The sequence below is a fragment of the Electrophorus electricus genome, chromosome 8 (assembly GCF_041902795.1).
Source record: "Electrophorus electricus isolate QZ-2024a chromosome 8, ASM4190279v1, whole genome shotgun sequence".
Lineage (NCBI taxonomy): Eukaryota > Metazoa > Chordata > Actinopteri > Gymnotiformes > Gymnotidae > Electrophorus > Electrophorus electricus.
In genome coordinates this window covers 15,121,942-15,252,079 of record NC_137504.1, presented here as the reverse complement: position 1 = coordinate 15,252,079, position 130,138 = coordinate 15,121,942, and the positions used below count along the sequence as shown (strand labels likewise).

The following is a 130,138-nucleotide window of genomic DNA, read 5'->3' as shown; positions in this document are numbered from 1 at the left end:
TCTTATGAAAATGTGTCCTCTTTTCACATCATTTACATAGCAAGTATTGCCATTTTGATGGCATTTCTGATATATTCTCTATTACCAGTTCTCTATTAATGAACGGAAAGAATGCTAGTTCTTTTCACAAAACATTTTTCTTAGGAATGACTTACTGAAAACCTCTAAATAATGTCATGAGACCAAGGCCAACTGACATAATAAATAGAGTTTTAATCTATAAAGCACACCATGGAGAAATTGTAAATGAGCTTCAAATAAATCAGATAATTTATAGTACATGCAAACCAAAATATTTCAAAGTCTCTTACCTCTGATTCACTGAGTGATGTTTGAGTTGGTTGATATAGTTGGCAGTAATTAGATGTTCAATCAGACCCAAAAGCATACTGTATATTTATCTTTTTAAAAAATAAAACAAATTAGTTTCTAGCAAATGAATATATATCCTACATATTCCCACAAAGGTCCACCAGTTGGCTTTTACTTGTGTGTGTGTGTGTGTGTGTGTGTGTGTGTGTGTGTGTGTGTATATATATATACATATATATATATATATATATATATGTATATATATATATATATATATATATATATATATATATATATATATATATATATATATATGTTTGTTTGTTTTTCCCCCTATGGCCTCCTTCGTATCTGTTCCTTGCAAGTTCAGAAAAAAATGAACAAAAAACACTGCAAAAACCTTTCTTTCCACTTCCACACACAGAGCTAAAAGTATTAGTATAATTATCTGACAATGTTATGGTATTCTTTGCATTCTAGGTCTGAAACTAAATGTCCCTGTTTAAGCAAACCTTTGTGCAGCATGGAGGAAAGAATCTTACACACAAAAAAAGCGTGCTGCTGACGTACAAAATAAAAGGTCTTGGATGACTATACTCAAAGTGAAGATGATGGCAACAAGCACACATGACACAATGTGACAAAAGTAGCTGTGACATTATTGAAATAAGCCTTTGAGAGAGTGCTGGTAAGAGACATTCCTTTTTTGGCCTCACTCTGTCTTGACAGGACTGAATCACTTCCAAGTGCTAGAGTGAAGTGAATGGCACAGATGTGTGTGTGTTTGTGTGTGTGTGTGTGTGTGTGTGTGTGTGTGTGTTTATGCCACAGTTCCCAATCCCCAGTCCTGGGGCCCTGCACATTCGCATTCATCCTGCTCTAGCACAGCTGGGCCAGCTGATTTGATGCAGTTGTGTTAAAGTAGATCCCCAGGACTGGAATTGGCAACCACTGGTTTACAGGAGTGATCACAACAGCTCCACTTTGGAGTTAGGGTAGACAGCCACCACGTCGTAGCCCTCGGGGGGCTGCACCCGGGCTTTGGCATGGGTCTCACAGTACAGGTTGTCCTCAATAAAGAAGTAGCCCCTCTGCTTGAGGTTGAGGCCGCAGTCATCACACATGAAGCACTCTGGATGGTAAAGTTTGTCTCTGGCCTTGACGATGGTACCCCTAAGAAATGATATACAAATATAAATGGTACACAGGCTCATGGGATGCTGGTCATGTGGTTCTTTTACTTCCTGACATGTGTATGAGGAGCACTAAGCCAGCAGTATCTTAATTTGTTAATGCATTGCATAGGATACACTAAGCTTTTTCAACTTCCTCTTATCAGGTATAGCTCATATGATTTTCATGGTCACTCATGCATCAAACACAAAATAATTGACAGTTGTAAGTGCACAATTTTTCACTCTGATTTTGTGGTGTGTTTTGCAATAAGCTATGCGATTCAGCATTTACCTTTTTTTGCAAACTACAATACTATTTAGTGCCTACAAAAAAAAACAGCCAGTCTGTAATGCTTAGGATCCTCCAATGTTAATGGTCTGCTGGTAACTGATGCATGACATAAAATAAATGCATTGTTTGGTCTTATGCAGTGACTGATCTTCTGTGCCACTGCTGCATGTGAAAGCTTACATGTCACAGACCACACACATTCGCAACAGAATCTGAGCAACCTTGTCATGATTCACCATGGATCCCCTTTAATTCACCATACTGCAGTGTCGGCCAAGGGCTTTCTCCTACCCACTGATACTAACATAATCCACCTCTGGCTATTATCCATGTGGCCTTCTACAATGGTCACATTGTGCTGCACTTTCCTGGTTGTTTCTTATGAAATGACATCACTGTTTGCTCATTGTGAGTGGGATTTACCTATAACCCAAAGTGCTTTATTCCCATGGGCAAGCATGAACAGGAGAATTATAATTACACATGATATGTGGATTTCTTTTCTCTACTGCAGAATAAGAAGGTGTGGTGGACGTGTCCCTGCTTGTTTGTGGTTAAACAAACTGTTTTTTCATAATTTGTGAACCATGACTTGCTATCTCAGGCACTACTGTGTTGTGGAGTTGTAGGATGCCAATAAGTTAAAAGAACATGAGTCATGCAGACATGAAATCGGTGTGTTGCAGGAAATTTTTTCAGTAAAGGTCTAGGAGAATCCCATTCTAACTGTCAGTGTTTTGATTGAGTTGACTTAGGATTGGAGCAAAGTTAACCCTCCTAAGCCCTTTGGTGACATGAGTTTAGAAGTCACAGTAAAGATAACATTGTTTGAATTTGCAGACTAATAGTGTACTGAATCTGGGAGATCTTACAGAGAAGCACTTGCTCAGAGAGCAATACTTACACAATGCCATTCCCACAGCGTGTACATTGGGGCAGCTGTTGTAAACCAGCGAGTGGGCTAATGGGGCTATGTACAGGGCTGCTCAGCTTAGACACCGGGGACCTGACTGGCGATCTTACGCCCCTCAACCCAGGTCGGTCTGTTGGAGAAATGCCTGAAATTGGAAGCAGAGGTGAGACAAGGACAAAGTCCATAATGGTAATTAAACTCTCTGAACTGACAAACAACATTAGAATTTCTACTTTCAGTCATAACATTTCACACAATTGACCACACAACGCCTCACATTCAGAGATTACTCAATACTCCGACATACCATGACAAAGATGCACAATTAGCAACAACAGACCTTATATCAAAAGAATGGAAACTGCTTTTCTAAGGTAGATTCCTTGGAATCAGGGGATCTTGCCTCTGATCATCCTCAACAAGGGATATTCACAGAAGATAGGTGGTAAAGCTGGCATTTAAACTCCTCTGAACCACATTTACCCGGTGTCATCTAATATAATTTTATTTTAAATATTAAACCATTTCACAAAGTACAAAAAGTGTTATCAGTTGACAAATTCAACAACTTAAAATTCCCTTAAGGTCCATTCATAGGGAATAGGTTGGAATATGCTTCGTTTGGTAAGAAGTTAAGTTAAATTAAGTTAAATTAATTTATATAAATTAATTAAGTTAAATTAATTAATTAAGTTCTACAAAAGTAAATGACTTGTGTCCAACCTAGCAAGCATGCACACCATGGGAAACAGCATTGCCAAGAAGATTTTCTGGCAAAGTCTTTGGGTCCTGAGCAAAGCTAAAACTCAGTCTCCAGAGACTGGTTCAAAATAAGGAGCAGCCTCAGCAGCTGACCCTCCAAAGGAGCTCAGCAAATTTAATGCCTCTTGCACATCACTCCCTGGGTAGTCACCATTCACCAGCAAGGAGTGGCCTGAAATCACAGGTGCCTGTGAGTTGGCAGAGCCTGTGGAACAAAGCCAGCCCTAGACGGAGGACTGCCAACAGACTCCTTCCATCATCAACTCCATATTTTGGGCCAGACTATAGTGCCAAGCCTTGGAAGGGAAGGAGCCCCGGCAATTACAGAAATAACACTGCTGCTGGCAGAGAAAATTTTGCATTGAGGTGAAACAATTACAGATAGGAATTACGATGGCTTGTGCTCATGTGACAGTTGAAGCACCAGGTTTGGGTTCTCTAACTCTGAGCAGCTCAGAACAACTCCTCGGGGCAGACTGCCTGCACCTGTTGCCAGGTACACATAATTAAACACTTAAACACTTGATCCCAGTCCCGTTAAAGCAGTTTTGTACTTAAGTTAGGACCTTTTGGCATGACTTGAAAACCACTGTTGCATTTATGTTGGGAAATTTTCCTGTCTGCCAGGTCTCTTGACTTTGTTTTGCTTTAAGTAATTTCTTGTTGAGAAGAATTTACTTTTTTTTTTTTTTTTTCTTGCATACCAGGAAGAGAGGCTGAGCACTGGCAAACACAATTATGGTACAGGTGTGACAGAGTCCCAATTTCTTACTCACTCAAGTTCAAAGACAGAAAATCTTCAGGAATTCCTGTTCACTGAATGGAGCTTTTTTAGCAAACAACCATTATTTTTGTCTCACATTTTTTCTTAAACACCCCCTAAGCTCATCATACAAACGTGTTCTTGAGGTTCAACTTCAGTTTCTTAAGTTTTATTTATTTCTCATAACTTCAGAATGGAAAGCTGTCTGTTGCTATCCAGTAAGGAACTCCAAATATGATAGATTGAAGTCTTTAGACTGTAGGGCCGAAGATTGTATTCCGAGTATCCTCTGTTTTGGCCCCCTGTGTCAGTTCTCATAGGGTGCTTCCAAATACAGTCTAATACATCACTTTTATTGGAGAGAAAGACAACACAAACTAAAGGGAAACTGGGGTCTCAGACACGGTGCTGCTGCTAGAGAGACGTGTGCTATGTTTTTCACTTGGAAAGACATATGGTAAATATATTAATTATAGTTTTGGACACATAAGAGAAAAGCTTTGATAGCAATCCTTCGTTCAATAACACCAAAGGAAATATGACTTTTTGACATCAAATTCCAATGAGAGGGAGCAGTCTAATCATTCAGTACACTGCAGGCATTTGGCAAAGCAAGCCAATTCTTTTTAATGAAAGAGTCAGAGAAGGGTAGATATAAAAATCTTTTTTATTCAAGTAATTACGCTCCCTTCTTCCTTAATCTCTTTTAACAGCTGTGAGCTATTAATAGGAGATTAGCAGTGTTACAGTCATGAAACAATGTTGAGTATTGTCTACACGGAAGCAAATAAAGTCATTCACACTGACAGCTAACATCACCATATCCAATGCTTTGCACAAACTAGAATTATACATTTAAGTGTGGGTGACATTTCCATCTTTTTTAAATAAAAGAATATTAAATCACATGTGATACTAACTGCTTCTCAAGACACCTTTAAGAAAGTTATGCAGCACACACTAAATATCCCAGATGTTACAACCTCCCTGGCCTTGGTTCGTGATTTTAGATCCTACACTATCCTTTGACTGCCACATTAAATACAGTAAGACTGCTTTATTTCATCTTAAGAAATTGTACCTCTCTCTTTCACACTCAATAAAGAAGTAAGATTATTATCCATGCATTTATTATCGTTACACTGGATTATTACAGGGCTGTCCTCTATGTGCTCCCTGTACAGAGTTTAAGAAATTTGGCATATGTACACAACTCAGCTGTGAGGGTTCCTTCCTGCACCAGACCACCAGACCATGGGAACATATTACTCCCATATTCAGACATCTACACTGCTTACCCATTCAGTTCCATATATAATATAAAGTACTTCTATATTGTAGTGTCTGTTGACGGCCAGAGGAGGATAACACCTCCCCCCACCTGAGTCTTGGTACCTCTCAAGGTTTCTTCCTCATGCTCTGGGGTTTTTTCCTTGCCACTGTTCACTGTTCACCCTTAGCTTGTTCACTGAGGGCTTGGACTCAGACACGTGTAAAGCTGCTTTGTGACAACGGCTGTTGTATAAAGCGCTATATAAATACATTTGACTTTGACTTTGGCTTTACTACTTCTGGTGTTTAAGCTCTTGTATGATTGAGCACCTTCTTCCCTTCCTGCCTCTTCCTCTTTCACTCACTCACTCACTCACCTTCCCATGCCCATTTACTCTGTAACTTGCTTTAGGCTCCACAGGAGACCTGGCTTTTAGCCTAGCAGGTCCTAAACTCTTGAGAAGTTCACACAATCCCTGCTCATCTATGTGCTTGTACTTGTCTCCTACCTTTCATAAAGCAGCTGGAAACCTTTTTCTTTCATCTTAGATTCTCAATTATGTAATTACTGTATTTTTAATTAAATTTATTGTACTGCATTATGTTGTTGTTGTTTCTCATATTATCATTTTTGCACCTTTACTGTATGTATAGTGACCTTAGGTATCTTGAAAGGCACTTATGAATAAAAATGTTATTATTATTATTATTATTATTATTATTACACTCTTTCACTGAGCCTTTAACAGGCTACTGTACCAGAAAAGGAACTATGGTTTTTATTCCCAGGAACAATTCAACTTACATTACAAATCAAAGGTGATCAAAGGTGAAGGGGCAGAGTAAGGAGGGCTCACCTCCATTTTGGGCCTCCAGCATACCCTGTAGGTACTTGAAAGAGCCGGACTGCTTGGGTGCCGACATGGGCTCCTCATGCTCCTGTAGCATCTTGTACACATCAGACTCTACGTCAAAACCATTTCCACTGCCTGGAGAATGTAGTGGTGGTTCCGGACTTGGAAAGAAAAGATGCCAGTCAGGTGTCTGACGTGTTGCAGAAGGAAGGTTTCAGCAAATCCTAGCAAATCTCCCAGCATACTCCAGCAGGAGCAAAGCAATGTATATCCATGACATCACAAAGTAGAGGCACTCCAAATACTTTAGCCCAAGTTGTCTACATTACATAGAATCGACTACATTACATAGAATTATATTGCCCTTGTAAACAAAAACTATGCATCACTCTGCTCGTTTTTACTCTGTGCTCTTTCAAAAGCATTTGTATTAGGAACCATTTGTACATAACAAAGGACCAGTTTTCAGGACTGAACTCCTGGAATTATTGGGATTTTTTAAATGTCAGTTCTTCTCTCAAGACCACTTTTACCCACACAGTTTGTGAATCTTTGGGAACCACAACTGCTTAAACACTAGCATATGTTCAACAACAAATGTGAACAATTATGTTAATATAATAGTATGATTGCTTTTTCATACAAATTGTATAAACAAACAATTAAAACACAAAACCATGGGCAGACTTTGCATTCTTCCATTATCCGACTAGAAAAAAACACTGAAGCTTGCTTCCCTAGTTCAAGACTTTTTTCCAGTGTGTTGTGAAAAGCCACACTCTCTGGTAGATGTCACATAACAGGAACTGCAAGGGTTGTCTATCAACTGAAGAAACTAATCTAAGTGAGGCACCAAGACATGACAATGGCCAGCAAAAACACAAGGCACATGGCAGTCCTTTCACTGGAGTCCAATGAGTAGCCTCTAACTGCATTGGTACACCTTACCAATCACTTCTGTGTGTGTGTGTGTGTGTGTGTGTGTGTGTGTGTGTGTGTGTGTGTGTGTGTGTGTGTGTGTGTGTGTGTGTGTGTGTGTGTGTGTGTGTGCACGTTTCTTTGTGTGTAGAGGACTATTCAACACAAAGGAGATATCACTGGCTTACCTGTGTGGAGAGCTGAGGCTGAGACCAGCCATTTGTTTGGGTAAGGCAGTGTTACCATTGTTATGTGCATACAGGCCGGCTGGGTTGTTGTACTGTGGCAGAGGTCTTGAGTTGCCATTGTTAAGAGGCACATGAGGAACGTGGCTTTTGGGGGATGGGCTTTTGGAAGTAGTGCTGTATCCACTGCTGATTGGACGGAAGTTCTGCAAGGAAAAACACTAGGTCATTAGCCATATAAAACCCTCTGTTTAATGAATTTGATTTTAATGTACAATATTTAGAAATAACCTATCAGCTACTTCAGTGTTGGAAACACTATCTAAAATGTTTTTTAACTTGGCTATTAGAAAATATGTATATGTGATAAACAATAAACAATACACTGCATATTGCATAACCCTAACCTTACCACATAGATAATAAACCCAGACTTTCAGGCAGATAGAAATGTGGCTTGTGCATCATAAACAGCTCACTCAGAGTTGTAATAACCTTAGAGGGGTATGTAAATATTTGCCGTTCACACACATTCCCTCCATATATGCAGCTGACAACTACCATTAAACATAGACAGTTATGATTCAAAAAATCAAAAATCTCAGGCTTTGGTGACAAATTGTAGCCTTTTTTGATTAACTCACCATTCATATGATAAGGTCTCTTTGTGCTTTTTACTTGGCAAGGACAGAGGTTGCTGGTATTTTGTTGCAAGCACATAATTCACTCTTATGTAAACAGCTCAAGTAGCACAGTATGGAGCTTGATTTGAGGAAGAGGAGAAAGTGCTTTCACATTCAGCCTTCTTTACACTGCACGACTAAAGGAATCAGCTGATCAAAGCAAAAGTGCACAACTGTTTTGTCATGTCAAAAGATATGTACCTCTTTGCCATTGGAGAGTGACCATGCAAACGACATGTTAGAAATCCTCCCTCCTCTGCTCACTCTATTTCTCTCTATCACTTCATTTCCACGTTAGGAAGAAACTGCCAACCATTCTTTAACTCCTCCTCCCTGTTTTCTTCATGAGATAATCATTCTTTGTAAGTGTGCCAGTGGAAGATCCCCAGTCCCTTTGTATAAACCTACAGTGTTCCTAGGGCAACAATACAGTTAATGCCTCCTTTTATGACATGTCTAAACTCTATAAACAGGGTAACAGAATGAACTAGAGACTACAGCATCATCACTCTAGAGAGTCTAGAGATTTCTGGGATTGTGACACTATGGAGGGAGCTGCTAAATTAATTAACTCATCTTAAAAAGACAACAGGGAGAAAAATGGAGAGAGAGTGAGAGAAAGAAAGAGAGAGAGAGAGAGAGAGAGAGAGAGAGAGAGAGAGTCATGCTGAAGTATAGTGCAGAGACCTAATTTAAAAAAATTAATAATTATTATTATTATCTGCCAAAGACATATCGGTTTGATGTTTTTAGAAGCCTACTGGCTAAGAGGTATTTCATCAAAAAAAAAAAAAGAAAGGGATAAAAACAGAGAGGAAGCAACCGGAGAACAAAAGAGAACATTGCTGTTGTTAGTGGACATGCAGAGCACTAGGGAAAGCAATAAACCAATACGGCCAGAGGCAGAACAAGACAATATCCCTCTAGCTGATCAGACACCTGGACCCAGACTGGTTTCAAGTCATGAATTTAGGACTGACTAAATATGTTGACAGCACAACATAACATTTTAGTGGTGAAGTTATTTTATGAAAATTTCTAATAGGTCCTGACACCTTGGACAAGACTAAACCTGAGAACAGATATGCTGGGACCAGGTTTAATGAAACTACATGAGCAAAAGAATAACAAAGGATCCCAGCATCACTCCAAAGCATTGCACTGCAAAATAAGCATGATGGACTATTCAGAGCAGTACATACAGTCTGTGTATAATGCACAGAACTTTAAACATAAAAATATCTTGATCATTTCCACTAAAAAGAGCCACTACCAGTCTAAATATGTCTATGGTTTGCCTGTCTGTAATGAATACTACAGGAATCGATGCTGTGAAGATGGCAGATTTACTGGTCAGCACATCTGGTGCATAGCTTATAAAAATGCCATTCAGAACCCATCATTTTTGGCTGACTTTGAAGTTGCCTTTAAATATACAGTATGCTTGCAATTCATTTAATAACAAACTTCGGTTATGCCCTGAGACTCATTACATTTATTTGGTACATGTAGATCCTAAATAAGTTTATAGCAGCATTGGCTGAAGTTTACTCCTACAACAATTTGCTGGTTTCATTTCATGCTCTATCACTTCAGGAAATATGTAACTTGACAGCCTTATGGGCGATACAGAGTTCACACAAAAGTGTGGTTTCTTCAGGGAGAGCAGAGTCCTTCTAAAATGTTTGGACTGGTTCAGAAGTCAAGCTGCATTTCAGTATACATTAATATCTTAGTGTGCTATTTTGCAGAAAAAATGGCTCAAGCTAGTATCCCCCCTTCACCCAAGGAGCATGGGCAAATATTTATGAGGAGAGCTTGTGTATGCTCATGAATCCCAGCCATTGTCAGATTTCACTGATCTGTTTTACAGTGGTAGAAAAGCAAGGCTCTTGGTCCTGGGTGAGTCTGTGTTGAGCCAGAGCACTTAGACAGTGGATGGCTGTTCTTAATGCTGGTCCTGCAGCACAAGGGCAGCTGGGGCCACAGGAGTCTTCTGAATAAATCAGCTCCAGCAAAGCATACATTTATTAATTAAGGCTGCAGGGAAGCTGCCTCCAGATTTATAGCTGTTTATACTGTGCTTCACGGTGTGCTAGGGATGGACTCGGGATTTGCAGTAGTGGGGGCAGGAGGTAATTGAAATCACATGGTCAATGCTGACAGACAAAAAGAACTTACCCTCTCACACTCCATTTTACACACCCCCTTCCCACTGACTCCAAATGTCTGCTGCTAATATACCGGACTGGGGCATTTGGCTTTTTGCGTAGTGAATTGCAAAAAAATCAAAAATTATCACAATAGAAACAGGATTACTTTCTGCTGATTCCCAATACAAGAGTGGCCAGCTAGGCCGGGTTGATCCAATGTGTACAGCATCAAAGCTTCCTAGCCCCCTCGACACAATGATAGCATGCTGTATTCTTACCTCCAAACCAAAGCAAATATTTACACATGTCTGTGGATTAGCAGCTAGTAGCTAATTACTATTCTTGAGGTTGGTTATTAGAATCACAATAAACAAACACCAATGCGATGCACTTTATGAAAGAATGACAAAACAGGACTCTCCAAACCACAAAGGACCACTTTACTAAAGCCTATCAAAAATGAAATGAGAGAATCATTACTGGACTCTATATTATTGAAATGACCAAATACCATTTCTTACTGTTCAGTCAAACAGCAAGTTAGGTTCCAAACAAAGAAATGCACTTGAGTAAGATGGTGTAGATTCCTTATTAAAAATATAACACAGCAGCATAGTAGGTATTATCAAATATGCGTGTCAATATGTGTGCCATTAAGCAAGATCCATATGTTACAGACTTTCAGCATGGGGGGCTTAATCTATTTATAAAGGTTCAAACTCATATTATCCCTGTAAGGTAACAAGAATTCCAAGTAATAAAAAAATACAGTTCTCAGTTATGCATTGACCTAAACTGTCCAGGGTCATAAATGGTTTCTGAAAAAAAATTGGCTTTCAGCAAGCTTTGCTATGTCTGCTTCCAGTGGGACAAAAATGACGTGTGTTTGAATGCTATTCTTTCAGAATCTCAGTATTCATAGTTTCCAGTTGTTATAGTGAAAACCACAATGATCTTAAAAACCAACACAAGGCATACATCTGTTACAGAAATCACTGAAACACAGTTTATAGGGCTTACAACACATGGCCACTGAGTCTTAACCTATTTGGTTTCATGTATCTGTCATGTTCAAATGGAAATTTCAAAATTAGTTGTGAGCATCTGCCTCATTTCCCAACAAAATGGCTGCCAGACACATGGATCACTAATCATGTCATCGTTGGATACTGGAATGCTGTTTAAAAAATAAAAAAAAACCTCCAGGATCATGTTCAGCATTTCAGAGCTCATGAATTTAAATAGACAAATTATCGCTTCTTTCAATCATTTATTGTCAATATTATGAACTATTACATAAAATCTTCAGAGAAGATGTTACAGTATTATCAGAATAGACCCCATTTGTTCTCGTGTGTTTATCATTGAAGTGTCTAGTTTTCTCATGAGAACATTTAAAAAAGTAGTGTCATCAAAACCCTGGCTTATGCAATATCTAAAGAGCTTAAAAGTGAGGAGAACCGGATAAGCCCTTTTAAGTGTCTCTTGTGGGTTAATGCATAGACAAAGTTCAGCATGTTCAGCACTTCTCAGGTTACATGGTCATGGAGGTACTGCTAGAAGGCATGTCTCTACAGTTTTTCATGTGCTGATGGTTCCCCTTGCTCCAGTTTGGTATTTCCTCACATTAATCAGGACAACAGCCAGGACTTTGCTAAAACAATACAATGTTCTCTAAGTGGGAATCCACATTGAACACCTCTGTGGGTGTTTGGGGGTTTAATAGAATTACCTGTCTAATTATCACCTCATGTTGAGAAAAAAAACATACACATTTTTAAAAATCAGAAATCACTACCACCATCTCTCTAAGGTTTCTTATTGTAATAGGTATTCTCAGCAGTGAGCATGCAGATGGTGAGGTATTGGCTTTATGCTTGAAAAGTGGTTTGGTCCTACCAATTAGCTCTTCCATACCAATTAAAAACGCAAGGGTTTTATGAAAATGCAGCTTGTATTGTGAAACATATGACCCCTCAACAACATAAGGTTTCATTTGGGTTATATGTTTCAGCAGATGTTACATTTTTTATATGTTGACTCCATTTAGTTTTCTGGCCACTACAAATAACAGTAGATAACCACGATGGCAGCATTCTATAAAAGGTCCTGAAAGCATATCTGCTTAAAAACATTAATGTAGGATTTTTCCATTCTTAGTCACAGATTTTCACACCCTGTAGTTTCACACAACTCCTTCCTCATATCCATGACTACGTAAGTCCACTCTTGGATCACCAGCAAAGGGGATCTGACCTTTCTGTGCCCAAGCTGAGCCCAACTACCACAGGAGTTTTGCATACATCAAATTGTAATCAATAACTGGTGTGGTCTGCACTCACAAAACAGTGATTAGTGCCATATTTTATGTCAATCATAGGTGATAAAACACTTCATTAAATGTGGCATATTCACTGATGAGGTGTAATTATATGGGATTTGTGTGCAGTCAAGTACTATTCATACCTGTGACTCAGACTCCACCACTCCTGTACATGGGGTTGTCCTGTAGTCTTCTATTACAGTTGGAGACAAGCTCTTCTTTTCAGACCTAAAAAGTAAAAGTGTAGTTGGAATTCAGCTGAGGTGAACCATTTGTCTATCCAGTCTAGCAGAAACTGATCTAGCTCCTATTTCATATATCTGGTAAAGCTATTTGCTGGAGATTTTAAATGAAGTTATTACCAAAATAGTTATTCCAGAATATCATGAGTCAATCACTTGACACTTCCAACCTCAACAAAATTCTCAAACAATTGTTCATATTAGCCTGAGCATGATGAATTCAAGCTTAACTAAATAACTTTTTTTTCAACATTACATCAAATCACAGTGCATCAAAATGTGTTGGTCATCACGTTGCCTATAGTTGGAACCACGTGTCGGCAATCTCACAGGCTGATGCAAATAATTAGTTCATCAATCAGTTCATCAAGTTTTCTGAAATTTGCTTAATGGCACTTGTGCAGTGGAACTATTCCCCAGAAATCAAACAATGAAACAATGTGTGGAGAAAACAAGATATGTATGACCCATTCTCACATAATTACACCAAATGGAACATCGGTTACAAAGGAAACATAATCTTAGATTTGTAAGATAACAAATGTATTAATTGTTCTAAGGTATAGAAACTTGAAAATTTTGAATTAAGGCACATTGGATATCTATATTTTACAGGGTAATAATGGAAACACCGGCACCGGCGAAACATGGCTACATGCGAAACATCAGAATGTGGTAATGTGCTAGTTCAGCCCACTTGTTAACTTGTCATTGCACAGCAAGGACAACTTTTATTTCCAAGAGTTACAACCTTTCTTGGGTGGTTTAAAACTTTTAGAGTACTTGACACTTCCTGGCAATAAACAGAAGATGTTACATTCATTAAGCCCTGAAGTGTCTGAATTCATTTCTAAACTAAAATGAAAACAAAAATACATGACATCAGTTGATGCTGAATGTCATGTAAGATGAGGGTAGGCACTTGTGAGGGAAGGCCATGAAAGATGTTGTGTTCATCTACTAGACTTATGACCAAACACTGAAAGGTCAGACGTTTCCTCCATTCACCATTCTCTGGGCCACCGTCCAGCCCCTACAAAGGTCAGTGGCATGACATCAGCCTTTGGCCAAGTGGACAACCACTAGAACAGTAGCATCTGTGGAGAACAAAGCAGACTCTCCTTCTCCATCTGCCACCACTCACTCGTTAGCACCTACATGAGAACAGGCAAAGAAGCGAAGTAACAAAGAAGCCACTGTGATCCCAGTGGTGGTGGAAACTTTACCAGCAGTGGATGAAATCACTGCCTTCTGTGTTGGTGTTGCTGCAGCTGGATGAGGCAATGGCTCAGAAATAAGTGCTAAGGTGTGGGTTTTGAATGTGGCTCTGTGCCTATGTGCTTATGATTGGCAAGTGGAGATTACCTTTTCATAGAATGGTGGCTCAAGCCACTAGGCAGGAACTTAAGAGTGTTGGACTATATAATGTGATTTATGAGGGATTTGTCCCATGGTGGACCAACAGTGAAATGAGATGCATATCTATTTTAAACATGACCAGCCACAAAGAGCAAAAATAAAATGGCTAAACGCTGGGCCATGCTCTACCATACTAGTCTACAGTCCCAATGTCACATAAATAGGATGCAATAGGACACATGAGTTCTCAGACAATATCAAGTTCTGTCTTGATAAACCAGAGGAAAACTGATAGAGTGGGCAGATATGTTCTCATATTCACCAAGTGACAGCCTACAATGGAGCATACTGTTTTTGCTTTTTCCATTTTGGCCTATCATCCATCTATTAAGTCACTGTGAGTGGGGAGGGTTATTGCAGGACAATGGAAGGCAACACACTTCTATGTCACTATCGGTCTTAATCTTAGCCAAGGATCTGGCAACCCATGAGCCCACACACAGTGAATGAATGAGTGGGAAGAGATATGTTCATGTGACAATATTCACCTCTCTTTCTGTCTCTCACTTTAAAGAAAGGCCTACCATTATACACTATTTCTCTGGTGAGTTCCCCTACTATTTCCTGGTTAGTTTACTTTGAAATTGCAGATGTGTTCTTTTTTTGTACAGACAGGAATAAGTTTGTTAATTAATGATGCTATAAGAATATGCTATGAAGAATATGCTATGAGAATATATATGCTCTACTAGAGGCCTGGGAGCCTGAGAGTCCTATGTAGTATCACAGCTGTTCTCAGGACTGCACTCTTCTGGACCGAGATCTCAGATATTGTTCCTGGTATCTGTTGGAGCCATTCTCCCAGTTTGGGGGTAACAGCCCCTAGTGCTCCAATTACCACGGGAACCACAGTTGCCTTCATCCCCCACATCTTTTCTATCTCTTCCTTTAGCTCTTGGTATTTCTCAAGCTTCTGGTGTTCCTTTTTCCTGATGTTGCTATTACTCAGGATTGCCACATATATCACTACGGACCTATTTTGCTGCTTGTCCACAACTACTGTGTCCAGTTGGTTAGCCATTGCCATCTTGTTTGTCTGTATTTGGAAGTCCAACAGGATCTTAGCATGGTCATTTTCCACCACCTTTGTGGGTGTATCCTACTTAGACCTTGGAACTTCCAGCCCATATTCAGAATAGATTTTTCTGTATACTATGCTAGCCACTTGATTATGGCATTCAATGTACGCCTTACCTGCTAGCATCTTGCATCCCACTGTTATGTGCTGGATTGTCTCAAGGGCATCTTTGCACAGCCTGCATCTGGGGTCCTGCCTGGTGTGGTCAATCCCATCCTTTACTGATCTCATGTTTAGCACTTGTTCCTGTGCTGCCATGATCAGTGCCTCTGAGATGTCTTTCAATCCAGCCTTTTCCAGCCATTGGATGGATTTCTCCATATCAGCCACTTCCACCATCTGCTGGTGGTACATACTGTGCAGTTTTTCCTCCCATGAAGGTCTCTGTTCTTCCTCACTTCCATGCTCCTCGGGTTTCTGCTGTCTGAGGTACTCACTAAGCACTTTATCACCTGTGGCCTTTATCTTGATGTATTCCAGGATCTTGGTTGTATCATCCTGGATAATGGCTTTGACATTCATTAGTCCACAGTCCCCCTCCTTCCACTTAGTGTACAGTCTCATAGTGCTGGATTTGTGCTGAAACCCTCCAGGTAGACAGCAATAAGGACCTTGCCAAAATGACCACACTGGACTTCACTCTTCTGGACAGATCTCAGATGTTCTTGGGATCTGCTGGAGCCATTCTCCCAGTTTTGGGGTCACAGCCCCTGTATACCTGTTTACCTGATTACCACAGGGACCACTATTGGCTTCACCTTCCACATCATTTTCAGATCTTCTCTCAGCCCTTCGTATTTCTCGAGCTTTTTGTGTTCCTTGTGCCTGATGTTGCCATCACTAGAAAATTATAATTTGAGGGATAGTGCTCCAGTAGTCACCAGTAGGAAGGGATGATTCCAGTGTGGATAATTAACAAAACTAATTTAATATATTAATATTACGGTGAAATCAGGTCTCCGAATTAAGCTAAAAAGTTGCCTTTTCTGTGTCTGCATAAATAACCTATATGCAGTGTAATGCAAATAAATGTATTATGCAGCGTAGAACTTACAGATCTTCAAAGGGTAGTGCCACATACTACAATTTGCTCAACTGTGCCTACAGAATTGCTCACTTTAAAATGTCAGTTGTGACCTAACTTAAAAAGTAAGTGACAAGAAGCAATTTGTTTTGAGTTCAGCCAGCAGCTATTGGAGGAGCACTAATGGGCTCTCATTTGCAGAATGAGGAGTTCAGCTAACAAGTCATCTGTCAGCACATGGTCAAGATCAATGGTGTCCAATCATCTGTAACCTTCTCATTGACTGCATAGTTCTTTTGATGTGTCCTGCACCACCATCACAGAACAGCTTCAGAGAGGTCTCCCATGCCTTTCTTTTCCCTCTGTCTTGCTATCTGTTTCCCTCCCTCTGTCTCCATGCAGTCTTTCACTGTGTTAAAATCCACACTTTTAATTCCTCATGCATGAGTCACTGCCACTTACTTTTCTCTTTTTCTCGTGCTCCTGGACTCTCACACTTCCAGATCTTATGATTCAGTTGGCCTGGGCTGGCCAGCCCAGTACGGCTCCTTCAGACAGTGCCAGCCACTCGTGGAAACAAATCGCCATCTGTCTATTTGCCACGGCTCGCTTCTTTCACGAGAAACCAAGACGATGAGGAGAGGGAGGAGTGGTTAGGGTCGGGAGGGTGTGGGGTGGGGGGTTGTTTCCAACAGCTGCTCCATATCTTTGCTAAAGAGCTCCAGAGGATGAGAACATGCTGGCAAGCGATGCATTTAGGCATGCATGCTGTTGGGTGAGCCATCTCTGTTTACCCTGTTTACCTCTGTTTATGACTTGCAAAGGTGAGCTCGGAACAGTCTCCAAGTACGTTAATCAGCACTCTGTGAGAGAGATATGGTTTTTGTGTTGCCCCTACGTTGCTGCACTGAGAGGCGATATCTCAGCCATTCTGTAAATGGAGCAGCCAAGCTTAAAGAATGACCTCATCCCTGTAAAAAAGACAAACCCAATGCTAGTTCACGCTCTCCTCCCATGGCTGTGTGACAATGTGTATTAATAACACATTCCTTGATTCTGAGGCAGGGTGATTTCCGACTCATCCTACCCATCTAACTACTTTCTTGTTAATTCTGGATTAAATTTGTGTAGAAATGTTCTTATTTTCCCTAATCACTTTGACTAGTTAGTCACAAAATTGTGATATTGGAGGCGGAAAATTGCTTGTGAATAGCAGTTATGAATAAAAGTTAAGTTACACTTCACATTTCTAAGACAAAACACAATTTATGCAAGACAGCACAAATGCAATCACAATTCACAGTAGGGCGGGAACGGCATCACTTAAAATGTTTTGGAAGATTCCGCATGAGTTAAAGTAAATTCCAGTAAATTATTATCTCATTATTATTTTTCTTCTTCTTCTTCTTCTTCTTCTTCTTCTTCTTCTTCTTCTTCTTCTTCTTATTATTATTATTATTATTATTATTATTATTATTATTAAAAAGCATACCACACAATGCAGAAGTGCCTTATGAACAAAATAGGATTCAGTGGAATCACAACTCAGAAAGTGCGTCAGCAGTCAATATAGTTTTGGTTAGCAAAAAAAGTGTGCACTCATATATTCATCCAGAGGCAGCTACAGAAAATTCCAGACCTTTGACAGTTCCCGTGCTTTGTAGGCAATCTGTTGTAAACCATACTGGTGTCCTGCTTAGCATTCTGCTTTCTTTCATCTTTTTCAAAAAATAAAGTTTAGCAAGCTGCTTTGTAACAACACATATTTATGTTTCACAGTTTATGTCAGGACTACCAGGGACTACTAATATTAATAGTTACTTTAAACAGAAAAATTGTTGGTACTCATCAAGCAAAATTGTTTGCTCTATCTGCAGCAGAACAACCCACTTTTAATGACATTCTCCAGAACTTGTCATAAATCTTGTTGTCAGTTTTATCTTTAGCACAATTTATGCCTACAAGCAACAAGCAACCTAATAAATTAATTACCAAATAAAAAGGCTCTTTAAATCCCTCTTTAAAGCAGGAAATTTAATACTAGTAGGGATCTTGGACTGTGTAATTGAACTTCCAGCCATGCACGTAGAAGAGTAAAATCTGGTGTGCTGAAGCCATTCCAATGTTCTAAACAATCCAACCCCTACTGACCTCCCTTGGCTCTTAAACGCAGCCGGCTCAGACTGGAACGTGAAGGTCTTTATCTCTGTAGCTCACCGCTCGGCCCAGAAGCGTGGCCAAAGAGAAATAACTCATCAGCCAACGCGAAAGGTCGCATACCAAGAGATATGGGGGACCTTGTTTTTGCTTTTCCAGTGGTGTCATGTGATGTTCTTCTCTAAATGGTATCACACTGACCATTAAAAAAGAGATATAACATCAGCTGGGCTTGAAGGCAAACAATAAGGTACTGCATATTTCTGAATCAATACCTTTGCTCATGGTCTAAATTCCATGTGATGTGGAGTGCACCCGCAACTGCAGCTGCAGTATTAATGGCTCAGGACTGATTAAAGGGAGAGACTTAGGTTTATGTGGCCAGATAGAACCAAAAGGAAACCTCCTTATGGGTTGTGGCTACTGAGGGAAACAGTACTTCCAAGTTCTTCCAGCTCAGGGCTTAGTAAAGCCTAATCTTGTGTGCGCTTAAATAAATATAATACTCCTACGTGAATGTACTACTTAGCGTCCAAGTGTGATATATGAGATTTTCCGAGAGGTCAAGGTTTTTCTTGTATGCAGAGGGTAGCTTTCTGAGTAAACACACCAAATATGGTAAGGTACGACATGAACATGTGATGCTTCCTGGTAAATCTTGCTTATGTCATGGATTAGGATAGGTTTGAGGAAAAAAAGAGTGTGTCAACTTCAATTCCACTGCAATTCCACATAACAACTTACCAGGAATAATTTTCAAGTTCCAGGGACATTGTTGAATTTACTCCTCTTTGAAGTGAAAAAAAGGTTATTACTCTGCTGTTTTTGTTTAGAAACAGGATGCCACAATGGATGTCTGGTTGTCTTTGTCTTATGACTTTTGTCTTATATGTAGACAAGGCTGCATTTCAAGCTTCTAACCTCTAAGTAGAACTGCCTCTTGGCAGTAATTATTTCCACTGGACCCAGAGGTTTTAACAACTCCTTACACAGCTGCTTTCGTCCCCAGGACCATGAGTCATATGCAGTATTCCCAAAAACCTTTATTATAGATCATTTCTACACTATGCACTGTATTTCTGAATACAAAGAGGAGCTCTGATTAATGCTGTGAACACTGAAAACATCAGTTGTAGTAATATTGGAGAAATTTCAAATAGTCAGAAGGGAAAGTCCATGAAAGCCTCCAGTACGAAGCACTGATTCACAAAAAAAAAAAAAAAAGAAACGGTGAAAGACCCCAGTATCCATTCATGACAACCTGAATGATAATTGGTGGTGCCCGGACTTTCCATTTTTGTGCCACTCTCAAAGCTGAATATCATGTCCAAATTCCGAGAGGATTTGTGTGCTCTGTTAGCTGTCACTTCTCATGAAGGGTAAAAGGGTATATCTGCATAAGAGAGACTAGATGGAGAGAGATGCTTTGAGTCAGTACCTGCTGATATCTAAGATGAGCTCCTCTGTGCAGGCCTTAATCCTGTTTTGGGCCTCCATGTGTGTCATGGTCTCGGTACGGTCCCCATTGATGGCCAAGATGGTGTCTCCAGGGCACAGGTCCACCAGAGCTGCTTTACTCCCAGGTGTTATCTAACAAAAGCCAAACAAAATGAGAAGTTAAAAGAGGGAGTGCCACACCCAAGCCAAATACCGCTGTGCCTGGAACCTGAAGCATGGTTATGAGTGAATCCACGGGATTTACTCAGACCTGAGGCAAAGCAAGTAGGAGATAAATGATTAACATCAAAGCACTGATTAATAACACTTTGAAAAGGTCTTTTAATTGGAAGCCATTCTAGCAAAGTGATAACTTTTGCCAAATGTGGCAGTTGCAATGTCAAGCCAGAGAAATTTGTCCTCTTGCAAAAGGTATTGTGTTGCAATTGGTACAGTGTTGACTGCCATTTGATTTGTCATACAGAAAGCAGGTTTTTGTTCACATTTACAACTCATTTATAGGAATAATAGTTACTTTGTAGTGATGAAAACAGGAACATAGTGATGTTTGTGTTGTTACAAATAATGTTTTTTACTGTCTTTAATTGGTTCAAATTCTGAAGATTTTAGTGGCTATTATTTATATAGAATTTGTTAACAGATCAAAGTTTAACAGGTTGAAACACAGATACCACTATTTTGAAATAATATTGAATTTATTTGAGAATAGAGGTGTTTTGATTAAGGCATATTTATATTACAGGTTTTGTAAATAACTGCACCAATGAATGTAGCACTGTTTTCAACTGGTTCCACAATAGCCCTTGGAGGACAGCCACCTCTGCGGAGGTGTCTCATTGATATGACCCTCTGTTCCCTACATATGACAAATTTCCCTACAAATTTTTCATTATTAACTTCTCCATACCATTGCAAACAGCAAACTTAAGTACATTATCAGGTTGTTCAGAGGCCCAGTGAGACAGTCTCCCTTAGATGAGTCAATTTATGCATTGCCTTCTTCCTTAAATTTAGCTGGATAGTGAATATTTTTGTTGGAAACTAATCCAGTGCAACTGGTTGTTAAAACAACATTTTGAAGTGGCATGATATAAATACTTTTTGGATGACACCATAATCGTGGGTAAGTTGTGAATAAATCATAACTTTAAACCCACAAGTGAAGAATGGTGTTTATGGAGAAAATACTGTTACCACCTAGGGATAAAAATGTTTAAGGTTACTTTTCATATCCACTTTTTTAGGTTTTCTATTCAGCTGAAAAAAGCCCCTAAAGATTCAGATATATAGACAGACATAGTCTGCCTATGAGGAAGGCACTTCATATGACTTTCACTACAATCTCCAAAAACAGTGAATTTCACACATTCACATTCATTCATAAACACTTAATTAACTAAACTCTTGTGGGAGTAAATAAGGTTATTGTTCAATGTCTGTAATTTTCTATAATTAAAAAGCTTTTCTACCAAACATACATTTACTATTAGTCATATTTATGGAACATAAGTGACATATGAACTCCATTTAAAGTTCACTAAATTAAATACTTTCATAAATGTAGTGGGAGACATTTATTTACATTTATTTAAGTATATGATGTCAGTGTAGTCGGAGACAATTGCATTATCTTACTTTAGAAACTTTAGAGTGAAACATAAAACATCACAGTTTTGAATACCACAAGAAATTACATATAAACCTAGATAAAGTGCAAATTTCCAGAGAATAACATCAACATTTATTATGCAGTCTTGCAATGCAAAGAAACATGACCAAGCTACCCAGACAAAAACTGCACAGTATGCAAACTGACAGCCTCTTAAGCACAAGATATCATACCATAATATGTTAGGCACTCTTATGTAAGGTCTGTTTTACTTAAATGCATGCTAAATTTAGTCTAACAGGTCCCATTAGTCATTTTTTCATTAGTGATCCTAGAGGTGTTTTGACACTGTTTGAAGTTAATGGCATTATTCAAAGCGAAGACAAAACCTTTATTCAAATTAAGTTGAAGAAAATTTATATTGGTCCTCTGTATGAAAGACTGAAACCATAGCAAAGACATTGACATGGAGTATTGCAGTGGAAGGGGGGGTGTGCAGGGAGTTCAACAAGTTGCTATGAAACTAAACCCTACATGGTTTTTCATTGCTGCAGTTCTTGCAAAAATCTGCATGATATCACAAAGTGTGCAGCTGGCAAGGGAACAGATTGGCTCCACCTTTAATGAGAATTCATACCTCCTCATCTTAAATGTGCCATGCCTTTGAATGCTGATTCACTTGGGCCCAGTATGAATAACTCTGTTTATTTCTCTCAGCCCTGTCTTTTCACAGGAAGATGTAACAAGCTTCATCGGCAGCCTTGCAGTTTGACCTGCTCCCAAACATCAATCCAGTGAAGGCCATCGTGATGTTTGGACAGAGTTTCCAAATGCTGCTAGAGGAAGCCTGTGTTTTCTTCAATCTGTCCAGCAGAAAATAAAGAAACTGCTTTGCAAAGAGACCCCCACTAAATCTCATTTTGCAGTGTCACATGGCTCTTTGGAATGTGGCTGTGTGACAAGCGCAAGGCTTATGGGTCCAAGGACAATGCAGGCAAAGTGCTAGTGTTAGCACATGCCATTACAGAGTAAGTAGAGGAAGACTTCGGATGTAATAAATTTCCCCTGCGACATCACCAAGGGAAGTGAAGTGGACTGAAGACAGGAGGGGGAGAATTAGGTTTCGGGAAGATAAGGGTTGTTAAACTGGTCTAGCCAGCAATTTCGGTTAACATGGGAATGAAAAATGGCTCCAAAATGATTTCACAACTTTCCCAGGTCAATGTGGTGTGTGTGTCCTGTTCTTTTGCTGGTTGAAGTTTTGATTTGTGAGTAGCTATAAAATATTTTTTGCATACAATGTGGCATTCTGAGGTTCCTGGCAGTGGGTGGCAAAGTTTGTCATTTGGCGATAGCTGCATCACCTCTATCATCTTCTGTGATTTAACAAGGTTACCCCTTCTCAGTCCCTTAAGCTGACTGGCAAAGTATTTTAAACCTTTATCTATAAATTCAAAAAATGCATATAGTAGTAATGTTTTCTTTGTGATTTGACACAAAGCTCAATAAAAAATGTAAATGATGTCTCTGCCTAGTCAGTTGACTTATGTATCAAACATGTTCAGAAAGTGAATTATTTTTGTTCTTTAGTTACTGCATCTATTTATCTTCTGGTGAACTATTATTGAAAAGGAAAACAAAATAAGAAATGTATGTGACTATTTGAATAAGTGTAACTTTAAGTTAATGTATAAGCTCTTTACAGTGTACAGCATACAGAACTGACAAAAAAATATTATTTACACAACATAGCACAAAAGGGGTTAAATAAAAGTGTTTAGTTGTCTGCTTCAATGGAGCTGTTACTACATTTATTTTCAGGGGGCATATGAGAGTCTCCACATGAGACATGCTTAATAATGTAGGTCCAAGACACAAAATACAAGTCCAAGATAAGAACAGTGATGGCAACAAAATGTAATGACCTTATCTTTCAGAGTCTTGAGTGTTTAGCCTCCTTAACCCTACGATAAAGCATGGCTGATGGAAACCTTTAGTAAATACACATGGGGCTGCTCTCACAATTATTCAGCTAGGTGGCTCCTGTTGATATATCTAAGATTCATGAACCATAGATCCAAAGTAATACAATATTGTTATTTTAGCAAGATCAAATACATATACAAATTATATACAAAAAAAGAGCTTTGATAGTGTTTGCAATTGGAAACATTTGGGGACTTTGATAACTAGTGTGTTTACTCACTTGCCCTATTAAAAGATGGAAATATCCATCACAGTGCCAGATGTATTTCATCATCTTGGAAAAATTAAGCAAAAAGTTGAGAACATTTGATTTCTTCGTCATTCATTGCTCAGCAGAGTTCTAGGCTGTCAGATGTAGCAGAGGTAACAGTGGACTGAACAACTCCAGTGAGGAAACAATTTGTATAGGCTGTCCCTTTCACTTTGCTAATATATAGTCCTGCATCCCCAAATTGTCACATCCAGTAGCCATGCATTGGCAAGCTAGAAGACAAGCATGATATGCAGGACTTTGTGTACATGACAAAGTAGCCAGTATGACAGGTAGAGAGCAGCATGCTGCCCACGCCCCACACACTCACTCACTCATCCAATGGAAGCACTGCCTCAGCTCTCAGGGTGAACAGACTCACCTGTGCACTGCAGAAACATTAGTTCAACTACATGAGCTATCTGATGGCCAGCAATGCAGCTCTTATTAACCCCCAACTATATTCAATAACAGCAAACCGGTGATGCATCACAAAAGCGGTGTGTGATTACACTCTGAAGGGGAATGCAGTCATCAGTTCTAAAAAGGAGTATGTCTTGTTGATCGGTCGAAATCATTCACTTAAGATACACCCTATACTGTAGGTGTGGGGAATTCAAGCAGCATCTGACACAACACCTGGAACCTTCCGGCAGCTTCACAGACCAACATAAAATACCAAAGTCAACCTCAGTGACTGTTCCAGTCTAGTCTGCTGTTTCTCTGGGTATAGGCCTATTAAAAGAGGGAATATCCAAATTTAAGATTTGATTTTCCTTAAATAGTTGATAATAGGTTATATCTTGCAGTTGATAGCTCAAAACAAAGCCCACTGCACTCCTCCAAAACGAAAACTGGACAGCACGGCAGATCGCATTCTTACTGAGCCTAGGATTATTTTGCCAACCACAACTGCATGGAAAATGATAGACTTTGCGGATTTCCTGTTTCACGTAATATTTCATACCCATTTAATTCATTCCGAAACCCTTTCAACTGCTCTTCTTCGTCAACTCTTTGTAATAAACTTTAAGTAGTTGGGGGGGGGGGGGGCGACTACGTGATGGCCCACTGAAACGCAAACTCATTAATTTTTCGAACTTTTACGTAGAGCAGTTTATTAACGTTATTTGTTATTACATAACTGTAACTATGTTTTCATATTGTAGTGTACGAAGAATGATGCATTTGGGTTTATACTGGGTTTTAGCTAACGTTCATATAATCTATAAGTAACGGACGCAAGGTCGCTTTTCCTGTTCTTAGATCTCACTCTATCGCGTAACGCATGAAACTGGACATTAAGAATTTATTGATTAAATTATAATGATTCTTACCCTCGAAATCGTCAACGGTGTACTAAAGTCCCGTCCTCCGACAAGTCGAAAACCCCAAGGCGAGGGTCCGTTCAAAGTTACAGTCCGTCGCATAATTGTCAAAAAGTATCCGATAGAAATAGTGTGTGCTCTGTGAATATAATGACGACTGCTATAAGATGGAGCTAATAACTTGAAAGAAACGTTTCTCCTTTGGTTCAGGGTTTAAATATTAAAAGCAACCCTGTCTTTTGAGGAGGAGTTGAACTTTGCGGCCGCCTCACATGCGCCTGGGAGGGTGCGGGCGATACTATGGTAACCATACACAGCCTAGATAGATTCACGCACGCGCGCGCACACACACACAATAAAAAACTATACTATTTTTTAGGAACGTTTCGTGATATGTTCCAAGGCGGCAATGAAAACTTAGACATGTTGAAAGTTCACAGTTATATTCTCTAGCACTTTTAGTCATGGACCTTTAAAGGTTAAAGGTGAAAATGAAAGATGGTTAATATGTAGTAACTATTGTGCGGAGTAAGCTTCTCAACCACAGACGTCTCAAACTTACTTTTTAATATTCCCAAATGTCCCTGCCTTTTTTCATTTCCTTTATGCTTCAGCCATTTGCTTTAAAAAAAAAAAAAAAAAAAAAAAAAAAAAAAAAACATTACTTCCTTAAACAGTTCAAACATGTCACAAAAACAAACATTAATCACTTTTTTGCCAGCGCTCGTGAATTATTTTTGGCAACAATGTGAAATTTGATTGACCCCAGTGCTGAATGGCTTCATGGGGCAATCCACTGATGCACTGTCACTAAAGCTCATAATTGCTAACATGAAAGTGTGGCACATGGAGGCAAACAATACTGGTATTGTGGAATACCATTACTAAACTTAAAAGACATTTATAAAAATTTTACTGTTTAATTTATGTGGTTAGTATCATGCTGAGTCGCATATTGGTGGCAGATGTGATAGGACACCCCAGGGTCAAGCCATATCTCACAGACCTCAGTGAATATAAAACATAATGTGTGCCTCACAGACGGAAGAGAAATCTCTTAGTCTCTTAAGCTAAATAAGAAAAACTTCTAACTTCTTAGTTCCATGTAATGGTTCTACAATTTACCAAACTGCCAAAACCAGCACACACCTATGGAAAATGTTTCCCAGTTAGACTTATAGCATTCAGGGTTTTACTGCATGGATCATAGAAGAGTTTATACATAAAATGCTACTGCTGCTGTAATGGCACAGAGTTCTGTGTATTTAGATTTTAAGAAGACCGAAAAACTAGTGTCAGCTGGATGGTCAGAAGCAAGTCCAGGGATGCTAGATTTCAGGCTGTAGTGTGTAGCTTGTGGCCTTTGGAAAGCTTCCTTCAGCAGTTTTGAAGTAGGCCATTGTGGATGCAGTTACATCACAGCTGACACAGGTTTCTTCTGCTCAAAATATCGGTGGGTCTATTTTACTAATTTATTTATTTGTTTATTTATTTATTGTTACTTCAGCAGCAACATTAAGCCTCAATTATTCTAAGAAAAAGTTAAAACAGTATCATCATGATATTTTTCCCTTGACAGCTGTAATCCAGGTTTAGACTGAAAATTAAAAAAGTCCAAAAAGGCCCTTATTTCATTCCTATGCTGGCAGCAGGATCTGGCACTGAGTAGAATAACACACCCAGTGAGGATTGCTGATCTCAGCCTTCTCACTTTGTTCTTGGAAAAAAAAACACCTGACTCACCACATCACCATCACTGATTTTTAATGTGTTCCCCAAAACACACTAAGCACCAGCTGGTAAACTCTGTAGTCATTATTAGAGTTTAAGGGTCACAGTGGGTGAGAACTGCCACTTGATAGTCTCCTGTAACCTTTTGGTCAGGCTTCAAAAACCATAAGGGATTAAAAAACAGAGAGTGAAGTCATCACTTCTGCAATAGAAGAAAATTTAAAAATTTGGCTAGTCAAATTCAGATATGACAGTTAAGTAAGAATCATTTCCATATGTGGTAAACTAAATTGCTATGAAGGTAGTCATATTCAGCTGAGGGTAGGATTTCAGCATTGTCAGATGAGGTCATTCTTTCAGTAGTGTGATCATGATGAAGAACTGCCTTTTATGTCAAGTGTTCAAAAGAATATGAAAAATGGAATGAATAATGTGCAGGTTCAGTAAGGGGAATTCATTCGCAAAGGATTGTATTTACCTCAGTTTGTTTACAGATAAGTGGCAAAGTTACCCTTAAGCTTTTAAAATTCTCAAAGCTGGTGACCTAAAACTATTGGAAATTTATCATCAGCTCTCAGGTCTACAGTGCAAAGCAAGTACATGGTTGTTCCACTTGTTTTGCGGATTTAGTCTGAGGCAAGAACATTTGGGCAGCATGAAAGTCAAGTGAAGGGCAGGGAGAAAACCGATGACCTCGCCCTGGTAAACAGCAAATTCACACACACAGACACAGACACAGACACAGACACACACACACATACACACACACACACACACACACAGAGAGGCACACACGTGCGCGCACACACACTCACACACATGCACACACACACATGCATACACATGCACAATAGTCAGGAGGACATGCTCAACAAGTTTGGTCCTGAGGACACTGAAGAATAGCTTCACAGCTTGAGAAGGAAGCCCTGTGTGTCTGCAAGGGCGAACAGTGACGTGTTCGCACCCAGGTGAAAACAAACAGTTGAATGGCTGTGCAAAGGGACTTGGGGCTGTATTAGTCAGGGCTGATGAGAAATGGCTTTGTGAAATGTTTGTTCTCATGCTCAAACTGGCCTCACTGAGACATGCACCCATTTGTGAATGTGGGTTTTGCACTGATAAGTATACAGAATGCTGATGACTGCTGTTATGGGAATTAAAGTGTATCGCTAAACCTTGTTGTCTCTACACATGTATGAGTGTGGGTTAGATTTGTACCCAGAACATGTGGGACTATTTGTAGCATTAAAATAGATTTACTTAGTGGGTTCAGTAATGTCAATAACATTATTTGGGATGGTGTTCCAAAAAAACAAAAATGATAAGTAACACTAGTGTAGTACTACCTAGGGCTACTACATACTGTAGTACTACGTGGGGCTACAGTACCACTAAATAGTATTGATTTCCTAGACTAAGGAAATCAGTTGTAAACTAAAGACCATAAAGAATTTTCAGTGGTGAATGTGCATTGATAATTTTGTTTAGGCAGCTTCAAATACAACCAGGAAATAAGTCCATAAAGTGTTAAATACCATAATATATTCAACAATATCCCTTTGGATGTATAGTGTTACCTCGCTTATCTTATATTTTATTCAGAAATACTATAAGTAATGCATCTAATTGATGCATAATTAATTGTTGTTGAGACTGTAGCAGCTCAACAGAAAAATACTGTATGTCCAAGAAGTAGGCTACGGCTAATATGGACAAATCATTGATCAGATATTAATACTTAAATGCATATTCAGTGAACACTTTATCTCCCCATATATTAACCTTGAACACGTTCACAGTCTGCAGTCAGAAATCAAAAATCCAAACACCCTAACTTCCCATTGTTTTTCTTGGTGTCTGTTGCTCGGTAACAACGGGTCAAGATCCTGGCCTGCCTAACAAGCCCTCTTCCAGGGCTTCTCAGCTCTGCCCAGGCTCTCTAAACGAACCCTAGGGAGGAATGCCAAACAGCACTTGTGAGAAAGAAAAACACTGTCTGGTGAAAAAAGGAACACGCCTGCAGGAAATGACCTGACTCTGAATCTTATCCCTCCAATCCAGGCATTGTTCATGCACCTTTGGTGATCGTTTGCCGAAAGAACACTGAAATGTATTTGGAAACCTTGTAGTAGTGTTGCAAGAAGCAGCTCTCCAAAAGCAAACACCATAAAGGATAAGGACACAGGAAAGAGCTCTTTACTCTCCTCTACTGTGCTTTTGGCTGTGGCCAGTGATTGGTTGTTTCCACTTGGGATGGGCTGGGCCCCAAATCACAGGCTGCAGTTGTTTACTGGTGATTGTGTGCCATTGTTGTGAGCATGATTGGCATGATGAGCTTGAGGAAACCTTTTATTGCTTTCTCCTGTGGCCCTGTTTTATAACGCTAAGGCATGAAAAGATTTGTCCAAAACCAGCACTGCTGCTATTGAGGAATGACTGAAAGTGGGGACCAGTTAGCATTATGTAAATACATGATGCAAATGAGTTCTATTCATTCTTCTCCTAGTTTAGATTTTTGGGGTGAAGAATTTGTGTAAAAAACAAGCAAAAGCTATTCCAAAACAACTTGGGACAAATATGATAAAATATAGTTGCATTCCCTCAGCATTTGTTTACTGTGGAGTGTAAAACTATGGAGGTTATTCCTTTAAAAGACTGGCCTAATTTTAAGAATCCTTTGGAAAAAAAAATCTCTGTGGCTTAGAAGAATGCTTCATAATAAATTCCAGAGTACTAACCATTTCTCTTACATATCTTTATCAAGGTCCACCACAAGGAGTTTCCTCTGAAAATTGGCATCTATATGCTCCTTTTGTTTGTACTTAGTCTCTGACCTCAATTAACCTTTTGTATAGCACCCATGCCTAAACTATTTTTCTTCCCTGTCAATAGAACCTGAGCTATTATTGTACAACTTTGTGACACTGTGCTTATTTTTTACTGATGATTATACTGTTGTAATTTGGCTAGAGGTTTTATGCAGAATGAATTTGCAACTTTCCAGAGCCACAATTTTTCCCTCTCATCAAAACTAAAAAAAAAATTATCAATTGAATATTTGCCCTGATTGGAACAATTCCTGGGCACTTAGCATATTAGGGACTTTTATTGTATATGGCAGGCTTGATGGATTTTATGGAGATAATTCGACTGACTTTTAAATGGCTTGTGGTCAGAGGTGTGTTGTTTCTGTGTTTCCGATGGTCAAATATGATTTGGAGGAGAATGGGGCAGGGGTTGAAGACTTTGCATGCCTGCAACTAGACTGTTGATGACTTGAGCACGTCTCAGGAGGTCCTCTCTTTCTAGTAGGCACCATGCATTACAAGTTAGCGTTTGAGCCAATCTACCAGACATACCTGACTCACCAAGCCCAAATTAGACAACTATTATCTTGGAATTTATGAGGAACAGCCTTTTTTTTCTCTTTCAACCTCTGGTGTCTGTCAAAGCTCATAGTGAAATAACGGTTGCAGAAAATGTTCTGGTGTTCCTGTCCCTAGGTCTCCCACCTCCAACATGCCGGTTGTAAAATACACACACACACACACACACACACACACACACACACACACACACACACACACACACACATACTTACACACACACTTTCTTTTTGTGGTCAAGACCAGATAAGGCCAAGACACACTTTAATCAAGAAGTGCTCGACGCATTCAATATAGCCAACTTCCCAGACAGTGCGAAAAGTCATTCAGTGAGTGTTGAACAGCTCAGAGAATAATAAGGATAAGCCTTTCATCATGGGAGACAGGAAAGAGCCACATGAGTCCCATTTCTGTCACCTCCTTCCCAGGAGACCTCTTCTTGTCTGTGTTGACTGATGTCACTTGAAACCCGAGTCTGCATGTCAACAGATAACCCCAGAGCCTGCACTTTAGCCATGCGGAATAAGGTAAATCCCAAAGTAAAGCCTTTCTTTCTTCTACCATGTCCTGCACTGTGCTCTGGAAGCCATGGAGAACAGGTGAAGCAGAGATAATACAGAACAAAATAGATAGCAAGATTCGCTGTTTTGGTTCCCCTGTTCAGTCGATGGGACTTAATCAGATCAGAGGAAACCAGAAACCATGCCGTGTGGTCTCTTCCAGCCAGTTCGCCTGCCTCTGTGCCCCCGTGACCATTCCACTTGAGCGCGACTAACAAGGCCTGCCCCAAGCTATCACAAACAACAGCGTCTGGAAGTATTTGCACATCTGGAAAAAGTTTACTTGAAGCAAATGAGGGGGTGCATGGGATTGCTGATTCTCTAGCGATGTGGTCATCTGTTCTCAGAAAAACAGTGCTACCTGAAGTTGGAAAAAGCAACTCTGGTTCTCCCCACTGTCACACATTTTTTGTCTTAATAGTATTCCATAGTCTGACTTTTCAACCTATTTTGTCATTGTTTTGTCATTGTTATGGGCTTCTGTGTCTGGCAGATGTTCCGGTGGTGCACCATTCAATTACAACATGACTATTTACACAAGCCACAGCAATAAGGACCTTTTGGCATATTTGAAAATCCAATTGAAACAGTGTGCATACCTACATGCTTTAGTGCAAATGTATTGTCAGTAAACATTGTGGCAAAATGCGAGGAGTTCCAAGCACACAGCATATAATTCTGACTGTGAATGGCAAGTCAAACTTTACTACTGACATTTCAAGTTAATTATAAGATGAAATCTGGATAGGCTACTGTAATCTGTTCCTGAGTAGCAGGTATATGTGAATATCTTGGATTTGAATGCTCATTGCAATGTCTGGATTTTTCTTAGTCCACCTCTGAAAAGAATTCTAGTACTATTACAAAAGCACGCCTTTCAATTAATTCAGTTAAGACAAAAAGCCTTAATTTTGCTGGTATAAAAAGGAGGAGAAAAATGATGACTTCACACAACCATTAGTTAGTAAGTCCTCAGTTATTTTTATTTTAGACAGATAGGTGGAGACACACACACTGTATAACAAAAGCATCTAAAAATCTTTCACATTTTTTAAAACTGACAATATATTTTCAGCAACTGGATGCAATGTGCAACAACTGTTAACATCCTGGGCTGCATAATAATAGCCTCTACATAAGTGTTACAAGATGGCAGACTGAGCATTGGTTTCTGTCTGTGTGTATTTAGTTTTAGTAAAAGCACAAAGTCCCTTTCACAACCACTTTAAATGACATTTCTCATGATAGCTGGAAACTCAGATCATCGAATTTGATGACAAAGCTTTTTGTCCCATTCATTTAATCTCTTCCATTAAATGTGGTATCGAAACGCCTTTTGTTATGTGATAGAGAGAATATAAATACAATTTAAACAGAAAATAGATCAATTTATGACGGGGATGAGGAACGTCGATGGGATCGCGGGCCACAGCAACAAAGTTGCATATAATCAACTAATATGGACATAATAAACACGTATGATGACAGAATAAACAGTAAGATGTACGTAAGTCACCGATTTGGTCCGACAAGTTCCGACAAGAAAGGTTAAAGTCCGATTTTCTTGAGCTAGCACTTCGTCAGCAGCAATATACTCTTTCACAAACACCTTCAGAACATGGTCTCAGCCTTTTTGCGATCAATTCACTCACCACACATTTCGTCTGTCACACTGTCCAGCTACTTATTAGGTCGCTAGAAAGGAGGTTGTTATGCAATCTCGTACCGTTCCTTGTAGAATGGCACAATTTTCATGTTTGGTGGTGTGATGTCATTCAGTCTTACTTTTCTTAAGAACGCCGAGGGCTTCTCCACAAATTAAGCATACTAGCTTTAAGCATACTGGCTTTCTTTCACTTCAATAAATATGACATCAGTTGTCCATTTTTATTGAAAGACCTGATTCTCGTCATCGACTTTCCGCCGCTTAGTCATTTTTGCAAACTTCACATTATTGACGGCAGTAACGCATAGAATTGAAATGCAGTCACGGTTCTTGAAGCCGACTGGAAAATATGAACCGCGCTCATTTTGTTTACTGAACAACTATTAGGTATTGTATGACAAAACATATCGCCAACAAAATCTAGGAAATATCTAGCGGACCACAAGTGGACGAAGATCTTCACCCCGATTTAGAAAGTTCTCTTTTTATTATACTGACATCTAGTGGACATATCTTTTAATACCAAAGTCAGTCAAGGTCTGTCGAAAACCTTTCACAGCTCGAATGCTGGACCTTTTCCTTGACTTTTTTTTTTTTTAATGTATTTGGCATTTTTTTAAATTGTTTTTCAGTATGTTTGAATATAGCTTGCGGTAAATTAAACCAATTTAACAAATATAATTACAATAATAAAAGCTGTTTTTGTGACAAAAACACACTGCTAAATACTGCTATTTGTTGCTACTGGTAAATTACTAACCATGGCATGTAATCACTACTGTTACTCTATCTATGAATTATATATTATACATACATACATGTGTACATACATACATATCGATATCTTATCAGGTAACACAGAGAGGATCCACGTCCTCTCCATGCAGACTGTGCAATGGTGTTCCACAAGGTTCAGTTCTGGGCTTTCTTCTGTTTTCTCTTTGCTCTCATGGTGATGTCATTTCCTCCCATTGATTGTCCTACTGCTATTATACTAATGATACCCAAGTAATAATGTCCTTTCCAATTTCTGGCATGCAGGTTTCTCATCACACTCAGCATGTGTGACCATTGACTGAAGGCACAAGAGTCTTGTTTGCCTCCTTTGTTTCTTACCTGTATAAAGCCCACAGATACTCTCCTCCAGTGCTGTGCATTGCTCACCCATACAGGGCCCAAGACAACACTTCTAGTTTGTAGCCGGCTCTTTGCTTTTAAGCCTCTCTCTGTTTTGAGTAGTTATTGCCAGTGTGTGTGCTTTGTTTATTTTTATTTTTGATGAAGACATCCCTTATTTGCACTCATGTCTCGCTCCCTCACTGCCCCCTACAATAATTCCAATTGCACAATTCCTATAATATCTACCAATCTCTGACATCGACATAGAGAAAGGGTTTCCCACTTCTCCATGCAAAATTCTTTCCAGTGTTTCGATGTTTAAGGTGTTTATTGCATGCACAGCCCATTTCAAATCACCCCACAGCATTTCAATAGGATTAAGATTGACTTGGCCATTCCAAAACTCCATTTCTTTCTTTTCATCCATTCCTTGGTGAATTCTATGGATTATTTTGGGTCAACGTCATGTTGCATGGTCCACCACCACTTTGCTTTTTGAACAGATGGGCACACATTTTCCTCAAGCACCTTCTGATACAATAAAGAGTTCATGGTGGATCTTATGGAAGCTTGCCAGGCCCTGCTGCAGCAAAGTCGGGATGAGATTCTTGTGCTCAACAAATGCTATGTTTGGTTTGTGCCAAACATATCTTTTTATTGTGCCCAAATAATTCAACTCTGGATTCTTCTGTCCAAAGCACATTGTCCCAGAAGACCTGGTTTTAGTCTAGGAGCTTTCTGGTATACTTTATTCTTGCCCAGATTTTTAATTTTTTCTTATTTATTTATTTTGGGACAGCAAACTGCCCCCCACGGCCACCCCGGAGGTCCCCCAGGGATAAATGTAAGGATTGGAAGAGGAAGCTCTCAGAGCGTGTGTTCTATGTGGGTGTGTTTTAATACTTTTCTTATCGCCTTTTATGACTTATCCCTATGGTATAAAATCTCCACTTACCAGCTAATCTAATGCAGTTTAAAATCCGCTGACAGGAGCGCTATTATAATTTCAACTTTATTTTGCAACTTTTTGCTCTGTATTTCATATTGATCTAATAATTGGCCATTTATGTTTTCATGTTCAGCACATTCAGTACGTTGTTTACATTTGTGAAGGTTCCTAGATTAAGAACGTCCTACTGAATTCCATTTTGCACGCATTTTCATACTAAATAAACTATTACTCCTGTATGTGTTTGCAATGCAACAGAACCATAGGTGGGTTTACGATTAAAATAATGCTGTGGGGTATAAGCAGATCCGTAAAAGCTCAGTGATAGATGATGATGGCACCATGGGCGTGCATGGACTGATCCCAAAGGGTTCAGCGCAAGTTTGTACATATAACGAGCTGAGAATGAGAATGGCTTGAAAAATAAGCAATTCCACAAAATAGCCACCTGGGGAAGTATTGTTACATGTATACAGTATTTTCCCCCCACCCTCAGTTATGCACAAAAACGCTGGACAGTACTTGCTTATTGTTTGAATTGCTTTGTATTTCTCACTAATAGCCATAGTGAATATAAATACACACACATTATATATATTTGTATATAATTAATGCCATTTATATATTCCTTTTAAAACAGCATCAGTTTTATTAGCTACAGTGCCATGCAGTTTTTTAAGGTACTCAGCTATTAGGTTGTTCTGAGAATTTGTCACATTTCATCTGAAAACTTTGATTGTTTTACATGCATCTGCCTGTAGTCCTAATCTCAACATCATTGAGTTGCTTTGGGAAGAAATGCAGATTCATCTGCTCATCATCTGCTTTTTGCTGGAGATAGTTCTTTATGACTTTGGCCATATGTCATGCTGGAGAATGAATTTGTGAACAATCAGTCGCCTGATGAAACTGTATGGTGGATATGAATCTACTTATACTTCTGAGTAGTGATGAGACCATTCATTTTAATCACAAACTACTGACTACTTACTACTGACAAGACTTCTCCAGACTGTAGATGGGAGTCCCAGTAGATTTGGCTAGTTCTGAGCTCAGAGCGGTGCTGTTTACCTACCGAGAAGTATCCCTGAGGTACTTCAAGTAAAACAAATAATTCTGGCATTCAATAAAATATGCGTTTACTTATCATGATGAAGTGCTTCACAGCTGTGCACTTCTGTAGAATACTGCATATTTTTGAATATGAACTTTTTTCATGGTAATGTAGTAACAAACGTTTTTTGTGTGTGGAAGCAAAACAAATAAAACTATAAAACATGTTCCTCCTAGCTACTGTTACTGTGTTTGAATGCAGACTTCTACCTCAAATGTACAAATTTGTAAAGTCAGGTCAAAGTCAAATTTGTTTATATAGCACTATTTACAAGCTGAGATCCAGTAGATATGTCAAGACAAGAAGAAATGAACAAGCACTTGCTACATTACCCACACAATTCATAGCATATTATATACACAAGGGGAAAAAAAAGTATCTCCAGGTCAATTTATTCTTATTACAAGATCTGAGATTGTACAACAAAACACACTTGAAGGCTTAGCAGTGCTACATACAGGACATCTACAACACAATTCATACATAAATAAACTTGGGGTATTTTACCCTCTACTCAATCCAAGGGCAGTAGCAGCATTGCTGCATTTTAGAAATTTGTTCTTGACCAGCACAAACACTTAATGCTCTATTGTACTTAAAGATCTGTCCAATAATGCTTGCCCCAGCCCATCATTCAACAACAAACTCGACTGAATCTAACATTTGTTCTTCTTGTGTGCTTAACTTTCTTTTTACATTCTGGCAAGCATTCTTTCCTCTCTTCTGTGGCTGTGAGATCTTCTAAACCCCACTGCAACAGATGTGGTTTTAATATTCATGCACTCATGAACAGTTTAATTAGATAGTTGGAACCAAATTCTGTGGAGTAGAATAAATAACAGCTGAACTCCAGAAGCTGTGGAAGCCTTATGAAATACCTAGAACTGTTAGATGACGAATGGTTTATTTGGAGCACACTTTTAATATTTTGACAGTGAATTGCAGGGAACAAAAAGGGATTGACAATTACTGCCAATTATGGACAAAGTAATTTATATTTTCATGTCTGTGCTTGTCTGTGCAAGATCCTTACAGAGTCAAGCTTTTGACTACTCAAAGAAGCCTTTTTGAGTTGGTGCAGTTTGCTAGTTGTACACAACTTTCTGGCTGACTTCTGCTAACTGTAAATCCTTGCACATAGTAAAAACGGGATTTTTTTCCCCAGTATTTTTTCTGATATGAACGGGCTATTTAAAGGTTTTAGTCGTAAACTATTTTGTGTAAACAAAACAAATAAATCAACAAAGGATGTTCTTCCAATTGACCATTTTTGCTATTGAAAGCTGAGTTCTGCCTCAGAAGCACAAAATTGTAAGATACATATACATAAAACATCTTTGATCTTTGGCAACGTGTACGTGAAATAAAACACGTAACTCCGAAAATAGAGAACAAATACGTTCGTAATAACACTTTTTAGGGCTTTACCAGGACACGATTTCAGTGGTTATAACCCCTTAGAACATAGAGGCAACACATGTTCTAACGTTTCGCAGCTCACTTGCGAACGTGCAGTGTGTCATGGTGTTATTTACCGTAAATTCACGTCAAGCTGTAGATTAGTTCTATCGCTCCGCACACAGCCTCGCTGCCAGTCTACACCAAACCAGTGGCGAGTGTTGCTTTTGATAGAAGCCTGGATCAAATTTCCAGCCAAGGTTAGTATTCAGCCAGTGCTGCATTGTTTTATTGGAAAATTGTCATTGCAAAGACATGTTAGATCAATCCAAATATTTGTAGGTTTGGCGCGCCCAGTCTCTGGTGTCAATAAGATAGTCCTACGCTGTAATGGACTGTATAGGTGCTACATAGCAGTAATAGAAATGTTGTGACTTTAACGGTTTAAGTAGCCTGCAAACAATTCATACTATTCTGTAGGAGCCCTTGTTTTTTATGTTTACATGCGTGAGGAACGATATTGCGCGTTTTGTAGAGGATTTATGTTTCAATCCAATAGGCTAAAATGTGTGTGGCTCCTGTACGTGGCAGCCAAACAATCTGTGCAAGTATTTGGAACATAGCGGAAGAATCCAAGAGATTTTTAAGAATCTGCGTTTTTAAAAAAGAAAGGTAAACTCTCTTATTTAGTAACATCTTGCATTTTACGGAAACCGTTTTCCATATTTACGGTTTTCATGTAACCTATTATTCAAGCATCAAAAGTTGTTCACAACTAAGCTGACAGTTTCTTTCCCCTAGAACGTATGTTTAATGTTAAATACTAGTGAGTGTTTTTATACGAGCATGTGTTACGTGTAGACTCTTGAAAAAAAAAGCTTGGCAGCTTGTAAAGCTTTAAACCAAATTATTATTGAGTTTTAATGTTGCCTTGAACATCAGTGTAGACTGATCATGATGTTGAATACTGCTCTACAGTGATTTGGAAATTTCTAGAAACATTCCCAAAGTTCCTGACGCCGCCTTTGTAATTGTACAACTTTCGCGAAAGGCGGATCGGTCCTTAGAGCCTAGACAGAGATTCTATGAGCTTATCGATAGCTGGACCAGGGAAATATGTTGAGCGATACATCAATGGGATGGCACAAAAGAAAGCGCTGTTCTGATGTTGGTAAAATGTAAACGGGAACTCGTTATTAATGTCCTTAAAACATTTTTGCAACTAGTGTTAAAGGTTTATGATCCTTTATGAGTCCTGTTTAGTGTTGCTCTTCGTTTTTTAATCTTTTTTTATTGCCTAGTGAATTTGTCCTAATTTATCATTTCGTCAAAAACGTGCCTGAACCGGTATTATGTGCCAGTCTGTGCTACTACTTTTGCCACATCAGCTCCAGTATTGTATACACAAGAATCTAAATTGTAGAATAATTTAGACCATGAGGTCCAATAATAGCAGTGCGTGAAGTCACAGCCCACTGGTTTTTTGTTTGTTTGTTTTTTTTGGTCCAAGTCGGTTCATTTGTGCAATGCGTTGTTTGTGGTAGTAAAATAAGAATGTAGTTGTCTGTGTGTTCATTGAAAAGAAAAGATGGACTCACTACCAATGACCCGCTCGCACTAAGATGAAGTCTTGGCCTCCTCAGCCTGACTCTTAGCGTGGAGGCGTGGTGCTCTAGGAGTGAGACTACACTGGATAACAAACTATATATTTGTGTGGGGGTGTGTGTGTGTGAAGATTCCAGGGTACCGTACTAAAATGTAGAGTGTCCTGACGTGACGTCATGGCAAATGTCTGTAGAATTTTCCAGCTGTGTTTTAATAAGTTGGACCACTTTCTTAGCTGTGATGACTCATGATATTGCAATGTTGAGGAAATTACTAAAGGTGTTCCCATCATTCCTCATATCCCTTCAGTTTACTTTCTATGCTTACTGCATTTTCTTTTCTTATAGAACTTTAATTTATGTTGATTTACTTGTTCACATTGATGTTTGTTGTTTTATTTCTGATTAAAAACCTAAAGAAGAGGCACAGCCCTCTTTCACACTCATTGATGCAGGTTCAGCAAACTTCCCTGCTGCCTTTTATATTCCTTTATTTCATGCAGTTTTCACTGAAACACTGCAAAAGCACTTCTCTCCCATTTCCCATAATGACAGATGGAGCGGCGGAGTGAAGGTCGAGGCTTTCCAACAACTTGCATTGCTTAAACCTGTCCCTTTTTGGGGTGAAATGGAACAGGACTATCACTAGCAGCAAAGGCAGTGCGGTAATGGAAGACACTGGGACTTCAGTAATGCAGAAATCCTAAGAATTTTGAACTTTGTGGAAGCTCGTACATTGGTTATGAAGTCTCTGAAGTGAGAGTCTGATCAAAGCAAAGTCTAATCAAATCCTCTGAAGTCTTGGGAAAAGGCAGGGATGGTAGGAATAACTGAACATTTTGTGGTTTGGTAAGAAGTCCCAATTCAGACTTGTCATTTGTGTTTCTTCAGTAGTGGAATGAAGTACCCGGATTAATCTGATCTGCAGAGTCTCTCACTGCTCACTGAGCACCTACATGTCTCACCAGCAGACCTTGTGCACCCTGGTCACCTTCACTGGACTTGTGCATATCACCCAACACTCTTCCCCTTGAGTATACTGGACCTTGCTGGTATTAATTGCATATTGTATCTATATTGTGGTGTGTTGTATTATTGCATTTTATTCACTGATCCAGTGTGAGAGCCATGCTCTTGTTGCATTTGTATTTCATTTAATTATATTGCGATCAGTTATCATAAAATTTGGGCCTATATCATACATGGCAAAATCAGCTACTGCATGAACGCTATGCTGGAGTCACAATTTCGCATCTGTGATGAGCTGCTGGGAGGGTTTAAAAAAGGTTTGTGCCAAAATGCAAAACTCTGGTGATAATTGGTTTTGCACTTATCACAGAATGATAATTGTTTGTTTCCTATTTGACTGTTGGGAAAGTAATCTTGCTTGTAGGTCTATTTTGTGCTATTGGGAATAGGAGGTGCCAGCTGGGGGGGGGGGGGGGGGGGGTGTTGAAAGAGCTGCCTCAGGACAGCAGTGCTGCATGTCTGGATAGGCTCGCTTATAAAGATACAGAAAACACAGTGAAAACCCAGCTTACTTTTTCTCTACATGTAAAAATGGGAGGTGTGCTAAAAAAAGGAAATGTTACTTCCTTTTGCTGTACTTGCATATGTTTTTTTTCTTTCCATAAAGTGCAAGATGGGCTAGTGCTTAAATGAATTCCAAACACTTTCAGCAGGGGAAAAAAAAACATGAATCCTGCTTCACTTTTCCATCCAAAAAAGAAGGGAGCATGAGAAAAGGAACACCTGCAACTAAGAGAGAGAGAGAGAGTTTTCAGATGTTGAAGAGGGGCTGAGTTAACAGTTTGCTTGCTCTGCAAACTTACTTGGTGTGTAAGTCTAAGGGTCTTTGGGATAACGCAAGCTTCTCCCACTTAAATGTTAGCTGTTTTACCATCTGGCTGATGAGTGCCTGTTGAAATGGAAAAGAGCTACTGGTGAAGTAAATACACATGCATTCAGTGACATGTCAACTGTTCACATTTGCTATTGCCTGGCCTTTGTAATTCCCTGTCCCAATTCCCTGGCAGGGATGACAATCACGCTTGCATGCTAACAGAAGTTTGTCATTTACTGTAAGAAGGACTGCAAGAAGTTCTAACAGTTGACGTGCACAACTGACCAAGAGCATTGGTCATTTCTTCTAATGACTGAGCACATTTTTTTTTAAGTATCCATGAAAATAATTGAATTATTGAAATGGTAGACAGCTGTGCTAGTTATTGCTTGGATCTTCATTTTGTAGATGTTCAGTTCAACATGCATTAAGAGCTGGGTTTGGGTCACAGCCACTTTAATCCGTGACGAGTGCACCTAGTTCTTCTGGTTGGCTTCTTGTTTCTGTGCACCCAGCCGCTTGAGCTTGTACATTTTTATTACTTCCTTCTTCTCACATCTCATTCCAGTTCTGTTAAAGCTCATGTATGACTGTAGGCTAACAGTTTTTCTATAGAAACTAATGTTTTCTTTAGTTTTTTGGATTTATGTGTGACATAGAGGCTTATCTTACCCAGATTTGACCCAGATGTGAATAAAAACAATACAAAGAGGGAGAAAGAAGAAAAAACCTCAATAGGCTGTTTGGTCTTTAATGTATCCTTGTGTGCCCTGCTCTTTTGTGTATCCTGTAAATATGCTATATCAATATGCTATATCAATGAAATATATTATTTATTATACAAAATGTGTATTAATAGTCAATAGAGATCAGGTCTTGCTGTTCACAGTATTCACTGGTTTCTGTCTTGGAGCAATGACCTGATGTACACTGCAGATGTCTAGATGTGTTTAGCTCAAACATCTGTGGTCCTTTTGACCAGCCTCTGGAAACTCTGACAAATGCTTGTATTGTTCACTGGCCTACTATGAGCAGGGAAGTCTGAAGTGCCTTGCAAAGAAAAACACAAAAAGATGTGGGGTTTTTTGGGGGGGGGTGTGGGGGGGGTTGATTCTTGTTATTGCATGGCATGCAGCCCCTTGTATATATGCATCTTTCTTTTTTTAGGAGGAACCTGCCTCAGAAAGATGCACTTCCTGGCTGTGACTGTATGGGCAGTGTGCTGCCTCTTCTGTGGTATACATGCAGAGATATTCACATCAATTGGTAAACCTACAGCTTTGTTTCATTGTTATTTGTGGGGGTTTTTTTTTTTTTGGTCTAACCATTCTTATTTAAAATATACATTTATCAGGAATTGGCATTCTTAACACTTTTATGATTTTAAGATCCAAATTTGGGTTTCTGCCATTTGAGTTGGGGATAGATGGATGGATAGATATATTGAGTGTTAAGGGCCTTGCTCAGGGGCCCATCAGTGGCAACTTGGCAATGGTGGGGCTTGAACCAGCAACCTTCCAATTACAAGTCAGGTACCTTAACCATACATCAAGTATTGACTCTAACCCCTGGTCCTGAGGCTTTAATCTCACCCATTAATGTTTCCAGCTGTTTACTCTTTTTGCCGCCTGTTGTCAACTGTTGATTTAGAGAACTGAGATTCAACAAACACAAGTACACAAATGTGTGCAGAGTTCTAGTTAAGTCCTCTTTCGGAGAAAATGGAAAGTTTTCCTGGTCTCTCATTTTCATAGTCTGTTCTGAGCCAGCAGTTGGAATAGCTATTTCCCATCTCAAAAAGTTGTTGCAGGCCCACAGTCAGTATGTGGTGGTAATTGTATGCCATCCAGAACTAGAAGTAGCTGGGTGGAGACCCAACTCCTATACTTTTTTTAAGACACCATTTCTAAATATAGAACATGGCAGTATGTGGCCTTTTTCTTTTTCTACTTAATTGATCAGAGAAATATGAATTCTACAAAGAATATTAATTTTAATGCTATAAAAGAAGAAGCAAAAAACATCACTCTAAACTGTTCACATGCATATGACCCAACTCTTTCTCCAGAGTAGCATATTACCATTTCAGCTGTGGTCTGCTTACCTCAAGACATCTGCACTGTAATTCTGGCCTGCTTAGCTCTGCTTTAATATTGATAAAAATTATTAAGTGTTGCTCTAATTTCAATATTTGTATGTTATACAATGATTATACAGTTTGGGTTTTTTTTATTCTGTTTTGTGTGTTTGTTTAACCAATCTTTTGCCCTCATTGCTTGCCCTTAGGACAGATGACTGACCTGATCTTTACTGAGAGGGAGCTGGTTCAGTCCCTGAAGGAGTACATCCAAGCACAAGAGTCCAAACTTGAAACAGTGAAAAAGTATGTAGTTCCCCAAAACATATGTGGCGCATGGAGATTCCTTCCAGTCATAGTTGCATTTTATTTGAGATGCAGTAAGGTGGGGGAAAATAGGGTGTATATTAATATTTTGTTTGTGTGCTAATGTTGGTCATTTTCTGGGCCCTCACACAGCTGGGCTAACAAGCTTGATGTCCTGACACGTACCTCCACTTCGGACCCGGAGGGTTTCCTGGCTCACCCGGTCAACGCATACAAACTAGTGAAAAGGCTCAACACAGAATGGTCAGAACTGGAGAGCCTGGTGCTACACGACCCTTCTGATGGTAAAGAATAGTCTTGAATTTCATTTGGAGAGAATTCGGCTAGAAATTTTGTTTTGGGCCATTAAAGTCCTACAGGTTAGCTAAATTTAGTCAGAATGCCAGGTTTTGATGACGAAGGAAACATTCCTTGTTTAGGATTCTAATAATTAAAGCAGCTGTTTAACATTTTAAAAAATGTAATTATATTAATTAAACTGGCTAAATGTTTCTTGCATTTCACTGCTTGTTAGCCATTACTAGCATTGTTGGGTGAAGTGTTCCTTTTCTTGTCCTGCTGTAGTTCACGGTTAGGTTTATTGTGTAAGGATGAAAAAAGAATCTATGCTAATACAACCTTGTCAGTATGAGCGAGCAAGCTGAACCTTGTTATTTCTCAGAAACGCTAGCATACCAAAAGAATTGCATAGTGAGATGTATGTTTTGAAGGATAGGTTTTTGACAATGTTTTGGTGAATTTGTTACAGAAGCCAATTCCAAATGTGTTGCTCAGTAAAAGGTCCAGTGGGGAAAAGAACTAGCATGGCAGTAATTGTCTTTTTTTTTTTTTCTTACAGGAAATGTCTTTCATCTAATTTCAATGCATGTACTAGAGTTTTAACCAGGCTGAAAGATTCCTGAATTAAAGCTGTGGGTTCAGACAGACATCAGTAGCCTATATTCTCATGAAAGCCTGTTCTCTTGACACTGATTGTTTTAATCTCTGAAACATTCTAAGGCAACATATGTTTTAAGTGTTGTCAGCAAGAAGCAAACTGCTGAGCCACCATCTGTGTATTACATTTCTTGCATAGAAGGGAGCTTTCTGCATACATAACGTTCTTTGACATAAACGTCCATAACGTTTAAATGAGCTCTTGGAACAAGAGAAGGGGAAGGTGTCTTCTCTGCTCTGCCAGCTGGAGGGCGTTACCGTGGTGATGAGGGGAGCAGGCCGCCATCGATGATAATGCAGCTCCGCTTGCCTTCTGCTGAACACTGGCCTCCGTTTGAACTCCGGCCCTCTGAGAGCATGTGCTCACTTGTTGCCACGTAGAGTGTTTACAGCCGCCTCAAGATGCGTTCTTTCATGAGAATACAAGGAGGCTGAGAGAACAAATTCCACTCATTTGGGGAGGACAGAATGTGATTTGTTACTGTGTAGGGATCTGGCATCTCAGTGTGGGGCAAGCGCATGATAGCAGATTGGGGTTTTGGCTATTTCACAAGAATGATGCAATACCGAAATAAATATTGATATAACAGATGATTCCTGTAGAAGCTCATGGGTAACTCAAAGGAGTTATTCATTGGCTATAAGCATGAGGGGGGCACATTCAAGTTCTCGCTAGCCCTCTACAGTAAAGTACTACTGTACGACTTTGCTTTGAATTCTTCAGGAGCAACAAGCTGGAATGCTTCGGGATGAATGAATGAGGAAAATGTGGAAAAGGCTTTTGATGCCTAATTTGTAATATGACTTTATTGTGCTAGAGTTATACAAGCCTGCCCTCATCTTTCATTGCATCATTGTTCTCTAGGTTTCATCTCGAACATTTCAATGCACAGACAGTACTTCCCTGATGCTGAGGACGAGATGGGAGCGGCCAAGGCTCTGATGCGTCTCCAGGACACGTACCACCTGGACTCTGAGAGTTTCTCCAAAGGGAAACTGCCAGGTCAGGGGCGTATCCCTGGTAACTGACTCCCCCCCCCCCCCTTATTACCTTTCCCTTTTTTGTAAGTCCATAATATTAGCATTTTATATAATTATTGATAAAAACATTTGATATAAACATGTTGAAGTTGTCATTGTCTTTCCAAGTGTTGGATTTATATTTATTACATGTGCATCATGCAAAGAATTGCAACCTTGAATAGCTGTTCTTTATTGCCTTAAGTATTTGTAACTTTGGAGATTACAGTGCTGCAGCAATAAATTCTGGTTATTGTCAATCTGCTAAAACATGCTGAAGACAATTAATTTAATTAGTTTTCTCTTTTTGAAATCTTTGAGTCCTTTTAAAATCTTTTTTCACTCCCATCTATATTGTCAACCTTTTGTATATCAAGAAGTATCCAGTCATTATATTGTGGCACATTACAGCACATTGCAATGCTCCTCCTGATGATCCTGATCTACCTTCCTGCAGTTTACTTAAATCTTTAAAGCATAGACCTTTAAAACCTAGACCTTCTCCAACTCCATGTTCAACTCAAGACATTAAGAACATTTGTAAAATAAAACCAAAGAAAAAAAAATTGAGTTTTTGTAGTGAGGAGGCATAAAGTTTAATGCTTATCTAGTTCTAACACAACTGGTATTTTCTTGTTTGTCATGTGAAAAAGCAATCTGGTCCATACAAAATGTTTGTCATTTGTGGTTCAAAAGTTCAGGTATAAACCTGAACTGAATTTCAGTTGAAACACATTTCAGTAATAAAGACTACATTAACTCAAAACTCTTCAAACCTTGGTCTACAGGGGTGCGCTACAATGCCTTCCTGACCGTAGATGACTGCTTTGACATGGGGAAAACTGCATACAACGAGAATGACTACTATCACTCGGTGCTGTGGATGCAGCAGGCACTCAGGCAGATGGATGCCGGAGAGGAATCTAAAACTTCTAAGGCTGAGGTCCTAGACTACCTCAGCTACTCTGTCTATCGTATGGGTGACCTGCCACGAGCCATCGAGCTTACCCGACGACTCCTGTCCATTGGTAATCTTTCTTTAAAACAGAAGTAGTTAAAGCAATGGTTCCTGAACAAAATCATTGAACCCTTTACCTCTGTGCACTGACAGATCCCAGCCACCAGAGGGCAGGAGGGAACCTGCGCTACTTTGAGCAGCTGCTCTCCAAGGAGCTAAGGGAAAAGGGTCATGACGAGCAGGAGCCTGCCGACGAGAAGCCCATTCAGCTAGGAACCTATGAGCGTCCCAAAGACTACCTGCCCGAGAGGGAGATTTACGAGTCGCTGTGCAGAGGGGAGGGTGTCAAGATGGTGAGCATCCATGTGATAGAAGGGTGCAGTGGAGATAGTCAGAGATCGCAAAGGATTTGATTAATTTACCATGATGGTTTGTATAATACCAGTACAATCTTTGTAGCGTGTATGTAACATGTCTTAGCAAGGAAATGTAAGATTGACAGACTGTTTTAAATGTTAGATGCTGAGCTAACTGTGGCTTCCCACAGACTTCACGTAGGCTAAGTAGGCTGTTCTGCCGCTACCAAGATGGGAACCGGAACCCTCGCCTCCTTCTCAAGCCTATGAAGGAGGAGGATGAGTGGGACAATCCGCACATCGTCCGCTACCTGGAGGTTCTCTCTGATGAAGAAATCGAGAAGATCAAAGAGCTGGCCAAACCAAGGGTAAGCCTTAAGCAATCAAACTACACAAGCATGGGTGTTTGTTCAGATTATACAAACTGACAATGAAGGCTGGAGGTTATGCTTTTGAAATCCATTTTACTAAATGTTTTTTTTTTTTAGGCTATATGCCACCAGACGTTTTTTTTCCCACCTTCAGACTCTTGACTTTAGAAAGATTTGTCTAAAGAGTCTGTTGCACAACCAGTCTGCAACAGTGTTAATGGTTGGTCAGTGGAGGCATTTGAAATTCGCTTTATTGTAGAAAAATATTGATTTGATACCCTCTTAGTGCGATTGATTTTTCTGTCTAGCTGGCGAGAGCCACTGTGCGAGATCCAAAAACAGGTGTCCTGATAACAGCACATTACAGAGTGTCTAAGAGGTGAGTCAGCAAGAATGACACATCTTTCTCCGTTAAAACCTGAGCGTCCATTCAACAAACCTGTCACCATAAAAACCAAAGCTGTAACCATGAGAGTGTCTGACCAATGAATTTAAATCAGAAGGTGAGGCATGTAGGTTGGAGAATGGAACCATTGCTTTGCTGTTATAGTCCTGTGTGTCTGTAACCTCCAGCGCATGGTTGGAAGCAGAGGAGGACCCAGTCATTGCACGTGTTAACCAGAGAATAGAAGATGTTACCGCTTTGTCAGTGGATACTGCTGAACTTCTCCAGGTTTTTAAATGCTTTATAAAACTACACCTTGTAATATAACTTCCTTTGAAGTACCATTTGGGATCCAGCTAGATACAGTTTTGTTTTGTTTTTCTTTGGCGCTGTATAGGTTCTATATTTTCTTTTCACTCTTTTACCACTCTTATATCCTTCATGTTTACATGTCTGTGTGTTGCTACACATAAAACATTGTCTACATGTAGATCTGTAAGTGTCAGTCATTTGAGTCCCAGGCAGAATGTTTGAAACACAGGGTTAACCTCTTAGCCTTGTTACTCAAATAAAACAAGACCTATTTATTTATTCTCAGTTGGCTGTTGGTGAGTGCTCAAATAGCTCTTTTGCTTTCACTGGCTTCTTGTTTGCAGTGAACGAATTATCTTGTTCATGTTGCATAAACAGATCTATGGTTTTGGCATCTGAACGGTATGTTTTTTATTTTTTCTCTCTCTATTTGTGCAGGTGGCTAACTATGGGGTCGGAGGACAATATGAGCCACATTATGATTTCTCCAGGGTAAGTTTGTTGTACACAGCTTTGCAAAGCAACAGTGTTTTTGTGTGAAACTAAGAACAGGCCTGCTGCTACACTCAGGCTAGTATTATGTTACATATCATCATTATGTATATTCGCAAATGTCAAATATCGTACCAGGGCTTATTAAGTGACAATTTTCAATTCATATTATAATCATATCATCGATTTCTCTCATTATTTGAGATCTGAATTTCCTAACAGTGTAATAAATGTATATATTCACAGTTAAACATAATGTTGGAAACCACTAACAAAAAAGTAAATAAATCCAACCTCCTTTACAAAAGGAAGTGAGTATCATACATTAATGTAATGCTAATTGTGGACCACATAGAAATTGTTAGTCCACATAGAAAATGGATTTAGAAACTACTAGTTTGTAGATTAACTTATGGGTTTCTTTTTTGGTACTTCACTGCAAATAGTTCTTATTAAGACGATGGACTTCTGTGTGCACATTTAATATATATGTAGTGCTTAAGCGTTATAGATTTATCTCTGACTTTTTCATTTCTGTTGGTTCACAATTTAGTGTTACCATTTTCTCCTTAATTTTTTACATACAATTGCGAACCAGGGGCTACACTGAGAGCAAATATCGCAGACACCTGGGCTTACCGGTTTAGAATTTAGTTGCCCAGGAGTTTGCAACCCAGTGCAGTGTCTGTGTGTAGCTGCTATGCTTTGCCCCAGTGTATGTTTTGTCGAGGCTCCATTGTTGTGTGGTGAGTGGCAACCCCTGGGCCTGTGCACTTCAAATTGGGTTTAAAGTTGCGAATATCTGTTGCAGCGCCCTTTTGACAGCAACCTCAAGGTTGATGGAAATAGGCTTGCCACCTATCTGAACTATGTAAGTACACGCGTGCTTTGAAACAAGCCCCCTGCCTTTCACTCTGAAATTTTATCTTCATAGAAAGACGAGCCAGAAGCTTTCAAATCGTTAGGCACAGGAAATCGGGTGGCTACTTATTTAAATTATGTAAGTATGCAGCCCCTCGTCCTGTGGTGCCAAAGTCACGCCGAGACACTCTTGCGAATGCGTGCAACTGTCCTTGCCATAGCTGGCTTATTTCACCAGCACACTCCCTGTAATGGACTAATTGACTGACATGGTAATTACAGTAAGTTAAGATTGTGGCAGGCCAATTAGAATGTCTATTAGGAAAAGCAATGTGCCATAGAACATGCTGACTCTTTATGCTGGGCAGTGTGCATATGCCTTAAATATCAGTCTTTAAAGTTCAGTTCTGTAGTGTAAGGCTGTGGTGTCTGCTCCAGTGCAATATCAAGAGTTATATGAACTTGTTATTGCATTTACCTTTGCAAAAAAGAAAAAAAGAATGCCACTTGTTTTGTATTACTTACTAATGAAAAGAGCGTGTTATACTGTGCATGACTATGTATGTGATGAATAAACCGAACTTGAACTTGAGTATGTTATCATTATCATTGAAAATAATCATGAGGCTTTGAAACAGTTGCTTTGTTAACCATTAACTCAGTTTAATTGATAGTAAGTTATCAAGATAACACACAATCTCATGGCTCAGTTCCACTGGGGACCGAAATTACACATCAGTCACCAGTGATTTGCAAACAGCTACTGTTTTATGTTCTCTATCTCGGATGCACTTGATGCAAATGTAATTAATTATACATATCTTATTAATGTTTATAAATGTTATTCCTGAAATATTAACTTCATTTTAAACTAGATTTTTAGACTATGCCTTGTTTCATTGCTATATTTTAGGAAGGTTACAAAATATTCAGTTCCACAATATATCTGTTCTTGTTTGCATATAAATATAACTATAATTGTCAGCATTCGGTTTGTATTAGATTGAGATACATATTGTGGTGGTACATGCAGAAGTAATACACTTAAAGGTATATTGTATCTTATGAAATTGGACCAAGAACGTAGTGCAGGTCATTGCTCCTAATATGTTTTGTCTGTTTCTGGTAGATGAGCGACGTCGAAGCTGGTGGAGCCACTGTGTTCCCGGATTTCGGAGCTGCTATCAAGCCAAGAAAGGTAGGATCCTCTTTACCTGTCCTCACCTCCATATGCTGCTTCATTAGATAGGCAAGGAGGTCATTAACATTTATTGTGTCTGTACGTTGTCTCTATTTCACTGTTGTGCTGCCAGGGTACTGCAGTGTTCTGGTACAACCTCTTCAGGAGTGGAGAGGGAGACTACCGAACGAGGCATGCAGCCTGCCCTGTACTAGTGGGGAGTAAATGGGGTAAGTAGGAGGGGCACAACACAGTTTAGATTAATGATGGAGGTTCCTAACACAGTGAAAATAAGTACTATTAATGCTGGTGCTCAAGACTGCTAAAGTTTTTCTGACAATCAAACTTACCAGTTATCTCATCCCATCAGTTTTATGCAGAAACAATGTTGTGCAGTTTTAAAAATAATCAAATTGCCCCCACCTGTCATGGTGTATTACAAATCGGCTTTATCACACACACCTTATTTCAACAAAATGCTACAGCGTTACAAAGTCATGTCCAGGTGAAAAGCATTTTTCACCAAAAGATTTTACTTGGAAGAAGTTCCTTCAGCATGAATCAGCTTTTACTGCATTATAGTGTACATCCCTTTAACCTCCACATGTTCCTGTGTCTTTGGCAGTATCAAACAAATGGTTCCATGAGCGAGGGCAGGAGTTCAGGCGACCATGTGGCCTCACAGAGGTGGATTGAGGTGACCTCGCCGGTCTTAAACCAGCACTCCGCTCCACCTGCAATGCTTGGACTGTGACACATAACAAACCCATACACCACACTCCGAACTCTGGTGCTCTGGTCTTGGATGTCATGGTTTACTTTTTCAGACTAAGTCAGTCAGCTTTGGTAGCCATGTTGAACACTTGCGTTTTCAGAATCTGTGGTGATAAGGTCACGGTAGCCGTCACACTTTGTAAGGCATCCAAAGTTCCTGGCCTTAAAGGGATTTCCTTTTTTTGTTCAACTGTCAATATTTCTTTTCTTTCTTTTATTTTTTTCCATAACATATACTGTTACTTATTGGGTGCTGGAGTGTTTATTGTGACTATTGTGCATTTTGTTTCGTCAGTAAAAAGGCCCAGCGAAGCTTTTGTCCCCTGTTGTCCACATTGTGTGCCAAAATAGAAACTGAGGAAGAGGAGAGGAGCTCGTTGGAATACAGATACACTTGGGGTTCACCTTAGTCTCCATTCGTTGAATCAAAAAGGGGTTGGCTAGAATTTAAGATTGCTAACTTTTTCAGAAGGTCAAAATATTTTTGTTGTTCTTTTGTTTTTTATTTATAGAATGCATAAATTATTGTACTGTTTTATGGTATTTCATGTTTTAATTGCATATACAAATGTAATATATGCTGTACAATAAACAGTGTCCCTTTTAAATGGTGTGTATGTGTGTTTGCAACGCTCATGAATGACCTGGTTTATGGAATATTGATCGACAGTCTGTGAAGGTATTATTTGTTGAAATTCATACTTTTGGAAAACTTGAGGCCTGTTGGACGTTGTTCATTGCACCTTTTGAAAAAATAAGTATTGTGTCAAAACTGGGTGACCTTTTTTTCTCTGGTTAGTCATATAATTATGCCCAGTTTGTCACACTGTACAGATTGCATAAACATTTGTAATTCTTGCATTTTTGCTGGCTGCTCCCATAGAATTAGTTCAAAACTTTAGCCATTTGTTTTCATAAGACTGCAGTGACCAGAACTCTGTGACAGCATGTTAGTATGCTATTGTTATTCTGTTAGCCAAAACCACCTAATTGGGTATTGCAATACTAAGCTATTTAAAGTGTGGCAAAAACACGTCTTTGTCGTCAGGAAATCGGCATGTCTCACAACTGATGGTCCTCCTACTGAAACATTGTTTCAAAACATAACTACCTGGCTTACTGCCTTTGTTCTGATTGTTTGCTTATAACCTCATAGGGATTTTTGAGTTTGTGGACCTATTATGTTTGGTTTTGCTTTTTAGAAGCAAAATTAAGGAGCTTGCCCCATCACCTTTTGTCTGTGTACTGAACACTTGTAAGGTGTCCATTTCGTTGCTGTGTGCTGTGTTTAACTACGTTCTGGCAATGGAGACAGTGGAGATGAAGGTGATCATTATAATGATATCGCACTGGATTTTCTGTGGTGGAATGAATGAGTTCTACTCATCAACAGGTAGTGTATAGTTAGATTATTATGACAAATTGTTTAAATTGTAATCTTGTATGTTTCTTAAACCTAGAAAGGTATTAATTTCATTTTTATCATTGGAAACTGTAATGTACTTAAATATATGTAGTGGTCTAATAACTTCCAAACAAAAGTATAAAGCAGTGTGCTCATTTTATAATTGCATAAACAGTAAGTGTAGTAATGTTGCAGTTATGTTCTCAAATATCATGACTCCAGTTTTAACACTGTTAAAACTAATCATTATTTGAAAATGGCTGATACATTACTCACGTTGCATTCTCTGCTTTTTTTTTTCTTTTTACATAAAAGACCTTCATGTGTTATTTGTTGTGTCTTTGCAAATTAAAAGGTGGGCTAAAATACATGTTAAGGCAGATTATGCTTTACAGATCATATGACACAGCTTATTGATTTAAAGAAGGATTTTTCTGAAAGTCTTGAACACTACATCACAGCTTTGGAAAACCAGACAAACCTACTCAAAAGGTAACTGTAATACTGTTAATTATAAATAATCAACATCAAACTGAATATGGTACTCTTACAGTTCAATGAATGCCTTGTTGTCTTTCTGAAAAGATGCATAAATTTTGCTGAAGGTTTATATCTGTTTTTTACATTTTGCTTCATAAAAACTTCAAAAATACACAGCAACAAAGAGTCCATAAAAATAGCATGTAATGTACATTAAAGTGCTTACACACAAGCCCCCCCAAAAATTGTTCAACCAATGTGCTTGTTTTGGACAGAGCTTTTCATGGCCTTGAGACTGTTTCTGTTGATTCCTCTGAAGACCCTGAAAGGTTCATCAGCAACCCCCTCACAGCATTCAGGCTTGTGAGACATCTGAAGAATGCAGGCACAGCCATTGAAGAAGTCGCCAGAAGAAACCTCTCAGAGGGTGAACTAGCAGTGTACATACAGTTAAAAAGCCATTTAGCCAGTTAGACATCAGTACATCTGCCCAGAGTTGCCAGAATTCATCATCTTATTGGGAAAACTGTCTAAATGACAATTAGCCAATTTGCTACACTTTCTATCTTTCATGACGTCTGCTAGTAAACTCAGGGTTAAAACAAGGTTGCTGCTAAGGTGAATCCAGGAGCAGTAGTGTTTTTTCATACCTGTCATATGACTCCTCTTTCACAAATACCACAGATATTTTTGTTCTGTTGCACATTCAGCCAGGATGTCTTCTCTTTTGTAATTCCACCACTTGACAGGAAGAGTCACTACCTTGTATCTCATGAATTAACATTAACTGTCTAAATTAACTTGGGCTCACATACGAAGAACAATAGTTTATTTGCAGCTATGATTAGCCAATGGAGAGAGCAGCTGCAACATTTGAGGAAATAATGTAATATTCTCTATCCCCTGGATTGTTGCCTGGCTCTTTATACAGTTCTAATTGGAGATGTTAAGGATATATGAGAAATGGTTGCCAGTGTTTATTGCATAATGGTAACTAATGTAGTGAGAGTCTGTGATCTAACATACCTCATAACATGCCTGAGCTAGTAATCAAGCACTGAATTTATGTCTCAGGTGTATTAGAGCAGGATTATTGTAAAATATGTCACAGCTGAGGATACTCAAAGACTGGGCTGGGTAGCAAGGGTTATTGGGCAATGTCAAACTAGACTGGTTTTGTAAGATGAAGGTGGCATGCAGAAGTGCATCCTGCATTAGTTCATTTCTAGCAGATTTGCTATAGGTTTGGTTCTCCATTTCATCTCTGTGCCAGCTGTAAAATACATGCTCATTTTCTGGAGTAGCAATGATTTTCCAGCATCAATTTAACTCACTATTGACTTTTTCTTTGGAATGTCTCTTCTGTATAGATTTCAGTGCCCTGATGTCAAAAGTTGATCTGCTCCCCAGTTACACTGATTTAGAAGGGGTAGTAATAGCCATGCTTAGACTGCAGGACCTATACAAACTAGATCCACAGAAAATGACTGGTGAGTCTCATGCTTACCGGTTATCCATCTTTTGCTCGTGTTGACCAAAGACACTTCTTCTGAAGACCTCTACTGGGGTTTACATTTTTGTAAAAATGTTAACGTTTTAACTATTCTCTTATTGTTAGGATTGGAAAATACTTTGAACCTGGATCCAGATGAATGTTTCCAAATTGCTGTGGTGGCTCACCAGAATCATCGGTTCCAGTATGGGACTCTTTGGATGCAGGAAACCCTGAGGAAGCTTGATAAAGCTACAGATGCTGCAGTAACCATACAGCAAGTTCTGCAACTCCTTGCTTCTGTTCCACTTTCAGCAGGGACTTTGCCCATTACCCTTGGGCTAAGCCAGCATTTACTACTGCATGGTGAATCTGAGTTCTACAGCTTTAATTTTTTTTCTATTTTCTATATTTATATTATTTTCATATTTAGACCTGGCATCGTGGAATGTTTTTATTTTGTATCAAGTTCAAAGTTCATTACTAAAGGTCACATTGCTTTTGCATGTACCAAACTAGATCAAAAACGTTTTCATGTGTGCATGAATCAAGTGATTACATGAAAGTTATGCTCTAAAGTATAATACCTAACATTTTAATAATCAAATAGGATGCCCTGTAACTTAAACACATATTTAAAGTCTTATTTGTAAAGTGTTTCCAAGGTTTCTTTTTTTTCTTTTTTTTTTTGTTCTTGTTTTTTTTTTCTCCTCAGATATCATGGACCTGAATCTAGCACATCTCAGCAGGCTGGAAGAAAGTCTTACAGGCTGGAATGAGTCACAACTCTCCATCTCTCCTTTTGACAAAGCTCCTCTGGGTCATCCATGGTACAGTGACTATGAGGCCTTGTGTAGAGGAGAAGGGACCAAAATGGTAAGGGAGGTTAAAGCAAGGCGATAGACTAGCAGAAAAACTGTATGATTCATTACAATGAAGCATCATTACAAAGAAAATCTGCTTCCATCAATATTGGCTTATATTGAAAATGCAAGTGAGTGGATGTGAGTAAATAAAATGTGCTAAAATAAGCATAAATCTGTTGTGTTGACATTTTAATATATAACCAAATAGATGTTTTAGAGGAACATTATCCAAAGAAAATGGAAAATGATTGTGTGACCAAAATGATCATTTTTGCTAGTATTGCTCAGTCCTGAAGCTTTGACCAATGGTATGCTATGAATAACCCCCTCTTCCTCATATCCAATGTCTATTTTCATGGGCAGACCCCTCAGAGACAGAGGAAGATGGTTTGTAGATACACAACAGGGGGAGGGAACCCTCGGCTGATGTATGCCCCTGCTAAGCAGGAGCAGGAGTGGGACCAACCCCTCATCCTCAGATTTCATGACTTTTTGACCCTAAGTGAGATTGAAGTGATCAAAGGACTTTCCAGGTCAAAGGTGAGTCTAAAAATTTAACCTTGTGAGTGTGTCTATAACTGTACATTATAGGACACAGCATTTTGAAAGCATGTTTGGCATTACATCTGTGCTTTTTTCAGCATTTTGTTTAGGTAATATATTTATGTCACAGGAGCAAAGAAATTGAGCTTATGGGGAATTTTTTGTCTAGAAATCTTTGAGAAATGCTTGAATTACCATTATTTTCATAGCATGCTTTTTTCAGAATTTTAAAATTGTATATATATATATATATATATAAAATACTTATGATGTTTATTGAAAGTATTGGTACCTGTTATGTAATTATGCAATACATACTTTTCATTACATTAAATAGTAAATGATGCGCATCCAGGTTATGACCAACAACAAGCAGTAGCTGCTGTAATGCTGTAGCATTTCTTTTTGTGTTTAGCTTGCCAGAGCTAAAGTTGTGGACCCAGTCACAGGGAAAAAGGTTTCCACCAAAGTACGTGTGTCAAAAAGGTAAGCAGTGATTAGTATGAAATACACGAGGAAGTCATATGAGAAACGCAGAGAATATTTCACAAGCATGTGTGGAAAAAGAGCCACAATTAAATTTATCTTAAAAACATGATTTCACATGACTTCTGATTTACCTGGGAGCCTATTTTGCTGTCTGTAGTGAATTTTAAAATGGGATTCATTTCAGACTTGGGTGTAAATATGACTGACTGACTGACTCTCTCTCTCTCTCTCTCTCTCTCTCTCTCTCTCTCTCTCTCTCTCTCTCTCTCAGTGCCTGGTTGTCTGAAGATGATAGTCCAGTGGTTGCCCGTGTCAATCAACGCACAGCCGATGTGACTGGGCTGGATATGGAAACAGCAGAGGAGCTCCAGGTTAAAATATTAAAGTGTTCATCATTAAGTAGTAATTTGGCCACTTTTAACTTTTTGGTGTATGAAAGAGGGTTCTGTGGGCTCCGACTTACTGTGTCACTGCTTCCTAACCCTGTGGAAACTGGACTGACTTACGACTTAGTGAGCCACGATTCATATCACACAAAGCAGAATGTGTCTTTTCTCTTTCAGGTTGCAAACTATGGAATTGGAGGACAATATGAACCACACTATGACTCAGCGGTGGGCACCTGCTGATTCTGTTTTCATGCTATACAATTTTAGCTGCAGTTATGTAGTGGGCATATATTAACATAGAGTAGTAACATATAGTATAGAAGTAGTTTTGAAAACTCACTTGTAGTACTTGATCTGTATTCAAAATATCTAATATATATTGCATAAATATATAACAAAAAGAAACCTCTTTCGTCTCTGTACAGCTTGTGAATGACTCTTATGATGAACTCCAAGGAAGAAGAATCGCAACTGTCTTGGTCTATGTAAGACCTGTTAAAAGGACTTTCTTTGACCAGAGGTTTAGTTTATACCACGCTGTGTCAAGTTCATTATTAACCTGCCCTATTTGTGTCAGATGAGTGATGTGGAAGTGGGAGGGGCCACCGTGTTTCCAAGCATTGGTGCAGCGCTTAGACCTAAAATGGTTAGTGAACCTCTCAGTCTCTACTACACTGAAAGTGACTGCTATGGCTGCTAGGGTAGCAGAATGTAAATGTCATTTTAAAGCAGAATGTTGCTCACCTCTGTGCTTTCGCAGCAATCGGCAGTAGTATGGTACAACCTGCTGAAGAGTGGAGAGGAAGATGCCCGAACCCTGCACGCTGGGTGCCCTGTTTTTCTAGGCAGTAAGTGGGGTGAGTTTCCAAAATCAACAGTTCCATATAATGTGTTTCATAGTCTAGGACTTGGTCTTTCTTAGTCTAGGACTTGGTCTTAAACTGTATCTGGAAGTGTAAGCTTTCCATCAAAGATTTGATATTTGATGCCATTTAAATATTCTCACAAGAGATGCTTTACAAAAATGTTCAAAAGTGTTTCTTGTCAATTTTGATGCAGTTGCAAATAAGTGGATCCGCTCAAGGGGACAAGAATTCAGGAGGAAGTGCTCTCTGTCCAGGACTGACTGAGTCCAGGAGGATGTGCTCTCTGTCCTAGACTGAGTCCAAGAATGTCAACCCAAAGGCATTCTTCTAACCCAACCTAACTTTGATTTCCCAAAATATTTCCCCCAGTGTGATGTAACCTCAGCTCCAGCAAAGTTCATGGGAAATTAGGACTAAGAGGTTTGACCAGTACTATGTCAAAGAAGATGAGCTGAGTTGCCTCTGTACTGATGTAAAATGGCTATTGTGTACAAAGTAACAGAACCTCTGAATAAAAGGAAGAGAGTGACAGAGTAATTCATTTTTTAAATTTAGTGATTTTTTTTGTTCTACATCTGTTGTGGTATGAATACACTTTTCTTGGGTTCAAAAAAGGTCAATGTACACATAAAAAAACCCGAATACTTTCTTCAATAGTGTCAATGGGGGGAGGGGGGGTGCGCTTCATTTCTGCACTTCGCCATAAGATGGCAGTCAGACAACGGTAAGGGAAGCGAATGGAAAAAAAAAATACATGGAAATTCGAAATAAAACTTTGATACTCTTAATCTGGATTTAGCATTGATGTATTTTATTCAATTTTTGAGCGTTTGTTTGTTTAACCAACACAGGTCCTGTAATACGTTATGCGATATCCTGACTGGCTCTTTGGAAACGCGTAGGTTATCAAACTACATCCTTTCTGTGTAAAAGTTTTCCTTAGCCTTTACTAAATGTAAATCTGTCCAAACCTCGGGGATGAAGAAACTGGAAGTATGTCCATCATTTACATCAATGTCATTATCTAACGGTCTGAAGATCTAAAGGTCTTCAAAATGTTAATGCTGCGTGCATGGCGTAGCAACGAAGGTAAATAAATAAATAAATAAATAAATAAACCTACAGATCGCGTAGCCTAATCTGGCCGACGTGAAATTATTCCTTGAATCGTAGTGGATGCGCGTGCCACCCCGCGGACATCAATATGATCGATGTAATCGGAATCGTAGTCTATCTTTAAAGAAGATACAACAACGCTGACAGAACTATTATTAAAAATAGCTAAAAAAGTATCAAGAGATTGCTCTGGAGAGAGGAGAAAAATGCCTCTACACCGAAGAAAACGCACTACGATGGACAAGGTGACTGCAGTGCCTGTTTCAGCGAATGTGGTGAGCTCATTCTCGCGGTACAAGGAGGGCGGGGTCAGGAAGCATCATCGGTACCGTCGTTGCATTGTACGGCTGCTGATGCTGAGGGGTAACGAAAAAAATGTAAGATTATGGAAACGGATCTGAGGGTAGTAGGCCTTGATTCGTCGACAAAACGTATTATTTGGTAAGCATTGCTTTATATTTTGGCTTGTTTGATAGAAATTCACTGTCCGCTGATTGTATCTACACGGAGTTGTACGAGATATGCGCTTTGAAATCCGACCGGAAAGAATTTCCGCTGCAATAAGGCATGGCTTCACTGAAGCTTATAGGCTAACTGGATATTTACTGCAGCGTACTGCCATCACACCACCACGCCACGCAAAATATAGGAATACAATGTGGGGTTATCAGATGATGAACGTTTGATATATATTTTTTATCTTATGTGTGAGTATGAGCCGGTGTGTCCTGGCTGCGCATTAAGACGCACAGCATCCAACGTTGTAAAGATCACTGATGGCCGCTCATTATTGTCAAGGCCATATTACAAAATAAAACAATTTCCTGGTGTGTGTGTGTGTGTGTGTGTGTGTGTGAGATATATATATATATATATATATATATATATATATATATATATATATATATATATATATATATATATATATATATATATATATATATATATGCTATCCTTTCTTTTTTTCATTTTCATGTGAAGCTGAATGAAGACTACAGACAGGCATATAGTGAGAGCCAGGTGTCAGTTGTGGTATAATAGTGGTAAGATAAGCGATTATCACCGTTCTTCGATACGTGTTTCCCCAAAGACATTTTTTTTCCGTGGTCGACATGTGCATTAGAATAGATTGCTAGTTGACGTAAATGTTGCCCACACCACGTCTCGAATATTATGCAGTGACAGGAAAGACGTCTGAGCATTTAATCTAGAACCCATTAGTTTATTTGTTGTGCATAATGCTATAGTGTCCTATGACCTCTAATTTGGGGATTCAATGAATAATGTACACACAGTTGTGGCGAGTAGATAAATGATAAAATAGATGTAGAATAATATACGTATACTTTCTTAGACTGAGATCGCAAATTTGAATTAATGTTGGTTGTCACCCTTTTGTGAGATGACTGCAACTTGATTTTATTGAGCAACAAAAAGCTAAATTGCTTCTTAAACCAGAAAGAATAACATGACAAATCACATATTTGTCTAAAATGCAAGATGCTTAGGTGAACCTGTAATCTCAGTTGCCTATTCTACAGCAGGCTAATGTGTGTGGGTAAAAGTAGAAAAAAAAAAATTATTTGAGTGTGTAGTCTACAAAACAATTCAACATTAACACCATAACTTATGCAATATGTTAAAATCAGACTTTTTGGTTGGTTTTGGAGATATAAATTACAAAACACTTGCATACAAGTGTATAAATGACACTAGGTATTTAATTCCATAGTTTTCATTTGGTAAGAAAGGCTAAATAGAGTGCATATGTTTTAAAAGTTTAAATAGTTTGGTTACATACTTTCAGCATTTAAGTTTTAAGGGTTTTCCTAACTGCCAATATATGAATCAACTATGCATCAATTTTATTTACAGAAATGTCATAAATATTACAGAAATATTTTGTAGAAATTAAGTTCCTAATTTAGATGTGTTTTGAGCTTTTCCATTTGAGTCAGAAATGTCACAGTAAATTTGATACAATGTTTCTGCATTTCTAGAAGAGGAGAAATGCACAAATTCATGGGGGTTTTAGGTTTTTTTTCTAATTGCCAACCCAGTTCATTTGTCATGTATTTTCCCCATTGGAAGAAATCATCAGTGATCTTATGGTTATTATTTTTTTACATGTCCCATTTATGTGAAAAATATGTCCAATATTTTGACATGGGGAGATTTGGAACAGCTAGTCTAACAACCGCACAAGTTGTATAACACAGATTAGGCCTGTCCCTTATTGCTCTCCCTCCACCAGAAACCCAGCATACCAAAAATATAATTTGATCCACAGAAAATGACATGGTCAACCCAGACTGGAAGATGTGTGGGTTCAGCATTAAGATTACATCACTTCCTTTCCATAGGATTTGGTTATTGATGAGGAAATTTGCGGACTTTCCTCCAATATCTTATATATGAAATGATTTGAAAATAATGAGTGAACAGAAATTGGCTATGTGTGACTGCGTTGGAATTATTGTTTTAAAAAAACAGTGCACAGTATGTTGCTTTGGGCCACAGTCTGTAGAAAAAGTAAAAAGTATTTGCAAAAATACTTCTTAAATAACCCATGCTAAGCACAGAGTTAAAGACCTTATGTCTATGGTTGGTGGTTTTAGTGACCCACAGTCTAGTAGTCTACAACACTAATGCAGTTGCTTGAGGCAGAAAGCCCGATGACAATGTGTCATAACTTCAATAAGTCAATACTTACTCTTCAGTCATTTTGGCAGTGTATTTATTTTACAGTATTGACATGAATAAAATGATTTAATTGATTTAATGATTTAATTGATGTAATACATAAGTAGTATTAAGAAGAAGTAATATTAATGATTCAAACAATTTAGAAATGGTCATCAGTCTTTGAGTATCAGTGCAAATTGGCTGGCTTCATTGATAGTTTCCTGAAATGGTATTTGAATATCATAAGGGTTATTTCAGAGGCTTTCTAGACAGCAGTTCTTGTTTTGACTCTGCCAAGAAGTGTTGTAAAGAAACAGAGCTGGTCCGAGTTTGACTGAAGACAAAACTGGGTCACAATGCAAGTGTGCTTGTGATGCATTCAACTCACGCAAGCTTCCAGGGATATGGGCCATTGCAGCTGGTAGGAAACATGAGCCCCTTCTCACATATGTTTTCCTGGGTGCTGCTTATCCATCTGTAATGACATTCTTTTGTCTTCATCATTTCTATATATAGCTTGGTCATTTTGTATGGTAAATCATGCACAACATTTTCTTTAAAATAATGTTTTGCAGCCTTTCTCTTCAGTCTGTTTTTTCAGTGTTCTGTGACCTCAAATAGCAAATATTGTCTCATTCTCTGAGAATAAGGTTAAAATTTAAAAACTGTAGAGAAGGATGCTTGTAAGGCTGTTATTTTAGTTATTCCCCAAATATACACCTGTAATTTCCATGGTGCCACAATGACCAATTCTTCTGTTTAAACCTATCATGTCATTCTTTCTGATATAAAAATATGCCATCTGTGAAGACTGGTATGGTCTATGTATGTCTCAGTTGCATTACATACTTCTTTTGGCTTTCATTGTTGTTTCACTGTAAAGTAGTCATAACCACTAACCACTAACCATGTAACTAAGCTCAAATGAATGCCACAGATTGGGTAACTACAGAGATAATTTTACTGCATTGAATTCAGATAGAACATTGTAATAATATTAAAAAAAATGTCAGAAAGCTAGTCTGGGAAAGCATGCTGTTTCTGGTAACATGCACAGAATGAAAAGGTTTCAGGCTCCCAGTTGGATGCTTAGTGCTTGCTACTTCCACAAGAACGCAAAGCATATGGACTAAGAGCAAATGTGACCTGCCACACACTTAACCTAGATAAACACTTACTAAAAATGGCAACCAGAGTGGCATATGGGCATAGCTAGGCTGCCCTTCTAGTAAGCGAGGGACAGTGCATCCACAAGACCAGACCTTGACTCTGTGTGTCTTTTCCTGTACTGACTCCCTGATTTGACTAGCGTTTTAGAAAGCACTTCTGTAAATTGCTCAGGACAAGTGCATCTGCTAAATAGTATAAATGTAAATGTTTGTAAGAAAGATGAGGTGGGGACGGGCAGTTGTAATCCGATTATCGTTTGGCACAAATAAACATTTAATGACTGGCATCCAGCGGCTCGTGCATATTCAGTCGTACAGCATTAGTTCCATAGACTTGTGCATGACACGGCCAAGGCAACAGTCATGCCCAGGTCAGTCACAGTTCGGAGTCAAATCACTGAGTCATCTTTTTTCGTAGTTGTTATGATGATTGGAGCAGCAAAACTGATCTATTGATGCTGCAGGTTGGTCCTATGGAACTCTTGATGAAACTGCAATATTGCAGATTTGTCAGAATATGCACAAACAACTTTGTAGGAAATGTAAGGGTAAAGTTTATTCCTGGGTGCAGGGTTTATAGTTTATAAACCTCCTATAGTTTATAAACCTCTTATATAGGAAAGGCAGTATGACGCCAACAGCGGCTTCACAGAGAAAACAGGGACATAGACACAAACAGAGACATAATCAGGTGCTTACCTTTAGGTTTTTACAAGTTGTGTTTGCTAGTGACATTGTGCTTAAGACATGCTGCTTGTTAAGCTTGGATAAGTTTGAGCCTTCTAGAGGTGTTGTGGGCTTAATTCAACAAAATACAGATGAAGGGAGGTACCTACCTGATGACCCCTGAGGAGAGCTCATGGTGTGGTTGCTGGAATGAAAATGCTCTAATGGAGCTCTAATGACATAGGACATTTACGTATTATGCTTTGTATATGTACAATTAGCTCATTAGCCTGTTCATTCAATTATAGGCATGTAGATCTGAGCTCTTTGTCCAGTAGTAACATGAATAGAGTGATTAGGTTTGGGAGAGGCAGTGTATTGGTGAGTGAGACCATAAAAATAGATAAATGGTTTGAAGCATGAGATTGGAAATTGGTAGCGGTAATAACCAAAAACTACAGGTCCCATAGTGCATTGCTTTAACTATGCTGAGGCTGGACATATTGTTGTATTCTGAAAGTAAGTGGATAGTTGACTTTATAGAGTTATCAGTTCCATTTGAGGATGCAGTGGATGAAGCACTGATATGGATGAAGCTGAAATATGCAGACTTGGTGGCTGAGGTGAAAGAACATGAGTGGCAGGTATATATAAGGCTGGTAGAGATAGGTGCTAGGGGATTTGTAGCTAAGTCTGCCACATCTTTGCTTGTGCAATTTAAGAGGCTGTAAGCTTATTATAGCTATGAAGGAATTATCCGAAGTAGCTGAAAGGGCTAGTCAGTGGCTGTGAATAAGGAGAGCACAGGTTATTTGGGGAAATGTATTATTAAGATGAAAGGCTGAGGTGTTCAGTATCTAAGATACATGAGGACTGGACATGTGATGTTTTGTATATGGTTGGTTTAAAAGTGAGCTTGGAGGTTGGTGGGTGTGTGATGCCACACCTCACTGTTGAGCATTCTGGAGGTGTTTGGGGCTTAATTCAGTGAAACACAGATGGAGGGAGGTGGCTACCTGATGACCCCTGTGAAGACCATGTGAGGTTGTCATGTCTACTGTGAAGTCAGTGGGCTTGGCCCTATGTGAACTTTTAATGATCTGGCACAGGTGTTTAACATCTTATCCTATGTAGAATTACAAGAGTGGACTGTCTTTTTACAATCTTTATAACAATTAATTTGATGTTTCTGTATTTTTGATCATTTCTTATCAATTTTCTCTGAAAGCCGATCGGCCCAGTAAATGCAATGTGATGCTCTGGACAGCTCCAGTAAGTAGTGGGATTGCATTTCAATAAGTCTAATTAGTCATTTGATGTAACCTTGCATCAATTACAGTAACTTCTCAGTTTGACCTGTCTAAGGAAGGACACATATTTGGTTTGAAAGTGAGAGTCATGTGTGGATGAGGTCAGTGCCAAATAAAAAGGATTGATGCATGCCCGGTATTGATCTCAATGCTCTTTTGAATCAAAAGAGGCTAATCAGTTTAATGACATCCCTGTGATTTGTTTGTTTCTTAAATACTAGAAGACAGGGGGTTCCAAATGGCAGTATTTTTTTGTGTTTGTTTTGTATTAGTAGTTTTATATTTGTTTTTGACATGACTTGCTTAGGTAATTTTTTTTGGTTTAGGTCATTAGGTTCTTATTTCATTGTTGGCTTAGGTCATTTTTCTCCAAGCTCTTCTTCCAGCTTCTATATGGGTGAGGAACAGGGACCTTATTGTAGATTTTCTAAAGCCTACAAGGTCAGGCACAGACATTAGAACCAAGACGTCTGTAATTTTAATGATTATTTCTGTGGTTTGCCATGCTGGGATCTGATGGCAAGTGGTAATGATAGTGAGCCATTCTACCGCAGTGCTCTCACATGCCAGATCCTTCCAATTCTGTATCTTAGGATCTAATCAGAAGTCAAAATTATTTTTGATGTGTAATGACGTAGTTAAACCAATGCTGCCAGTAGATGATCTGATTCTACCATATTAGAAACAGCCCACCCACCCTATACCCACTGGAGTAACAGGCATCTACACTGGCTACTTTGACTAAAAATAACACAATAAACTATGGACTGGTTACTAGCTGGGCCGCCCAGTGGAGTATGGACGATGGAGGATGGGTTCACACTTCAGTCTTAGTCCTCCCAAGGTTTCTTCTTTAATTTCCCCCAGGGAGATTTTCCTTGCTACTGTCGCCTTTGGCCTGCTCATTAGGGATCTGGACCCATACATTTATAAAGATACTTTGTGACAACATATGTTGCAAAAAGCAGTACATAAATCAATTTGACTTTCATTTAATGAGAGTTTCACAGTTGCATCATAAAGGTTTTAAGAAGTATATAGAATTTGTTCTTTCTTTCTCTTCCTAGTCATAATTAGTTTTTGCTCTGCTGAAGTTTATGCACAGTAACTTCTGGCCTGACCTAACAGATGCCCTGATGGGCTAACATTGCTCCTTATTGACAAAAAGAGAATGAAACCATTCATCCATCCAAAGGAGAGCATAACCAGTTATATTCTCATGGATTTCTGGTCACAGATGGGCTAGAGATTGACTTCTCAGAATCTGCTTTTTACCACAATTTTTACTCACATGACAAGGACTGTTTGAAGAAGTATAATATTTATTAAACCAGTATCATAATCTTTGGACAAACATGAAAAATGTATGGGTGAGAAACACATGATGGTGGTATGGTGGAGTAGCAGCACCCCACTGGATTACTGTGCAGGTTCCTGAGAAGAAATATTAACACTAGTCCGTAGGTTTTGACCTAGTGAAAGGGAGTACTGAGTAAGGGCATGTGTCCAAAAACATTTTGTGTATTTTTATAAGGTGAGCACTAAAGGGAGGACATATTGTTTTCATAAATCAAAACTGCATTTTTGATAGATTATGTCCTTTAATGTCGAGGCAAGTTTTGGTGCTTCAGATATGTACTTTTTAAAATTTATTTGAAATTATTTTTAGATAATAAATTGTATTATCTTATATCTCTGCTTGGCTTGCTGCTATCTGTACTCCGTGGCAATCAAACCTATTGACCTTGGTGCTCTTAGCATCTTACCCTACCTGCTTTACCAGATTTAGACTGATTTTTATTTATTTCTATGCATTAACTATGAGGCCTTATTTTACCTTAATGTTTAAAATCGCTGTAGGTTCAGCACTGGTGCGTAAGGCTGTGGTGCAAGGCAAAGAACATTTAGGAGCATAATTGAAAAGGCTTGGACCTGTAATTGCAGTTTGCCATATTTTCTTTGCCAAACATTTTGAATATGCCTTAGCTTATTTACTAGGCATTATACGTATGCAGAGTACTTTTTTTGTCTGATTCAGTCATATTTCCTGGTTTTATGATCCTATGTCCCAAAGGCTCAACATTTGAAAGCTAATGCTGAATCCATAAATGGACTAGTCCACTTTATTGTTTTTTTTCTTCTTGTGTAATTTAGCAAAACAGAAGCGCAATATTTTATTCTGCTTTTCGGTTGCACCAGAAGGTTAAATCTAAAACTGTAATACTTATCTAGCTATCAAGCTACACCATCTTTGATTGCTTTGTACAGTTCAGTGAACTGCTCAGAAGCAACAAGTAACTGGTAAATGTGAACTGCCAGTCATAATATTGTTCATTTTCTTATAAATGTTCATTATAACAAGCCATACTGTGGATGAATTAGTTAAGAAAGTTAGGTATCTAAGGTTTCTAAAGTTAGATTTGATAGTAAAAGCTCATGTATAATAGTTAATTGCTATTTCAGTGCATCTAGCTCTGTAGCAGACTCATAAGGTACAGTATGACTATGTTAGCCTCGTGATCCAGCTCCAGTTCAGTTTCAGCATGGATGAAATGCACTAGTGTAAACAGTTAGCACCAATAATTAGAAATGAAAACAGGATGGAAATGAAGGTGGGTTCTCTTGCAGGTTTACATTTGGAAGTAACTTGAGCAACATAGATTAATCTACCATAAACAATTATTCTTTAAATGAACTCAATTGTCAGAGGGTTGAGGCCTAATCATCCCTCTAATAATACAAAGAACATATTAATAATACATATTATATTTTAATCCATGTAAGCATACATATTTGTCTTTTTGCTATGCAGGCCATTGTTGGGGCTTGTTCGTTTTCCAGATCTGGAAGAAAACTGGTAGAGGACTGGCCCAGCTCACTCAGTAAATGCATTTGATTTGACCCAGATGCATCACGGATCAGTTTGGACTAGAGTTTTCACTGGGCTCTATTCCCTTGTCCTATTAACGTTCAATATAAGTGTTAGATCTGGTACAGACACAACACATATCCATTTTAAAAAGTTTTCTGAAATACTTTTAAAAAGGGAATTTGCATATCTCAATATTTACTTGACACTTTTATCCAAAGTGACTTACAGTTATGTCTGAATACAGCTTGAGGGCCTTGCTCAGGTACCCAACTGTGGCTACTTGGCAGTGGTGGGGCTTAAACTGGCAACTTCCTAATTACTAGTGAAGTACCTTAACCACTGAGCTAGATAGTAATATACTAACACCAACTTCACAGTGATTAATAAACCAGTTTAAACCACATTTGGTGTCAATGGCTAAGTGTTGCAGAGTGTAGCCTCCACCCCTGTAGCATCAGTATTAGCCGATCATTCTAAAGGACAATCAATCGGTATAAGCAGCAAATGAGATTCAGGCAAAATTTATTTTATTACTGAATTTGTCCCCACTAACATTAGTTGACTAGCTACCATTGCTGGGTAATGTTGGTTAGATAGCATTAGATATACCTAGCTAGCTATACATTTAAAGTACAAGCAAACAACAAGCAAAATTATTTTTAACTAACAATATCTGAGCCTTAATTTGCTTGAAAAACCCATGCTTACTTTACCTAGCTATCTAGATTAGCTAGCTTAGCAACTAACTTTGTAGCTAACATGATAACAGCATTGCAGACACTGCAGACATGTCCAATATGAGAATCCAGCCCACATCCTCTTCGATTTCTTACACTGACTTTGAACTTTGTACTCATGACGTGTACTTGGGGCATACCTGACACCATAACAAACCAAGCCCAGAGTCAGCAGCTGTCTGGATCTCCATTTTTCACATCTGTCAGACTGACACATACTGTAGCCAATCAGCAACAACCACATGATATTCAGTAAGAATCTACCCTGTCTGTTTTGAGTTAATGTTGGTGTGTTTATTTGTTTTGCTGTTGTGTTTTCACATTTGTTGTGTTTTTGGTTTTGCTGTTGTGTTTTCTGATTTGTTAAAGTGTTTTGCACATCCACGCCACCATAAGAAACATTGATTAAGTGAATCAACTGATTTTAATACAAGTTACCAATTGGGTTTATACTGGACAGTTTGGCCAAACTTGTTAGGACACCACATGTTCCATGCAATTTGACAAATGAGATTCTAACAAAATTCAAGCAAAAGCTCCACTGCATGAGGAGAAAATCCAGGCAGACAGAAAGTCCAGGCAGACAGAAAGTTTGACTGTCATCATTGGCAGCTGGGAAGAAGTTAACTCTTGAGCTTCTGAAGGAACTGAAGACACAAGCGCACTGTTCCTTATCTGCAATCTTTTGCAATGATCTTGTGCATACTTTTATGCTACGCTGATTAGGAGCAGGTTAAGTAAAGAGGAGCAACTAAACCTTTGTAAGCCTTGCTTGTTGCTAAATGCCTTTTGGCTTTGAGGTGGTGGGCGAGGCTGGCATGGGCTCTAATTGTTCGTTGTAGTCAGCAGCATGGAGGAGGGGCACAGGCGTCCTTCCTGTAACGTGGCATGTGCGTGGGAGACTGCTGCACTGCATATGTTGCCAAGGCAACGAGCAACCATGCTGCCTGCCTCTCCCAATGGGCCATGGGCCATCCCATTGTCTGTTGTGTTCAAAGTACTGTATGTCGGATATATAACGCGGCCCCTGCACACTAACAAAACCCTCACAATACTGACTCGCTTCAGATGCAGTTTGTAAATGGTTGAACTACATTAACTGTTATCTAGATTTATTAGCCAAGGAACTCCTCTTGGTGGAGCACAGAGCAAAGCTCTCAAAGCGGCACAGAATGTTAACAGCTTTACTGGCCAAAGTAATCCCCTTGTACCCTGCTCTTTGGCTTATGAGCCATCTTCAAAACAGCACATGCCATCAAAATGATGTTTGCTGAATGCTTCCTGTGCTAACAAAGAGAACTAAGGAATAACCCACACAAATGTCTTGTGGAGCTGGATGCAACAGCTTCTGCTGGCACCACTCTTTGCCTTTTTGAATGAGTTCAAATCGTTTGCTCTGTTCAGAGGAGCAGGGAAGAGATGTGGGGGAAGTTCTGGCTCAACAGCAGCTCAGTAGCAGGTGTAAGCCTCACTAAGATCAGGCCATGACCCTTAACAGCATGAGTGTAACTAATTGCGTTCCTCCATGTTATTGTTAAGGTTAAGCTGTTCCCTCTCTGAGGGCAGGCCAGTGAAAAATGAAGCACTATTTTTTCACTAAATGAGGTCTTTGAGGAACTGTCCCCATGAACCATTATTGTAAATAATTTCTTTAGCTTCCTGTTAAAAAAAATTGGGGGAATTTTGTTTATTCTGTACAGATGATTAGAACAATATTATTAGAATCAATATTATTAATTAGTGTAACTTTTACTGTGTCACTTAAGATCACAGAAAACCTAAAATGTTATGGAGTTTGATACTTTTTTATACATTTTGGTACTTTCAGATGGAACATTGACTTTTGTAGCACTCAGGATATTTCTTTCTTACTGCCAGCTAGCCAAATTAGTAAACATGTGTACTGACAACATCAATGAATTTATGCCATAATTTATGTCATAAAGTTGTTTAGGCATGCATCGGAGATTTTATGGTCTTATGTGTTTACATAGAATACATTTGAAGTCACGTAGTCAACACTTAGCCATTAAAGAGTCTGAAATAGCTAAGACCAGGGACAGTATAAGAGAAGGTGAGAGAGAGATGGTCAGGTTTGATTTTCTATTACATTTGTGTCTTAATTCCTCTTATCATCACTAACCCACAGGAGTTCTGTCTGCCAGAATAATGAGGAAGAGACGGCATTGGACCCTTCGAATTAATGTTTTGATGCAATGGAGAAGTGAGAGAATTTGAAGACTTATAGCACTTGACCCAATGGCGAAGAAAGGGCGCCCCAAAGGCGAAAAGCCTGAAGCCCTCATCTCTGCCTTACAGGCAGCCAATGAAGATCTCAGGTCCAAATTAACTGACATTCAAATTGAATTGCACCAAGAAAAATGCAAGGTGGGTCTTCAACTTTCTTACAGAATTGTTCTTCTTTTTTGTAAGCTCTTATGGCAGAAGCAAGCTGACACAGGTGATAATTCTGTGTTTAATGGTATCATCTGTTGTATACCATTAAACATAGATAATATTCCCCTGTGCCAACTTGATGAATAGTATTAATCCTTACCCCAAGATCACATATGTTCTGCTTTTGTTGGTAGGCCCTCATTTACACATTTACACAGATTTTCTCATATGTTGAAATCCATGTCAAAATTCTAATTAAAGTCTCTGTCATCCTGTGCTCAAAGGGCCATAGCTGCATGACTAACCTTTTGTGATTCCTGTCATCAAACTTGCTCAGACTCATTTTAAATGTTACAGTACATGGAATTTGAGAATTCCATGTCTTTTTATGAAAGTTGTGCATGATCTCTAGAGGCTCAGAGACAGTGACTGAATTCTAGAGCCAGAACTGAATATGGAACAGTTCATATAAGGTTACCACTGGAAGAATTCCTGAGTGGTGCCCTGTCTAAGGTCTTGCCCCTGTCATTGGAAGTTCACAACTTTGAACCCTGACGATGGCACTGCCATCTGTGGCTAGAAGTCCAAGAGAGCATAAATGTCCTTGTTCTTTGGGTGAAAATAATGACCTACTTCTCATCCCTGTGCCAAAACACAACAGTCCTAGATGATCTCAGAAGTCTGTTAGGCCATGTAATTGCTCTCCTCTGAATGTGCTGTATGACTATCTTAATGTATCCTCAGAAGAAGCCTCTGTTAGCTCTCACCTTCCCAGATTGATACCTCAGTAATGGCCTGATAGATGAACTGATAGGTCAGATGTGGCTAAGAGAGGTATTGGCCATTACTGAATTGAGAGAACCTTGATTATTTTTTCTTCATTTACAATGAAGCATTGGGAGTTAGGGCTGACCTTTGCAATTGGTTAGAGTGGCCAACCTTATTTATATATGTACCTGTTCCATGAAAAAATAAGTAACATGTTAAGGTGTTCAGTATACAGTAAGCCTTTGCATGTCACCTGAAACACACAAAGCCTAAACCAATTATTGCCTTTAGCTGAAACTCTATATCAAAGGTTTGCTAACTTCCAGGCACTGTGTCTGACCGCAGGTGAGCAAGCTGGAGCGGGATAAGACGCAGGAGGCCAAGCGAATCCGCGAGCAGGAACAGCACCGGCACACAGCCACGCTGACGGAGCAGCGGGCCCGCTGGCACGAGGAGAAGCTGAAGGAGCAGGCTGCGCTGCGCGAGTCACTGACGCGCCAGCATGAGCAGGAGCTGGCCCGTACAGCCAAGATCAAGGACGGCGAGATCCAGCGGCTGCGCACGGCGCTGGCCGCCCTGCGTGATGGAAGCAGCGGTGGAGGCAGCAGTGGTGAGAAGGTGCGCACGGCCCTTGCGCTGGAGGCCCGTGAGGAGGCACGACGCTTCTTCGACCAGGAGCGTGTCAAATTGCTGCAGGAGATCACCGAGCTGAAGGCGTCCAAGAAGCAGACAGACGAGGCGCTCAGCACCATGATCCAGGCAGACAAGATGAAGGCAGGTGACCTGCGCTCCGAGCATCAGGCACACCAGGAGCAGATCAGCAAGATCAAGTGGGACTGCGAGCGGGACATTCGGCGCCTGGTAAGTAGCTAACGCTAATGCGTTCTGATGTTAAAGTCAACTATAGGTTTGTTGGTTGGGCCATATGACTGTAGCAGTTAATTGCATGACTCTATGTGTTGTGCCCTGCAAAGTATAAGGGTTTTACTGGTAATTCCATTCCATTTCATATAGTATTGTTTAATAAGCAGTCTGTCATAAAATAATACCATTGTGTGAATAGCTAAAAATCTGTATTCAAAGCCCTTAATCTATGGTAATTTTTTAACTAGATTCATGTTAATCTTATGGATACTCAATATGCATATACTATTCACATTTCTAACATCTACAATATCCAGTGTCTACATGCATTCCCCTTTTCACACAAATTGTATGGTTCTAATCTATGACTAGGCTGATGTTGATAGCTCCTCTCACTAGTTTATCAAAACTATCCAATACATTTTGAAAGGTATCTTGTATAGGTGTCTGAGCAACCTACCAAATGAAAGCTAAACTAGCAACTATTGGTCTGTCAGTCTGTCTGTCATCCCTCTGTCCATCAGTCACCTGTGATTATCTGGTAGTGGAACTTCTGCGTAATTTTTATAAATTAGATTCATTAGGTTTAAACATGCTGTGTTGGTCAGTCCTGGCACAACCGTTTTGTTTTCTCTTCTGCTTAAGTGGCTTAGCTGGCTGAAGTTATTGAAAAGAGGAATGCCAAGTGCGTTTATCAGACTATTAGGACCAGGCAGTCCTCTTTATTTATGCCATTCTCCAGTGAGTTTAAACCTTTTTTTGCAACACTTTCAGTGGTGTCTGAAATATAATATAGTATAGTGTAAAGCATTCAGTGTAAAGCATTCTACTAACATAATATTGGGCAGACTTTGGTATATAGTTGTTTTTGGTTTTTTGTTGTTGTTTTTTTTTTTTTTTTTTTTTTTGTTTGTTTGTTTTTTTTTTTTTTTTACAAAACCTTAAACTAGATCATTTGTACTTTAACTTTCAAGGAACCTGAAACACAGCATCGGGGAAACTTAATAAAATGCTCCCAACAGGCAAGAGTGAGACAACATATTCTGTGTAAACTGTGCTCATCCTTCCAGGTAGATGAAATTAAAGCAAAAGACAGAACCGTTTTTGCCCTGGAGAAAGAGCTGGAGACCACGACAGGATTCCTGCAGAAGCTACAGCTTCAGAAGGATGCACTCGATGAGCAGCTTTTTCTTGTCAAGGAGGCAGAATGTAACCTGGGCAGCCCTAAACGAGAGATCCCAGGCCGCGCTGGTGATGGAGCAGAGCATTGTGGGAGTCCGGTAAAGAAACACCAGCTGGTGCCAGTTGTTCCCACATGATTTATAAAAGCTCACTGAAATTTTGAAAACCAGGACTGCCAGGCCTGATTAAAAAATAAATAAATAAAAAATTGCGAAGGCTAGTTTTATGTTGTTATGTCACATATAAAGACACCTTTCATAAAATTAAGTTGAGAAACATTAATCAATTATTACATAAAGGAATTGTAGTTTTTAAAGTATAACAATACCCTTAAAATTAAAGGTGCAAATGAGCAATACATGTATGTGTGGTGTTTTGTCTCAATAGGATATGAGGAGGAACCAGAGACGTATTGCTGAATTGAATTCAACCATCCGCAAATTGGAGGACCGTAACACATTGCTGGTCGATGAAAGAAATGAGTTGGTATGTTAGTGAAATAAAAAATATATGTGTATGATTGAAGAAATACAAGAACAAAGCAATAACAAGCTGAAGGTTCATAAGTTTATTATACTTTATTCTTTTTTGTGAGCAACTCTTATGGGGCTTATAAAATGCATTACTGATACTAAAATGGTTTTTAATAAAATGTAGTTTTAAAAGGCTGAGAGAAGGTGTGATTTATTATTCTCTTTCTCAGCTAAAGCGAGTGCGGGAGGCAGAGAAACAGTGTAAGCCACTGCTTGAGAAAAACAAGCTGTTGAATAAGAAGAATGATGAACTGACTCAGTCTCTCCACCGCATGGAAGACAAGCTCAAGAACTTGAACAAGGAGAACATGGAGATGGTGCGTGACTCCTTCCCTTGTACACATTCACAGCTAACTCCATACCCTTATACACTTTCAACAAACATCAAATTACACTGATGTGCCAAAAGTCAGCGGATGGCCTGGGACGGCTAGGAAATGCTAACAACTGTGGAAGTTGTGAGGTGTTATCTTATCAGTGAGACTGAACACTGACCAGCATGCTCATGGCAAACTGATGTGAATTATTGGAGTTCGGACAAGGCATGATAGTGGTAGCCAGACGGATGGGATGTTCCATTTCCAAAATTGTGCAGGCATTTTACATTGCACAGTGTCATGTGTGTACTGGGAATAAATCATAGAAGGCATTACCACCCAGAGTGGACAGTCCAGTGGCCATTCACAGGTGCTTAATAATGATCGTGACCATCAGCGTCTGGCTAGACTTATCTGTGTGAGCAGACTCTGGCAAAAATCACAACAACATTCAGGATGCCCCACACACATTCCACAGGTGAGTGCAGTGTTCTTTAGCTTTCATGGGATATGGGAGCAGGAGACCCACCAGAGTGCCTCTTAACACCACAACACAATGACAGTGCCTCACCTGTTCTCGTGAGGTTGCTAACTGGACCCTACAGGAGTGCCAACATGTGGCATGGTTTCTGTCCCATGACCTTTGGCACATCACTGTAAATAGTACATATGGCATAGGTGTTGCCCAATATTCAGGGTGCTATAAAATCACTGGAATCCCATAAAGGGAATACAGAAGGAAAATGTGAATCATAAATGTGTACGTTTAATAAATGTAGATGTTGGCGTTTTAGATTGAACTGTACTTAATACAGCCAATTCACTCAATCGCTTTCTCTCCCTTTCTGTTCAGAAAGAGAAAATTAGTTCTCATCCACCACTGAAGAAGCTGAAGTCCTTGAATGACTTGGACCAGGCTCATGATGACCAGGAGATCGAGTTCCTCAAGCTGCAAGTTCTGGAGCAGCAGAGTATGATTGATGAGCTGACAAGAGTGAGTGAGCATTTATATTGGACATTTGAACTTAAATACACCCTGCGCTTACATGCAGGGTTTTTTATGCTTATGATGTACTTTGAAAAAGACCTTTGCATTGTTGTTCTACAGAACTGTGTGCACTGTCAGTAGTTCTTTTTCTTGTCTTTGTGCTTCATCACTGTGACCATGCTGTATGCTTATGATATTATTTCACTCCATGCCTTAATGTTGAGTAACTTGTCACTGACTATCCACATCATAGGACAGAGAAAAGCTCTTGAGAAAGAAGCGGCATAAACGAAGCCGACCGATCAAGGTTTGATGGCATCACATTCTCCTTCTAAGTCCCATTAGATCACTTTTGAATCTGTACCTTTTCCATGTTTACTAAACTGTTTTTTTCCTGTGCAGAGACATATTGTCGTGGACACATTCTTTGGCTATGATGAAGAGTCAATGGACTCCGAGACCTCCTCTGTGGCTTCATTACGCATGGATCGTACCCCAGCGACACCAGAGGAAGATCCAGATGAGGTGAGATTCAAAACTGCAAATGGGTTGGGATCTTTTTGAGGGTGAAGGTAAGGAGATATGGTCCAGTTGGAGTTATATGGCATTTAGAAAATCTCTCCACGCTTGATCATTTTTTCCCCACATATACTTTTCCCAGTTACTATTGTAACACACACTTCTTCCCACCCTCCTGTTTGCCTCCATTTCCAGTCTGGTCTTTCCTCTCCCTTGTTATGCCCATGTTCCACTCTTCATGCTCCCTCTGAAATAACACTATGTCTTTTTCTGCACCTTCTGCCTACTTCTTGGCTGAGCAATGCACTCACTTTCTCCCTGGCTGTATCTACAGGGGTTGGCCACTGAAGAGTCTGAGCTGCGCTTCAGGCAGCTTACGCGGGAGTACCAGGCCTTGCAAAGAGCCTATGCCCTGCTGCAGGAGCAGAAGGGTGGCGTCCTGGATGCTGAGATGGAGGCCAAGGTAAGCCCAAAACTTGCCCGAGGACCAGTGTGATAAATGATAATGATGATTCATTGGTGTAGTCTTGACATTGGGAGATCAATATCTACATATAATAATTTTTGGATTATATCACTTTTATAACACATCAAATAATTCAATTTCTGGAAATTGTGTTGCGGGATAAAAGGTTTCTGATGATTGATTCTTGTGTTGTGGCATACTTTCATTTCTTTGTTTTGTGACAAAAAAAAATCGACTGAATTCTTTTCAGAAGGTTTCCCACACCCAGATGATACACTGTCAGGTGATAGGTTCACAACACCTTCCCTTTCATTATGAAAGGGATGTATTTCACGTGAATCTTCATGGTTTATTTGAATGGAGAATGCTGTATTTTCATAGGCTCACGAGCAGCTCCAGTCTGATGTTCAGAGATATAAGGCCAAAATTGAAGACCTAGAGAAAGAGCTCACACTTAAAGGCCAAGTAAGTAGTGCTCATTTCCAGTCCTCGGTCACATTCAGATAGTATTTGATTGGCACATTAAGGAATGCTGCAAAGTGATGTGGCAATGTGAAACTTGTACTTCTACTTGTTTTTGAGATGTAAAGAAGCTAATCGGAGATCACCTTTTTAGACCAGGCAGGGGAAACAGTTGCTTCATGCACACTGGACTTCAGATTCACAAGGAGTCTATATCTATATTTTATCGGCAGAATCATCTTCTTGAACAATTTCTAAAAAAATTAATTGCTGTTGCTAAATGGTTTTCATTGTGTGGTACCTTCCCACAATCTACATTCTGCTAATTTCAGTAAGCTGCACAATGATGTCTGATTTAGTGGCATTTATAACCTTTTGTGACATAGCCAGCATGGCCTAGACCTCAGCTCTTCTACTCTGAATACTGCTATGAACACTTGCATTGAATTAGTATACAGTACTGATCAATTAGAATCCATTTAGATTTTCAAACTAGGTGAGTGGGCTGAAATAGGGGTTTATTAAGGTCATATCACTTTGATTGCAGCTGGAATAGAGCCCAGGGGGGGTATTTATTTTCTAGTGGTATAATTGGTGTCATCTCCTCTTAGATATTTCATCAGTTTTTCTTTTCTTTGAAATATTAAGTGTTCAAAAAATTAAAGAACACTGCGCTGGGTATCAGCCCTTAGTACTAGTGTTATCCATTACTATTATCTGTACTGGGTAGCAGGCATGGATTGTTTTGGAATGTTAGGATAAATCAGATCTGAAGCTCGAAAGGTTAATTGTACAGGCAGTAAATTTACATTAAGGTGTAACAGGAAATGTGACACAAACACAAATCAAACCATATACTCATACAAAAAATCTGCTCACACCAGATTGTTACATTTTTAACTAAATGCATATTCCCTCTAGTAATGCTTACATGGCATACACTGATGTCCTGATCCTCTTACTCATGATGGATTCTGAAGCAGTGAAGACTGCTAGAGCCAGGCCTCCAGCTAGCTGTCTAATCATGCGGCTTGCATTAGCCAGAGGAACTCCAGTGAGACGCAAAGCAGCCCCTGATTCATCCACGCTTTCTCTCCCTGGTAGGACTCCAAATGGGTAGAGGAGAAGCAGCTGTTCCTCAGGCGCAACCAGGAGCTCCTAGAGAAGGTTCCTACAGGAACAAGTTGTTGTTCCTTCCTTGCAGACTGATTTAGGGGCAGTGGTATCATTTTCGTGGAATGTTGGCAAATGAGGCTAGAGTTCTAGCTGTCATTTTGGAGGCTTAAAAAGTCTTTCAACTTTGTAGCTGTGAGCGCTATAATTTACAATAAGCTAAGGCTAGCCCACAGTAAAAGACGTTTTGGCTGTTGTTTTGTTAATACTAATGGATTCTGTCAGTGTAACAAATTGAGAAGTAATTGACATGGTATAAACAATAACATAAACAAGTGTTGGTGCTGGTCAGTTCTTGGTACAATGTTCCCTATATAATGTTGCTGTTTGATGTGTCTCTGGCAGGTGGAGAAGATGGACAGTGAGAATGTACGACTGCAGCAAGAGCTACAAGACTCTAAAGACCAGAATGAGCTACTCGAGTTTCGCATACTTGAACTGGAGGTTGGACTCACTCTTGCCACATTCCTGTACCTAGGCTGATTTTATAGTTTCAGAGCAGCCCATTTGACCAGCTCAGATTGGACAGAAAGACAATATGTGCAGTATCCAGATTTAGGTCTGGAAAGCTTCCTGGCTTTGATTGTTTATACCACTTCTAAGATCATGATTCAGCCTTCAGTGCTTCTTGGTTTGGATTTCTTATAGCTTTCAAAAAGAATTAGCTTCTATGGTCAAAAAATGGCAAAGCTACAAAATGTGATCTGATTAACACTTGACCATCATCTAACTATATTTCCATAATAATGCCATATTCCCACATTTCTCCAGTTAAATTATCCATCCATCCATGCATCCATAAACTGAAAACCTTGTTAGGTGAAACTCCTAGAACTTCAGAAACACTTTGCTTGTACAACATAAATTTGTAAATTTGGGGTGGTTGAAGTCTGAGGTAATTTTTCTTTGAGTACTTTATTTCCCGTATGGAAAATACCACTTTCTCATAGAGACAAACTTAACTCAATAGCATAACAATATAAGAAGGCACAGCACAGCATCTATGTTCATGTTTCAGTCATCTTTCATGACTGAAGCAGCAAAAGGGTCTCCTTCAAAAGCACACAGTAACAAAATCTTAGCAGTACTGCATAGATTAACTGATAAGCAACGGATTCAGGACATTAAACAGTGTTTATTCTACATGACATTAGACTTTCTTGGCTCTGGAGGATAAAAGCTGCAATAAAAATAAATAAAAAATACTGAATCTGTAGCTAGCCACTGCAATTGGTATTGGAATATGCCCTGGCTAATGATAGTCTACCACGATTTGTAATTAGTCAATAAAGAGAATATTACTGTAATAGAATTGTTTGTCAGGTATATTTTAAATTAGATTTTAGACTACAAAATGAACTTAACATTAAGGCACTCAGTGAGAATCTGAATCTTTTATTAGTTACCGGAGACACTTTTAAAAAAATTTAAGAACTATTCATCTTCTACCAACCTGTGTTTCATGTGTTTTATCCCATTTGGCCTCCTCCGAGACACTGCTTTTGGATGTATAATTAAAGTAAACAATTAAATTAACTGCTGCTCTCATGCAGCACCATTTACCTGACACTTTTATCCAAAGCAGCTTACAGTTATGATTGAATACAACTTGAGCAATTGAGGGATATGGGCCTTGCTCAGAGGCCCAACAGTGGCAACTTGGCAGTGGTGGGGCTCTTTTTGTTTATTTTCATCATTTCTGCAGAAAGGGAGAACTATGCATGAGCTGGAATTTCTGTTACGTTAACATGTACAGTCTGTGCCCTGAACTGGTTAACGCTACACCACTGGAATTGCAAACTAGCTAGCTAGCGTTTCTTGCTAGCTATCTAACGTGTTAGATTTAGATTCGCAAGATATAGGTTAGCTAGCTATCTTCATTTTGCAGCCAACTGGCAAACACTGAAATTGATTATGGTCAAAACAATCGCGACTGTTTATAACTGTTAGTCGAGGAATACGATGAATATAACCCATACATTCCTGCTATATTTCGGTCTGGACACTGACTCTTGCAACGCGCAGAATCAAATCCATCAACAAAAAGCGAGATTTCTGCACCACGCTCTTTCCCAAGTGGATGTTTTGTTTGAATTTGATAGGATTAACTGAAATGTATAATTTTGTAAAACTCTTCTCATACAGTTATTTACTTCATTTTAGTCTTTTTTTTTTCTCTTCAAATAAGTTTGCTTCCCCTGTAATATAAATTGCTCGGGCGTCTATGTAGATGGATGGATGGATATTTATGGATGTATTTCTTGACCATGCTGTGCAAGTTGATGACGTTTGCTAGGCTTTAAACACGGACAAAATGCAACTTCTTAGCTGAACAGAGCCCATTTGATGCATAATCATCAGTCATTCCAGGCCATCTACTCAGAAAACATATATGGCTCCATCTAGTGGTGGAACTATAGAGCAACACAGTGGTTCCACCTGCTTTATCAAGCCGATTCGGATGAAACAGCACTGTAACGAGGCTTGACTGCTCTATCCAGTAACGTCACTAACAGATATTATGTGTTTCATGATTTGATAGGAACGAGAGAGGAGGTCGCCACCCTTTACACTTTCAATCCACCCTTTTTCAGAGGGAGTGAGTGCCCTCCAGATCTACTGTATAAAGGAAGGAGTGAAGGTAAACAATGAGTTGATGTCATACGTCAAAGAATGTAAGGCTCTTGTTGCAGATGGTCCTACATGATTTCATATTCTCCCCCAAAGGATGTCTGCATACCTGACCTCATCAAATTATTAGATATTCTGGGCGATAACGGGGTGAGTCCCGTTTCATTTAATGTTCTGTTCCCTTTCTTTAATATGATGCCCAAATATTAACTTGACTAACATGGTTCTTGTGGCAACCACAGAATTTAAGGAATGAAGAACAAGTGGCCATTATCCAAGCGAGTACTGTCCTATCTCTAGCTGAGAAGGTAAATATCTCAGCTCTCATGTTTTGCATGTTATAAGGCTTCATACGCTCCTCACAAATTAATGCAAAGTCGGGGGGGCTTTTTCTGTTAGCACCTTCAGGATTTGCAGTAGCATGTGCCAGAATTTTTAATGGATTTTATCTTGAGTTTTGTTTTGATTGTCTGGTTTAAAGTCATATTTTATCAGTATGAATGAGAAGGTGGTTATTGGCAAACTAGTAAAGCAATGCTCATAAGAATCAACCAATGAGCAATTTCTTTCTCTAATGTGTGCATTTGTCACCCCCTAGTGGATCCAACAGATTGAGGGCACAGAGGCAGCACTCCATCAAAAGATGATGGACTTGGAACTAGAGATGGTATGGTCAATCTGTCAATCATACTTTATTATCTTATACAGGCCTCATAAACTAACATTTTATTTCTAAAAATACACAGACTGCTTGACATTTTTAAACTGTATAGAATTGCATATATTAAACAAATGTATTACAGACTTAAACAACCATTTTTTTTGTGTACCTGACTTGTGCTTGAAGGTCTACTTAGATAACATTATCATCTATAGGAGATGTTCTGCAAGCAAAAAGGCTATTTGGAGGAGGAGTTGGACTACAGGAAGCAGGCCCTGGACCAGGCTTATATGGTACTCTTTCATTATAGCCTACATTTGAGCCACTTTTACATTTACATTTTCAGCATTTGGCAGGCGCCTTTATCCAGAGCGACTTATCTAGAGAGACTTTTATGAAAAGCCTCACCCCAAAACGGTAACAACGCTAAAACTAAATGAAATAGAGCAGAAACCAGTTAGCATGACTGAATTTGCATATTTCCACTTGCTCCAGATGGTCTGTCCTTCCTAAAAGCAAAGTATCCTTTATCAGGAGAATGTTTTCTTTTGTCAGTATTAGTTCAATGTAAAAACTTGCAAACACATTCTCGCAGCGCCTCGAGCTGAAATTAGACCACAGGCCGTTTCTGCTTCGACCTGGACTCCAGGCAAGTAGTCAGCATGCGCATCTGTGTGCTCCAACAGCAAATCCAGGAGCTGGAGGCCACACTGTATAACGCACTGCAGCAGGACAGGGTGATCAAGTTCGGTGAGCCGCTGAGCGAGCTGCAGAGAGACGAACTGCGCATGGCCGTGGAGAAGCTCCGGCGACAGATGCTCCGCAAGAGCCGCGAGTATGACTGCCAGGTGCTGCAGGAGCGAATGGAGCTGCTCCACCAGGCCCACCAGGTACCCTCCCAGTTAAGGGCTGTAATGATATGCTTTTTCAGTTGTGATAATAAGATGTGTTGTGATATTTTGCTATTTTGATCTGATATCATGTTGATTTTCCTATGATTTGTATTTGTAAATGATTTGTGGTGTATATAATACAAAACAATTATTTTATAATATACATTGAACTGTGACACTTTAATAAAAGACTTTGTTACAGCTCTATCACATACACACTAATACTGCAACTGGGATGAAGCTGAACTGCTTAGCACAATACAGGCATCAATCTAGATTATATCAATAAAAACAATTAATCAAAATTTATTTATATAGCGCTTTTTACAGCAGACATTGTCGCAAAGCAGCTTTACAAATGTCCAAGTCAAAGCCCCAATGAGCAATCCAAGGGCGACAGTGGCAAGGGGGGTCAGGGGCAGCCTACTCTGGCTAATTATATGCAGATTATAAGATTTAAAATAGCATTAATTTCCCACTGCACCTTCCCTATTATTAATTAAATAAAATCTAATTATTCAGATTATTAATATTAATAATACTTGTTAATTCAGGAAGATGTTCACAATTACATAAATATCAACATAAGGAGCAAATATTGTTCCTTTGCTACCATTAGCAGCTATTTTACACTTTGCAGTTTCATTCATCGACACCAGGAGGAGGCAGAACATCAAACATCATCAAACGTCAAACAATCAGCCTAAATTTCTAATGACCAATATGTGATGTTTAAATGTTGATTGTCTGCATATTCTCCTCTGCACTGTAAAATATTTACTGGAAATTAATTTAGTTTTGTGTCATTCTTTTCGTCTATTGTTGCAGAGAATAAGAGACTTGGAGGATAAGACAGACATCCAGAGAAGGCAGATTAAAGATCTGGAGGAGAAGGTGAGAGAATTTTACTTTTATCCTTTGTCATCATATTTCCATTTCCAGTTATCACAGGAGTGCACTGCCAAAACTTTTTTTTTTAAATGTGATTATTTTTGAGGTACAGCTAAAATGATTGATTATTGATAATTACTACTAATAAATGAAAACAAAAGAACAAGAACAAGAAGGCACTAAAACATAATAGCTAGAAAATATTCAACTATAAACTGACTTACTAGAGTTACTATAGATTATTTAAAAAATCTGGCAGCTTGTACTCTCTAAAAATCTCCCTCTTTGTATGTATGTCTGTCTGTCTGTCTGTCTGTCTCTCTCTCTTTCTCTCTCTCTTTCTCTTTTCTCTTTTATGATGTTTGTTCCCTGCAGTTTTTGTTTCTGTTTCTATTTTTTTCTCTTGCTTTTATCCTTTGGCCTTGATGTCTGTGACATCTTCTGCTGAGGTGAGTGTGGGACATACAGCGTCTACTCTGACCCCTCGAACCTATATATAATGTTGTTCTATTTATTACCAAAAATCTTCATTATTAACTTAAAAAAAACCTTATCATTATTCACTTTTGGAATTTAGCATTCATGGAAAAGTTTTAGATGTGGTCAGTGAACGTTGCCTCAAATACATATGAAACTTGGATAACATATGCATATATTTGATGACACTTTGCTATAGGAAAATTTATTACTTATTAATTTATTAATTATTATTACTAAAGTATTACTTTATACACAAAACTTATGAATGTCTTAGCCATGATTTTTGCCGATGTCACGATAAAATTTACTGTCTGATGGAGAAGTGTAACATTGTTGAACTCTAGTGGTGAACAGATATGATTTTTGCCATTTGAATGTCACTTTAAATATAACTACACAACTTGAATTAATGAGTTTTTTTGTGGATGATATCAGTTCTCTTTTTGTGCCTGCAGACTCTGAGACAACCATGAAGTCTTGCAAGCAACAGCAGTTTTCCTCTTGTAAAGACAAGAACTGTGCTAGTGGCCACTTTTTGTTGTGTGTGGGTGGACATGGGAAATGTAGTGCTGTGGTAATGGATTTTAGACTTTACTCTTTGAGGCTCATCAGCAAAGTTGCACTGGACTTACCCTCCAGATCAAAGAGTGGTTTACCTGGCAAAATCTCAAAACATGAAATAACATGCACATGAGTATGCACACAAACACACACACACACACACACAAACACAAACAGACATAAAATAACATGTAAAGTGTGTGATGCTAAAAACGTATGAAAAATACACACACACACATACACACACACTGCATTAAAAAATAGCAGTCAAATGAACCAAAGTCTGGAGGATTTACTGTTTATCTCTGCCATGCAGGGGATTTGCCATGCCACCTGCCAGCACCTGCCTACTGCATCAACTACATCCCAGAGCAGAAACATTGTCCTTTAACAGACTAGCAGTCAGATCCCATCACCTGTCTCTCCCTCTTCTCAAATGTACTGGACACACACACACACACACACACACACACACACACAGAAACACACACACAGGAGAAACCAGACCTGACTCAAGGTGACAAGATGATAGCCTTGTCTTTGCTGCCAGGACCCCTTATATGAGGTGTCCCTCTTTCTGCCTGGAACAAGAGCAAAGAGAAAGAAGGAGATCAAAAGACATCATCCACTGCTAGCCCATTGCGCCACCCTTTTCCTCAAGAGGCTTTTCCACCCAACAGTTCTCCCACATACTAACAGAACTTGAATGATCTTTGAACTGAGAGTATTTTTTTTATTGTCTCCATGAGCCCCTTATGTACCGATACTTTCCTGTTGATAATCAAAAATATCCTTCAGTTATTGCTGTGTAAGATACCTTTGTTGATATGTACATGTGTCTGGAATGATTTCTGCCCTTCGTACCTGCTGTGAATACTCCTTCTTCTCTCTGCAGCTTGAGCAGTAGAATTCCCTTGCAATTTATTATTTATCAACTACTATAAATTGCACTGTTTATTGTGGTGACAGCTGCAAATGAAACACAAAAATATTCCCCTTTCCTCGATTCTTCCCACATCTGCCGAACCCACGGTCGATTTTTCTCTCTTTTCCCTTGCATATAATGGAGGGAGTCCATCTTCCTGTCTTTTCTACTCCTACAAAGAAGAACAACAGGAGATTACTGGCCGGAGTGCCTCCTGTTCGTTTATACGGAATGGTCTTTCCAGCTGCCCTTTATGTCCGCCGTGATCTGCCTGTAAATATGTGTCTGGGACGTTTGACACCTGCCCTGGGTTTGGGCTGATCTTATTTCATTAAAGTCTAAATACCTCTTCAGCATTGATGTGGCATTCTGTCTGTTCTGCTTCTTTTGTTTATACCACAAAGATGGAATTTGGTGGAACAAAGATGGAGGATACCTATAATATAGCATGTACTTACACGTACCTATAATGTAAAATGAACCACAGTCAGCTTTTTTGTTGATTTAATCAAATTGTGACACCATCACAGTCTAAACTGGTCTAGTTCTTTCATCTAGTTTCCAGTCCATTAATATGAGTGTGTTCTATGGAATGAATGACTCATTAAAGAATCTTTCTTTTTGGATTAAAAGTGCCCCATTTGTTGTATATATGGCAAATCAATAGTCTTCCCTAATTAGGATTTAGACATTACTGGATTTAAAAAAATAAAAATAAAATAAAAAATTACCACCTCTGCATGTTGTGAACCATACTTTAACCTGGAAGTGAACATGGCACTGATGTTTTTTTATGGCAGTCCCTTCACCCAAATCTTTCTCCTAGCGTTATGGTACTATGGGCAGATTTGTCTAAGTATAATGAACACAATATCATCCTATTTATCTACATTAAGTGTTTTAATTAATGACTGTAGATTGTCACAAAGAACAGATTAGTTAGAATAGCAGTATATTATCAAATTTCAAGTCCCACATCGGAGGCACAGTGATACAGTGTGATGTTAGCCTTTGATGGACATGCAGCTATGTTGAGCAGCAACCTAGGTAATACGACATTTAGAAGTTTCCCCGTTCTTCTGATTCAGTCACAGTCCTTTTCAATTATTGTTGGCCTCTGCTTGGGATTGCAACCCCACCACCAGTCTGGGAGGCCATCGCCCCACACCTTTAATGAAGCAAAGACTTTCTTATCAAAGTGGTAGCAGCACAACATGAGAGCCCTAGTATGAGAGCAGTTCTGCAGTGTGACCCTCTTCACCAGCTTCATCCTGGAACAGCTCCAGCTTTAACCTGCACTGAAACCCTGGAGACCAACTGGGGGTTACTACACATGACTGATAATGTGACCAACCTGCAATGGGTTGTTTAGTGTAAGTAGAAAATGGTTGAATAAATTATTTAATAATAAAATTAAGCAGAATGCATGAATGGATATCATTGAGTCTTTAATGCTTGAATCTGTGTTGGTTATAAATACTTAGTGCTATTTTACACAGTGGTTGTGTGAATGTAAGGTCATTGCAAGTAATAGATTTTTCTCTACTGTGAGTATTATATTTCTAATTTAAAATTCATTGTGTTATAAAGTGCCTGGAGAATCACCATAAATAATAAATGGATATTCCCTGTAACATGTAAGCACTTACTTTAATTATTACAAAATGTCTTGGTCCCCTTTCAAAGATTAGGTCTCTGTAAAAAAAACTGGTGGGACTTTTTTTTTTCCTGTTACTGTGTTTAGAAGTAGTGGCAAGCTACAGACGACTAGTGTATCAGGTTTGTAAGGGGAATCAACCCTGATCTGCACAGTGTCGCTGTAATCAGAGAAAGTTGATGCAACTTACACCTGTTCCATTTCTTTTCTTTTCCCTTGCCCAGGCCTCTTTTCCTGCAATATTAACAGGCTGCTTTTCATGCATGCTCCCCTGAGCAGGCGTAACTTCAATCAGCCCTTATCCAGGCACCCATGGAGTAGAAAGATCTCTTTACATAAACCCACAGCTAGTTCTACATTAGGGCAAGCTACGCTGATGTTATGATGATGTTATGATGTTACATCATCATTTCATCAAGGGTTACAAAATGAATTAATGTATTGTTTGGTATCATTTGGTATTCCACTTATTGTTGTTTCATTTAGAGGTTATGCTTATTTTGCATTTCTTCTAGGTATCAGCATTGATTCCTGTATTTTAGTATTATTCTACTTCAGCTGTATCTTTGACTCTAACCTACTGGCCAGGATACATTCTGAGTAGATGACAAAGCATTTTTGTAAGTTGCTCTGGATGAGAGCTAAATGCAAAATGGTAAATGTAAATATAAAATATTGAAAACAATCTGAAAAAAACTTTCAGCTGTCTTGAAGTGACATTTTTTGTGCAATAAGCAAAATGTTTTTCATGTCAGCCATAGTTCTGTCTTCCTACCCACCCCAAGAATAATAAATAGAGGCTGCAGAACTTATAAGTAGGTATAACAAATAATATCACTAAACTGCTTTTTGTTCCTGTTGGGGGTATTTACACAACAGAGTTTTTCCTGTACTTTTCCTTCTAAAAAGCTCCCCCATTTTATAGCCCTTAAAAATGTTTTAAAGGATCCTCTGTCACTCATGTTTGTTTTAGATTTATCATCTTCATCTTTCCTTTTAAGTACCTGTGGGTTTTTCATATTTGTATGCATAATGTTTAGTGAAGCACAATTATCTTGTGTTCAGAATCCTACTTATGGGGTCTAGGACACACCATCCTACACTTTTGCCAGAAGTCCAAGCATCAGTCATGACAGATTTAAATCTGTATTTACATTCCACTATGTGCCACCAAGGTCAGAGAGGGTATTATTCATAGACAAAAGGCCATTGAGGGATTAAATACACAGTTTTGCCTGTGCTAACACTGTATATTGCAAAGTTATAATTTTCTCAGATCCCTGGTGGTCCTGAGTTCAAATTTTAGCTCTGGAATGGTAGTTGTAGTAAGTAGTTAAAAATTTTTTTTAAATGTTAGAAAAATGTTCCCACGGTGTGATGGCTTAATAGTGTTTTAAAATGGAAAATAAAAACAGTTAGGAGACAAAAACTGATTTAGCGGGTTTTCCTGTGGTGTTAACTATATGAAAAATAATACAGTACTGAACATAAAGATTGGAGGAAATCCATGTCTGACCTTGACTGCGCAAAACCAGAACTGGGCCCTTCTGAGCCAATCATTTCATTATGATCCACATAATTGTATTTGAATGAAGACTGTCGAGCAGGTGAAGTACTGCTCATGTAAGCATCTGCCAGAACCAATGCCATCATACTCAGTCTGCTCCATTAGGAACTTGATTAGTTCCATTAGGATCTTGCCTCCTCCATAGTTGATTAGGATACAAGCCAGATGACTCACCCCATGTCGAAAGCGTCTGCACATAGATGTATTTCAGTTTCAGGTCATGTAGTGGTTTTGTATAAATGACATGTATAAACATACATTCAAAGGATTTATGCATTCACCACTCCATTTCATTGGATTTTTATTAGTTAGAAGCTACAATCCAACAGCAGAGTTAGCCATGCACAATTTGTGTTAGCGTTCCTTCATTAACACTTTGTCACTGGCTGGTTTCTGACTGCAGGTCTGCTGTGTGCTGGATACTTTGTCAAGGCAGACCCAAGCACAGTGTTGATACATTCACGCTAGCACAATGCCTAGTACTGTGACTTTAGCATATGACATTGCTGTGGTGAGAGTAGTCCACCACTCAAATAATAACCTGTCTTTCTATGGTTCTGAGTTCAGTAAGTGACCGGGGATAATTGGACAGAATGTAGCTGATAATTTGTTTGATGTGCAGTCTGTAATTGTACACCTAAAAAATACCCATTAGAAATAAATCCAATGTTACATAATAAAGTGGCCAGTGACTGAGTATGCATGGACAATTGACTGAATTAGACTACTTGGTTTTCCTTCAGAAAAAAAAATCCCATACTTTAATAAACACAAGAAGACTACAAATATGCTACTAAATCAATTGCCTTAAGCAGTTCAATATTATTCATGTTTGAATCTACACAGATTTTCAAGCCCATTATAAAGTCACAAACGGCTCGTGAAACTTGATCTGGAGACTGGAAGTGTGTGATCTCATGTGCTATTTGATGATCTCATGTTCTGTAATGCCATGGGACGCCAAGTATGACGTCAATACCGGCGTGAACTGACAGTACATGGGCCAGGATGACGTTTACTAGCTCTTCCCTTAATGTTTTCTTGTTCACGCAGCGTGAAACCCACTCCTCGGGCTAGTGTGCTATGTCGTTTTTAAGATGGTTCTGGAACTCTCATATGGTTAGCTCTAGCATACTAGGCTTACAGACTAAACCTAAATCAACAACCATAACAAAACATTCATTCCTGACTTCAATTTTTTTTTAAAGACGTCGTCGTGTTGGTTGTTAACCTACGAGTGCACTTGATCAAGCAGTAGGCTGTATTCCAAAGCTGCGAAATCACGCCACCACACGGCTCGTAACAAAAGGAGTTTGCGCAAGCCGTCCCGTCTTTTTTTAAAGACACAGTACGGTATTTAACTTATTAGTGACACGGCACTTCCAAATTTTCAAAAGCGTCGTATCTGTGAGTAACTGAGGGCGTCGTTCGCGGTGCTGAAAGGATAGCGCCATTGCGGGGCTGGGGAAGTGTGAATTAAACTGAACCCCGGAAAGACAATCGCGATTTAGAAATCTTGGTCGTCATTACTGAGTAAAGTCAGAGGGGATTAGTGTTTTCTTATTTTAAGACTGATTTAGTTTCAGAGCTACAGTACGTTATAAAGACCTGCAAGGCAGGTACAAAATGCTTGCACTTATGTTAGACCGCATTTCAGTTAAATGCTTATATCCAGAACAGTCTAAGGACTTGTAGTTGCAAATATATTTATGTAATGTGGTATTTATTAAAATGGAGGACAACATTAGAAATATTAGGTTTTTGGCTTGCTATATAAGGGCCTTCCCATTTCTTTTAAGCAATTCCTTTAAGCATGGGTTCACGCCTATTACAGTTAATGCCGATGCCCATAATTCATGTACACTGTAAGTTTTATAGCATAAAAATCAGGTCTGTTAGATAGCAGTAGCTGTCATGGTACCTCTGCTGTTGTTCCTCTGACTCTCTGTAATGGAAATGCCTGATCATTTCATAACTATTCGGATGTGCTACATACCTTCCGGCTGAAATTATCATCGGCATCCAATAATGCATGTTATAGTGTCTCATCCCGCAGAATAATTTGTCCTACATTCGTCATAAATATTTTGTTCAGCACACTCCCTAAGCTGTCAAAGAAAACCCAGATTTGCTTTTTGCTTTTCTGTGCTAATACGGAACTTCTGTTTGTCATGTCTAACCCTCTATATATATGCCCAAGCCGATCAAGAGTCACCCTAGCTCTAGCTTTAACATTAGTTAAATATCTCCAACCTGTGTTTAGTAACTTGATCTGTCGATGGTTTCAAGGTCTAGTGCTGTGCAGAGTTGGTCGGGTTCCAATTTTGAGTCTGGCCTTTCAATATGTCTTCTGTATGTCATCTCAGAGATCTCCTTGCCACAAGTCCTTTCAGCTTGCTCATTAGATGAGTGATCCTGGTTTTCTATAAAGATGCTTTGTGATTATGTCTACGGTAAGAAATGGAGTACAAATAAAATAAAATTGAAATTAATCGGGTAAGGTAATCAAGCTATATAATATAACAAGCATGAAAGTGACCCTCTGTCACTGATGTGTTAGGTCTATGTTAAACCCGTGGTAATAAGGAAAGCGGTAACGTAAGATACTATTTCAAACTTATTATTTTAACAATTACCAATTACTCAAGCCCACCGCAGTTATTTTCGTCAAAGTGACGAAGAAATCCAATTGGCAACAATAAAAGTAAAACGAGAAAAACAAAAAAGCCCCCCCCCATATATATATATATATATATATATATATATATATATATATATATATATATATATATATATATATACATACAAATATCCACTTCTATATGAAACGTATTTAACATCCTGTTCTCATAATCTCTTGCTGGATCGACGCATGAGGTGCGTTTTGATGCTCCGTGGGGATCCAGGACAGCACTGCCACCTCTGGTTTTGGGTTTCCACTTCTGTTTAATCTCCGGTGCGTTCGCTCTGAGTCAGTCGAAGCGTTCTTTCCCTTCTCTTCCAGCCCCCTCGCTGCGCAGCATGGCTGAAGGTAGACGCACTATGAACAGGGACGATGACCTACCGGTTTATCTCGCTCGGCCGGGTACAGCCGATCAAATACCCAGGCAAAAGCACGGAGGATTATTCTGCAACGTTGAAGGAGCGTACGAGAGCAAAACCATCGACTTTGATGCTCTTAGTGTCGGTCAACGAGGCTCAAGAACTCCGAGAACGCAAAATAAAGGAGGTGTAGCGAGCGAGGCTAGGAGTCCAACCAGCGACGCCAAGTGCTCATCCCCCAACAGAGCACACGATTCAAAACAAATGAAGGAAATTAAAGACACCACTGACAAGCAGGTACCTCAAAGCGGTAACGATGTAAAGGTAAGTGAGATGTTCCTACGTACTTTCTAGCCTACTACTTTGTCCCAAAGTAGTCCTGCTAAACCTCCACACACCAGTACAACGCTTTCACAGCGAAGAGGTCGATGTTGAATTCCTGTTGAGGATATTTCTGAATTAGGGAATTCGTTCACTATTTCTATTTTTGTAAAACATTAGACCTAAGATATTGCATGTTAGCAGCTTCTTGTCTGCAGGATGTGTCCTTTAATATTATCTAAATAAATGTTTGCATGAGGAGTGGTATGTAAGATGCACTTTACATATTTTATAGAATTTATCACTTCAGGCAAGAGAGGTAAATTCTCAGTGAGTAAACCTTGACAAAAATGTAATGCTGTAGAATCTAGTATCACCTTTTACACATTTAAAGTATGCGTGAAGAGAAAGGTTAATGTGTGTCAAATGCTCCTCATGATCAGAAAATACAGACCGGCTGTGTTGTTGAACCTTGGTCTTACAGCCAAAAGGAATTTTATCAAGTCATGCTTCTACATTTTAGCATGGAAGGGCAGCTGACCGGCAATGAGAGCTTGAGGGTTTTTATTAACGTACCTAAATAAGCACATTTGTGTCATCATATGCCACAATGTCCAGTAACTGAATAAGAGTAGGTTCTACTCAAACCACCGATCTTCCTTCCCTCACATACCCCATCCAGTGCTCAAACCCCTCAATAAAGCCGCAATAAGGGAATGCAAAGCATCATAGACAAATCAAATTCAAAACTAATTTAACTCATCTTGTCATCAGTAATAATGTTTTTGTTCTTGTTATTAATGGTAATCATTTGTAGTGCACACTTATAGTTGAATAACTAATGACAAATTGATGTTTTAGTAGCTCCTGCATGTTACCTGGTAGAGTAGAAGCAGGAGGAGTAGGGTGCTAATAACACCGGGTTAATGGGTTCAATTCTCAACGTAATGCTACTACTATAATGTTACTTCCAGCTTTATCGTTTTGTAATTCTCCCACAGTGACAGACCTTTTTTAGTTGCTGCACCTAATATGCCATCCTTTTTCTCTGCCAGTTTTCCTTTATTGAATTCTTCAACAGCTGACTTCAGTTAGAGGGACAGGTAAATAACCCTCAGACCTGTTTTCAATAGTAGAACCATCACTTATTTTCAACAGAAAGACTGTTAGATGAAGTGGCTAAATGTCTGCTAATGTGTTTCTGTAGTTTTTTTTTTTTTTCAGTGACAATTTTAGAACTTTGTTAGCCTAATACATTTCACCGAAAAGACTTCAGTTCGATTGAAAATAACTGCTCAACCAAACAAGATGCTCGGCATGAGGCCTACAAGGATGAGTCACTGAATTGAGTGACATGATTGATTTACTGCTGGATTGTCCCCAGAGATGAAGCCAATGCCGCAATTAGCAAAATTCTAAGGTTAAGGAGAAATAGTTTTTTTGTGAGAAATTGACAGTATTGCTGTCCATTTAAAGTAACCTATTATAAATGACCTAGAACAACTTTTGTAGTTTGGTTCAACATTATCTTCAATGGGCAAATCGGTGCCTGGAGCAATAATCGTGAGGGGCAATCACCACTTCTCTGACAGCATAAAAAACATTTCAGTAGGAGACTGCCCTCCTGTGGCTAGACAATATCATTACAATCCAGATTACAATTGACTCGGCAAAAACAGGAGGAAAGCAGGGGTGCAATATGATAATGAAGAAATGGTCAGTGGTACAGACTCCTAAGCATCGCAATCATTTATATTGCATATTGCAATCCCCAAATATAGAGCTCAAATAAGTCTTACATTCTTTTTAGTATTACTATTAAAGAAACATATATTTCTTCAAAAGCACTAGTTATGTTTTGGGTTTTTTTTACTGTATTTACAAAGGTGATCAGTTTCATGATGGTTTAGAGTCCATACACTGTTAGTGTTTATAGCGTTTATATTTTGAAAAGAGTAATGTGAAAGACATTGTGTTTATCCTCAGTTTTACAGTTTTACCAAGTGGAATTATTTTCAAATCCTAATGTGATTTGAATTTATGAGCATTTTAGCATTTTTGCTAAAGATTACGTATAGATATTATTAGTAGCCAAACAAGGCACCGCCCCCCTGCAGCTGTTCTTCTTTGGTAATTCATGAGCTAAGGGGTGGAGTCCAGATGGTAAGACTGCCAGAGCATGGGGTATTGTTTGTGTCCCCATCACATTTGCTTGTGTGTGTTTTTTTGTGGGTTTGCAAATGAGTGTACATGGTACGTGTGTTTACACTACTGGGGTCAGCTAATGTAATCCAAGATAGGGTGGCAACACTTGGCCAGTACTTACAGTGACACATTGGCTTGTTTTGAGGTTATGAAATAACCTATCTCAGATATTAGGTATTCAAGCTGAAAGTGGGTAATATGTCTGCAGTAGAACAAGAGTAGCCTACAGAAGTGTGTGTGTGTGTGTGTGTGTGTGTGTGTGTGTGTGTGTTTGGGTCGAGGAGGCTATAAAGGAGGTGTAGACTACAGAGGCACATAGCAGGGTGGGGCTGAGCAGCTGTTCCCTGAGCCAGACTGCATCCTCTTTGTTTTCATTCACAGCCTGGATGCCTGTCTAGTCAATATTCAACAAGCTCTTTAAATTCTTTTATTTTAAAATATGTGTTTAATAAAAACGAAACAGAATATTTCTTAAATATTCTTACCTCAAATTCTATTCATGTTTTATTAGTTTTTATTAGGGTTTGCAGAACTGTCCTGTGTGTTTGTTGGCCCGTCTAAAATTCCGATTTACAGTAACGTTTGCTAGCGTTTGCCAAATGTTACGGACTTATGAACGTTGAACAAAAATCTGAACTGATTTGAAGTGGGATCCCTTAAGAGGTTGGAGATAATATAGGTATACACACACAAAAATATCCTAGAGTTAGGGAATTAGGCTTTTAATACAGCAAGCGAACAACTGTTGATGCGAAGTGCTTTAATAAAACACATTAAAAATAAAGGGAATAAAACAATAAATAAAATGAGAAAACCCGGCTAGAGCGTCCTCTTGTGGGATGAAACGCACATCACGCACATCGGGACAACGAGGGCGGAGCCCCGCAGTCTAACGTTCTCGCTGCGAATAGGCGCTCCACTCCAGTGTGCGCAGCCACAAAATATTGATCAGTTTCCCTCTTTTGCACCAGCTGCAGACTGAGCACATCGAGAAAACAGTCATCATAAATCCCTTGGAATAACGTCCACATACACGACGCATAAATCATGTCCTACCAAGGCAAAAAGAATATTCCTAAAATCACAGTAAGTAGATATCGTTTCATTGTCCAAAAACTAATCTTCGCAAGGCAGCTCTTTTGTTGTCTGGATTTTACTGAAATCCTAAACAGAGGTTCGTAAATGCGCTATGGATAAACTACGAAAAGATATCTGTCCATGGCATGCGAATGCTTTTGTTAGATTAGATTAAATCTGCCGCATGGGACAGAATGACAAGCTCCCATAGTGACAGAAGCAGAATGAGGCGTTTTCTTAAAGCTAAATTGCATTATTGTCTGTGAACATTTAATGAACTACCCTAGATGATACACTCGGTAATATATTGAGGTTTTGTTTTTACATTTGTGAATGATTAATTCCTAAATGTGCATACTTAATCGACGATTAAAGAAGGAAGGTATATCGCCTTTGTATATAGGTGCAATTAAAAAGTACATGAATAAAGTAGCCTTACGCGTTCAGAATTGATATAATATGTTCAGAGTCGATATATAAAACGGCTCCTTTATTCAAATGTCTATTCAAATAAACAGTTAGGCTGAATCTCAGTTTCTCCTGACTGCCGCAAGAGAAAAACACGCCCATAAACGTTTAGTGCTGATAACTGGCAAACGCCGGTATTTGTCTGCCACAAAGAAGCAAACGGGCGTAAACACATTGTCCGAAAATGTATGAATTAGAACCACAAAAGGACTATAAGTAAATTAATTTTTATAAGGAGGCTTGCTGTATTTATTTATTTATTTATTTATTTTTGTCCAACTGCTGTATCACGGTTCTTTGTTCTTTTCCGTACCCTGCAAATTGCTTTTAGGATGCTGGGGCGTAATCAGTGGCTAGTGCGAGGCGATGTAGTTTATAGCCTTATAGTGTTATGACATAAGTGTATATTTTAATAGCCGGCTTTGCTGTCGGGTGAGGCAGCTGTTTTTCACTTGTCCTAGTCTACAGAAGCTTGGCTTGTGTAGAGACAGAATGAGGGTCTGGTCAAATTTCTAGGTGTGGTTTGCTCTTTTCCCGTCTCTTCGCTCGCAGTAGCTCAATGTTTCGTGCGCTGCTCGTGTCATCAATAATTTTCTCCAGACATGTGGGTAGGAATGATGGGACCTACCAGACGTGGGGAAGTCTATTTGCCCAGGCTAGCAGCGCAGAAAACGGGGTTGTAGACTGCAAACCATCTGTGTAAGGGGTGCTGACGGCAAGCGAGACAGGCAGCTGTGCTCTAGCACCACCCATACCAACATTCATTCACCATGGAGACGAAAGATGAAAATAGGCGTGTGGGTGGATGCTGCCGCTGGCACCAGCGTAGCGCTATGATTTGCAGGTTTGAATGTTGATTGGAATGTCACATTTGCGCTTACTACTTATAATCTACCTGCTGTTAAATATCAACAATATTTTACTAAACTAGTTAAACTAGTTAAATTTTTTAACTAAAGACCCATTCCTGGGGTTTAATTAAGAGCGCATTAGATACTTGATCATTGGCAAGGTTTAGAGGTGATCCAGGATCAGCCTGTAAGGTCATAGCTTGATGCTTTCATACGTAAAGGTCTGCTGGACAGTTCAGAGTTATAATAACGACGATTTTAGCTACCATGGCAACCACACCGCCTTCGTTGTAGGAAACGGATATTTTGTCCCTGGTGCATAGTATCGAGCGAGTGCAATTTATTTAGATTGATAAATTATTTTGGGTCGACTGGTCTGCCGGCAAAAAAAGAAAAAAATCGCAAAGAGTTTATGAGTGTATGGTAAATATTTTGGTCACTAAGCAACAAGGTTGCAGTACTGGCTTTCATGCCGCGTTGGTTTTCTTCCATCATCCCGCCCTAACTTATGAGCAGAGCTAATAGTACCGATCTGTAATGTCCTCTTGGCTCAGAATTATGCGACCTTTTTCCGTTCCATTTGTACAAACGACACTACTGTTCCCATCTAGAACCCAAACAGAATCGGTATCAGAATTGTGCATGTTTTACATTAGGCCCGTTTCCCAAATTGTTTCAATTAGTCCAACCGCAGATGTTCAGAAGTCGGTTAAAGTTACCTTAAAGGTTTCGGGTACTCTGGATCTTCCTGTATAGTTATGTTTGTGAGCAGTGTACAAAACTCCACAGAGATTTGGGTTTGTAGTAGGACAGCTGTTTTTGGACCATTTATGTTTTTCTAAGTGTCAAAGGTCTGCAAAGCACATGAGAAATCTGATCTGAGATCAGCTTTCATCTTGCTTTCAGCTCAACAATTACCTTTGTTTCATTCTTTTAAGGTCTGTTTGACAACTTTGTGTTGAACAAATGCCAAAAATACCACTGAGATCCATTCTATGAGGACCTAAAAGCATACTTTGCCTAGCCATCAAAACAATTTCAGAACACAGTTATTTGATGTGTTTATCCAAATCAACTTACAATTATGACTGAATACAATTTGAGCAATTGAGGGTTAAGGGCCTTGCTCAGGGGCCCAACAGTGGCAACTTGGCAGTGGTGGGGCTTGAACCAGCAACCTTCCAAGTACCAAAACCACTGAGCCACCACTGCCCACAATTAGTGCAATCACAAACAAATCACAGAGCACCAATTTTTTTTTTTTCCTCTGCTATAATGAACTGTATGCATCTGAATGTGCTGAAACATAATTCACTTAGTGATGCCATTCTTTAATCTGCACTACTGTATACTGGAAGCCTTTAATTTTTAATTGTATGACAAACCTGGCGTGCAGAAAGACAATGAAAGGAATCTTTTGTCCATGTCTGAGAGCTTTCCCCCTATGCTGCCTTCCTGTTTGCCTGGTCTTCGTCAATGTGGAAAACAGACACTCTGCTTGATTTCAGTAGAAACCCTGCATAGAAGAACCCACATCCTTTATCCTCTCTTTATCATCCCTTGAGTCTCTTGTTCATCCCTCGAATATTGCATAAGCTACTAGAACATTCCAGCACACAGACAAGGGAAAATAGTATCAATTTGAATCTGTTGATTTGGGATGCTTGCAAATTCTACTGTAAGCAAACAATTATTCCCTGGTGAATGATAGCTTTCAGCTTGGTGCATGAATGTTGTGTAATGATCTGAAAAGAGTTACATGGTAACAGTTAGCAATAAATTCAAAAAGGCTTATAAAGAGAGCTGTTACTGAGGAAATGAACACATCAAATTGAGGCATGTCACCTGACCGAAAAGGTCATGATTCTGTGAGTCAGACCTGTGCTGGTCCAAAGCAATACCTCACTCTCTCTAGATCTCCCCAGCCTCATGCCAGGCATGTTCCGCAATGATCAGTCTACATTTTCTGTTGACTCTGTTTGACTCTTCTGGGAGACTGACTTGCACTCTTATCCAGTGCCCAGCAATGTGAATGTCAGTTGTGATGTCCTGTCACAAACTTACTGACATTCATACTAGAAAAAATGCTGAAATGTTAGGTCCCTATAAGTGTTTTAAGAACTAGAACTTCAAACGTAGGTAAGTCTCACCCAGTTGTGTCCACTGTGTTTTCTGCAGAGATGTCTGGATATAAGGCATTTTCACTAGGGAACTGACAAGAGGCAGATTGAGTGTAGTGTACACACCATGCATGAAGGAAACAGGCCATTGTATCTCTGGTATTATTTAATTATAGCTTATTTAGCAATTAAAACATGTTCCCCTCCTTCATATATGATTCAATTGTGAGGGCTATGCATGTCCAAAATGATGAGGTCACCTTAGTCATATGCAGGGAAATATGTGGCAATTAGGGTTGATGATGAAATAATGTCCATGACAAACATAGTTATCACACTGTATGGCAGTAAATGGATATGATTACTAACAATTATAGAACAGCCATCCCTTATTACATAGCTCAACAACATAATTAAGTTACTGTTTATATATAAAGAGACTTATGCAGCTTAACCTCTACACGTGGAGTGGGTAAAGGAGATGTAAACTTCACATTGTCCAAACCTGATGTTCTTAAGCATTTCCTGATATACAAAGTAAGAGACACGTGGCTTTCCATTGACTTTTATTGTATAGCATCAGTCTCTGGCTACTAAATTGTGGCGAACCTTAAAGGCTGTGGTTTTAAAGAGTAATGGAATACATATACAATATTGGGGTTTCAAATATTTGCTCATGTCAGGTCAGCACCTCATTGATCATTGGCTCTGTCTTCACTTAGATGAAGCATCTTTGGTGCTGCCTTGACTTGTCAGTTTGTTTGTTTTAGCATAACACAACTGATCGAAACATATTAGATGAGTAATATGATTGAGAATTAACACTTTACGTTTGCATATAGTGCTTATGACTGTGAGGCATTTGGGCATGCCCCCATGTGCTACACTTTGTGTCAGTGTTCTAACAAGCAGACAGGAATTTGTTGAGACAATTATTGTGATGCCAGTTAATGTCCTCTTATAGTAATGTCCAACAAATGGGGTCTGAAAAACAAAAGCAGTTATGTCTAAAAATGGCAAAACTGGCTAATATTTTAATTATGCAGTCATGTTTTATTGCTGTATGAAATATCTTTTCAGATGGAAAAATAACTAATGTCTCCAATGATGAACAAAAATAGTTTGTACCAGTGAGCCTGAGCTAATTACATACACAATTCAAAAGCCCTGTAGGTTGGAAACCTCAGTAACTCCACCTCTACTTGTGTGAGAGTGTGAAAGCCAACCTCGCTGCATTTCGCTAATGTTTTGAAATGCAACTGTGATTAAACTGTAGTGTCTAACAAACGTGACCCCTATTCATTAAGTATTATAATTCACAATGTGTATCATACAAGGGGGCAGAATATAATTAGTCCACTGATAGCAAGGATGTCCCTAATCATACTTTAACCCAAGCAGTAGTGCCTAAGTACTCTATTTGGCAGTAATGAAAGTTATTGATCCAGGCCCCTGTTCCTCTGCTACTGCCCCTGCCCCTGCAGGTTAGAGAAGATGGCCCAGGTTTTATGGACCTGCATTACTGCTGCTTCACAAATAGGACTAGTGGCACACATGCTCAACCGCCTGGTGCTGCAAAACCGTGGCAACACCCTGCCTTTCAGCCTGTGACATCACTGAATAATTGAGCAATGGCCTCAGTGATCCATGTGGGTGTGTTGTGGTGGTCTCATTATGTTGTGTGTACTGCACATTACCATATGCTGTAAATGCACTACAGATTATTTATACTTATTTTAAATATGCTAAAAGTATATTAATTTTATCATATAATTTTAAGCAAACTTTGATCACACTTCAAAAAATTGTATCGGCCAGAGCAGGATGCCCCCCTCCTCTTTGAGTCTTGGTTCCTCTCAAGGTTTCTTCCTCATGCTCTAGGGAGTTTTTCTTGCCACTGTAGCCCTTGGCTTGCTCACTGGGGACTTGGACTTAGACATTTGTAAAACTGATTTGTGACAACATCTGTTGTAAAAAGCACTATATAAATAAATTTGATTTTATTTAAACTTCTTGATCTGCTGATTCTGCTGTTCTTCCTCTTTAGTGCTCAATGAATGCAACTTACATACTTTACAATGTTAGATTAAAATGTTACTGCATTACAAAGAGTATAGGCCATAAAGTCTGTGTTTGTAGTGCAAAAGACAGTAGTACAGATGGTTCAAGATAAGATGTTCAGTGCTTTTCCATACAACTGTTCGCAACTCTCTTAAATTAAACCAGTAGTGTGTGTAGAGAGTTTACGTTTAATTCCTAAACATCTCTTGACTGCTAGGAGGCTAAAAAAAACCAAAACAATTGTTTTTTTTACCATATCCCAAAGGAGTCTACACAGATTCAGACACAGTGTGTGTTGGATGTGAGTTGTTCAAGGATTCTTTGGCCCTCTTTCATCCCGCTGAGTCATTGTAACATTCTGTCTGTCTGCCAAGAATGTAGCCCTTGTGATTCAGTGCCCCTGTATTTCCGTACAAAAAAAAACAAAAAAACACTCCTGCTTTCTGCAGGCCTGAGATAGTGTATCTGATAGGGCTATGTTAGCCACAAGCTAGCGGCTTGACGGTGCACTGACGGTGCCAGTGACTCAATGTTACAATGTTTCACTTAGCCAGGTATGCTGCCACTAATTACGGGAGACATTTTGTCATTGAACTAGCTCCTTGGACATGAAGCTCTCATAGCTGACAAATGTGGGCTATTGGAGAGACTGATATAGTTCATGTTTATTCATATCAGTTAGTCCTGTGTCTTAAATGATATTGCATACAGAAAGCATTTGTTTTTCTTCTTCAGCTGTTGGCTGTTATTTTTCAGGAAGAGCAGTAGGAAAGTTCCCAAATACGTGTCCAAGACTGTCACATGTGATTGCCTCATATGTTTCCCCCCCCCCTCTCTTTTTCACTCTCTCCCTCCCTCTCTCCACCCTATCTTGCTCACCCGTGTTTTCAGAGCGACCGGCTTCTAATTAAGGGAGGCAGGATTGTGAACGATGACCAGTCTTTCTATGCTGATATCTACATGGAGGATGGCCTCATTAAGTAAGATAAATACCAGAGTGCACACACTCCAGAACACCCCCCCCACACACACACACACAGATACAAGCACACACTTCCTGGGACACAAATCTAGGCTCTTCGCTCCAGCCCTAGTTTGAGCATCCTCCCCTGTGGGCTCTGTACAAACACAGTGCTTGCATTCTTCAGTCCTATTCCAAGCTCACTCCTGGCCTTCTGCTCCCTTTCTCAACACTTAGCTGAGCATAGTTTCCTTCTTTACCCCCAAAGCTCTGGTGCAGTTCTGTTCGGTTTTTTTTGTTTGTTTTTTTTTATCCAAGAATGAAATAATTAGTGATTTGCAATGTAAGAAACTCACTCCTATTAAAAACCTATACATGCCTATATGATCTGCACCTATTGTACTAAGCGATTACAAATCATTTAGATTGAATTTATATTATAGCCTTTTCACCCAGCTCATGCTGATTATTGGTCATGGTGAATAATCCTCTAGCATTGAAATACATTTGTATTTAGTCACAGTATCATAGCAAACAAATACTTTAGTTACATTACCAACCCAGGTAACAGTTTACATAGACATTACCTTATGTTGCACGGCAATGTGTATATCATAGTCATTTCATTTTTGCTATTTTGTTGCCTGCAATGATGTTTTCTGTTTTCCTGAAGTACAGTTCAACTGTGAGTCCTGTTGTGTGTGAAATACTGAAGCTGTCATTGTTAATAGTGTGACAAATATAGCCCATGTTTGAGCAGTCCCCTTCCCTAAGGTCCTATCTCCTCCTGATCAACAGACAAATTGGGGATAACCTGATAGTCCCAGGAGGGGTAAAGACGATTGAGGCAAATGGGAAGATGGTCATCCCTGGGGGGATTGACATCCACACCCACTTCCAGATGCCTTATCGGGGCACCACCACTGTGGACGACTTCACGCAGGGCACCAAGGCAGCCCTGGCAGGGGGAACCACCATGATTGGTAAGAGGATATATGAGGGGAAAAAAACAGTATAAACAAGTGGTGAAACTAGGATGAAATGATTGAATAGGGTCATATCTTTTAACTTCTGGAGGCTTTTAAATGGTTTACCACTGTAACTGAAAGGCTTTTAATGGGTTTAAATTCCTGTATGAATTTAGAAGTTCTTGCAGTCACACACTGGCAGTTGCAGTCAAACACTAGTACTAGTACTGTTTGTTCTAAAGCAGTCAGTGACTGTTTACAGAAGTCTTTCCAGATCGGCTAAGTGGGCTGGTTAGTCTCTTTTCAAACTCGAGTTGTGCACTGTGGCACATGAGGTTCATCCTTGATTTAAATAGGCAACCAGGAAGGTCAAAATGTGACTCAAGGTGACAAGCCAAGCTAAGACTGCCAGGGATCACTCACTGGCAGGGAGCTATATGGCTGCGTAGGGAGTGCTTACTATGATAATGTAGTCTTAAATGACACAAAGCAGGCAGTGGTCCAGCAGACCACACAATGCTCAAGTGAGGGCCTGGGGAGGCCCACTGTGAAACACTAGTCCCGTGGAACCCCAGAAGCACTATAAGAGTTGCCACAAACCATAGAAACAGAAGCAGCAGCTTCTGTCTCTCAGCTCTCTCTCTCTCTCTCTCTCTCTCTCTCTCTCTCTCTTTTCACTATATCGCTGTTATGCTGGACCATTGACTACTTAATACACTCAAGGAAAGTTAGTTCTGTTATTCTGCTGTATGTCTGTCTCTGTTTTGCACTGTAGTGTTCCTGGAGTTAATGAATGCTAAATGACATTGAGAGATGTCTAGAGTGGATTAAACTAAAGTAGTGCACAGACACATTTCTGCGTAAGACTGGGAAGCTCTTAGCTGGATTAGGTTTTGCTTGATGGAAGTCTTTCCAGATTCAGTTGCAATGAAGGTGAGTTTAAGAGAAGCTTAGAAGTCTTAGTCTGAAGGACCATGGGCCTCTCTTTTCCAGTTGGCATAGGATGTGCACTAGCTGGTTGAGCTTCTTGTAATGAGTGCTATACGCAGAAACATCAGTAAACTAAGGAAACATCTTAAAGGAATAGTGTTTCTCCCCCCCCCCCCCCCCCCCAAAAAAAAAAGATCAGCATTGACTTTAATGGAATCACCTTGTAGTGTATACTTACAGGCAGGGGATCAGTTAGCCCTAACTATAAAATGCACCTATAAGGCACAATTACTTAATAAATGGCCAGGGAATGTGGGTAGAGCATTTGTGCTTGTAGCATGATCTCATTAGCATAATACTAAGTGTAAACCACTAGATTTCATGCATTCTTAACAGCATTATCACATTCCATTAAAAAAAGAAACAAGCAGCTCACTCAGTGTGGTTTGGATTCTGAATCCAAACCACACTGAGTGTGCTGCTACCACACTGAGTGAGCTGCTTGTTTCTTTTTTTGCTACAAGCACAAAGCCTCTGCCTACATTCACTGGCCATTTATTATGACCACTGGTAACCTTAGAAGCCAGTGCTCATGTGCTTGTCGGCCCGTTTGTCCATTAGCATGGCCTTTTGGCTAAATTGTTGTTAGCCAGACTGAGGATCAGTGGCAGAATTCATGACCTCCCTCCCTCTCTCTCTTCTGCCGGCATTCTCCGTCTACAGTCGACCACGTGATCCCTGACCCTGGCTGCAGCCTGGTGGAGGCCTTTGAACGCTGGAGGGAGTGGGCAGATGATAAAGCATGCTGCGACTACTCGCTCCATGTAGACATCACACACTGGAACGACAGTGTCAAGCAGGAAGTGGAGGTCCTGCTCAAGGAAAAAGGTGAAAATTTGGTAGGGGTGAGGGTGGGGGCCATGTTCTATATATAATATTGTTATTTTTAATGCTAGTATTCTTAGATGAAAATGTACTGAACCAGTAAGGTGGACAGTACAGGGTGTGTCGTGTAAGCTGTTTTTTGTCATCTTCTTCCTCATTTCTATTTTTTCCTTCTCATTCTGTCTGTCTCTGTCCAGGAGTCAACTCCTATCAGGTCTACATGGCTTACAAAGATCTTTATCAGATGAGCAACAGTGAGGTAAATCACCAAGAAACCACAGGAATGGGAACTGTTATGGTCAAAAAAGTCTCCAACGAAAATAATGCAGCATAAACCTGTCTCAAACATGTAAAGTACATAAAAACGCTTCAACATGAAGTTTTTGAGTGAAAAACTTGGTAGTGTTTGTGCAGATGTCATTGCTCCGCTTTCCTAGCAGCATGGACAAACTGTTTTTGCCACATCTGGTGAATGCCTAGTGATTCATGCTGGTTAATGTGTTCTCATTCTCTACTGAGATGTGTGTATATTGTAGGGAAGAAATGTGAGGATTACATCATGTAAATCTTTGCCTATTCTAGTGTGTGTGTGTGTGTGCTTTGCCTGAGTGTTGATTTCTTGTGTGATTGCGTGGGAAGGTGTGTATCTATAAGGGAGGCCAAGAAAGGGAAGGGTCTTAAGTTTTTTTTTTTTTTTTCATCCAGCTCTATGAGATCTTCACTTTCCTCGGAGAACTTGGAGGCATTGTGCAGGTCCACGCAGAAAATGGAGAGATTATTGCTGAGGTATGGGCAGACGAGTGCACATACTCACCAACACAAATGTCATACTTTAGCACTCAGTCAAGCCTGTCCTATATTTCATAGCTAGACAAAAGAAAAAGATTCACACTTCAAATAAAGTAGAGGAAGTGTGCTTTTGAGAAGTTGCTTGAAATATTTTTCTTTGGTCCTTTATTCAGATGCCAGCATAGTAACCATAAATTTATTTTTGCTTTCTGTTTTTTCCTTGACTCTGTTGTTGATGAGAGGAAAAATGTCCTAAATATCTGAACTTTTTAATATATGTTTTGTCTGTGGGTGAGCCCAGGATATTTCAGGGAAGTCTTCTTGTATAGCTTATGGACTCAGGGTGGTGTAAATTGGTTGGTGTAAATTAATCTATTGGCGTTGGTCTTATTCATGTCTGGACATTCACTGGATGGTCTTATTCATGTCTGGAACATGTCTAAACATTGACTGAATGGTCTTATTCATGTCTGGACATTGAATGGATGGAATTATTCATGTCTGGACCATGTCTGGACATTGGCTGAATGGTCATATTCATGTCTGAACATTGACTGGCCATTAACTGGGTGGTCTTATTCATGTCTGGACATTGACTGAATGGTCTTATTCATGTCTGAACTTTGACTGGACATTGACTGAATGGTCTTATTCATATCTGGGCATTGACTGAATGGTGTTATTTATGCCAAGTTAAGGTTGCCTACCATTCCTTTTTACCCCAAATGGCATGGAAGGGTTTAATTACCATTAAATACTACTGGATTAAAAGTGTAGTTGAAATTATCTTCACCTCTTCTGTCTATAAGACCGTATCTGTTGTTGATAAGAGGAAAAATGTCCTAAACGTCTGAATTTTTTAATATATGTTTTGTCTGTAGGTGAGGCCAGGATATTTCAGGGAAGTCTTCTTGTATAGCTTATGGACTCAGGGTTTTTGGTGGTGTAAATTAATCTATTGGTGTTGGTCTTATTCGTGTCTGGACATTCACTGGATGGTCTTATTCATGTCTAGAACATGTCTGGACATTGACTGAATGGTCTTATTCATGTCTGGACATTGAATGGATGGAATTATTCATGTCTGAACCATGTCTGGACATTGACTGAATGGTCATATTCATGTCTGAACATTGACTGGCCATTAACTGGGTGGTCTTATTCATGTCTGGACATTGACTGGACATTAACCGGATGGTGTTATTCATGTGTGGACATTGACTGGGTGGTCTTATTCATGTCTGGACATTGACTGGACATTGACTGAATGGTCTTATTCATGTCTGGACATTGACTGAATGGTCTTATTCATGTCTGGACATTGAATGGATAGAATTATTCATGTCTGAACATTGACTGGCCATTGACTGAATGGACATATTCATGTCTGGACATTGACTGGCCATTAACTGGGTGGTCTTATTCATGTCTGGACATTGACTGAATGGTCTTGTTCATGTCTGAACATTGACTGGACATTGACTGAATGGTCTTATTCATGTCTGGACATTGACTGAATGGTCTTATTCATGTCTGAACATTGACTGGACATTGACTGAATGGTCTTATTCATGTCTGGACATTGACTGAATGGTCTTATTCATGCCAGGTGAAGGTTGCCTAGTATTCCTTTTTACCCCAAATGGCATGAAAGGGTTTAATTACCATTAAATACTACTGGACTAAAAGTGTAGTTGAAATGATCTTCACCACTTCTGTCTATACGACCTTATGTCCACTTAAGACCTTAAGACCACTTATGTGTTCTTGATATGTGCAACAGTTGGTCCTCATAACTGAAAGTATTCCTTTTGTTATCCACTATTCTAGTGTTCTGGGTTCAGACAGATCTTTTGCTATTCCTAAGATCATCAGTATGCACTGGACCTTTAACAATGTATCAATCAGTTTTCCAACAGGACTCAACATACTTAATGTTGTAGTGTTAACCTCAAATTTAAGCTAATGGGGTTTTCTTTAACTTAGTCTTTTTTTCATTCATTTTTCTTTCACATGTAATGTGCTGGAATACACAGCCAGAGCAAAAAATGTTGTCACACAATTGCATTCACATCGCACAGCCCCACGATTTCAAAAGACTCTGAAAAAGGGCTTAAACTTGTGGTGCTTTAATGTGCCATGTACTGCATAATGAACACACACATAATAAAGAAAGCATCTAAATGACAAGGAAGTTTACAGTAAATGAAGAGACCAGGGTGTGTCTATGGTTCCACACAAGTCTGTAGCACTGATTCGGGGTCTGTTTGGGTACTGAGCCCCTGGGTATATATTGTGTATGTGCAGAGGTGAAGGTCCTCAGCTCTAGGCTCCACTGTGAATAGTCACGTGTGTTCCTGTGCTCTATAAAACGGACTGACTGTACCTACAGGAGCAGGCCCGCATGCTGGGCATGGGCATCACTGGACCAGAGGGGCACGTTCTCAGCCGACCAGAAGAGGTAAATGTTTGGAATACATGTAGCAGCATGCACAGACTCAAAATAACGTCTAGCCATTATGGCACAGTGCGGCCCATTACGCTTGGTTTAAGGTCTTGTGTGAAGAGTTACACATACCAAATGATGAGATCCCATTAAACGGGCCACATCAAATGCAGAGATCGACTGTCTAAATTATAGGTGGATTACTATAATTAAGAGAACATATTTGTATGTAACTATGTTTGTTGTTTGCTGTGCAAGATATAAATAGCCAGCTATAAGAATGTTTGCCTAATTCACTCCATTTCCTACATGACACCAAGAAAATCTGAACATATATATGTGTGCGTGTGTGTGTGTGTGTGTGTGTGCGCGTGTGTGTAGTTGGAAGCTGAAGCGGTGTTCCGGGCCGTTACCATTGCCAGCCAGACCAACTGTCCCCTCTATGTGACCCGTGTAATGAGCAAAAGCGCAGCTGACATCATTTCACAGGCCAGAAAAAAAGGTACCATAAACATCACCATGTAGGCATATTAGTATATAGCCACCGATGTTCCAAGTTTAGCCCTCTGTGATAGACATTATACATTTCTTTGAGGTGCATACTGATGCAAGGCCTTATCAGACTAGGGACACAAGCTTGTCTTTAATAATAGCAATCTGTCTAACAGTAGTGGCTGCCATGATTTCTAGAACTATATCTAGAGTGTAATGCACTGCATAATCAAAGTAAACTAAATGTTCATTACTTCTGCTTTAAGGAGCAAATAAAAATAGACTGATAAAGTGTTGCACTAAAGTCAAGGCAAGAACACTTGGCATAACTACTTGGATAAATACACAACATGCACCACTGCTGTTGTCAGCACTAAGCTGCGGTCCACCTCCAAAGCTCTAAAACATGCCCAAAGGCAGAGTGTTGCAAAACCAGGTCATATGCACAGTGACTGTGCATAAGGGTGTGTTAAAGTAGATGACAAACCACAAAAAAATCCTGCAGCAATGTGGATGTCTATATGTTTTTTAAAACTGCAACCCTGTGCTTTGCTTAAAGGTTGGAAAAACTACATTATATCCTAGCATGAAGCTATACATTTATTTAAGCTCTCCAGCTGTGATGAAGATTTACCAGGCAGTTATAGACGGAAAAGAGAAAGACCTTTTTCAGAGGAATCCATCAACAATGATGCGATGTATCATCCAGCTAGCTTCAGAAACCCATCTGCCATTCATGAGGGGTTTATGAGCTTAAGCTGATTCAGTCTGGATGGTAGAATGATATATATGCTCAAAGTAGAAGCAGTGGATGAGTGATTGATATAGTGACACCTTTTTCACCACCATATGTTGTACCCAAATCTCAGACTCAGACAAATTTGTCAGTGGAGACCTGATTTGCAAGCCAGACCATTAGCCTAACCAGCCGTGTGCTTCACCAGACACTGTAACTGCAGCTGAAAATCTGCTATCTTGATTAGCCTTCCACTAAGAGGTTCCTTGTGTGTTTACATTTGTGTGAAACTTTGTTACTCACCAGATACATTTGTTTGACAAAACACTCAGCATTGCATGCCAATGTCAATATTTTCTAAGCCAAGACAGCTAGACATGCTAATTTGCTTTTGGACTTCATTCACAGGTAATGTGGTGTTTGGTGAGCCAATCACAGCTAGCCTGGGTACAGACGGGACTCACTACTGGAGCAAGAATTGGGCCAAGGCTGCCTCTTATGTGACTTCCCCACCTCTCAGTCCAGACCCCACCACTCCGGACTACCTGAACACTCTATTGGCCAGGTGAAAGGAATCAGCCAAGTACATGAAACTAAATTTCACATGAGTCGCAAAATGTAAAGTAGCCAGCAACTTGCAAGAAACTCAGCTGCAAAAGTTGCATCCATCTCAACATGTTTCATGAAGCAACCAATCAAAACACTAATATTGCATCACATGATTATGTCGAATGACATTATTTCAAACAAATGATTTTACCAGATATAAATACAATCATTTTGATTGACTTTAAGCAAGTTTGCTAGGTTTTCACCATGTTATATGTGCATGTCATTAGTTATGTCAAGACATATCCACTGTAAGAACATCATTATGTAATGTGTGCTATCCAGAATTCAAACAGAAAAGTCAAGTTAGATGTAATTAAAAAGGGACTGAGAAATAAACCTTCAGCTCTTGATTTTGTCTGTTCTCTAGATGAGCCTTTTAATCAAAGCATAGCAGTCTGACTTTTTGCCAAGTCTCCAATAGAGCATAGATCACAGCTACAAGAGAAAATACCGCTGCTACCTTATGTGCAGCTGCACAGGGGCAAGATCATTGCCAGTGTGGGTATAGGAGAAATGCACTGCTTCTCATACTGAATGTACTTGGAAAGTCCCATGGTTAAAGCCAAAAATAATACAGAGGCTTGGATGTACAGTGGCTTTTAAAGTGGTTTTCCTGTGTTTCAGGAAGGCCACTGTCATAGCTACAATAGTGGTCAATTATATCCTTAGTTTTTAACCCATTCCCTGCCAGCAATGCTCAAATTCCAGCCTAGCTCATAGGAATGCTGAGAATTTGGGAGAGAACATATGCCTTATATAGCATGACGATGGAATACTGCAGTGCTGAATGTCACCAAGAGTCTAGTTTGAGCATAGTTTTGATCTCAGGGTGTTAAAAAAATATCTGCTCTGTCGCCTCTGCCCAGTGGTGATCTGAATGTGACCGGCAGTGCCCATTGCACATTCAGCGTGGCTCAGAAGGCCATTGGGAAGGATGATTTCACCCAGATCCCTGAAGGAGTGAATGGAGTAGAGGAGAGAATGTCTCTCATCTGGGACAAAGCTGTGGTGAGGCCCTTATGCGGATTTTTAACTACAACTATCACTCTTCTGTTCTGTTAATACTAACACCACTTTGTGACTAGTTTTGCTCCAGCTCTATCTGTTTGTTTGTTCATTTATTTAACAAAACATTGCGGTAACGGGAATGTGTGAGCCATATTCATCTTGAAAGGGGATTTGTATGGGTGTCTCTTTTTTTACGTTTTCTTGGAAGCCCTGTGCTCTGTGCTTTTTCTAATCCCAACTCTGTGCTTTTTTTTCACACAGTTGGAATTATGTCATCTGGTTAGATGCACATTGTGTGTGAGGGGAGTGGTTGTGTGAGAGAGAGAGAATGAGAGTTTGAAGCCTTTTGCAGCTAGAGTGTCACGGAACGCTCGCCTCCCGCGAGTCACATGGTTTGGCCCGCCACGTGCAGTGGGAGGATCTTTGTTTGTGGCCACGCCTGCACATACCTGTATCTCGTTTTGTCTATGTGTATTTAAACCTGCATCAGTGTGTGCAGTGTCCTTGGTCACTGGTGATGTTAGCGTTGTCGTTGTACGTTCCACTCGTCATTGTTACATGTATTCATGTTTATCGTTTTTGTTCCGTGTTAAAGGTTTCGTGTTCATGTTCATTTCTTGTGTTATATGTGAGTGCCATTGTCTTTATGGAAACAATAAATGTTCGTCTACGTCGCTGGAGCCTGTGCGTCCTGCCCCTCACCCTTTGGCACTCGGGCCACACACGTTACACAGAGCATATGCTTTCGAAATAATACCACTAGAGTAGAAACCCTTACATTAATGGACAGTTATAAATTGCTAGTGAGAAACAGTGAAAAGATAGTAGTTTAGCAGTTATTGTTTAATTGTATGTTAATGGTTTTTTTTTTTGGTTTTTTTTTATGAGTCACTGTTCTCTAGGAATAATTTGCAACTGCAGTACAGAAGTGCATGAAACATTACAATTTTCAACATACTTGATTTTGTATGTTCAGTTTTGTTGATGATGGAAAAATTTTTTCTTTTCAAATTTTCTTTTCTTCCTCAGGTTACCGGTAAAATGGATGAGAACATGTTTGTGGCTGTGACGAGCACCAACGCAGCTAAGATCCTGAACCTATACCCACGCAAGGGCCGGATAGCCATTGGCTCTGACAGTGACCTGGTCATCTGGGATCCAGATGTAGTCAGAACCATCACAGCGAAAACACACAACTCTGTAAGACAACAGGATGCCTACAAGATATATTGCAATTTTCTGTGCCAATTGCCTTTGGAAGAGACAGGAAAGACCAGACATAGCCAGAAGAAACAGTGAGCATTCTAGCAAGAGAGTGAGAGAAGTAGTGAAGCAGACCTGGCATGCTTCCACTGACCTCTGGTTCCTCTGGGCGGAGATGGAGGTCTCCGTGGAGGGTTGGTATTAAAGTGTGTGATGGATACACTTCATCCTCATAAAGAGCACTCCTGACTGCTTGCAATGGCAGAGAAATGGAGGTATCCAATAAAAAAACCTGCACTCCAGTCTTACTTTGTCAGGCCAGTTGGATTTCTTTCCCTCATCATGATGTCTTATGAGGATTTTATTGAGCACCTGCAGTTATGTTGTATTTTAAAAGTGATAGCGATCAGTTTGAACTGTGCACTGAAAGTTGGTCAAAGAAAAAAGAGATTTGTGGCAGGGGATGAAATTTTAGAAGAATATCTGCCAGCTCTATCACACATGTTAAATAGTACCAGTGGAATTGAGAAGGGCAAAGGAATCTCCATTGGATTTGTCACACATGGGAATGGAGGGACAGACAATGCTCTCTTTTAAAAGATATAAACAAGAATTTTCTGAACCTTCACACTGCTTGTGTAGTTACACATGAGGACTTGGCTATGACATCATCCTTGGCAGGGTTTGCTTTTTTTTGTCATCTCCTGTTGTCTCCATACAAGAGTGTCGTGAGCAAAATACTTCACAGACAATAACAGGACATAGGCGCTTTCGAATTTCCATGGCCTTTTCATGGTGAAAAATGTAGAAGTAGTGGAAAGAGGATTGGAGAGAGAGAGCTGGACAGGGAAAAACTTGAGCAGAATTGTAAGAGGGATAAAGTGGATTAAAAAAAAACTTACTTGAAAGATCAACTTGTTTATGTCAGCATTTGTACATGTGAGAAGGAGAGAGATGGAACAGCAACAGAGAAAAAGAAAAAAGAGAAAGATAAAGAACAGGGAGGGTGAGAGATGGTGGAATGTTTTTACCGTCCCTGGATCTGGCTGGGTAATGTCAGCTGCTGGGATTTCTATGTCCAGAGAACAACTGTGAGAAACAGGATAGATGGATGGTGTGGAACAGATTAATAAAGGCGGGAAGGGTGTCCAGGATAAGTGCTGTCGCTCTGTTTTCTTCTCTCTTTTCTCCTCACATGCTGTTAATTAGAGCGCAGCCATGGTCTCATTCCCAAGCCACTCACTTCTTTCCTCTCTGTTTCTTTCCTCCATTTTCTCTTTGACCTCAAAAAAAAAAAGTTCAGAGCCAAGATCTACTTAATGCAGAAAAAATAAACACCAAGCATTTTATGAGTACATTAATAAAGAAGAATTAGACTGCTGTTTGTCTTCAGAGCAACTTTAGTTCTTTTTTTTGCTGTATGTACAGAGGATATTCCAACAGATCCATGTGCGAAATTGCTCAAGAGTAACTGATACACTCTCATGTTGCTCCACAAAGTTGTAGTAGAACATCCATGTAATTAAAGACAGTTCATACTACAATGTTGTGCTTATTACACTTGTATCAGCTTAGTGGCAAATCTATCATGAATATTTAGTTTTAAATTTACAGTTTGCTGTTTTGGTACCTAGCACACTTTGATATGGGAGCCCAAAAATTTACTTTAAGAATCAGTAGTATTGTTTTTAAATGTGGAATATTCACTATTGGCAAATTTTATATTGTGTTTAAATTATTTTTTAGCCCACTTTTAAGTTATATGGTCTTCAAAATATGACCCCCTTTTTGCATTGTGCCCAATATATGCATACAGCATATCTTAAAAGTCCCCAAAATTCAATTTACCAGAATTTGGCTGGAGATTGAGGGGAAATTGCACTACTTAATTTCAGCTATGACCATATTTGTTCCAGGACCTCAAAGTTGGTGAGATCTTTTGTTACAATTTGCAGCACATATGTTGCAATAGTGTGTACTTCAAGAATACAGTTAGTGTTAGATGAATTTGTTGTGCATGTCCTGTTGGGTTACCCCCTAATGTATCTGACATGTGTTGCAGAGAGTATGTATGTGCATGTGAATGTTTCACAGCATCTGTTCATCATTTGTGTCAGGTGTAAATTCCACAGATGAGGTCAGTCCCAAAGGAGCAATGGAAAATACTGCGAACTCGTGTTTCTGAAGAGGCTGACTTTGTTCAAAAGTGTCTTGCTGCCAGTGTAGACCACTGTAAGCTTCATGACATACTGCTCTGGCTGGAGTTCTGGGAGGTTTCTCCTTCAGACTACATGGTGTGGAATATAGGAGTCACTGAGAAAAGGAGGGGTGTAAGAATTAGACATATCATGAGCCTAGTGGTGAATGGGGAATACATTAGTTAGGAGGGAAGACTTTCAGCATGGTCTTTCTGCCAAACATCAGACATTTATCACACATTACCTACAGAACAACTTATATATTTTACATTATGATGCTCTGTGAGGCCCCTGGGAATCAAACTCATGACCTTAGCAGAGCTAGCACCTTGCCTTACCTGCTCTATTAGCTATTGCATCCCTCCAGTTTGTAGTAATATAGTGATGACATAGCCTGGTTAGCCTTTTCAGCTGCTTTGCTAAAGTCATGCTAAACTTAAAAGAAGAGGAAGGGTGTGGCCAGGAAAGGGCTGTAAGTGTCAATGAACGTAGAAGTGTAGGCATGCTCCTGTTCCTTTATTTTACCATCTAATCACTTTTTTGTGCTTGATTTCCACAAAAAGCAATTAACCATTCAATGTCAGAAAAAAAACAGATGGTCTTGAGCTTTGGGTGACCTTACATTTACAAATGCATTGACTCACTGACACAATGCGAAGTACATAAGCTCAGGGTGGACTGGCACTCATTGCCCTTGTAGGCCTCCTTACCACATTTTACTGATTGGATTTGTCTTTTTTCCCCACCTCCCCAGGCTGCGGAGTATAATGTGTTTGAGGGCATGGAGCTCCGTGGTGCCCCCACGTTGGTCGTTTGCCAGGGCAAGATCATCCTGGAGGATGGAAAGCTGCAAGCCACCTCTGGCTCTGGCCGCTTTATCCCTTGCTCACCTTTCCCGGATTTCGCATACAAGCGTGTCAAAGCCAGGAAACAGGTATGCCCACACCAGTGGCCACAGACCCAAGCACGCAAAATAGGAGGGATTCGTTTGTTCTTCTCTGTGATGACAGAGGTTCTTCCTTTGATTCGATCCCTCAGCACAGGTTGCTAGGGTCATCTAGGAAACCAGACTGGGGCAGGTTTTTATCATCGGTGTCATTGTGTATTCAGCAGCTTTGTATCACAGTAAATTGACAAAGCTACATTGTGGTTTTAACTGGGACTGGTTTGTCATTAATTCCTGTGTGGTAGGCCCATTTTGGTGCTAGTGCCTTGGCTGGCTCACAGGGTTCCAAGTTGTGTGTCCATGTAGACACAACATTACGGCCAGGTTAGGGGCTGCTAATGGAACTCAGTTAAATGATCAAGTATTCCTGGTACGGAAACTGCAGCTACAGTTGGAACCGTTTTTCAGTTAGTTCTTTGACGTTTTATAACAGATGTATTTTTTTTATTGTACGGATTGAAAAGATAAAGTAGCATTCATTAATCCAGCTTGGACATTAAAAAAAGGCTGAAGCTTCAAAGAAAAGGGCTATGTCTTTGGCAGTAATGTAGCCTCAAAAAGGACAGTGGTACCAAGCAGTTGCCTTCACAGCTCTGTTTTGTAATTGGATTTTTACCAAGCCTGCTGCCCACACTTACACCATCTTTCTTCGAGATATAGTCAGCTGCAGTAATTAAAACCAGTGGCCGTAATGCTAGAAGTTCCACTGCTGTCAGTTTAACTCACTGCTCCTCTGCGAGACACAACGGACCTCTGTATGACCACAGTATTATTTCCCAGCTATGAGAGAAGAGCGTTAAGGCAGCTCCTTTATGTACATAATGGATGCCCTGTTCTCACTTTTCAGAAGTGGAAGATAAACTGATCAGATAGTACAAAGGGTAACTAAACAATAGGAACAATTTCTTAACTGGTGACGCTGTTGTAAGAGTGTGACAAAGCACTTTTGTAAGTCCCCATGGATAAGAGCGTCTGCTAAATGCCATAAATGTAAATGTAAATGTAAACCTTACTGGGGCTGCAGTAGCAGTATCGTGTTTTAGTCATTTAGTGAATATACAGTTTGTGTTAGCACATGGTTCAGTGTCTTTCTGTTACTTGCCTTGATTTCAGCCACCATGTGTTCCACAAAGTTATTTTCATTCATGCTGTAACAGTATGTTTCAAGTGCATAGTACATAAATAATGGACAATAATCCAATACTTGAATCAAAGTCTCAGGTCTTTATTTTTTTATTCATTTGATGCCTTATGGTTTTTGGCTTATTTGAAAAAAGATACACTCAGGCCTTGACTATGAGGCAGTACAGATGTGGTGATCGTGGTAACAAATCTGTACCGTTAGTAATTCAGCAAGTTCCTAACTCTGCAGCTTCCTGTCTCACTGAAGCAGAGAGAAAAGCTTCCTGTCTGATTAAGAGTAATGGTAGTGTTATTGTGTGACTGCCATGTTTGTCCTTCAAAGAATTTTCTTTCTGCTTTGCTTAATTTGCAGGCCATCAGAACTTGTTTTAGCAGCAATATGCTGAGCTTTTTTCAGCAATATGAGAACTGCTTTTAAATAACAGTTTTGGGGGAAACTACTGTAGCCCTTTGCTACAGCAGCTACAAATGCTGAAATTTCATTTTGTCCTCTTCCACTCCTTGGCCCTCTTCGGTAGCTGGCTGTGTTAAGGGCAGTTCCCCGGGGCATGTACGATGGACCGGTATCAGATTTCACTCCCATGTCCAGGGGAGGTACTCCTTCTGCATCTGCCCGAACCTCTCCCACCAAGGCTCCGATCAGGAACCTCCATCAGTCAGGGTTCACCTTAGCAGGTAATCCTGATCTTTTCTGTCTCTCTTCAAATCCTAACTATCAAACACACCATATAAAACACATATGCACTTCATGTGACAAATAAATTATATATGCTACATTCCAAATATACATCAATTACTAGGTCTTGATCATGATTTGTGATCAAGATTTGAATACATTTTGTTGTAAAATAAATTGTGATGTTATATAATTGTGATTACACACAGAGCCACACACAGACATTTCAGTTTTATTTCAACTACTGTAAAGTTCTCTTAAGATGTATTCCTTTTATCTTTTTTAATTATATGTCAATTAAATTTATTCCTTTAAGATAAAATTGTTTACCTCATTCCTCTCTATGTTCTTTATTTTAGGTTCACCACTTTGAATTACTTTTGTGTATGAAATGCGCTATTTAAATAAACTTGTCTTGCCACGTGTAGCATTCTAGCATATAGTTCACGTTTAGTATGAACTCTTGTAGTGTACTCTCCTATGACCAGTTTTGTATTTTAAGGATTTCTATATTAGCCTATTGTGTTTATAGCCTAACAAGTTCCATATAAAGAAACTGCAGTGTCAATTTATTTCATTAAAACCCTGCTACTTTAGGACATTTTGGGAATAATCACCTTGAATCATATTGAGAAACATTGTCAGTCCTATTCGACAATTCCTACTTGCAGTCTTCTGCGCCTAGACCTGGGTATAATTAGACCAAGTCCTACTTTATAAAGAGTAATCAGAATTTCTTATGTAGTGCCCTAATGCATGTGGCTGTGCTGAGCTGTACATGGGAACAAAGACCCTTATACTGCGCATCTGCAGCCTGTTAAAAACTAATGTAACTTGTCAGGGTGAATGGATATAAACAGCATTTTATGAGAATGGTTTATGCGTGATGCACTTATAGTGGATAGTGATCTAGATTGGAAAATATTCCTCCACCCCCCTGTCGTCCCTTAAGTAGAGAGGATAGAGAGCTGATTTCCCATCACCAAGGCTAGTGAAGGCTCATGTACTGTTTATATTACATCACCGTGCGAGCTTTGCTTAAATCTGGCTTCACTGCAACAGGCTGAGAACTGAAGTGAGGGCATGCACAGTAAAGGGTCATGACCCTTATCTTACAGGACAGGCTTGCGGTTATTTTCATCACCATTCCCTCCACATATGCTAACAGACCATCACTATTAGACAAACACTGTCCAACAGGCAATGAGGTGTCTGTGGAAGACGCTACCAGTTAAGCATTTCCAAAAATATGCACCTACGGAGAGCATAAATGCCACATTTTTAGTGGTTAGATGCAATGTAAAACATCTTAAAATCCACCCTTGAAGTAAGGGCAATGGGAAAAGTGATTCAAAAAGGGTGCATGTTTGAAAATGTCACTTTCTTATAAGTTTAACTTGGGGGGGATAACAAAAAAAGTCACATCTTTTAAATGCTCTTAAACTGAATCACAAGAAATGTGGTTAACTCTTGTTGTTCATAAATCCTAGTGCCTATTAAAATTATGTTTTTTATTATTATTCTTGGATGAATTCCTGAATTTTCCCCATGTGTATTAATAAAGGAATCTTATCATGAAAGTTTTAACCCAGAGAGTTACAACAAATAGCTAGGATCACTGCTAAATTGTGATGGATGCAGTATTTATCTTTTAACTAGGCAGTCATTTTTTTCTACATATATGTTGAATAGATAAGCAGATGTTTTTATTTATTCAACAGGTACTGTTCAAGGCAGTCTTTGTGAAACTCTGTGCCACTGCACTATAGCACATGTTAATGATCCTTCACTTTCTGCCCATTCCTTCTCTCCTTTGTCTCACCCTGCATAGGTCCCGAAGAAGCCCCCATCAGGCCAGCTGGAAGGCGTATTGTGGTGCCCCCTGGTGGCCGCTCTAACATTACATCCCTCAGTTAAAATGGATGGATATGATAATTGCTTGGGGCAGGAAGAGGTCATTAGTTGATGAAAAAAAAGAGAAGATAAGCAAAACATGGAATCCTCATGCCTTACCTTTCAAATGCATTACCTGCTTTAAGCTTTAAAGAGCTCCGTATTCCTTCTCTCAGGAAAGGCTAAATTAGCATTTTAGAAAACAGAGACTGGTTCAGGGTCACAGAAATTTCGAGTAGTCACAGCATGGTTTATACTGATGACATTTGACAAACCAAAATGCAAATTAGGATAAATTAGGAAAAGGGGCATTAATACAATTCAAACACTTAGCTTCCCTATTTTCAAAACCAAGTTTGCCCACAAAAACATTAGGAATTGCTTGGAATCTTTTTTTTCCTGGAGAGGGACTGCTGCCTTGCTCAGTGAGGTGCTCATCTTTTTGTTTCCAACATGTTAGACATTAGTGGCTTCAGACATTCAATGCTAGTCTGCAGTTTTATTTTGTGCTACCATCAGCAGTGCAAGACCTCCAATGTGATCAAAGCTTTGTGAATGAGGCTGGTATGTTTGTATGTTTGTTTGTTTGTTTTTATTGGTCACTTGACCAGCAGCAGATAAATGTGTGAATCCTTATAGAAAGGCATCATAAAATAGCAGGTTAATCCTGAGTGTGACTTTTTCCAATTGTTGACTATGACCAGGCATTGGTTTAAAAAAACCCCATTCCTATCTGCTTGTCAGGCTTATTTCTTTTTCTGACTGTTCTCAGTGGAGTTACTGAAGCAAAACAGAAAGTCCATGGGAAATCAAGGACCATTAAAATTAACAAAAGTATGTAAATGTTAGCAACTAAGGCTTTAAAATCTGAACAAGAGTTCTGAGAAAACAAATGATAAAACCATGTTATTGCTGAAAACCTGCAGAGAAAAGATAATCTTCATTTTCTTTGGAGTTTTCCTTGAATGTTATTTTTGACAGTTGATTTTATTTCTGTTGAGGTAGCTGACTTACATATAACAGAGTGCTAAACTTTGCATAGTGCAAAACAGGCAAGCAATTCTCCCCAGTTATTATATTGTAAATTGGTTACTTTCTTAGCTGCAACAAGTAACTTCTGGGGGATTTTCTCCGTTTTGTTTGTTGTTCGTAGTAGTAGTAACGCATACCTACCACAGGAGGGAGTGTCAACCGGAAGGGTTTAAGGGCTCTGCAAAGAATTAGTCACACTGGAATAAGTCAGCGTTGTGAGTCAGTTCACTTACCTTTAGTTTATATTCAGTACTGAGGCTTACTGCATTGCTCACCTGTTCAGAGTTCACAGAGTTGTCTTGTTTGTACAACTAGCTACATTAGTGTGGAGTGTTTTAAGGAAAGAATAGAGCAGTCCAAGTAGTTATTGTATTTATGTTAGTTTGATTGTCTTTGTTTAAATTTTTATGTTACTTTTCTACTGTTGAATCAAAAAAATAAAATAAAGATAAAAAAGGAGGCAGGTCTAAATCAGTGATGTGCCAATTTTGTTCCTGAATATATACAAGTTAGAACAGTTGTTTAGCTTTTTTTTAAAGAACATTCCATTTTGATGTACATTAATCAGTCATGACTATTTACTACTGAATACGTACAATGCTGTTTACTTACAACTGCATCTTTCATACACGAGTTTTGAAACACTCATCATGCTCCTTTTCTTCTGATCATTACCACAATATTCTGGAATATTTTTTGGAAATGTCACATGGGTCTACATGGCTCCTACTATTCCCATTACTAAATGAAGACCATAAATGGTAATAAATGTGTTATTCAAATGAACAATGACATTTGGCTATAACATAAAATACACTGCAAACTATGCCCTCTGTTGTCCTGCACTGGAAAGTCAATGAATGTGTCATTGAATGTGATGCAAGCAACATGGCAACATTAGTACACAAATTCCCAGTGGAAAACTTGCAGTACCCTGACTTGCTGCACAGGCCTGGACTCGATGAAATAGCCTCTCCAGGCATTTTTAAAATAACCAAGCTCTGAAATGCATTTCCATGCAATAACAGGCCAATTTATGAGTGAATCATGTTGACCTGGGGGGGAGGGGGGGTGAATTATTATATTGAAACAGTATCAGTTTCAGCAAGAGAGTGGCAAAAGTGACCTCTCTAGATAAATAACAAAGAGCAAGGGCAGTAAAGAGTTCAGTATAAATCTAGGTTTAGATTTGGGTCGAGCAACCTCATACAGCCTCCATTTTTAAGAGAGAAAGATGATGAGTTTAAACTATATTAATAACTATTATTTGGATATTCCTTTTGTTTTACTGTATTGACTTATGTGCCCCAAAGTGCTTTCTAAAAGGGTGGGCTTATGCCAAACAGGTCAAGGACAGAAGAAACTTATTTATTTAATAAGAGCACAATGTTCAATATATATATCACAAATGAAGAAGCTTTCCAACACCTGTTTTATATATGCTCAGGTGACCATAAAATGTGGCATATACCAAGGTGATGCACTGCACCCAAAGATGTTCTGTGTAGGCCTAAATCCTCTCAGCCAGAATATTATAGAAAGTGGGTATAGATACAGATTCAGGAGTGGAGATAACATCCTCTTCTATAGGGATGACATCAAGCTGTACAGCAAGATGGAGTCAAGTTGACTCCCTCATCCAGCAGAACCTATAGCAAGGACATTGGGACTGAAGATCTGTAGTCATCTGAAGGTAAAAAGGGAATATGAGCTGAAATACCAAGGCCATATAAAATATATGGAAAACAGCTAAAAGACCTGGGAGACAGCTATAGATACTTTTAAGTAACCCTAAAATGTAGAAATTACATTTGAAATGTAATTCAATAATGAAAATATGAACATTGAGTTAGAACCGTTTACAGAAAAAGAAATCATTATGAATCCTATTTAAAACCCATAGCACCACATGTAAATTATATATAAATGTCAGTGAAAACAGAAAGGTGAGACAAAAGATTCAGACCACCTGTCCAGCACTGATGTATAGCAGAGTGTGAAACTTCAGTGATGTACTTGCCAGGAATGTTATGCAATGGTTTCTTGATAGAGTAAAGTGGTGTACTGGTTCACTCCAAAGTGGTTCCTGTCTCCCCCTGCTGACTATACTGTCACTCTATGGAATGGTGCAAGCAGAGCATTATTGCTGAGTACAGAGCCGGAGTCGGAAGGCCACCGTTGTGTAATGAGATCATGGGAGAACATGGAGGGATTCAGTATCAAAACCTGCATCACTGCAGCACATATTTTGGAGTACTGTCATGCTGGGGTCGAATGTTGCTTAGATGCTCTTCATGGCCTCCAACATCAGCTGCACATACTCCTTCAGAAGGCCCTGGACCACGGCGGCTAAAGCAGCTGTAAAGCCGTAAAGGTCTTCAAGGAGCACAATAAAGTTGGTCCTGTTGACACACACACACACACACACACACACACACACACACACACACACACACACACCTATTTACAGTGCTATATCACAAAGATACAAAGAAGGGAATCAAATCTCACCCATGATGATGAGAACAGACAGAATCCTCCTTCCGACTTCTGGGAAGTAAGGATAATAAACTCCTCAACAATACCGTCACGGCATCTTGGATTAGGACTGGATCTTAAGATGCCATTATAACCCTGAGCAAGGGAAATGACAAAACATCCAATGAGGACCATATTCTGCTCTGAAGCAAGATTCCAGTAAGTATTCAGTTCTTTATAATACACTTACAACTACAGGAGCTGAATCACTGAGAAAGCAGCGAAACCCAATGAGCTCGCAGAGCATGCCCAGGACGTTGAGGTGGTGCAACTGGACAGAAAGTAATGGGACAAAAATGCAATTAAAATTTTTAAACTGAAACATTTATGTTTAATGATCTCCAGACTCATTTAGGCCTCGAACAATTCCACCTTGATTGAATCCCGATTTGAAGGCCCTCTCAAGAAATTAATCAGTGAGTCATAGGCCTGTTGAAAACCAACTACATTCTCTGCAAAGATGAGGCACCGTGTCAGCCCATGATACTTTGTTCACTGTGAATGCTGAAACTCTCTTAGTTAAATGGGTGAGGTGAGCAGTTACCTGCTTGTTGGATGCTGTCAGATGCCTAAGAAGCTTCTTCCCAGCCACATACATTAGGTTCTGGGTGAGGGCACTGGAAAACACCATCTGAGGACCAGATGACACACAGCATAAGTCAGAGTAGACTCAGCATGTGCAGTTAAAGAAGCTAGTTAGAGAAACTGGGTGACTAAACACTAACATCTTGCGAAGGGTGTGCAGCTTTAGCGCAACGTCCACTACCTTGCTTTCTTCAAGATGGTGGCTGAAAAGCGGGATGAAAAGGGAATTTGTCTATTTCTCAGTCCATACTTTACTGCCCATATATGAGGAGATATTCAAATGTGGAGATACTCCTTAGCTGATCAATGTCACCTCCCACTCCTCTGAAGAAAAGTACTATTAATTCTCCTGTGACAATGGACAGAGAAAAAAAGCAAACAGTACATCTATATAGTCTCCAAATTAGGTAAACAACAAAAAAAGTCATAATGTACATCTACATCCAGCTTGAGATGCTGAATTATCTCAAAGACTTACGGTATCTCAAAGTCAGCAGGTGAATAAAAAGTTGTTTCTTCCACCAATCGGAAGCATCCTCCTCTCCACACTCCCACTCTTGCATGAAAGTGTGTGAGATGTCATAGAAGATTTGCTGTCAATCATGATCAAATGTTGAGAAATGCAGCATAAATACATTCAAAAAAGTATAATGCATTGCCAGGCATCAGATCAGGAAAGTATAATGAAGTTACCATGTAAGCCTGAAGAGGCACATCTACAACTGTCTCCTCGCAAAGGCAGTACATGCATTCTGTCACTGGGCTAGATTCATGCTTAGGGGAAATTGGAAATTGGAACAGAATTACACAATGTAGTTAGCCAGCTTTAATGTTATACCACCACAAACAGATTCCTCCCTGTATTTCAGCAGAAATCTCCTTGTAGCTCCTATAATAAGGGAATCTTTACAATTGATAATCAGCCGAAACCCACACTCTACTACTGCTATTCACCTCCTCTATTCAAGAGTTATACTAAAAGTGATATTAAAGTTAAATACTGCATTTACATCATGGCTAAACTGGATTATTAAACAGGACAGTTGCATCCTGGAGCCCCTAACCATACTGAGAACATACAGCCTACCCTCGACAAACAAAACTGCAGTTTACAACTTTGGAAAATCAATCAAAATGATCAGAATGTATTTATATAGCATTTTTTTATAACAGATGTTGCAGCTTTACAAATGTCTAAGTCCAAGGCCCCAGTGAGCAAGCCAAGGGTGACAGTGGCAAGGAAAAACTCCCTATAGTATGAGGAAGAAACCTCGAGAGTAACCAAGACTCAAAGGGGGTGCCCATCCTCCTCTGGTCGACAATGGTCACAATAGCAATATAAAGAGAAAAATAGATGAAAAAATGAAAAATAAGCAATTCACTGCCCACAGACTTTCTTAAGGAAATCCTACCTGAAGTAATTAAACCTTTACTAAATTAAATAAACTCCTCCTTGAACCTTGGCTACGTTCTTAAATCATTCAAATTAGCAGTAATCAGACCACTTATAAAACTACAGGTCGATCTCAAACCTTCCATTTATTTCCAAGATCCTAGAAAAAGCTGTAGCTCAGCAGCTAAACTCATAGCTGAATCAGAACCAGATACTTGAAGTATCTATGCTGAGGACACTCAGCAAGCTAAGCTATATGTCTTAGCAAAACCAGAGGACATGTTTCATCTTAGTATTACTGACGAATGCATAAAGGATTTCAGACACTGGATAGTTGAGGAACTTTCTCTCAGTTAATAGTAACACAACAGAGGTGCTATATTGATTTAGGGTTAGCTAAAGTAGCTTACATTTCGGCTGACACCTGTAAGACACCTAGCTATATCCTCCTGCGATCCTCCCATAACAACATTGGGTCCTGAAAAAAAATTTGCTTGGTGTGATTCAAAAATAATTCTGATATATTTTTATATTAAAAACGTTTTTTTTCTTACATCATTAGACGATCAGCTTCGTGAATGGCATGCCCGTGAGTGGTCCGCAGTCTGCGATAAATGCCGCAGAAGTGGCGCGATCAGGCCGAAGCCAGTGTTGTAAAACATGGGAATAATTTCCAGATGTCCATCAGAAAAAAAATAACTGATTTTTTCAGAGCTCAGAGAGGTGCGATTTATCTGCTGTGCATAAGAAACTCGACTGAGGCTTGTAGCTCTAGATTTCTGCTTTAAACATTCCAGAAACACTCCAGTGTTCTGTAGATTATCGTGGTGCTGGTAAATTCAAAGTCAAGGCAAATTAAATGAGATAAGTTAAGGGAGGTACTTGAATACAAATATTTTGATACAAATAACTAAACGTAACTATTTAGTTAAGGAACTGCTTTGTGTATTGTGCCATGTGCTAGAAGACAAAGTCTGGCAAAAATGGAATAATCTCCTATTACAAAGATATTGCTTTCCAACTGTCATTGAATTAATTTGCTTTGCTATCATATAGGAGAGTCTGCTCAGCTTTTCTATATAACATAAATCTTTTTTGAGAGCTTTACAATATTTTCTTTATGCAATACAGCTCTTGACATTCCAAGGCCTGAAAAACTGCATGTTTTACTCACTGTATTTCAAACAAAATGTACCCATTTATTTTACTATTATATTAATACCATTTACTTTATTGTCAGTTGTCAGTTATGTGTTTTTTATATTTCATTTTATATTTTTTTCCTTTCTCTAGGAGCCACATATGAATTGTTAAAAATATATTTTTCTTGTCCTGTTTTCATCTATTCTAATATTAGGATTAGGGTTAGGGATGTTGTTAGAGGTACAATTGAACCTATTCTTAAAAATTCTGTGCCACATGCCCTTCACATGCTCTTAGTCATTCAAATTTTGCATTTGATTTTATCTGTACTTATTTTTGAAGTCCAGTTGCCATACCCAAATACAGGTTAACTACCTTTTTTACTGTATACAGTCAGTATTGCTTTCAATGAGCAACAACCATTTTGTCTACCTTGTGGTAAACAGCAAAATTATAGTGTTCACTGACACCATTTGATATTTGGAGAATTAAAGCATTGGTAGCAACTTCATAAAACTCTATACTAAAAGTTTCATTGCCACATGTCAGGCATGTGATTTTATCTGTAGTCATTTTTGCCCTACCCAAATATAGGGTCGTAACTGTGTGTTCATAGCAGCCGGTAAGTCCGTTTTCAATTAGTAACCACCATTATATCTGACTACCAATATCCTGTGAGATAAAAATGTGTATTGATGCAATTTCTGAATGGGAGAATTAAAGATTTGGCAAAAAAATCATAAAACTAAACCTTCTGACCAAACAATTTGCTCTGTCATCTCCTGTTTTCTTCTATTCTGCACTGTGTGCACAATTATTAAGCAAATTGTATTTTTGAGGATTCATTTTATTATTGACCAACTACAGTGCTCTCAGTCAATCCAAAATGTTAATAAACCTCAAGCCTGAATAATTAAGAAAGTAAGAGTGACGTTTTGGCTTTCTTAGGAGAATATCTGTGCATGCATAATTATTGGGCAACTATTTGTGTGTAGAATTATTATGCAACTAAATTATTTTTTTCTTCCATTTAACTTGTTCATTGTCATCTGTTAAAGTGAGAATAATAAATCAGACAACTAAAAATTTATAAATAAAATTTTCTGAAATTTAAAAAAAGTGACCAATATAGCCACCTTTCTTTTCAATAACTGTCATAAGCCTTCTATTCATGTAGTCTGTCAGTTTCTTAATCCGTTGGCCAACTTTTTGTGCAGCAGCTACCACAGCCTCCCAGACACTGTTCAGAGAGCTGTACTGTTTTCCTTCACCATAAATCTCCCACAAGTTCTCAATAGGGTTTAGGTCAGATGAGGAAGGGGGCCATGTCATTATTCTTTCATCTTTAAAGGCCTTTACTGGTTAGCAACATTGTGGAGTCCTTCGATGAATACGATGGAGCATTGTTCTGCTTAAAAATCATGGTCTTATTGAAAGATGCAGACTTTTTCCTGTACCATGGCTTGAACAAAGTGTCTTCTAAAAACTGGCAGTGGATTTGGGAGTTGACCTTCCAACGAGGTAATATTTAATAATACCAGCCTATAGCAGTACCCCACCTCCACCTTGCCCATCCATCTGGTCTGTCAAGAGTCACTCTCATCTCATCAGTCCATAAAACCAGTGAAAAATCTGTCTTCAGATATTTCTTGGCCCAGTCTTGACATTTCACCTTATGTGTCTTGTTCAGTGGTGGTCGGGTTTCAGCCATCCTTACCTTGGCCATGTCTCTGAGTACTGAACACTTGGTATTTCTGAGCACTCCATGTAGGTTGAAGTTCTAGAATATGACAGCACTAGAGGATAATGGGTTCCTGGTCGCTTCACGTTTGATTTTTTTCAAATCTTTGCAGTAAATGTGTGGGGGTTTTTTCTCAACACATTTCTTGTGACCCTGTTGACTATTTGCAACAAAACATTTGATGGTTCAGTGATCACGCCCCAATATCTTAGCAATATTTTAGACTGCTGCATCCCTCTGAAAGACTTTTTACTATTTTTGACTTTTCACAGTCAGTTAAATCTCTTTTTTGACTAATTTTGCCTAAGGAAAAGAAGCTTCCCAATAATTTTGCACACCTTGATATAGGGTTGATCTCTATAGATCACACCCTCCCTCATTACACAAATACACATCACCTGATATGCTTAAATCCAATAAGCATTCAAGTGTATACAGCTTGGAGTTGTAAAAATATGCATAAATATGATGATATGGTCAAAATACTCTCTTGCCTAATAATTGAGCACACAGTGTAGGGTTAGAGTTAGGGTTGTGTTTAGAGATACAATTGAATCTATCCTAAAAAATTCATTTCCACATGCTCCTAACCATTTGAAATTTATGCATTTGATTTTATCTTATTTTGTGACGTTTAGTTTTCAACTATCATTTTGTCAGCCTAGTAGTAAACATCAAGATTAAAATGTGTCCTGACACATTTGGAGAATGGGAGTTTTGAAGCATTGGAAACAAGTTAATTAACATTACATTATGACATTTTGCCGACGCTTTCATCCAAAGTGATTTACAGTTGTGACTGAATACAATTTATGTAATTGAGGATTAAAGGCTTGCTCAGCGGCCCAACATGTGGCAGGGCTGAGGCATGAGTTGGCAACCTTCTGAGTTCTTATTGAATACTTTAACCACTGTCCTACTACTGCCCCATAGAAAGATAGAAAGATACCATTTAGCAATAATGAAAAATGTAAGGGCCATTTTGTGGTTCTTGTGTGTAACCAGAAGGGTATGATCATAGAGCAATAGGGGAACCATATCTGCTTGGGCTGATTTAAAAAAGGATGGAATTTTAAAAAGAAAGTCAATATGAAAAAAGAATTTGTGTATATCTGAGAAAAATGTATTCCCTCCTACGTGTATTGTGAACATGACATATATCTACGAGGGTTAAATCAAGAATAATCCCTGAGAGCTTTACCTGACATTGGTTGACTCTAATTAATGAATGTTCTGTCGAGATTGTTTATGGATTAATCAAAATAGCCTGCTACCAAAATAAATAAATAAATAAATAAATAGTTCTGACGTACCTAAAATTTTATCATGTATCTTGGGAAGAACGTCAGGAGCATTATCATAACAGCTACTGCTGTTCTAACCTGGCATAAAGTGATAACTGGTAAGACAAATTGGCTGAAATCATCACTAAAAAATTAAGTTTTTATGTAACTACTACCTTATTTTTGTTGGAGCCGCAAGAATGCACCAAAATCTTAAAGTGTCTGTTTCAAAATCAAAGAACATCAGAGTTCTTTAAATAAGACTGCTGAATTTGATCTAAAGGAAAGCTTTGCAATACAGGAATTCTACTTATCTAGTTCTTTTTTTGGGGGTATTCAGTCCATGAACATTTCAAGAAGGGCATATAAATCAATGGGTCAAAATACTCAGACAGCCATATTCAAATACATTCAAATGATATTTAGAAGAATCCAAAATACCAAAAATGTAATTGTCTACCACTGTAATCTTTCTGTGTGTCTATTACCACAAAACATAAATACTGTCTTCCAGGAGGATTAATTTTTTTTAAAAAAAAGGAATCACAAGGATGCTGTGCTCCTACAAGTTTTGCTAAACATGATCACAGTCTCACACGCAACTGTAACTGTAGATACCAAACAAGTCTGCTCACAGAGTCCCCTAAAACAATTATGCTACTCCAGTCCTCTGCAGATAGCCAATCTAAGTATAAGAAATGTAAATATCAGTATGATAAATCACAACATTCGATTTTGGGAATAACATCAACACCATTTATCAGTCAGTGTGTTTTATTTTGCGGTATGCGACAAGCAAAGACCCCACAAGAAAATCCTATTATCAGTGTTGGGACTAACTTTTGATCAATGTGTGCAAAAACCTCTTGGTCTGTTTGGGGAAGTTAAAGGTCATCTGCTGGCCTTGGTGCTGAATGTTGAGAATCACTGGATACATGAAGAAGGGGTAATGCCCCACAGCCTGGAGGTTTTTGATGACTTGGGGTGAATTCGCTCCTCTTTGTGGACATGGCAGGGCTGTAGTCTGCAGGCTGGCATTACCATGCTTGATTGCATAAGCATTGCAAATGACCTTCAGAATGGATTGCCTACCTGAACATCTCAGATTGTATGAGGCTGTATGAGACATCGTAAGAGGGTGTGTGTGTGTGTGTGTGTGTGTGTGTGTGTGTGTGTGTGTGTGTGTGTGTGTGTGTGTGTGTGTGTGTAAAAGTTGTTTGTAATAAGGTGATGAGTGATGAGTTACAAGTCAGAATTTGTGGGCAAGTCAGAACTTTGCAGATGAGGACCTCTGGTGGTGATCCTCATGAATCACAGGCACAGCTGCTTAAATAATAAAGCGCTGCAGGATGCACAAAACAGAGCTGAGAAATATCATAGAAACATTTGAAAAATGAAATATTAAATCAATGCCTTACACATTCAGATATTGCAATGTGGTAAAGCATAAGTATAATATTTGTAAAATATAATAAAGTAAAATATAATATTATGAGATTCATTTTTATTTTTCTATTTCTTTAGAAATGTTTGAGTATTTAATTCGATTCGCATGCCTTTGTAACCATCTAAAACTTCAGATGTTGCTGTGATAGAAAACAAACACGTTTTCAAATATTGAGTTTTGTTTAATATAGACTTTACAAGGTACTAAAAGATATTGAAATAGAAAATGATAAAAGATGGAAAGTAAAAATCAAACATTTTCCTTTTTAAATTTATATGTGTACCATGTACTATGATTGTCATGGTCTGGACAAGTAAAACTGTTGTAGCTGAATGGACTGAAAGTTAAATCCACTAGTACAACATGTTTTAATGATAGTACTGACCTCTAAATGTCAATTTGGGAGATATATGTCCAGTTATTTGACTGACTAGGACAAAATAGCAGCCTCAAGTTTGATATATTCTCCAAACCTCCTAAAATAAAGATTTACCACTCAGAGTTTAGGCATTACTCTCTGAAGTTCAACCTATTACTTCAAACAGAATTGTTGCTTACTCACTGTCTGTGGTATATTTGTGAGAAACATTGTGCTTTAACATATAAACTGAATTTCCATGTACAAGTAGTAGCAGACTATGCAAGTACATCTGATTTGATCCGACCAAATGTATTATTAGGATAGGAAGGAAAATATGGTTTGAGATGGTTCGAAGTTGCAAATCTTTTTGAAATGGCTCTTCCTGACACACTTAAAGAATTCTTAAAGACAATCAACATTGCTTAGGACTGGTCCAGTTCAAATCAGGTCTAGCACTGATGGACCAGTGTTACGGAGACACTGGAGAACATTGTAAAAGCTATACACTGGTAATACTAATTTTATTCTGAAACCAAAGGTGTAGTTTTCCTGTCAGTGTAGGCCATGATGCTGCACATGGTGAAGGCCCACTCTACTCCACCCTGCAGTTCTTTTATTCCTTAATATGTAAATTGAGGGGTTCAGCAGGGGTGTCAGTACTGACTAAAGCAAAGTGAAACCAAACGTATTTCTTGGTTAAACATGGACACGAGGTAAGAGATGTACACACAAGAGGCTGAGGCATAAGAAACACAGGCCCCGATCAGGTGGGCACTACAAGTACCCAGACCTTTGCTGGTTTTCATTGTTTTCCCAATGCTGATGTATGATAGGAAAGTACCAGTAATGTTAAATAAAGCCAGGTTTAGTGCAGTTATGTTGTTCTTTGTAACTGAGGTATGATCACAGAAGATATGTTTAACTATGTTGGGCCCACAGAAGAGTAGTGGCATTGCTAAAATTAAGACAGGGAAAGGCATGAATCATCC

The 130,138-nt window shown here is 39.1% G+C and overlaps 5 protein-coding genes, 1 long non-coding RNA gene and 1 pseudogene across 15 annotated transcripts; 5 read left to right on the top strand and 2 right to left on the bottom strand.

Annotated features, from left to right (window-relative positions):
• Positions 1 to 588: 588 nt before the first annotated feature.
• Positions 589 to 25,425, bottom strand: pdlim4 (PDZ and LIM domain 4). Its single transcript, XM_027010999.3, has 7 exons — positions 25,166 to 25,425; positions 19,964 to 20,115; positions 12,749 to 12,833; positions 7,450 to 7,652; positions 6,347 to 6,504; positions 2,684 to 2,837; positions 589 to 1,485 (listed from the first exon to the last, which is right to left on the bottom strand). Exons 1-7 carry the CDS (start codon positions 25,256 to 25,258, stop codon positions 1,281 to 1,283), a joined length of 1,050 nt encoding a protein of 349 aa, XP_026866800.1. The 5' UTR covers positions 25,259 to 25,425; the 3' UTR covers positions 589 to 1,280.
• On the top strand, positions 13,826 to 23,116 carry LOC145658953 (uncharacterized). Its single transcript, XR_014124846.1, has 2 exons — positions 13,826 to 14,810; positions 22,310 to 23,116. It is a non-coding gene; the product is annotated as an uncharacterized LOC145658953 (long non-coding RNA).
• Positions 25,426 to 37,205: 11,780 nt separating the features above from the next.
• On the top strand, positions 37,206 to 51,183 carry p4ha2 (procollagen-proline, 2-oxoglutarate 4-dioxygenase (proline 4-hydroxylase), alpha polypeptide 2). Of its 7 annotated transcripts, none has more exons than XM_027011009.3 (16): positions 37,634 to 37,751; positions 41,694 to 41,792; positions 42,813 to 42,909; positions 43,063 to 43,214; positions 44,732 to 44,869; positions 45,675 to 45,914; positions 45,998 to 46,197; positions 46,392 to 46,568; positions 46,880 to 46,950; positions 47,145 to 47,244; positions 47,707 to 47,760; positions 48,572 to 48,631; positions 48,695 to 48,760; positions 49,751 to 49,819; positions 49,935 to 50,031; positions 50,427 to 51,183. In XM_027011009.3, the coding sequence occupies exons 2-16, from the start codon at positions 41,714 to 41,716 to the stop codon at positions 50,495 to 50,497; spliced, it is 1,671 nt and encodes a 556-aa protein (XP_026866810.2). In that variant the 5' UTR covers positions 37,634 to 37,751; positions 41,694 to 41,713; the 3' UTR covers positions 50,498 to 51,183. The 7 variants fall into 7 exon arrangements, with proteins under 7 accessions (XP_035383282.1, XP_026866810.2, XP_026866808.2 ...); XM_027011005.3 differs by lacking the exon at positions 48,572 to 48,631 and adding an exon at positions 39,575 to 39,735 and having other exon boundaries at positions 37,639 to 37,751; positions 44,732 to 44,887; XM_035527389.2 differs by lacking the exons at positions 37,634 to 37,751; positions 48,572 to 48,631 and adding an exon at positions 37,206 to 37,339 and having other exon boundaries at positions 44,732 to 44,887.
• A 697-nt stretch (positions 51,184 to 51,880) lies between these two features.
• LOC113578021 (prolyl 4-hydroxylase subunit alpha-1) lies at positions 51,881 to 57,530 on the top strand. The gene is made up of 13 exons (XM_081719067.1): positions 51,881 to 51,968; positions 52,780 to 52,887; positions 53,831 to 53,950; positions 54,079 to 54,318; positions 54,668 to 54,828; positions 55,182 to 55,358; positions 55,777 to 55,847; positions 56,122 to 56,221; positions 56,414 to 56,464; positions 56,665 to 56,724; positions 56,817 to 56,885; positions 57,000 to 57,096; positions 57,299 to 57,530. The coding sequence occupies exons 1-13, from the start codon at positions 51,881 to 51,883 to the stop codon at positions 57,367 to 57,369; spliced, it is 1,413 nt and encodes a 470-aa protein (XP_081575193.1). The 3' UTR covers positions 57,370 to 57,530.
• A 462-nt stretch (positions 57,531 to 57,992) lies between these two features.
• On the top strand, positions 57,993 to 85,080 carry jakmip2 (janus kinase and microtubule interacting protein 2). Of its 3 annotated transcripts, none has more exons than XM_081719903.1 (22): positions 57,993 to 58,496; positions 69,810 to 70,048; positions 71,171 to 71,686; positions 72,760 to 72,969; positions 73,259 to 73,357; positions 73,575 to 73,721; positions 74,575 to 74,715; positions 74,963 to 75,016; positions 75,112 to 75,234; positions 75,563 to 75,691; positions 76,076 to 76,159; positions 77,261 to 77,323; positions 77,675 to 77,773; positions 79,872 to 79,970; positions 80,057 to 80,110; positions 80,203 to 80,268; positions 80,559 to 80,627; positions 80,837 to 80,914; positions 81,308 to 81,511; positions 82,343 to 82,408; positions 82,781 to 82,854; positions 83,341 to 85,080. In XM_081719903.1, exons 2-21 carry the CDS (start codon positions 69,920 to 69,922, stop codon positions 82,829 to 82,831), a joined length of 2,481 nt encoding a protein of 826 aa, XP_081576029.1. In that variant the 5' UTR covers positions 57,993 to 58,496; positions 69,810 to 69,919; the 3' UTR covers positions 82,832 to 82,854; positions 83,341 to 85,080. The 3 variants fall into 3 exon arrangements, with proteins under 3 accessions (XP_081576029.1, XP_026866818.2, XP_081576030.1); XM_027011017.3 differs by lacking the exon at positions 57,993 to 58,496 and adding an exon at positions 58,562 to 58,662 and having other exon boundaries at positions 83,341 to 85,079; XM_081719904.1 differs by lacking the exons at positions 57,993 to 58,496; positions 77,261 to 77,323 and adding an exon at positions 58,562 to 58,662.
• A 5,521-nt stretch (positions 85,081 to 90,601) lies between these two features.
• On the top strand, positions 90,602 to 119,129 carry dpysl3 (dihydropyrimidinase like 3). 2 transcript variants are annotated; one of them, XM_027010998.3, is made up of 14 exons: positions 90,602 to 90,961; positions 100,632 to 100,720; positions 101,500 to 101,684; positions 103,323 to 103,487; positions 103,682 to 103,743; positions 104,190 to 104,270; positions 106,666 to 106,734; positions 107,101 to 107,221; positions 108,356 to 108,512; positions 109,426 to 109,567; positions 110,597 to 110,767; positions 113,723 to 113,902; positions 115,576 to 115,732; positions 117,565 to 119,129. In XM_027010998.3, the coding sequence occupies exons 1-14, from the start codon at positions 90,617 to 90,619 to the stop codon at positions 117,648 to 117,650; spliced, it is 2,010 nt and encodes a 669-aa protein (XP_026866799.2). In that variant the 5' UTR covers positions 90,602 to 90,616; the 3' UTR covers positions 117,651 to 119,129. The 2 variants fall into 2 exon arrangements, with proteins under 2 accessions (XP_026866799.2, XP_026866798.1); XM_027010997.3 differs by lacking the exon at positions 90,602 to 90,961 and adding an exon at positions 94,063 to 94,249.
• A 1,810-nt stretch (positions 119,130 to 120,939) lies between these two features.
• LOC145658956 (olfactory receptor 6C75-like) overlaps positions 120,940 to 130,138 on the bottom strand; it is a 12,820-nt pseudogene continuing 3,621 nt past the window's right edge.

What these genes read in the sequence shown, in the direction of transcription:
- pdlim4 (XM_027010999.3), bottom strand. Translation starts at nt 25,258, where the DNA reads ATGCGACGGACTGTAACTTTGAACGGACCCTCGCCTTGGGGTTTTCGA. An exon ending in CACCGTTGACGATTTCGAGG is followed by an intron (nt 20,116 to 25,165) that starts GTAAGAATCATT and finishes GGCTTTTGTTAG; the next exon opens with ATAACACCTGGGAGTAAAGC. An exon ending in TGGTGGAGTCTGAGTCACAG is followed by an intron (nt 7,653 to 12,748) that starts GTATGAATAGTA and finishes TTTTCCTTGCAG; the next exon opens with AACTTCCGTCCAATCAGCAG.
- p4ha2 (XM_027011009.3), top strand. Translation starts at nt 41,714, where the DNA reads ATGCACTTCCTGGCTGTGACTGTATGGGCAGTGTGCTGCCTCTTCTGT. An exon ending in CTCCAAAGGGAAACTGCCAG is followed by an intron (nt 44,870 to 45,674) that starts GTCAGGGGCGTA and finishes CTTGGTCTACAG; the next exon opens with GGGTGCGCTACAATGCCTTC. An exon ending in ATACTGCTGAACTTCTCCAG is followed by an intron (nt 47,245 to 47,706) that starts GTTTTTAAATGC and finishes CTATTTGTGCAG; the next exon opens with GTGGCTAACTATGGGGTCGG.
- LOC113578021 (XM_081719067.1), top strand. Translation starts at nt 51,881, where the DNA reads ATGGAGACAGTGGAGATGAAGGTGATCATTATAATGATATCGCACTGG. An exon ending in CCAGCATTTACTACTGCATG is followed by an intron (nt 54,319 to 54,667) that starts GTGAATCTGAGT and finishes TTTTCTCCTCAG; the next exon opens with ATATCATGGACCTGAATCTA. An exon ending in AACCACACTATGACTCAGCG is followed by an intron (nt 56,465 to 56,664) that starts GTGGGCACCTGC and finishes GTCTCTGTACAG; the next exon opens with CTTGTGAATGACTCTTATGA.
- jakmip2 (XM_081719903.1), top strand. Translation starts at nt 69,920, where the DNA reads ATGGCGAAGAAAGGGCGCCCCAAAGGCGAAAAGCCTGAAGCCCTCATC. An exon ending in AACGAAGCCGACCGATCAAG is followed by an intron (nt 75,017 to 75,111) that starts GTTTGATGGCAT and finishes TTTCCTGTGCAG; the next exon opens with AGACATATTGTCGTGGACAC. An exon ending in TGCTCCACCAGGCCCACCAG is followed by an intron (nt 81,512 to 82,342) that starts GTACCCTCCCAG and finishes CTATTGTTGCAG; the next exon opens with AGAATAAGAGACTTGGAGGA.
- dpysl3 (XM_027010998.3), top strand. Translation starts at nt 90,617, where the DNA reads ATGGCTGAAGGTAGACGCACTATGAACAGGGACGATGACCTACCGGTT. An exon ending in AAAGCGGTAACGATGTAAAG is followed by an intron (nt 90,962 to 100,631) that starts GTAAGTGAGATG and finishes CCGTGTTTTCAG; the next exon opens with AGCGACCGGCTTCTAATTAA. An exon ending in GGTCCTGCTCAAGGAAAAAG is followed by an intron (nt 103,488 to 103,681) that starts GTGAAAATTTGG and finishes GTCTCTGTCCAG; the next exon opens with GAGTCAACTCCTATCAGGTC.